Below are 123,417 nucleotides of genomic sequence, written 5' to 3' on the forward strand. Positions count from 1 at the left end.
TACATCTAGGAGGCGCTGTTCTAATAGGGGGATTTCTAGTTCAGCACTGCTACTTGGTAAAATGACCTCCATTGGGGACAGGGTGACAATAACAAAAATGTCATAAATGAGTTCCTATGTCAGTACTTAGCCAGGCCTAGCAGTGAAAGATGGGCTATATAAATCTAATAGCTATTATCTCACTGCTGCCCCCTAGTGCTGCTCCTTGGGCAAACTGGATTTAGCTCCTACTTACAGCGGATTGGCCCTTTTATGCCGATAGATGGCAAGCTCTTAGGGCCCTGTTCCATTAGAGTTATAGTTGCCCTTTAGAGCCGCAGGCAGGGGCAATGTATTCACGCAGCTCCGAGACCCACATCATCTCATATACAGGAAATAATAAAGGACACGGAAGGAGCGACTGGCGGAAACAACAAGCAGATCCTGGACCCGGTGCCAAAGGCGCTGTAATATCCTATCCCAGTGCCCACTCTGCCCATTGCATTCTGGGACAATACACTATGAACATAACAGGGCAAATCTGGATATAGGGGGTGTAACTTTAGGGTAACCCCCAAGGCTTCAGGCAGGGCTGCCATCAGTAATCATGGAGTCCCATAATATTTGTAGCCCTAGTTATAAGCTAATTGGTCAACTGGGTCCCCTGGACAGTCGGCACAGCCAATAGGGTTGCCAGCTTTACAGTAGGCTTTAAACAGTTTAGTTTGGCCAATCGTGACCAGAAGTGGCACAATGATGGCACAGCTGAGCCAGGGATTGGACAGGGTTCGGGCAGGTTGGGAGAGGTGTCTCATCAGGACTGTGTTTCTGGGGTGATTTTGGGCAGGATAGGGGTAAACTGGGGCAACAACAAGGGGAATTCCAGCCCAAATAATACCAGCAGTCCTGCCCTGCTTTATGGCTGAGATTCTAGCTATCTGTATAACAGAGCATTCTGTCACAGTGGCACAGATCCTATCTGATCCCCCCATTGTAAGCAGCAGTCCTGCCCTGCTTTATGGCTGAGATTCTAGCTATCTGTATAACAGAGCATTCTGTCACAGTGGCACAGATCCTATCTGATCCCCCCCATTGTAAGCAGCAGTCCTGCCCTGCTTTATGGCTGAGATTCTAGCTATCTCTATAACAGAGCCTTCTGTCACAGTGACACAGATCCTATCTGATCCCCCCCATTGTAAGCAGCAGTCCTGCCCTGCTTTATGGCTGAGATTCTAGCTATCTGTATAACAGAGCATTCTGTCACAGTGGCACAGATCCTATCTGATCCCCCCCATTGTAAGCAGCAGTCCTGCCCTGCTTTATGGCTGAGATTCTAGCTATCTGTATAACAGAGCATTCTGTCACAGTGGCACAGATCCTATCTGATCCCCCCCATTGTAAGCAGCAGTCCTGCCCTGCTTTATGGCTGAGATTCTAGCTATCTGTATAACAGAGCCTTCTGTCACAGTGGCACAGATCCTATCTGATCCCCCCCATTGTAAGCAGCAGTCCTGCCCTGCTTTATGGCTGAGATTCTAGCTATCTGTATAACAGAGCCTTCTGTCACAGTGGCACAGATCCTATCTGATCCCCCCCATTGTAAGCAGCAGTCCTGCCCTGCTTTATGGCTGAGATTCTAGCTATCTGTATAACAGAGCATTCTGTCACAGTGGCACAGATCCTATCTGATCCCCCCCATTGTAAGCAGCAGTCCTGCCCTGCTTTATGGCTGAGATTCTAGCTATCTGTATAACAGAGCATTCTCTCACAGTGGCACAGATCCTATCTGATCCCCCCCATTGTAAGCAGCAGTCCTGCCCTGCTTTATGGCTGAGATTCTAGCTATCTGTATAACAGAGCATTCTGTCACAGTGGCACAGATCCTATCTGATCCCCCCATTGTAAGCAGCAGTCCTGCCCTGCTTTATGGCTGAGATTCTAGCTATCTGTATAACAGAGCATTCTGTCACAGTGGCACAGATCCTATCTGATCCCCCCCATTGTAAGCAGCAGTCCTGCCCTGCTTTATGGCTGAGATTCTAGCTATCTGTATAACAGAGCATTCTGTCACAGTGGCACAGATCCTATCTGATCCCCCCCATTGTAAGCAGCAGTCCTGCCCTGCTTTATGGCTGAGATTCTAGCTATCTGTATAACAGAGCATTCTGTCACAGTGGCACAGATCCTATCTGATCCCCCCATTGTAAGCAGCAGTCCTGCCCTGCTTTATGGCTGAGATTCTAGCTATCTGTATAACAGAGCATTCTGTCACAGTGGCACAGATCCTATCTGATCCCCCCATTGTAAGCAGCAGTCCTGCCCTGCTTTATGGCTGAGATTCTAGCTATCTGTATAACAGAGCGTTAACCCCAGGAATTAGAGTGGAGGAGTCATATGGGGAATGAATCAGGAGGATCAAAAAGAAGCAGATTCAGCAACTACAAAAGGTTACGGGGAGAAAGGTTTCCGCTGAAACCCCACAGTAAGGAGTTCATTAGAACTGATAATAAAGGCACACGTGGGGCGGGGGGTCAGATAGAAAGGGAAGTAGTGAGCGCTATTATTAGGCTTAGAAATAGCGGGGGAGTAAAAGCCACAGACGCCATCGCTTTCCAAGTGCAAATGTAAATGTACACGTTTGCTTTCCTCCAGCGTAACGAACTGCTGACATCCAACACTTTGAGCATTTGCAATTGGTCTTCATTTTTTATTATTTGTACTTTTTAAAATGATTTTACTTTTTGTTCAGCAGCTCTCTCCAGTTTGGAATTTCAGCAGGTATCTAGTTGCTAGGGTTTAATGACCTTAGCAACCGGGGAGTGGTTTGAATAAGACACTGGCATATGAATAGAATAGAGGGATCTGAATAAAAAAATAATAGAAAGTAACAATAACAATAAAACTGGAGCCTCACAGAGCAATAGGGTTTGGCTGCCGGGGTCAGTGACCCCCAGGGTAAAAAAGAGGGTAAAATCACTGCAGAAAATGGACTATGGGCACACTGACCCTAAACTAACTAAACTAACCCCAGGCATGCCAGTAAGATTATTGTTTAAGATGAACAAACACATTAACCCCAGCCATGCCAGTAAGATTATTGTTTAAAATTAACAAACACATTAACCCCAGGCATGCCAGTAAGATTATTGTTTAAGATGAACAAACACATTAACCCAAGGCATGCCAGTAAGATTATTGTTTAAAATGAACAAACATATTAACCCCAGGCATGCCAGTAAGATTATTGTTTAAAATGAACAAACACATCAACCCCAACCATGCCAGTAAGATTACTTTTTAAAATGAACAAACACATTAACCCCAGGCATGCCAGTAAGATTACTGTTTAAAATGAACAAACACATTAACCCCAGGCATGCCAGTAAGATTATTGTTTAAAATGAACAAACACATTAACCCCAGGCATGCCAGCAAGATTATTGTTTAAAATGAACAAACACATTAACCCCAGGCATGCCAGTAAAATTATTGTTTAAAATGAACAAACACATTAACCCCAGGAATGCCAGTAAGATTATTGTTTAAAATTAACACATTAACCCCAGGCATGCCAGTACGATTATTGTTTAAAATGAACACATTAACCCCAGGCATGCCAGTAAGATTACTGTTTAAAATGAACACATTAACGCCAGACATGCCAGTAAGATTATTGTTTAAAATGAACAAACACATTAACCCCAGACATGCCAGTAAGATTATTATTTAAAATGAACAAACACATTAACCCCAGGTATGCCAGTAAGATTATTGTTTAAAATGAACAAACACGTTAACCCCAGGCATGCCAGTAAGATTACTGTTTAAAATGAACAAACACATTAACCCCAGGCATGCCAGTAAGATTACTGTTTAAAATGAACAAACACATTAACCCCAGGCATGCCAGTAAGATTACTGCTTAAAATGAACAAACACATTAACCCCAAACATGCCAGTAAGATTATTGTTTAAAATGAACAAACACATTAACCCCAGACATGCCCACACTGCACAAGCAGAATGCTACAAACCTTTCCCAGAACCTTTTCCCAAACCTGGGCCCAGCAGGACCAGGCCCCATCCAGATTTTCCCAGTATCCCAGTGGGGCTCTGAGTACTTAAAATGCTAGGGCCTGTTTTGAATCCCAGACAATTAACAGGTATTTTAAGTATTTACTGGAAAGTCCAACAAACATCCCAGGTACCCGGATACGCAATAGCGGGGGGGGGGGGTGTTGTTTTACTACTGAACTCTGCAATATAATAGACAAACCCCTTCCCTGCCGCTGGGAGTTTATTGGGAGACTAAGGGTTATATTTATCATTTATCAACCAATCAGCAATAAGATTTCAACAGTTAGCAAACCAAAGCAAAGCATCTGATTGGCTGCTATGAGCAACATCTACTTTACTTTTTCCACAGCAGGATAAATATACCCCTTAGCCATACCCCCCCATATTGTCTTTCTATCAGTACTTACTGGGGGGGGGGTTAGTAATTACTGGGGGGGTTTAACCCCCACCTTCAGATTCAGGATATTACTCACTGTATTCCCCTACCCACCATGTATTGCCAAAGGCCCATTTGAAGCCTCAATACTAAGCGCTACAATGGCCCGTAGTACGGAGCCCCCACCTTCCCAAGCCCAGCAGGTGCTCCGAGCCAGCCAGGGAATCCCTCCCGCACACGTCACTCCAACCAAGGGAACCCGCTTGCGTCACTGCCCATATATGGCTGCTACTTGCGTCAATGGAGCGAACCAAGCGCTTGGCAGGGGAGCCAACAGCTGGGATAGTCCAATAGTGCGGGGGGGGCAGAGCTGAGCGGGCAGGTCGGGGCAAGTGGAAGAAAGAGGTGAGAGCGCAGGGTAACACCCCCCCCGGCCTGGTACTGCCCCACTCTCCGCAGGAAACAAGGGCGGCCACGCCCCGGGGGAGGAGCCTGAGTCGCATTGGGAGCGCTGGTAGCTCAGTCAGTGATCAGAGTGACTCCGGTCTGACTCACCCAGCGCAGCTCCAGCGGCAGTGTCATCGGCGCTGTACAGTGTGCCCTGTGCCGTACTGACAGATCTGCCCAGTCAGAAGTGCGACTTCCAGCCCAGCCGGGGGGATCAGAGGAGCCGGCAGTGTGCCCTGTGCCGTACAGCTGGGAGTGCAACTAGTGCAGGACACATGGAATAGCAGCACAGCCTGCAGTGTACCTAGCGCTGTACAATCGGAATAACTAAGAGTACCTAGCGCTGTACAATCGGAATAACTAAGAGTACCTAGCGCTGTACAATCGGAATAACTAAGAGTACCTAGCGCTGTACAATCGGAATAACTAAGTGTACCTAGCGCTGTACAATCGGAATAACTAAGTGTACCTAGCGCTGTACAATCGGAATAACTAAGAGTACCTAGCGCTGTACAATCGGAATAACTAAGAGTACCTAGCGCTGTACAATCGGAATAACTAAGAGTACCTAGCGCTGTACAATCGGAATAACTAAGAGTACCTAGCGCTGTACAATCGGAATAACTAAGAGTACCTAGCGCTGTACAATCGGGATAACTAAGAGTACCTAGCGCTGTACAATCGGAATAACTAAGAGTACCTAGCGCTGTACAATCGGAATAACTAAGAGTACCTAGCGCTGTACAATCGGGATAACTAAGAGTACCTAGCGCTGTACAATCGGGATAACTAAGAGTACCTAGCGCTGTACAATCGGAATAACTAAGAGTACCTAGCGCTGTACAATCGGGATAACTAAGAGTACCTAGCGCTGTACAATCGGGATAACTAAGAGTACCTAGCGCTGTACAATCGGGATAACTAAGAGTACCTGGGGCAGGACACTTGGATCGGCAGCACAGCCGGCAGCGCACCCAGCACCCTATGGGAGAGAGATCGCACTGACAGCACCCATTGGATTACAGGGCCGGGCCTGGCACTTTATATCTATTCGCCCCACTGGGCGCCCGCTGAGTTGGATTAACAAGGTGGGGGCATCTCTTGCCAGGGTATCAGCGGGTATATGTCTTATGGATCAGCGGGTATACGGCGTGGGGGGGTGATCCGACAGAAAGCAATTATATGGAGAAGTGTCCCAATGTAGGATATGGAGACATGGCACAGTGGGTATGGGGGCACAGTGGGTATGGGGGCACAGTGGGTATGGGGGCACAGTGGGTATGGGGGCACAGTGAGTATGGGGGCACAGTGAGTATGGGGGCACAGTGAGTATGGAGGCACAGTGGGTATGGGGGCACAGTGAGTATGGAGGCACAGTGGGTATGGGGGCACAGTGGGTATGGGGGCACAGTGAGTATGGAGGCACAGTGGGTATGGGGGCACAGTGAGTATGGGGGCACAGTGGGTATGGGGGCACAGTGAGTATGGGGGCACAGTGAGTATGGAGGCACAGTGGGTATGGGGGCACAGTGAGTATGGAGGCACAGTGGGTATGGGGGCACAGTCGCACACATTGCACTGGGTATATGGGTAAATTGTGGGTATATGAGAGGGTATAGAGGGTATATGACACACAGTATAGTGGGTATATGGGCACACAGTACATTGGGTATATGGGCACACAGTATAGAGGGTATATGGCACACAGTATAGAGGGTATATGGGCACACAGTACAGAGGGTATATGGGCACACAGTATAGAGGGTATATGGGCACACAGTATAGTGGGTATATGGGCACACAGTATAGAGGGTATATGGGCACACAGTATAGAGGGTATATGGGCACACGGTATAGAGGGTATATGGGCACACAGTATAGAGGGTATATGGGCACAGGGTACAGAGGGTATATGGGCACACAGTATAGAGGGTATATGGGCACAGGGTACAGAGGGTATATGGGCACACGGTATAGAGGGTATATGGGCACACAGTATAGAGGGTATATGGGCACAGGGTACAGAGGGTATATGGGCACAGGGTACAGCGGGTATATGGGCACAGGGTACAGAGGGTATATGGGCACAGGGTACAGAGGGTATGTGGGCACACAGTATAGAGGGTATATGGGCACACAGTATAGAGGGTATATGGGCACAGAGTACACAGGGTATATGGGCACAGGGTACAGAGGGTATATGGGCACACAGTACAGAGGGTATATGGGCACAGGGTACAGAGGGTATATGGGCACACAGTACAGAGGGTATATGGGCACACAGTACAGAGGGTATATGGGCACAGGGTACAGAGGGTATATGGGCACACAGTACAGAGGGTATATGGGCACAGGGTACAGAGGGTATATGGGCACACAGTATAGAGGGTATATGGGCACACAGTACAGAGGGTATATGGGCACACAGTACAGAGGGTATATGGGCACAGGGTACAGAGGGTATATGGGCACAGGGTACAGAGGGTATATGGGCACACAGTATAGAGGGTATATGGGCACACAGTACAGAGGGTATATGGGCACAGGGTACAGAGGGTATATGGGCACAGGGTACAGAGGGTATATGGGCACAGGGTACAGTGGGTATATGGGCACACATTGGGTGCCAGTGTCTGATTGCCTTTCCGTATGTGTTTTTTGAAGATTGGACCCCGGCAGCCTCCCACCCTGTGAGTTCAGAGCTCAGATCATGTACCAGGATTATCCAGGGAATTTCGACAGCTCCTCCCGTGGCAGCAGCAGCTCCCCAGCCCAGCCTGAGGGTTACCCCAGCAGCACCTTATCTACCTCCATCCTGCAGGTGAGGGTCACTCTCCCTTCCCATTTGCCCCCCCCCTTCTGTAATCTCTGCCTCTCCCTGTGTATTCCCTCCCCACTCCCAGAACATTCCTGCCTTTGTCCTCTGTATTACATGCCTGTGTCTGCTTTATCTTGTGTTACTGCCCCCTGTACTGCCCACTGTACTGCCCGCTGTACTGCCCACTGTACTGCCCCCTGTACTGCCCACTGTACTGCCCACTGTACTGCCCACTGTACTGCCCACTGTACTGCCCCCTGTACTGCCCACTGTACTGCCCCCTGTACTGCCCCCTGTACTGCCCCCTGTACTGCCCCCTGTACTGCCAACTGTACTGCCCCCTGTACTGCCCGCTGTACTGCCCACTGTACTGCCCACTGTACTGCCCGCTGTACTGCCCGCTGTACTGCCCCCTGTACTGCCCGCTGTACTGCCCGCTGTACTGCCCCCTGTACTGCCCACTGTACTGCCCCCTGTACTGCCCACTGTACTGCCCACTGTACTGCCCCCTGTACTGCCCCCTGTACTGCCCCCTGTACTGCCCACTGTACTGCCCCCTGTACTGCCCACTGTACTGCCCCCTGTACTGCCCACTGTACTGCCCGCTGCCCCCTGTACTGCCCTCTGCCCGCTGTACTGCCCACTGCCCTCTGCCCGCTGTGCTGCCCGCTGCCCTCTGTACTGCCCCCTGTACTGCCCGCTGCCCTCTGTACTGCCCGCTTCCCTCTGTACTGCCCCCTGTACTGCCCGCTGCCCTCTGTACTGCCCGCTTCCCTCTGTACTGCCCCCTGTACTGCCCTCTGCCCACTGTACTGCCCTCTGCCCACTGTACTCCCCGCTGCCCCCTGCCCTCTGTACTGCCCACTGAACTGCCCCCTGTACTGCCCTCTGCCCACTGTACTGCCCCCTGTACTCCCCGCTGCCCCCTGTACTGCCGCCCCCCCACCTACATTGTACAGTATTAGGGTGCAGTTTCTATGTACCCTGCCTGTTTAGCCTACACATACTATGGGGTGCCCTTTAGTAACCCCCCTACATACAACACTGGGGACCCAGGGCCCCTCCCAGCCCCTCTCCCCGAGCTGCTCACACTCTGCATTTTTGAATTTGGTTCTTGGGTTCTGAGCTGTCAGATGCTCTGCCTGTCATTGGCTGCCGCCGTCCCCTGTGACCTCCCTATGATTCATGGGTAGAAGTGTGTCGAGAGCACATGGTGAATTTAACCCCAGGATCCCCAGTGTGCGTGGAGTGTACATTACATGGGGGACCCTGGGAAATGATTCCAGATCCCTTAACCCATTCCCTGCTGATCCATGAAGTGTTGTGTAGCTTTATGAGAGGTTGTATAAGGTTGTCTCAGCACCTAATAGATATCCTAATATACAGGCAGATCTGATTGTATCAGTAAATATTCAGCAAAGCAGGATTTGTTAATTCTCTTTTTTCCTTAATTTTCCGTTTGCTCCTCTGAGTAAAAATGATGTTGCACCTACAGACTTCCTATGAAAGAGCTCCCCCCGGTGGCCGGTTTTATTACTACCGAACATTACATTTCTAGTACAAAGCATCACCCTCAGACTTTTTACCCTTGAGGAGGAGCCCTAATTTGTTACTATGAGGTCTAATTACTAAGTTGCCCCCCGTTAGGGCCCAGAGCATGTTTCCAGCTTGGCACAGACGAGGTTTCCTGCCACTTGGCACACAGCCCCCCCTCTTTATAAATCACATGCCAGCTATGTCAGAACTGGCGGGGTGATGTCGAAATTTCCTGGCAGCCGCCGCTGCAATTGAGAGAAAAGGCAGGAAAATCACAGCAGGTTATGGATCGGGGATGTTGCACAATTCGGTTTTATTGCGACGTGTGAGTGGTCGAACTGAATATCCCGAGCCCCTCCCTCTCTGCACAGAGGATGCTGGGAATCGTAGTTGCATAAAGCAGTTTGGGTTCCAGGGGTAGGATAGGAATGTAGCACTTACCCTGTTGTGGCACTGAGTGGGTTAAACTCCAGCCAAGAGGTCTCCCCCCCCCCCTGTACTTTGTTTGATCGATTAGAAGCAGCTTAATCAAACAGTAAAGTTCACTGTGCCGGCGCCACACCCTGCCCACCTTGTAGTACTCAGTACTGATAGGCACCGCGGCTGGGGGCTGCCCCTTGTCTTTGTGCTGTGCCCTCCCTGTGGGGACTGGCATGTTCCACTGCATCTCATAGCAGGGGGGGTATAGACAAAGGAATCCCCTCCAGAGGGAGACGGTGGAATAGCTTGGTCCTGTGAGCTTGCAATCTACCCAGCCAGACATGTTGTTATGTATGTCTCTTGGAATCTGCCGTAATCTCTTTTCTTATACTCATTAACCGCCCGTGTCTGCCCTGAAGGTGCCCTCCCTGTCGGGGTTACTTGGGCCGGCATGTTCCACTAGGAGTTCAGATAGGTGAAGACTGTTCCATCTGGACAGTGGTGGGTGGAGCTTGTTCCTATGAGCTTACCATCTAATAACTCATCCCCCTCCTTTTAACCTATTAACGCCCCACTGCTCCTGCCCCGCTCACCCTACTTATGCTTATTACCTGCCCCCTGCAATAAACCCCCAGTATTATTATTATTAACATTTATTTATAAAGCGCCAACATATCCCGCAGCGCTGTACAATAAGTGGGTTACATACATTGGGCATACAGAGTAACATATAAAGCAATCAGTAACCAATACAGGAGGGGAAGAGAGCCCTGCCCAAAAGAGCTTACACTCTACAAGGAGTAACATATAAAGCAATCAGTAACCGATACAAGAGGGGAAGGGAGCCCTGCCCAAAAGAGCTTACACTCTACAAGGAGTAACATATAAAGCAATCAGTAACCGATACAGGAGGGGAAGAGAGCCCTGCCCCAAAGAGCTTACACTCTACAAGGAGTAACATATAAAGCAATCAGTAACCGATACAAGAGGGGAAGAGAGCCCTGCCCCAAAGAGCTTACACTCTACAAGGAGTAACATATAAAGCAATCAGTAACCGATACAAGAGGGGAAGAGAGCCCTGCCCCAAAGAGCTTACACTCTACAAGGAGTAACATATAAAGCAATCAGTAACCGATACAAGAGGGGAAGAGAGCCCTGCCCAAAAGAGCTTACACTCTACAAGGAGTAACATATAAAGCAATCAATAACCGATACAGGAGGGGAAGAGAGCCCTGCCCAAAAGAGCTTACACTCTACAAGGAGTAACATATAAAGCAATCATTAACCGATACAGGAGGGGAAGGGAGCCCTGCCCAAAAGAGCTTACACTCTACAAGGAGTAACATATAAAGCAATCAGTAACCGATACAGGAGGGGAAGGGAGCCCTGCCCCAAAGAGCTTACACTCTACAAGGAGTAACATATAAAGCAATCAGTAACCGATACAGGAGGGGAAGAGAGCCCTGCCCAAAAGAGCTTACACTCTACAAGGAGTAACATATAAAGCAATCAATAACCGATACAAGAGGGAAGGGAGCCCTGCCCAAAAGAGCTTACACTCTACAAGGAGTAACATATAAAGCAATCAATAACCGATACAAGAGGGGAAGGGAGCCCTGCCCAAAAGAGCTTACACTCTACAAGGAGTAACATATAAAGCAATCAATAACCGATACAAGAGGGGAAGGGAGCCCTGCCCAAAAGAGCTTACACTCTACAAGGAGTAACATATAAAGCAATCAGTAACCGATACAAGAGGGGAAGGGAGCCCTGCCCAAAAGAGCTTACACTCTACAAGGTGGAAGGGTTGAGACTATTAACCCATTGTGCGCCTAAGGATGATTTCCCCCCCATGGGGCGGCGACACTGGAATAAGATAGAAAAACGTAGGACAAGATGGCGACTGTAATTCGTGTATTGGTATTGCCTACAGTTGTTCTTAGGGTACAACTCCCAGCACCCTCTGGCAGCTAAAGGGTTACAGGCTGGGCATTTCTGATTTATGTAAAGGAATTCATTTTATAGTGTATAGTTCCTCTGTACTGAGCCCCTTTAGTGGCCGGATGGTAACGGCTGGGGGCATTGGGGGCATTTGCAGGTCCCAGTGAGGGAATGGCAGAATGTGGGAAATTCAACAGGATGATGTCAGTGAGGGCTGAGCTGCAGACATTGAGTTCTGCCAACTGATCCACTTATTACTGGAAAGGGCAGCGGCCCAGACTGGTTATGTTCATGCTGCCTGACACGCAGGCCTCGCTAACTGGCAGGACTCCCAGCACGTGTGGGGCAAGGCGCAATACTGACCCCTACTGGGCTGCCCTGGGAACTGGGCTAAAGGGAATGTCTGTTTAACTATTTATGGTGCTGGATTATCATCAAAAGACTGGGAGTTTCATTGTGGTTCTGGGGTGACTGGGAGTTGTAGTCCATTGACTGGGGAAACTTACCCGTGTAAGGGTGAAGACACACTGAGCTACTTAGTAGCAGCTACTAAACACCAGAAAATCCCCTGAGAATTGCCCCTGCTAAACACACGTAGAGACAATTATCAGTAAATGATCAGCACTGTCTGTTTTAGTAGCCGCGACAAGTAGCTGCTACTAAGTAGCTCTGTGTGTCTTCACCCTAAAAAGTGAATAAAGAGTGATGGGACTATTAATAGAGATACCACTGCCATGAAGTGCTTAAGGGTGAAGACACACAGAGCTACTAGTAGCAGCTACTTGACGCGGCTACTAAAACAGACAGTGCTGATCATTTACTGATAATTGTCTCTACGTGTGTTTAGCAGACTCTCAGTATTGTCTATGGCAGGGGATTTTCTGGTGTTTAGTAGCTGCTACTAAGTAGCTCAGTGTGTCTTCACCTTTACTGCACTACTGTTTGCTTGTACTCCCTCTCTAACGCTCTAAGCTGGGGCAATGTTTCTTGTTAGCTGTATGCCCAATACCCCTCTGCCCAATTGCCCCCGGACAGAGCTGCCCAGCCTGGTTGGTGGCTACAGAGTTTGGCAGCTGCTTGACTTCTCCTGGTTGGCAGTCACCGCCAGAGAAAGAGGGACAGTAAGTCAAGTTGCCAGACATGGTAGCCACTAACCTCCCTGCCCAGCTTGGCAAAAGGGGAGGGGCCTGTGTAGGGACTTTAATGTGTGTTTTTTGGTTTCTCCTTCAGTTTGTAAGGGATTTGGCTCCTATAAGGCTGCGCTGTTGTTTTTCCACTTCTAAGAGGGCGGTGAACAGACCAGGACTTAAATCCCAGGATTGTAAAATGAATTAATTGTTACCATGGTACTGATACATGAGAATGGATAGAATGGTACAGGAGAGTGGATAGAATGGTACAGGAGAGTGGATAGAATGGTACAGGAGAGTGGATAGAATGGTACAGGAGAGTGGATAGAATGGTACTAGAGAATGGATAGAATGGTACAGGAGAATGGATAGAATGGTACTGGAGAGTGGATAGAATGGTACTAGAGAATGGATAGAATGGTACAGGAGAATGGATAGAATGGTACTGGAGAGTGGATAGAATGGTACTAGAGAATGGATAGAATGGTACAGGAGAATGGATAGAATGGTACAGGAGAATGGATAGAATGGTACTAGAGAATGGATAGAATGGTACAGGAGAATGGATAGAATGGTACAGGAGAATGGATAGAATGGTACAGGAGAATGGATGGAATGGTACAGGAGAATGGATAGAATGGTACAGAAGAATGGACAGAATGGATAGAATGGTACAGGAATATTGATATAATGGTACTAAAGAATGGATAGAATGTTACAGAATATAGGATATAATGATGCAGGTTAATGGACGGGAGAATGGTTACACTGATACATGAGATTGGATAGAATAATACAGGGGAATAGATAGAATGGTACAAGCTCTTGGTGGGTTATGTTTGTCCCCCTTCGACTGAGCAGCCATTTTTGATCTTTTCTCACTAAAGGGGCGGGGCATGCAGGTGCAAGTCTATAAATACGAACAAGTGGAGGTGGAAGGGAAGTGTAGTAAGGTCACTGGTAGAGTTCGGCCCAAACTTGCCCCTGACCCTTGTAAGATGTTTGGATGCTGCCCTGAACCTACCCCCACCCCCCAGGTTCTGGTCCGGCCCATCACTATTATATATTTATTTATCTCTCAGGGCGCTATGGTACTGGTACTGGTCTCATTGGACCTTGTTAGGCAGTGACAGTGCTATGGGCTGTACTATTAGTTTAAATGAATAACCTGCTGTAACCCTGGTGCTTTCCCTGCAGCCGCCTTGTCTCTGTTCTACAGAGTGGCCCCTGCCCATTACTGGGTCACATGGTACATTTCTCACTTGTTTTGGTCCTGAGGCCGCTCTCACCTCGGCTGACAGTGTTCTCTGTAATTGCCCAATTCTCCCCGCCTGTCACAGGGCAGGGTGCGGCACCCACACACGGGAGAACAGGGTGCACCTCTCTGTGAGGCCAAAGGAATATGGCAGTTCCCACCCATGAGTATAAATAGAAACATATACAGGGAAGGAATGCAGAGAGGTCCCCCACCCCGAGTCATTAGGGACATAATGATCCACTCCGGGCAACACCGACACCTTCTCTCACTTAGTGACGAGGAATTAGGCCCCGAACAATGCGGGACTGGGTCATTATCCTCCTAATTACACCTGTCAGTGTTCTATACCCCTCCCCCCCCCCAACTGTAACCAGTATGGCAGCTCCTACCCATATGTATAAATACAAATATACAGAGAAGGTATGTTCTGGGCACACAATAAGCTGTACCCCCATACTGTACTGTCTAAGGGAAACACTATGGCACCCCCTACCCATATGTATAAATACAAATATACAGACAGGAATGTTCTGGGCACACAATAAGCTGTACCCCCATACTGTACTGTCTAAGGGAAACACTATGGCACCCCCTACCCATATGTATAAATACAAATATACAGAGAAGGAATGTTCTGGGCACACAATAAGCTGTACCCCCATACTGTACTGTCTAAGGGAAACACTATGGCACCTCCTACCCATATGTATAAATACAAATATACAGAGAAGGAATGTTCTGGGCACACAATAAGCTGTACCCCCATACTGTACTGTCTAAGGGAAACACTATGGCACCCCCTACCCATATGTATAAATACAAATATACAGACAGGAATGTTCTGGGCACACAATATAACAATATAGTCATTGCCCCCATATGATATACAGTAGAGAGAAGGAACATGCTATAAATACGGGGCCCCCCTTACAAGAAGAGAGCAGGCGCTGGATGTTCTTGGTACATGCAAAGCCGCACGTTATTTAAAGACTGGTTTCCCTTTCACATCGAGGTTTCACTTTGTATCACTGGGATTAGTCACATTAATTGGCCCCATACAGGGCTCCTATATACTGAGAGAAGCAAGAAACTCAGTCTCTAAAGGGGATATAAACCCAACATTATAATGTTGCCTAATGAAACAGAATATAATTCTCAGCAACTCCCCAAAATCCATTCATCCCTCATTCTCACTGGGTTTATAGTTATGTGTAACTGTCACTGTGTCTGTCCCTTTCCCTTCCCTGCACTGCTGGTTTTGACTCCTGATACAACTCCCCAATACCCATTCATTCCTCATTCTCACTGGGTTTATAGTTATGTGTAACTGTCACTGTGTCTGTCCCTTTCCCTTCCCTGCACTGCTGGTTCTGACTCCTGATACAACTCCCCAATATCCATTCATTCCTCATTCTCACTGGGTTTATAGTTATGTGTAACTGTCACTGTGTCTGTCCCTTTCCCTTCTCTGCACTGTTGGTTCTGACTCCTGATACAACTCCCCAATATCCATTCATTCCTCATTCTCACTGGGTTTATAGTTATGTGTAACTGTCACTGTGTCTGTCCCTTTCCCTTCCCTGCACTGCTGGTTCTGACTCCTGATACAACTCCCCAATATCCATTAATTCCTCATTCTCACTGGGTTTATAGTTATGTGTAACTGTCACTGTGTCTGTCCCTTTCCCTTCCCTGCACTGCTGGTTCTGACTCCTGATACAACTCCCCAATACCCATTCATCCCTCATTCTCACTGGGTTTATAGTTATGTGTAACTGTCACTGTGTCTGTCCCTTTCCCTTCCCTGCACTGCTGGTTCTGACTCCTGATACAACTCCCCAATACCCATTCATCCCTCATTCTCACTGGGTTTATAGTTATGTGTAACTGTCACTGTGTCTGTCCCTTTCCCTTCTCTGCACTGCTGGTTCTGACTCCTGATACAACTCCCCAATATCCATTCATTCCTCATTCTCACTGGGTTTATAGTTATGTGTAACTGTCACTGTGTCTGTCCCTTTCCCTTCCCTGCACTGCTGGTTCTGACTCCTGATACAGAACCAGTAGCACAGAGAATATAAACAGCCGGTCAGACTCAGCTTTTAATAGCAATGATGTTTACACACAACTTTAAAACAAAAGGAACAAAATAATGAATGGTTATTGGGAAGATAATTTTGGGGGGTGTATATCCCCTTTAATCCTTTCTTTATCAGTGTATTGGCAAGCAAGTTATGACGCCCTTCGGCGTCCGAAGTGTTAAAGCAGGCTGGGCTGGGCCAATAGAGCAGGTTGGAGCTTGTTGAAAAGGAATTTTGGAAGTGATGAGACTCACACCCAGTGTCCTTACAGCTGCTGATTAACCCTTTATGGTCACTTGTATATACCCTAACCCTTTATTAACCCTTTATGGTCACTTATATACACCCTAACCCTTATTAACCCCCAGTTTGGTCAGTTTTTCAGGAGCCATTAACCTTGTCAGGGAACGAGCACCCTCTGGCCTTGCAGATGTTGCTGAACTACAGCCCTCAGCACTATGTTGGCAGAAGGTTGTTGGAGTCCAGCAAGTCAGAAATTGCCCCTTGTGTCCCCAAAACTCCCAGCATCCCCTGTAAGCCATTGGAATGCCATATACGCCTCTGGCTGTTATAGGGTTATAACCATCCCTGGTATGACACAATCCAGGGGGCGCGGGGTTAACTCTTCCTCCCACCACCTTCACATATTTCTGCCACATTGCTCAGATTCCATGGAGGCTGCTGTTACAATGTTCCCAGAAAGGAAGCAGTTGCTCAACCCCATTATCCAACCTGGGAATTTCTCTGCTGAACATTTTGGGGGGGGGGGATTGCTATAAAATAAATCTCTCGGGGGGGCCCTTAAACGCTTCCCGGGGAAGTCAATTCATTTTTTGGTCCAGTTTTATTGCGCCGGCCAATGGCTGGGGGGGTTACATTCCAAACATCAAGAGAGATTTCCCAGAAGTAAAGGGCACCCTTCCCAGAAGGCTCTCTGCTGCCCCCTGTGGCCCATGGTGGGGGGAGGGGGGGGGTAGGTTCCTGGGATTGTGTGACTTCCAGTAAGCACTGGGACGAGTGGGAGCCAAGGGATGGGATTTGGGCTTTTTGGAAACGCCTGTTCCCATCCATTGAGATATAATAAATGCCAGGGTGCATTGCTGAGGGCTGAGTCAGCGCCTCGGGGGTTACATCATCTGTACCAGTGACTAAACACTTTGCTCCCCCCCCCCCCCACTCTCACTATTGGTATGTTCTGTGTATGAAGGGACCCCTGTACCAGTGACTAAACACTTTGCTCCCCCCCCCACTCTCACTATTGGTATGTTCTGTGTATGAAGGGACCCCTGTACCAGTGACTAAACACTTTGCTCCCCCCCCACTCTCACTATTGGTATGTTCTGTGTATGAAGGGACCTCTGTACCAGTGACTAAACACTTTGCTCCCCCCCCACTCTCACTATTGGTATGTTCTGTGTATGAAGGGGACCCCTGTACCAGTGACTAAACACTTTGCTCCCCCCCCCACTCTCACTATTGGTATGTTCTGTGTATGAAGGGACCCCTGTACCAGTGACTAAACACTTTGCTCCCCCCCCACTCTCACTATTGGTATGTTCTGTGTATGAAGGGACCTCTGTACCAGTGACTAAACACTTTGCTCCCCCCCCCACTCTCACTATTGGTATGTTCTGTGTATGAAGGGACCCCTGTACCAGTGACTAAACACTTTGCTCCCCCCCCCACTCTCACTATTGGTATGTTCTGTGTATGAAGGGACCCCTGTACCAGTGACTAAACACTTTGCTCCCCCCCCCACTCTCACTATTGGTATGTTCTGTGTATGAAGGGACCCCTGTACCAGTGACTAAACACTTTTGCTCCCCCCCCACTCTCACTATTGGTATGTTCTGTGTATGAAGGGACCCCGTACCAGTGACTAAACACTTTGCTCCCCCCCACTCTCACTATTGGTATGTTCTGTGTATGAAGGGACCTCTGTACCAGTGACTAAACACTTTGCTCCCCCCCCCCACTCTCACTATTGGTATGTTCTGTGTATGAAGGGACCCCTGTACAGTGACTAAACACTTTGCCCCCCCCCCACTCTCACTATTGGTATGTTCTGTGTATGAAGGGACCCCTGTACCAGTGACTAAACACTTTGCTCCCCCCCCCCCACTCTCACTATTGGTATGTTCTGTGTATGAAGGGACCCCTGTACCAGTGACTAAACACTTTGCTCCCCCCCCACTCTCACTATTGGTATGTTCTGTGTATGAAGGGACCCCTGTACCAGTGACTAAACACTTTGCTCCCCCCCCCACTCTCACTATTGGTATGTTCTGTGTATGAAGGGACCCCTGTACCAGTGACTAAACACTTTGCTCCCCCCCACTCTCACTATTGGTATGTTCTGTGTATGAAGGGACCCCTGTACCAGTGACTAAACATTTTGCTCCCCCCCCACTCTCACTATTGGTATGTTCTGTGTATGAAGGGACCCCTGTACCAGTGACTAAACACTTTGCTCCCCCCCCACTCTCACTATTGGTATGTTCTGTGTATGAAGGGACCCCTGTACCAGTGACTAAACACTTTGCTCCCCCCCACTCTCACTATTGGTATGTTCTGTGTATGAAGGGACCCCTGTACCAGTGACTAAACACTTTGCTCCCCCCCCCCACTCTCACTATTGGTATGTTCTGTGTATGAAGGGACCCCTGTACCAGTGACTAAACAATTTGCTCCCCCCACTCTCACTATTGGTATGTTCTGTGTATGAAGGGACCCCTGTACCAGTGACTAAACACTTTGCTCCCCCCCACTCTCACTATTGGTATGTTCTGTGTATGAAGGGACCCCTGTACCAGTGACTAAACACTTTGCTCCCCCCCCCACTCTCACTATTGGTATGTTCTGTGTATGAAGGGACCCCTGTACCAGTGACTAAACACTTTGCTCCCCCCCACTCTCACTATTGGTATGTTCTGTGTATGAAGGGACCCCTGTACCAGTGACTAAACACTTTGCTCCCCCCCCACTCTCACTATTGGTATGTTCTGTGTATGAAGGGACCCCTGTACCAGTGACTAAACACTTTGCTCCCCCCCCTCTCACTATTGGTATGTTCTGTGTATGAAGGGACCCCTGTACCAGTGACTAAACACTTTGCTCCCCCCCACTCTCACTATTGGTATGTTCTGTGTATGAAGGGACCCCTGTACCAGTGACTAAACACTTTGCTCCCCCCCCCACTCTCACTATTGGTATGTTCTGTGTATGAAGGGACCCCCCTATAAAAGGCAGGCTAAAAGGAACCCCAAAAGCTGTTTCTGCCTGTGGCGGAGCCTCTAGTGGGCGTAGGGTCCCATCCATGGGAATGTTGAGCAAAGCAGCCCCAAGGTGGGGGAGGACCTGGGTTCACTGAGCAGGAAAAGCCAGATGAAGCCTGATTGGTCAGTACCATGTTCCTTTAATCCCTGTAATCTGCACCTACACCTCAGGGACCCGAGTCCTTGGGGCTATTGGGAAACTGCTTTGCACACCTGCCCGGATACAGGCAGCTTCATCAGAAGTGGGAATGTGTGGGCAGGGAAGCAGCTTCGCTACACCTGTCCTCCTAGTGTAAGGCTCTAATAAAACTGCCACTGGACATATACAATCCATCCACCCTGCTTTATGGCTGAGATTCTAGCTATCTGTATAACAGAGCATTCTGTCACAGTGGCACAGATCCTATCTGATCCCCCCATTGTAAGCAGCAGTCCTGCCCTGCTTTATGGCTGAGATTCTAGCTATCTGTATAACAGAGCATTCTGTCACAGTGGCACAGATCCTATCTGATCCCCCCCATTGTAAGGAGCAGTCCTGCCCTGCTTTATGGCTGAGATTCTAGCTATCTGTATAACAGAGCATTCTGTCACAGTGGCACAGATCCTATCTGATCCCCCCATTGTAAGCAGCAGTCCTGCCCTGCTTTATGGCTGAGATTCTAGCTATCTGTATAACAGAGCATTCTGTCACAGTGGCACAGATCCTATCTGATCCCCCCATTGTAAGCAGCAGTCCTGCCCTGCTTTATGGCTGAGATTCTAGCTATCTGTATAACAGAGCATTCTGTCACAGTGGCACAGATCCTATCTGATCCCCCCCATTGTAAGCAGCAGTCCTGCCCTGCTTTATGGCTGAGATTCTAGCTATCTGTATAACAGAGCATTCTGTCACAGTGGCACAGATCCTATCTGATCCCCCCATTGTAAGCAGCAGTCCTGCCCTGCTTTATGGCTGAGATTCTAGCTATCTGTATAACAGAGCATTCTGTCACAGTGGCACAGATCCTATCTGATCCCCCCATTGTAAGCAGCAGTCCTGCCCTGCTTTATGGCTGAGATTCTAGCTATCTGTATAACAGAGCATTCTGTCACAGTGGCACAGATCCTATCTGATCCCCCCATTGTAAGCAGCAGTCCTGCCCTGCTTTATGGCTGAGATTCTAGCTATCTGTATAACAGAGCATTCTGTCACAGTGGCACAGATCCTATCTGATCCCCCCCATTGTAAGCAGCAGTCCTGCCCTGCTTTATGGCTGAGATTCTAGCTATCTGTATAACAGAGCATTCTGTCACAGTGGCACAGATCCTATCTGATCCCCCCATTGTAAGCAGCAGTCCTGCCCTGCTTTATGGCTGAGATTCTAGCTATCTGTATAACAGAGCATTCTGTCACAGTGGCACAGATCCTATCTGATCCCCCATTGTAAGCAGCAGTCCTGCCCTGCTTTATGGCTGAGATTCTAGCTATCTGTATAACAGAGCATTCTGTCACAGTGGCACAGATCCTATCTGATCCCCCCATTGTAAGCAGCAGTCCTGCCCTGCTTTATGGCTGAGATTCTAGCTATCTGTATAACAGAGCATTCTGTCACAGTGGCACAGATCCTATCTGATCCCCCATTGTAAGCAGCAGTCCTGCCCTGCTTTATGGCTGAGATTCTAGCTATCTGTATAACAGAGCATTCTGTCACAGTGGCACAGATCCTATCTGATCCCCCCATTGTAAGCAGCAGTCCTGCCCTGCTTTATGGCTGAGATTCTAGCTATCTGTATAACAGAGCATTCTGTCACAGTGGCACCGATCCTATCTGATCCCCCCATTGTAAGCAGCAGTCCTGCCCTGCTTTATGGCTGAGATTCTAGCTATCTGTATAAAAGAGCATTCTGTCACAGTGGCACAGATCCTATCCCCCCCATTGTAAGCAGCAGTCCTGCCCTGCTTTGTGGCTAAGATTCTAGCTATCTGTATAACAGAGCATTCTGTCACAGTGGCACAGATCCTATCTGATCCCCCCCATTGTAAGCAGCAGTCCTGCCCTGCTTTATGGCTGAGATTCTAGCTATCTGTATAACAGAGCATTCTGTCACAGTGGCACAGATCCTATCTGATCCCCCCATTGTAAGCAGCAGTCCTGCCCTGCTTTATGGCTGAGATTCTAGCTATCTGTATAACACAGCCAGAGCCTGTGCCCTTAGCTACCTGCCAGTGCCTATCTGCGCAGCAGTGCATGGGTTAAGCACCACACCTGAGCTTTGATAGTGAGTGCAACAATGGGACAGAGGGAGCGAGAGTGCAGGTAGCAGCTGCTTCTTACATTGGGTGGCACTTACCCAAACTCCGCCCACCTCACCTGGGGCTCAGCTGTCAGACAGGGAGAAGCAGCAGGAGTGGCCGGTGTGCGGAGGCTCAGTGAGTATCGTGGTATTTATGTACCTCTTATAGTTTATCCGGCATCTGGTTGGACCGCTCTACCTTCCTTTACTTACCCCCCACTAACGAACCTACTCCGTGTAATTAACTGCACTTTGCCCAGCAGCTCCACTTGTAGGAGGAGGGGGAGTAAAGGAGCCGCAGTCGCCCTAATTCCTCTCTTTCCTGGAACTGGGTGTAACTGTGGAGTAGTGTGTATAGTAAGGCAAGCGGAAGCTGTATCTGTTGGGCAGGGGGTATAATAAAGCCAGGGGGGCAATAACACTTTGTATTAGGGCTGGTGTTGTACTAAGGTTCAGAGAACCGGATGTCAGAGGCTGCTGGGAGTCAATAACAGCTGGAGGGTTGCAGGTTGGCCCACCAAGCGTTATAGTAATAATGGGCCTGACACTGGGTATTTGGCTGAGAGCTGCGCCCACTAAGGCGACCAGTTTGCTCCCCATTTTTATCCAAATAGTATACAGGATATCTCCCCGGGCCAGAAACTGGCAGTGGAATCATTTAAAGGGGAAATATACCAAACAAGCAGCTTCTAGAGTGATATATATACTACGTAATACAGTCATGATGCCATCGAAAAAGGTCAAGTGGGGCTGTTAAGCAGTCTGGGGGGGGGGGCACAGTTGGCCTGGGGGTCCCCCAGATGGACAACCCTCATGTAGGCAATGATATTGTACAACTGTATTTAGTTACAGGCCAGGCTGGAAGTTTGACTGATATCTGGTTGCTATGGACAGATGGATAGGATAGTTGCCTAGGGCCCCAGTTTGGATGCTGACAGATGAGTTTAAAGCAAATTATTTAAAAACCCCAACTTACCAAGTAAAGGCAAAGTTAACCTTTACATAAGTATATCTGGCTGCTGTGTGTATATAGGACCTTGCTCAGTTTGGGAATATTATGGCTCGTTCCCGGGGCCCAGGGACTAGCAGAACATTCCTGCTCCCAGTGACGTCTTTCCAGTTCAGACGTCGGGCGCTTTGTTTGCGGATCTCAGCCCTGCCTTTGTCTGTCACTGGGTGTAATGTCAGCTCCTGATTTCCAGCCGGCCAGTCCGCTATTGGCTTAGAGTGAGCACAGGCTCCGGCAGAACTACAACTGCCTACACCCACCTTGTGAAAGAGAACTGCTTGGTGTTCCCTGCATGACCCAGTTGGCTTTACCTCTGGTGGGGACTAATAAGAATGTGGTAGGGAACATAGATTGTAAGCTCAACTGGGGCAGGAACTGATGGGAATGTGATAGGGACCTTAGATTGTAAGCTCACTGGGGCTAGGACTGATGGGAATGTGATAGGGACCTTAGATTGTAAGCTCACTGGGGCTAGGACTGATGGGAATGTGATAGGGACCTTAGATTGTAAGCTCACTGGGGCTAGGACTGATGGGAATGTGATAGGGACCTTAGATTGTAAGCTCACTGGGGCAGGGACTGATGGGAATGTGATAGGGACCTTAGATTGTAAGCTCACTGGGGCAGGGACTGATGGGAATGTGATAGGGACCTTAGATTGTAAGCTCACTGGGGCAGGGACTGATGGGAATGTGATAGGGACCTTAGATTGTAAGCTCACTGGGGCAGGGGCTGATGGGAACGTGATAGGGACCTTAGATTGTAAGCTCACTGGGGCAGGGACTGATGGGAATGTGATAGGGACCTTAGATTGTAAGCTCACTGGGGCAGGGGCTGATGGGAATGTGATAGGGACCTTAGATTGTAAGCTCACTGGGGCAGGGACTGATGGGAATGTGATAGGGACCTTAGATTGTAAGCTCACTGGGGCAGGGGCTGATGGGAATGTGATAGGGACCTTAGATTGTAAGCTCACTGGGGCAGGGACTGATGGGAATGGGATAGGGACCTTAGATTGTAAGCTCACTGGGGCAGGGACTGATGGGAATGTGATAGGGACCTTAGATTGTAAGCTCACTGGGGCTAGGACTGATGGGAATGTGATAGGGACCTTAGATTGTAAGCTCACTGGGGCAGGGACTGATGGGAATGGGATAGGGACCTTAGATTGTAAGCTCACTGGGGCTAGGACTGATGGGAATGGGATAGGGACCTTAGATTGTAAGCTCACTGGGGCAGGGACTGATGGGAATGTGATAGGGACCTTAGATTGTAAGCTCACTGGGGCAGGGACTGATGGGAATGTGATAGGGACCTTAGATTGTAAGCTCGCTGGGGCAGGGGCTGATGGGAATGTGATAGGGACCTTAGATTGTAAGATCACTGGGGCAGGGGCTGATGGGAATGTGATAGGGACCTTAGATTGTAAGCTCACTGGGGCAGGGACTGATGGCAATGATGTATAATCTCTGTAATCCTTCAGACAATGTCTACTCTAAATAAATAAAGGATAATAATCAGCAGCTCCAGGTGGAATTCTAGGCTATAGAAAGGGTTAATTCCTGTTCCAGAGCTGATTGGAATCTGGCAGGGGCCAGGTCTGTGGCCCAGACACACATTCCATTTTCTAGGTCTGTTCTACCCCAGGGCAAAACCTTCTGCTGTCACTGTCAGACGGTACCTCCGTGTAGCGCCAGGTGGGGGAGCCGTGATCTAACCCAGGGTGTGCGCCACAATCGGCGTCTAGACACCGCGGAGACACCAGGCCCTCCCTGTGGTTTGCTAGACTGTCTTATAGGGGGTGCAGTCACGGGCGAGAGTGTTTGTGGGACCCTGCCTCTGGGCTAAGGGCAGAGACACTTTATATCAGGTTATTCCATTTAGGAGGAGGGTTGTATTTCAATACTGGAGAACAGCAGGCTGCTTTATTGGACAGAAGATTATATATATTAACCCAAGACATGTCGGTAAAATCACTGCAGCCAATATATTAACCCCAGATATACCAGTAAGATAACTGCATAAAATAGCTTATAACACATTGACCCTAGACATGCCAGTAATATCACTGCAGAAAATAGATTATGAGCATATTAACCCACTGCTAGACTTACAGACTCCCTGCCCCTCCCCTGTAAGATGCCATTAGAGTCCTAGTCCCGCCCACTGCTCGAGTCACAGACTCCCTTCCCTTCTCTGCACACAGAGCTATAAAACAACAAGACAAATCTGTTCCTCGGCCCGTGTTGCTCTGGTTTATCTCTGTGTCCCCTGACTCCATTATTTCTCTGCCCACAGAAATTCAGGACAGATATGCCAGGATCCAGCAGTGCCTTCATCCCCACCGTCAACGCCATCACTACCAGCCAAGACCTTCAGTGGATGGTGCAACCGACTGTCATCACCTCCATGTCCAACCCCTATGGCCGCTCCCATCCTTACAGCCACTCGGTGCCCAACTTGGCTTCAGTCACGGGTCACTCGGCTCTGCAGAGACCGGGCGTCATCAAAACCATCGGCACCACGGCCGGCAGGAGGAGAAGAGACGAGCAGGTAATTCCGTCGGCAGGTTACACTTCCCCTTGATTTCCAGTGTCTTTCCCACAACCGGAACCGACCGGTATCCCTCATACTCAGTGCTGTACCCTCCGACCTTCTATCATAGTGAAATCATTGAACGGAGCCGGGGGAAGGAGAGCAGCGCCGGCTGTAGCACAGATTACAGTTCCAAATGCATGATATTAGCCGAATAAAACTGCTAATATCATGAAAACTAAAAAAAAAATGAATTTAAATTGGAAAAGGTGTTTGGTGGGTAAATTTCCCTTTAAAATCAAATTTTATTTTGTAATTTAAAAGAAACACTGGCTTCAGAAAACAAAAGAAATATTGTTGAAAAGTTGTGCAATGTCCCTGATGTGACCACAGAAGGCGCCGTCACCACTGGTGTCTCTTTACCCCCCCCCCCCCGCTCTTGCCCAACTCTCCCTCCCACCGCAACTTCCTGTGCGTCCAACGATCCTCACTTCTCTTTATGGTCATTTCCAAACCACAAAAGCACAAATTGTTACACTTGTGTTTGTTTGTTTTATGTCTTCCGACAGCTCTCACCTGAGGAAGAGGAGAAACGGAGAGTCCGGAGGGAGCGGAACAAACTGGCGGCAGCGAAATGTCGCAACAGGCGGCGAGAACTGACAGATAAACTGCAGGCCGTACGTATTCACTTCCTGTCCGTGTTTATTGATACGATTCACTCGGAGAAACATTGGGGTAACGGTCACCCTGCTATAGTTCCAGGGGTACCCAGGGCACAAATAAGCACTAACCCCAAATCCCCCCCTAACTGGCCTTCAGGCTGGGCCCCCTTAGCCCATAACAAGGTTACAGATATATAGAAACATTGGGGTAACAGTCACCCCACTATAGTTCCAGGGGTACCCAGGGCACAAATAAGCACTCACCCCAAATCCCCCCCTAACTGGCCTTCAGGCTGGGCCCCCTTAGCCCATAACAAGGTTACAGATATATAGAAACATTGGGGTAACAGTCACCCCGCTATAGTTCCAGGGGTACCCAGGGCACAAATAAGCACTCACCCCAAATCCCCCCCTAACTGGCCTTCAGGCTGGGCCCCCTTAGCCCATAACAAGGTTACAGATATATAGAAACATTGGGGTAACAGTCACCCTGCTATAGTTCCAGGGGCACAAATAAGCACCCCAAATCCCCCCTAACCGAATGACTTCCGTTCCAGGAGACGGAGAAGCTGGAGCAGGAGAAGTCCGGGTTACAGAAAGAGATTGCCGACCTGCAGAAGGAGAAGGATAAGTTGGAGTTCATGCTTGTCGCCCACTCGCCGATGTGCAAGATCAGCACCGATGACCGGACCAACGCCCCCCAGATCGTCCGGCCCGTGAAGGTCGTTATCAAGCAGGAGCCGGTCGAGGAAGTCATTGCAACGACCAAAGTCACCCAACGCTCCGTCATAAAACCAATCAACATCGCCGGAGGTTTCTTCAACGAGGAGCCGCTCAACACTCCCGTCGTTATGTCATCGACGCCCCCCTCCACCCCCAACACCTCCAACCTTGTCTTCACCTACCCAAGTGTCCTGGACCAAGATTCTTCAACCTCCCCTTCGGAATCTTGTTCCAAAGCCCACCGTCGGAGCAGCAGCAGCGGCGACCAATCGTCCGATTCGTTGAACTCGCCCACCCTCCTGGCTTTGTAACCATCACTGTAGAACTTCTTAAGGAACAAAAAGGGAACCGGCTGGTTGGGCGGGATCTTCCCTACCAAGAGTATGATTGTATTTTCAGAACAAGTTCAACGTTTAAACTGGATACCGCGCTCCAACGTGGCCTGGGATCTGCTCGGCCGCAGAGCTGACGATCAAGCTTGCATTCCTTCATACAGATACCAACCTCATGTTTTGAATCCTTTCTCATTCATCGGGGTACCCAAGACATTTCATCCAGTCTTTGTGGTAGAGGATTGATTTTCATTGTTCTGAGGGCACTTTAATGGAATCGCCTCTTCTTATAGAGAGGGGGGGGGTTATTCTTCACTGGATGAAGGTACCGAATTTATTATTGTGTTTTTGTTTTTCAATTGTGAAACTTGCATTTCCCAACATGAACACCATCCCGTCGGCCTTTTGCCAAATCACGTTGGTCGGTTGAGAAGATGGCTTCACAAATGGCGGCTACACTCCAACGGGTACGGAGCTTATACAGTGCCAAAGACCGCTTTTGGGGCAGATTCCCTGAAACTCTCAACTTTTTGGATATGGGCAAAGAAAAAAATATTGTTGGCAATATGTCATCGCCCCTCGTGCCTTTTGGATTCGGAGTTCAGAACCTTTTGCAACGACGCAAATACGCTCGACAAGCCATAGAGGGATAGAACGGATTCTCTCTCCGCCGCGGTCCAGTGAATTCTGTTCCATTAGACGCGCGGAATTCGTGGTGTCGTGACCAGTTCTTCTACTTTTTTTTTGTTTTTGGGTTCCCCGTGCCGGGGCTGGTTACCCCCCCGAGTGCCCCGGAGCTGACGGGATTATGCACATAAGACTTTAGGGTCTTCAGATGCCTTTTTATGTTACTAAGCACAATGCAATAAGTCGTAGAATGTGTTATTCCAACGGGTCGGTGGGGCGGGGGGGCAGAATAATAAGCAAAAAGAAAGAGCTTCAGATCTTATTTAATGAGTGGATACAGGTCTATAAAGGGACGGTGCCGGTAGAATGTAACCATGTAGCGAGATGGGTAGCCGCTATGTACCCCCCACTTCAGGGCGAACCATTAGATATGATCCAAGTGATGGAGTCCCCACCAATGGCTAATTACCGTAACAGGGACCCCAGAAACTAACAAAAAGAGGCTTTTGTCACGTAGGAGCCCCCCCCCCCATCTACATTTATGCACAAATGAGTGCCAGACGCACAGTGGGGATAGTCGCCCATCACTGTAATACACGTTCAGGGTCACTTGACCTTTAAACGAAGCACATAATTGGCACTAATTGGCACTGATTGGCACAAAGGTTCTTGCTAAGCTTCCTTTTATTGGTTCTTCATTCAAAGCTTTTCTTTATTCCTTTTCCTCTTTGTTATCTGAGCAGCCATTGGGTATATCATTCCCGAGTTTGTACCCGTCACTGAGCCCAGATGAGTCCGACGAGTCGCCGTTAATTTCCAATGAGAATAACAATTTGTTGAGTTGCCATTGTCTCCGTAATGTATTTGGGGGATGGGGAAAGGACAAACAATCATTTGTTAAAGACAAACAATTTGAAATATAAAGGGGAGGTTCACCTTCAAATTAACTTTTGGTACGTTATAGAATGGCCTATTCCTAGCAATTTTTCAATTGGTCCTCATTTTTTTAATTGTTTTTGAATTATTTGCCACTCTAGAACCCCAGAAGCCAAAAATCTGTTGCTCTACAAGGGTCCAATTTTGTTATTGTTATAGTTTATTACTTATCTTTCTATTCCGCCCCTTTCCTGTTCATATTCTAATGGCTTACACACATGCCTGCTCGGTTGCTAGGGTAATTCGAACCCTAGCAACAAGATAGCTGTTAAATTTTCAAACTGTAGAGCTGCCAAACAAAAGCTTAATAATTCAAAAACCACCCATCATAAAAAAGGAAGACCAACTGCAAAGTGTCTCTGTACAGCATACTAAATGTTAATTTAAAGGTGAACAACCCAATATATATTTATATTTTTTAATATTTGTTGAGTTCCCATTGTCTCCGTAATGATTTTGGGGGGTAGTGATTATCTGTTGGGGGGTCACCATTTGATATTGGGAGATTTCTGACCCTGCTGAACAATTACAGACAATTTGTGTCTCTGCTTTATACTGAATTTTTGCTATTTGATGCGGACGCAGTAGGAAAAAAAAATAAAAATCTGTTTCTTATATGTGAGAAACCCATAGTATTACATCCCTAGTAAAACTGAAAAAACACTTCAAAAGGTGCTAGGTATCCCCTAAATCTATTGGTGATTTGTTATAATCATATGAATACAGATGCGGGGGCTATGAAATTAACTTTTATTATGATGTAGACAGTGATATTCTGAGACAATTTGCAATTGGTCTTCATTTTTTATCTGCTGTAGTTTTACAGTTATTTAGCATTTAGTTCAGCAGCTATCTGGTTGCTAGGGTCTTGTTTACATTAGCAACCAGGCAGCGGCATGAATGAGAGGCTGGAATATGAATAGAAGAGGGACTAAATAAAAAGATAAGGGATACAAAGTTACAACAAAGACAAATAATTATAAATAAAATTTTATTTGGCAGCTATCTGGTTGCTAGGGTCTTGTTTACCTTAGCAACCAGGCAGTGGCATGAATGAGAGGCTGGAATATGAATAGAAGAGGGACTAAATAAAAAGATAAGGGATACAAAGTTACAACAAAGACAAATAATTATAAATAAATATTATTTGGCAGCTATCTGGTTGCTAGGGTCTTGTTTACCTTAGCAACCAGGCAGTGGCGTGAATGAGAGGCTGGAATATGAATAGAAGAGGGACTAAATAAAAAGGTAAGGGATACAAAGTTACAACAAAGACAAATAATTATAAATAAAATATTATAAATAACAATAATAAATAAAAAATGAAGACCAATTGCAAAGTTGCTAGGGATAGTACATTCTATAACATAATAAATGTTATCATGAAAGATTTTTTTAGAAATGAAAATAACAATCTTTTATATCTTTCAATCGTCAATTTACCCCGTTTAAAAAAACAATATATATATTTATATTTTCCCTAAATCCTGCTGCGAAGTGTAGGGGTGTTTGCTGGGGCCCCTAAGCCATAGATCCGTGGGCAGGGTGGGTTGAGGAGCTAATGCCAAGGTACTTGTGTTAGTTGTTTACAAAAACTGCGTCTGGATGGTTTGTAGCAGACCCTTGGGTTTAAAGGACAAGTCAACCCAAAATATCATCTTTTGCCTGATAAAAGAAAAAAAAATATTTTTGGGGGTTAACTTGTCCTTTAAGAAGCTGGGTTCAAGATTCTTGAAAGCTTTCCTTTTCACATCTGCATTAACTGTATAACGAAAAGAAAAGATCAGTTGACATAGAAGAAACTCAAGTCTTATACGGTGTCTGGTTATGGAAGGGAAGCCAATAAAGGGCAAGTACAACCACAAATTATAGACTCAGATAAATATATTACATTTTAAAAGCCATATCTATCAAGACGAAGCTTTGTTACCTTTGTAGCAGATCACTGAGTATTTTATGATCTGGAATAAAGGGTAACTAGTCCTAATCCCACCCACCAGCAGTGTTGCACCCAGGGAGGAAACCAAAGAGTTAATAGCCAATATTCTCACCACTTACACCAGTTTATTGTCGTATTTTTGAACTGGGACCCCCCCCAGGATCTGCTATGGGAGCAACTATGGCTCCGAATGGTCTTAAAAATCCTTTTTGTTCCCCCCCCCCCCAAGTGTCTCTCTGTCTCCTCCCCCAGCGGTGAAAAACATAAAACTAAAACAACCTATTTATTATAATAATCCACAATTCCAAGAGTTCAGTCGATTTCACTATTTTCAAAAGAGAAAAGAAAAAAAACATCAATGGTTTTTGTGTATTTTGGGAGCTTTTTAATTTTATTCCTTATTTATTATGATATGTTTACATGTTTGGGGGTTTATTCTTGATGTACAGCCGGGCGGGGCTCTAGGGGGCCCCCCGGTGGCTGATGGGGGTATTTTTTTTAGCATTACGATATACATTGTCATTCGTTTCCTTAGGTCTCTGTGTAATGATCCCTCCGCTACAATAGTGATTTATGGTGTATTTCTCAGTATTCTCGCGCACTTAGTACAATGGGAAGCCGTCGGCCGGGGACCAAAATGGAGGCCCAACTTGTCATGTGATGTAATATGGCGGCCACACCCCCCGAGACCCTGAGATTCAGAATGCTGGTAACTTGGGGGTAACTTCAACCCCCCAACCTAGCAGTCCCTGTTATTAATGTATCCGCAGAATGTTCTTCCAGGAATCCGTAGAACCTGGTGCTTTCATAGGGGGCGGGAACCTTCAGCTGCCTTTTTTTGGGGGGGGGCTTAGCATCACTGGGAACCCCGCAAAGTATTACACTACTCCATATTGTCCCTAAACAGCCATAGCTTTTTTATTAATACCGTATCTACCCCCGTGCAGAAATGTCCCCTTAATTGAATATAACTCCCCTTTGTTGTGGTCTTTCAGACAATTTGCAATTGGTCTTTGTTATTTCTATTCTTTTATCCATTTTCTGTTCAGCAGCTCTTAAGTTTAGCATTTGAGCAGCTATCTGGTTGCTAGGTTCCAAATTACCTTAGCAACAGAGGGGGGGGTGGTTTGAATGAGAGGCCGGTAGATGAATAGGAGAGGAGCTGAATAGAAAAAGAAGTTATGAAAAGTAACAATAAAACTAGAGCCTCGCAGAGCAATAGTTTTTTTGGTTGCCGGGGTCAGTGACCCCCTTCCCGTTTGAAAGCTTCCAGTTAGAAGAAGGCAGTTCAAAAGCGATAAATAATTAATAATAAAGACCAATTGAAAAGTTGCTTAGAATTGGATATTCTATAACAGGGGTCCTCAAACTATGGCCTACGGCCTCCCAAGGTCATTTACCTGGGTTGGACTGGGGGGTGAAGGGCCCACCGTGGCTCTCGCCCCAGGGACCCTGCATGTGCCCCCGCCAGCCGCATCCCCTAACCAACCTGCCTCCCACAGGGGCCCCCCTAACCCCCCTCGCAGGGCCCCCCACCCGACGTCCTCCCCCGAGCATGTACATTTAACACATCAGAGGAGGAGCAGTCGGGCAGGGGGAGCGCCAGCAAGGGTCGGGTCTGGGCCACCGGGGCCCACTAGAGCCGGGGCCCACCAGTCCAACCCTGCCCCCCGCCCACACTGCATCCTCACCCCTGGCTACTACCGGTCTGCCTCAGCGTGGCCCTGGAGCCCCAGTACGTCGTGTAACAGTGTCCTAGATAGTTGAAGACTAACTATAGTCCGGCCCCCCAACAGTCTGAGGGACCGTGAACTGGCCCCCCCTGTTTAAAAAGCTTGAGGACCCCTGTTCTATAATATACTTAAAGCTGAACAGACCCATTAAGGGTTGACTGATACCGACGCTAACATTGACTTTGCTGGCAAAGCTTCCTATTAATTCTTACCGTAAGAAAGCAAATACTGCAAATGGCGCCCCCAAATGGCGCTTGTGGCCTCGCTTGAATCCAACGTGTGACATAAAGTCACCGAGGCGGTTCCGCCGGGCCCAGTTGTTGGAAAGGGAATGAGCGAGGGGCGACCAATGACACGAGTGGAAGTGAAACCGTGGGGGGGGGGGGGGTTCCTGCCCTTTGCGCCGGGGGCCGCGGTGCCTTCAGGGAACCAGAATATTTACTGCAGGTCGGTGCGCGGTTCTACCCAAGTGCCAGCTTTATTGTGTGTGTATATATTTTATACTCTCCGGTTGGTAAATGACATTAGTAGCGCCTGTTTCTTAGATTCTTTTTTTTTTTTTTTGATTTATATAAAAGAGGTCTGTGTCCTGTTACCCCCTGGCTTTGCCCTCACCGGGGGGGGGGGGGGGGTCGGGGGGCAACACTTGCATACACTAGAATCAGAAATCTGTAACGATTGGAATTACTTGGCTGATATTGTCGCTTACACCTTAGTTGATGTTTATGTTGTGTTTTTTTTGTCTTTTTTTTTTTCTTTATTTATCTAAAATAAAATGTATTTTAAAAATAAACTTCAGTCGTGATTGTCTTTTTTTACATTAGGATCTGTGCCACTGTGACAGAATGCTCTGTTATACAGATAACTAGAATCTCAGCCATAAAGCAGGGCAGGACTGCTGCTTACAATGGGGGGATCAGATAGGATCTGTGCCACTGTGACAGAATGCTCTGTTATACAGATAGCTAGAATCTCAGCCATAAAGCAGGGCAGGACTGCTGCTTACAATGGGGGGATCAGATAGGATCTGTGCCACTGTGACAGAATGCTCTGTTATACAGATAGCTAGAATCTCAGCCATAAAGCAGGGCAGGACTGCTGCTTACAATGGGGGGGATCAGATAGGATCTGTGCCACTGTGACAGAATGCTCTGTTATACAGATAGCTAGAATCTCAGCCATAAAGCAGGGCAGGACTGCTGCTTACAATGGGGGGATCAGATAGGATCTGTGCCACTGTGACAGAATGCTCTGTTATACAGATAGCTAGAATCTCAGCCATAAAGCAGGGCAGGACTGCTGCTTACAATGGGGATCAGATAGGATCTGTGCCACTGTGACAGAATGCTCTGTTATACAGATAGCTAGAATCTCAGCCATAAAGCAGGGCAGGACTGCTGCTTACAATGGGGGGGGATCAGATAGGATCTGTGCCACTGTGACAGAATGCTCTGTTATACAGATAGCTAGAATCTCAGCCATAAAGCAGGGCAGGACTGCTGCTTACAATGGGGGGGGGGTCAGATAGGATCTGTGCCACTGTGACAGAATGCTCTGTTATACAGATAGCTAGAATCTCAGCCATAAAGCAGGGCAGGACTGCTGCTTACAATGGGGGGGATCAGATAGGATCTGTGCCACTGTGACAGAATGCTCTGTTATACAGATAGCTAGAATCTCAGCCATAAAGCAGGGCAGGACTGCTGCTTACAATGGGGGGGGGATCAGATAGGATCTGTGCCACTGTGACAGAATGCTCTGTTATACAGATAGCTAGAATCTCAGCCATAAAGCAGGGCAGGACTGCTGCTTACAATGGGGGGATCAGATAGGATCTGTGCCACTGTGACAGAATGCTCTGTTATACAGATAGCTAGAATCTCAGCCATAAAGCAGGGCAGGACTGCTGCTTACAATGGGGGGGATCAGAGAGGAACTGTTTATCAGGCATCCTTTGAAAAGCTATTATCAACACAAACGCTGTGTCCTTTTATACGGTTTTGACATTTGGGGGTTATTGTGGATAACAGACGGTGCAACTCTAGGCAGAGTCAAGCTGTCGCTGTTAAAGCCAATTACTGTATTATATAGTGGGGAATGGTTGAGGGATGCAGACAAGGTGTCAGTGTGCTGCACATATCTTGGGCTCATTAGCCACCACACCAATAATAATAATAATAATTACTACATTTCTCTATAGTTGCCCAATAAGGACTCACCTGGAGTATGCAATGCAGTTTAGACTTCCAAAATGTAGAGACGTGCAACTAAACATGGAGCGGGAACCTTCCCAGAACAGTGGAGACTGTTATAGCAGCAAAGGGGGGAGCAACTTCATATAAATCCCCTTGGTTTGGGAATTCTTCATTTCCCAGGGTGCCACAGCCATGTAACCTGTGCTCTGATAAACTTCACTCACACTTTACTGCTGTGCTGCAAGTTGGAGTGATATCCCCCCCTCCCCCCCAGCAGCCGATCAGCAGAACAATGGGAAGGGAGCAAGATAGCAGCTCCCAGTAGGTATCAGAATAGCACTCAATAGTAAGAAATCCAAGTCCGGCTTGGGACTCCTCCAGTTACATGGGAGTAGGAGAAACAATAGGTTAGCTGAAAGCAGTTCTAATGGGTATCTAGTATAAATAAATTTGAAGCAACTGGACTTGTTTAGTAATCATTGAAGACGTTTCACTACTCATCCGAGCAGCTTCTTCAGTTCAACTGACTGGTATGGGAAGTCCTCAGCATATACAGTGGAGGAAATAATTATTTGACCCCTCACTGATTTTGTAAGTTTGTCCAATGACAAAGAAATGAAAAGTCTCAGAACAGTATCATTTCAATGGTAGGTTTAACAGTGGCAGATAGCACATCAAAAGGAAAATGGAAAAAATAACTTTAAATAAAAGATAGCAACTGATTTGCATTTCATTGAGTGAAATAAGTTTTTGAACCCTCTAACAAAAAAAGACTTAATACTTAGTGGAAAAACCCTTGTTTGCAAGCACAGAGGCCAAACGTTTCTTGTAATTGATGAGCAAGTTTGCGCCCATTTTAGGAGGAATGTTGGTCCCACTCCTCTTTGCAGATCATCTCTAAATCCCTAAGGTTTCTGTCTCTGTGCAACTCTGAGCTTGAGCTCCCTCCATAGGTTTTCTATTGGATTAAGGTCCGGAGACTGACTAGGCCACTCCATGACCTTAATGTGCTTCTTCTTGAGCCACTCCTTTGTTGCCTTTGCTGTATGTTTTGGGTCATTGTCGTGCTGGAACACCCATCCACCACCCATTTTCAGTTTCCTGGCAGAGGGAAGGAGGTTGTCGTTCAGGATTTCACGATACATGGCTCCGTCCATTTTCCCGTTAATGCGAATAAGTTGTCCTGTGCCCTTAGCAGAAAAACACCCCCAAAGCAAAATGTTTCCACCCCCATGCTTGATGGTGGGGACGGTGTTTTGGGGGTCATAGGCAGTATCTTTCTTTCTCCAAACACAGCGAGTTGAGTTAATGCCAAAGAGCTCTATTTTGGTCTCATCAGACCACAGCACCTTCTCCCAGTCACTCACAGAATCATTCAGGTGTTCATTGGCAAACTTCAGGCCTGCACATGTGCCTTCTTGAGCAGGGGGACCTTGTGTTTCCAATGGTTTTCTTGGTGACTGTGGTCCCTGCTAATTTGAGGTCAGTAACTAACTCCTCCCGTGTAGTTCTAGGATGCTTTTTCACCTTTCTCAGAATCATTGACACCCCACGAGGTGAGATCTTGCGTGGAGCCCCAGAGCGAGGTCGATTGATGGTCATTTTGTGCTCCTTCCATTTTCGAACAATCGCACCAACAGTTGTCACCTTCTCTCCCAGCTTCTTGCTAATGGTTTTGTAGCCCATTCCAGCCTTGTGCAGGTCTACAATTTTGTCTCTGACATCCTTGGGCAGCTCTTTGGTCTTTCCCATGTTGGAGAGTTTGGAGTCTGCTTGATTGATTGATTCTGTGGACAGGTGTCTTTTATACAGGTGACTAGTTAAGACAGGTGTCCTTAATGAGGTTGACTAATTGAGTAGAAGTGTCTAACCACTCTGTGGGAGCCAGAACTCTTAATGGTTGATAGGGGTTCAAAAACTTATTTCACTCAATGAAATGCAAATCAGTTGCTATCTTTTATTTAAAGTTATTTTTTCCATTTTCCTTTTGATGTGCTATCTGCCACTGTTAAACCTACCATTGAAATGATACTGTTCTGAGACTTTTCATTTCTTTGTCATTGGACAAACTTACAAAATCAGTGAGGGGTCAAATAATTATTTCCTCCACTGTATACTCTTCCACTAATCCAATCACAATGGCACTATGTAACTCTTCAGAAAGGTGACATCTGAAACTCACAGAGGTGTGAATGCTGTGGAGTTACTTTGAAAGGATTACCCAAGTATCATGCAACTCTTCAAACAGGTGTTACTTGTTAGAGTTGCATGAATGGATGTGTGAAGAGTTGTGAAACTGCCGGGGTACAGATGTTAGAACAGCATTGTATGTAGCAGACAGATGGTGTCGAAGTCCCCCGCCTCTGTTAAGGGATGGTTTCTCCACTTTGACATGAATGGCCTCTTTTACACCTCTTTCAAACCAGCGGTCTTCTTTGTCCAAAATTTGGACATTGCTATTTTTAAAGGAGTGTCCCTTGTCTTTTAGGTGTAGAAAGACAGCAGAGTCCTGGCCTGTAGAGCTCGCACTCCTATGCTGAGCCATTCGCTTGGAGAGCAGTTGCTTTGTCTCACCAATGTAAAGGTCGGTGCACTCCTCGCTACACTGGACTGCGTATACAACATTGCTTTGTTTTTCCTTTGGTGTTGGATCCTTTGGGTGTACAAGTTTTTGTCTCAGTGTGTTGCTAGGTTTGAAAAACACAGGGATGTGGTGTTTGTTGAAAATTCTCCTGAGTTTCTCCGACACTCCTGCTACATATGGGGTGACTATATTGCGCCTTCTCTCTGCCTCAGGACGGTTATTCCTTTTGGTGTTCCTGTTGGGCTTAGTTGCTCTTGTTTTGACAAAGGCCCAGTCTGGGTAGCCACAAGCTTTCAGTGCTCCTCTGAGATGTTTACATTCCTTGTCCTTGGACTCTGTATCAGTTGTTACACTTTCCGCCCTGTGGTGTAGAGTTCTAATGACCCCCAGTTTGTGTTCCAGCGGATGGTGGGAATCGAACAACAGATATTGATCCGTGTGAGTGGGTTTCCTGTATACTTCTGTTTTCAAGATACCCCCCTCTTGAATGGATATCAAACAGTCCAAAAAAGCAAGTTTGTTCTCATGGACATCCTCCCTTGTGAACTTGATGTTGTTGTCCACTGAGTTAATGTGTTCTGAAAAGGCTGCCACTTCGTTGGATCTGATTTTAACCCACGTGTCATCTACATACCTGAACCAGTGACTTGGTGTAGTTCCATTGAATGTGAGTAGGGCCTTCCTTTCCACTTCTTCCATATACAAGTTTGCTACAATGGGAGAAACTGGTGAACCCATTGCACAGCCATGTTTTTGCCTGTAAAATTGGTCCTTGTATCTGAAGTATGTGGTGTTAAGGCACAAATCTAACAATAAACATACTTGGTTGGGACTGAGTTTCGTTCTGCTGCTGAGGGTGTTATCTTTCTGCAGTCGATTTCTTACAGTCTCAGTAGCCTCTGTGGTAGGTATACATGTGAACAGTGAAGTGACATCATATGATACCATCGTTTCTTCTGCCTCTAGTTTAACTCCTTGAATATTGGTGACAAACTCTTTGGCATTTTGGATATGATGCACTGTTTTACCTACCAATGGGGCTAAGATGTTGGCCAAGTATTTTGCAATGCTGTAAGTCACTGAATTGATGCTGCTGACAATAGGCCTGAGTGGTGCTCCATCTTTATGTATCTTGGGGAGTCCATATAAGCATGGTGTAGCTTCTCTGGGGTACAGGCGGTGGTATAAAGCTCGATCAATGGCTTCCTGCTTTTCAAGTTGTTGTAGGCAATCTATCACCTTTTTCTTGTAACTGCTGCTTGGGTCTCTCCTTAAAGGTTCATATGTATTGCTATCACTGAGTAGCGAGGTCATTTTGCAGTGATAGTCAGTTGTGTTTAGCACAACTGTGCATCGCCCTTTATCTGCTGGCAGGATGGTGATGCTCGGGTCCTTACTGAGAGATGTGAGAGCTCTCCTCTCTTGTGTAGTAAGGTTAGAGGGGGGTGCTCTGGCACTTGACAATGCAGCTGACACTTTTAGTCTGAGTTGTTCTGCTTCCTCCACCTTTATATGGTTGTTATTGATGGCAGATTCTGTGGCTGTGATGAGCTCAACCACTGGGATGTGTTGTGGTGTCACTGCATAGTTTAGCCCCTTGGCTAGCACATCCTTTTCTGGCTGAGTAAGTACCCTGTCTGATAGGTTCTTAACCCATGTATCTTTGGTGTTCTTGGATGTCTCATCTTTCTGCCTCCAGGTTAGTTCTTCTGTCCTCAAACGGCTGCTACGTGACAGTAAGCTGGTGAATTTGCTTATTTGCCTCTCCTTACTCTTAATGTGTTGGCTATCTGTGCATGTTCAATGGACTGAACCACCCTTTCCAGAGTTACATCAGGTAGCTGTTTTGTCAGACTCTGTTTCAGTTGTTCAATTTTCTGTTTAAGGGCCTCAATGGTGAAGTTGATCTGTCTAACCCGTTCATTTAGTAGATGTTTTTGGGCCTTCTGTAAGATATTGCTGGCTCTGTGACCTTTTACGGTGGAACCCAGGCGTAGGCTACAAGGAGTGAGTCCCTGATGTCTGCATCTGAGATTGAAGCGTAGATGGTCTAACTCTTTCTGAAGAGTTACATAGTGCCATTGTGATTGGATTAGTGGAAGAGTATATATGCTGAGGACTTCCCATACCAGTCAGTTGAACTGAAGAAGCTGCTCGGATGAGTAGTGAAACGTCTTCAATGATTACTAAACAAGTCCAGTTGCTTCAAATTTATTTATACTAGATATACCATGACCTGGATGAATGAAAATCTTCATAGACAGTTCTAATGTGTAGCGCTGGCTGAAAGCTCAGACTCAGGCACAAGGCACTGAGATGGCGCCTACACACCAATATTACAGCTACAAATACATTTGTTGGTACAAGAATAAAAGGTTAAATGGCAGAGGGAATTATTTGCTGTGTAACAGGGTCATTTAGAAATAAATAGTGCCCCATAAATATCATGGCAGGGTCCCTTTACACGAAATAACCCATTTTCACTTCCATTTTTAGTTGTGGTTTCAAGTTTTATTTCCCCTTTACACTCTCCTACCACGGGCTGTGTTTGATCCAACAGACTATTCTGGGGTCCAGCAGATCAGAACCAGCTCAGTGTGACCTTAAATGTCCTCTCCACTCACAAAGGGAAGTGCCAGTCTCTGTAGCAAACAGTGTCGGCCATGGGTGTCTGTGTTTTGTCAAGAGATAAAGGGAAATGGAGCAAAGGTTGTGTAGCAGCAAGAATAGTAACTGATACTGATACTCACCTGTGTATGCTTATAAGTACTATAGGCACCATCTCTCCCTACTATACCTGCTATCCCACAGCCCCAGTCCCTTCCCAGAGGCTATTATCCCCCCACTGCTACTATAGGCACCATCTCTCCCTACTATACCTGCTATCCCACAGCCCCAGTCCCTTCCCAGAGGCTATTATCCCCCCACTGCTACTATAGGCACCATCTCTCCCTACTATACCTGCTATCCCACAGCCCCAGTCCCTTCCCAGAGGCTATTATCCCCCCACTGCTACTATAGGCACCATCTCTCCCTACTATACCTGCTATCCCACAGCCCAGTCCCTTCCCAGAGGCTATTATCCCCCACTGCTACTATAGGCACCATCTCTCCCTACTATACCTGCTATCCCACAGCCCCCAGTCCCTTCCCAGAGGCTATTATCCCCCCACTGTTACTATAGGCACCATCTCTCCCTACTATAACCTGCTATCCCACAGCCCCAGTCCCTTCCCAGAGGCTATTATCCCCCACTGCTACTATAGGCACCATCTCTCCCTACTATACCTGCTATCCCACAGCCCCAGTCCCTTCCCAGAGGCTATTATCCCCCACTGCTACTATAGGCACCATCTCTCCCTACATATACCTGCTATCCCACAGCCCCAGTCCCTTCCCAGAGGCTATTATCCCCCCACTGCTACTATAGGCACCATCTCTCCCTACTATACCTGCTTATCCCACAGCCCCAAGTCCCTTCCCAGAGGCTATTATCCCCACTGCTACTATAGGCACCATCTCTCCCTACTATACCTGCTATCCCCACAGCCCCAGTCCCTTCCCAGAGGCTATTATCCCACTGCTACTATAGGCACCATCTCTCCCTACTATACCTGCTATCCCACAGCCCCAGTCCCTTCCCAGAGGCTATTATCCCACTGCTACTATAGGCACCATCTCTCCCTACTATACCTGCTATCCACAGCCCCAGTCCCTTCCCAGAGGCTATTATCCCACTGTTACTATAGGCACCATCTCTCCCTACTATACCTGCTATCCCACAGCCCCAGTCCCTTCCCAGAGGCTATTATCCCACTGCTACTATAGGCACCATCTCTCCTACTATACCTGCTATCCCACAGCCCCAGTCCCTTCCCAGAGGCTATTATCCCCACTGCTACTATAGGCACCATCTCTCCCTACTATACCTGCTTTCCCACAGTCCCAGTCCCATTCCCAGAGGCTATTATCCCCCCAACTGCTACTATAGGCACCATCTCTCCCTACTATACCTGCTATCCACAGCCCCAGTCGCCTTCCCAGAGGCTATTATCGCCCCCACTGCTACTATAGGCACCATCTCTCCCTACTATACCTGCTATCCCACAGCCCCAGTCCCTTCCCAGAGGCTATTATCCCACTGTTACTATAGGCACCATCTCTCCCTACTATACCTGCTATCCCACAGCCCCAGTCCCTTCCCAGAGGCTATTATCCCCCCACTGCTACTATAGGCACCATCTCTCCCTACTATACCTGCTATCCCACAGCCCCAGTCCCTTCCCAGAGGCTATTATCCCACTGTTACTATAGGCACCATCTCTCCCTACTATACCTGCTATCCCACAGCCCCAGTCCCTTCCCAGAGGCTATTATCCCCCCACTGCTACTATAGGCACCATCTCTCCCTACTATACCTGCTATCCCACAGCCCCAGTCCCTTCCCAGAGGCTATTATCCCCCCACTGTTACTATAGGCACCATCTCTCCCTACTATACCTGCTATCCCACAGCCCCAGTCCCTTCCCAGAGGCTATTATCCCCCCACTGCTACTATAGGCACCATCTCTCCCTACTATACCTGCTATCCCACAGCCCCAGTCCCTTCCCAGAGGCTATTATCCCACTGTTACTATAGGCCCCAGTCTAACAGACCCATTGCTGTATCAGTGAGGGAAATACAATCACAGAGATTCGCTGCAGACCAAACCCTTATACAAAGCCATAACTGCCCCAATCCCAAACTTGCCCCAGAGGACTGATCCCAGACAGACTCGCTGGAGTAGAACCAGTTTGGGCAGTTTGGGGAGAGATCAGATCTTCCTCCCAGCGATGTGGGTATTTGCAGTTCTACTCAGCCGTCTCTAAACTTCATTAGTTGGGGATTAGTCTCTTCAAACTTCTCCTCTGCTTCTATTCATAGTAACTGGGCTCAGTCTCTTGAGAGACACCAGTCCCTTAATTTAGCACAAGATGGCTGCCTTTAAAGGGGAAGTATACCTTCAGCAATCACTATCAATGGCAGCAATGAACCCAATGACATGACCGAATACAGCGGAGCATTCCCTGGAGCCTTCCATTGTGTGTTGCGACCGATCCAGCGGATCCAGGATTCGGCCAAACCCAATCCGATTCTGGTGTCAGAATTTAATGGGTCGAGAATCGAGCACAAACCATTGACACATAAACTCACATCTATATAGTGCCTACATATTGCGCAGCGCTGTACAATAAACGTGATTACTTACAGAAACACTAATAATAACTGATACAAGCCTTGTCCAGAAGAGCTTACAATCTAACTATCAGCTGGGATTCTCATTGAAGGATTTCTTGCATTTTAATGGGGATTTGGGGGAAAGTTTTATTGGGCAATATTGCTTTAAGAATACAACCCTGATGTTGCTGGACTACAGCTCCCAGCATGCCTCACCCTTCATTATATGTTACATTATTCTGGGATTTGTAGTCCGGCAACAGCTGAGTAACGTTTGGTTGAGCCGCGCTGTGCCGCAGGGTTTAGTTCCCCTTTAAATCCCAGTCCAGGCCTGCAGAACATATATGTTTGCCTGTAGGTCCATGGAGGGAGAATAAAGGACTTGGGGTCTATAGGGAGAAGTGAGAAGATACTCAGCTGCACAAACACACAATTTACTGGCACTTCAGTATCTGTGAGTTGCGTTTCTGCCCCCAAAGTAGAGTTATTGCCCCAGTTTGGGTTTCTGGGAAGACAAAGGTCGGGGGCTCTACTGCCTATTTGCATTTCCTATGAACCCACTCACCCGGCCCCGGGATGGCTGCACCCAGTACAATGGCGCGGCGCTGAGTCAGGGCCCCACTGGGTTACAACACAGGATGCTCCTGGGCAGAAGTTCCAGGAATCGGTGCGTTGCGCTCGCTGGAAGGATGCAAATCTGAGGTCTGAACTGACGTCAGTCTCACAGAGAGAGAACAGGTGGGGCCTCAATGGGCTCCGTATGGGGAGGGGAGAGTGGGGTGTATGGCAGCACCGCCCTGCCCGACTCGATTATTTCCTCATTGATAAATTACTATGCTATTCAGGAAACAAACATGGGAAACTGCAGGGATGAGAGTGAGGGTTGTTTACCTTTGAGTTAACTCTTAGTATGATGTAGAGAGTGATATTCTGAGACAATTTGCAATTGGTCTTCATTTTTTTCATTATTTCAGTTTTTGTTCGGCAACTCTCCTGTTTGGAGTTTCAGCAGCTATTTGGTTGCTAGGATCCAAATGACCACAGCAACCAGGGTGTGGTTTAAATGAAAGTCTGATATATGCATAGGAGAGGGGCTGAATAGAAACAAATTAGAAAAAGAAGGCAAATACTTCAAAAACTATAACAAATAAATAATGAAGACCAATTGAAAAGTGGCTTAGAACTGGCTTCAGAAAGAGTGGCTTAGAACTGGCTACAGAAAGAGTGGCTTAGAACTGATGCAGAAAGAGTAGAACGGTTTTGCAGCTGGATTTCAGCCTATAAATATAGGATTTATTCCTACTTACTGAAGGAACAGGTTACAGGGACAGGGGTATAAGGGGTTTCTGGGTTGTGTGGGGCTCTTTAACATATTTTGGTTCAGAAAAAAACGTTGCAATCGCGTCAAAAAAGTCACAGTCATGTCAAAAAAGTTTTGCGGTAGCCGCATTTTTTACGAATTTTTCAGCGAAACGGGACTGAATCTCTACTTATGCACAATGGCCTGCCAACATTATGCACTGAGTGTGTACTGCCATCTAGTGGTGATGAACTGTATTTGCATTGAATTGCAAGTGTTTCTTTACCAGCGCACCCTAAGGGAATAATACAGTGTATATATATACTATATATATGTCAGTTTTACATACTGACAGCATTCAATAAAGTAACTTCCAACCTTACACTTCTGCATACCTCCCAACATTTTGAAAACGGAAGAGAGTCTCAGTTCCCCCAAGAGACCTGTTTAGCTTATTAGTTACAATTGTATGTCAGTGCAGGGGGCTCTTTTTACCTTTCTGGGCTCTCTGCCAAAAGCCCCTTATTTAATTAAAACTGAGAAACACTGTATCCAAGTGCACGTGACACTCGTTAAGATTTCTGGGCTCTCTGCCAAAAGCTACTTTTCATTAAATTTGTATCTTTTTTAGCTTCAGTGCAGGAGATCAAGGGGAAATGAGGGACTTTTCAGTAAGAATCCAGGACTGCCGGTTGAGCTGTCAAAAGAGGGACTGTCCCATGAAAATTGGGACAGTTGGGAGGTATGCTTCTGTATCCCCCCACTGCTGAACTGAGCATAAGTGCATCTACTGATGCAGATGGCCCCAGTCCCCCTGTGGCCCCCAATTATGCTGAAATTATGGGGGGGAATGCACTAAATATCACCCCATAAGCAGTGGGGTAACTATAGAGGGAGCAGACCCTGCGGTTGCAAAGGGGCCCAGGGGATGGGGGGGGTCTGCTTCCTCTATAGAAGTGAAAAAATCACCCCCCCACCCACTGCTTTCCTACCTGCAGCCAGAGAGGGGGATGCGGTGGGTGCAAGACTCCAGCGGGGGGGCGTGAAACTCCAGCAGGGGGCGGGGCTAAGTGGGGAGAGGTATGTGCCGGTGAGACTTGGATAGGTTTAACAAGAACAGGGGAGGATCTAAGGAACGATGGCTGAAACCCAGCAAGCAAAGTCCCAGTAATTAAAGGGGTTGTTCACCTTGAAATTAACTTTATATAGGTAGACATTGATTTTCTGAGACAATTTGCAATTGGTCTTCATTTTTTATTATTTGTAGTTTTTCAGTTATTGAGCTTTATGTTGAGCAGCTTTCAAGCTTGGCGTTTCAGCAGCAACGGTTGCTAGGATCGTGTTTACCTTAGCAACCAGGCAGCGGCGTGAATGAGAGACTGGAGTATGAATCAAAACGCGACTAAATGGAAAGATAAGGAATAAAAAGTAACAATGAAAATAAAATTGTAGAGTTTTTTGGTTGCCGGGGTCAGTGACCCCCATGGAAAAGCTGGAAAGATGTAGATAAAACAGCGAATTATTCAAAAACTGTAAAAAAAATAATAATAATAAATGAAGACCAATTGCAAAGTTGCTAGGAATAGAAAATGTAATACTAAAAGTTATCTGAGAGGTGAAGTTCCCCTTTAGGCAAAAGGCACATTTCTACTGTAACAGAAAGTGAGAATTTTCGAAAATATTTCTTTGGAAATGATGCAATGAGAGCGATTGGCTAAACGTTTCCTGTGATGTCACGGGCCCAGGGGGGGGGGGGCTGGGGGGGGTAAATGTGACCTCACTTTGCCGCTATTTAAGGAAACATTTCCAAGAAAAGAAAGTCTTTTGAGTTTTGTTTCTCTTCGCGTGAAAAGTAAGAACGAAAGAAAGAAATCCCTGTGGGCGTCGCGGCACGAGAAACGCGAATAAGCGAAACCGTAGGAAACTCTCCCCAACTGGCAGGGACTAAAGGGCAACTAAACCTGCCAGTCACTATGGCAGCAGCGCAACCGTAGGAAACTCTCCCCAACTGGCAGGGACTAAAGGGCAACTAAACCTGCCAGTCACTATGGCAGCAGCGCAACCGTAGGAAACTCTCCCCAACTGGCAGGGACTAAAGGGCAACTAAACCTGCCAGTCACTATGGCAGCAGCGCAACCGTAGGAAACTCTCCCCAACTGGCAGGGACTAAAGGGCAACTAAACCTGCCAGTCACTATGGCAGCAGGTCACTAAGGGATCAGAGAGTTTATTATATGGTCCCCTTATATATTTATATATAGTGACCCCCCCTTAACTGCCCCTTCCTTTCCCCATCTGAGCCCATTCCCTTTATCAGCTTAGTCGCTCTTCCCTGTACTTTCTCTATTTCATTACTGCCCCCCCCTTATATATTTATATATAGTGACCCCCCCTTAACTGCCCCCCCCCCCCAGTGTAACCAATCCCAACTGGGCCAGCCTTTCCCCATAACTGAGCCCATTCCCTTTATCAGCTTAGTCGCTCTTCCCTGTACTTTCTCTATTTCATTACTGCCCCCCCTTATATATTTATATATAGTGACCCCCCCCTTAACTGCCCCCCCCCAGTGTAACCAATCCCAACTGGGCCAGCCTTTCCCCATAACTGAGCCCATTCCCTTTATCAGCTTAGTCGCTCTTCCCTGTACTTTCTCTATTTCATTACTGCCCCCCCCTTATATATTTATATATAGTGACCCCCCCCCCTTAACTGCCCCTTCCCCAGTGTAACCAATCCCAACTGGGCCAGCCTTTCCCCATAACTGAGCCCATTCCCTTTATCAGCTTAGTATTAATATTAGGGTACAAGTGGGGGGATATTCTGACATCCCAGGGGCAGGACCTGACATTTATTCACACTAAAGCTCAGCTGCCACTTAGCCGCCCAGACTGCCAGTTTGCCCAGATCCTGCTGCAAGGTGCCACATCCAGGATGGAATTAACTGGTCTGTATACTTACAATGCGTTACTTTTAATGCCCCCAAGTCATTAATAAACAAATTGAATAAAAGTGGACCCAATACAGAACCTTGTAGGACCCGACTAATTGGCACCCCCCCCCGTACCCAATCTTTTAGTTCTCTGTCCCCCTACAAACACCATCTACTGCCCCCCCCTCCCACTTCCTTCTAACCTCCCCATAAAATTAAATTGAATTGGTCTGACATGACCTGTCCTTCCTATAAATCCCTACTGATTCCTACCCATAATGCCATTCTCCGGAACATAATCTCAAATGTGACCCCTTAACAAACCTTCGTATAACCTGCTAACTACAGGTGTCAGACTTATAGGCCCATAATTACCAGGTGGAGATTAAGTCAGAGGGATTCTGGGAACAAATTTCTTATGGCTCTTAGAAAAATCCCATTTATATGGGTTTATCCTATAGGCTAACGCTTACCCACTGGGTTTTCAAAGGAGAACTAAAGTCTTAAAAAAAGACTATGGGTAGAAATGTTTAGCTGTGTGTTTGAGCCCCTGTACCAGCCCAAAGCCACCAAAGCTCTATAGAAATAAAGCCCCATGCCCCTGAAGATGCCCACAGTAGCTCTCCATCTTTTGCCCAACTACTGCACATGCTCAGTCTGCTCTTGGCTGATGTCACTGAGCTTAGGGAGCGACTCACAATATCCTTCTTTCCCCTGCCTGCTTGGTCTGGTCACTGCCTGGTCACTATTAAACATGCATACAGGCCAACCAATCACAGTCCTGTCTGGCTGCTCCCTATAAAACTGAAGTCCTGCTCTGGCACTTTGAGCTTGGGGCGAGACTTTAGCCGAATCCTTAGTGGGGCTTCTCTTTCCCCCGTGTAATGATCCCAAATACTGAGCTGAGTTACAAATATAAGTTACAGAGGTTGGAAACAGAGGCAGAAGCTGTGACAAAAGTTCCAGTCACTTTGCTCAGCTAAAGTCTCGCCCCAAGCTCAAAGTGCCAGAGCAGGACTTCAGTTTTATAGGGAGCAGCCAGACAGGACTGTGATTGGTTGGCCTGTATGCATGATTAATAGTGACCAGGCAGTGACTAGAGCAAGCAGGCAGGGGAAAGAAGGATATTGTGAGTCGCTCCCTAAGCTCAGTGACATCAGCCAAGAGCAGACTGAGCATGTGCAGTAGTTGGGCAAAAGATGGAGAGCTACTGATGAGCCCCAAGAAGGGCAAAACTGGTTTGCAGGTGGGAATTTGATCAGCTATTATCCTGGCTTTTGCTTAAAAACCCCAGTGGGTGAACTTTAGCCTATAGGATAAACCCATGTAAATGTAAAGAGTCGTAAAGAATTTAGTCCCAGAATTCCTTTGACTTATTTGCATATGTATGAGGTGGTCTCCTCAACCCTATTAGCTTGTAGGTGGAGATAGTAATCTCTTTCTTAAAAAAAAATGGTTAAATGGAGAAAATTAGAAATAGGGGTCAGTCAAAAATCAACTTTTAAAGGGGCGGTTCACCTTTAGTATGTTACAAAATGGCCTCTTCCCAGCAACTTTGCAATTGGTTTTCATTATTTATGTTTTATAGTTTTTCCATTATTTCCCTTCCTCTTCAGAGAAGAACTGGGTTTGTCCCATCAGTACCGGCCCATCAGTACCGGCCCATCAGTACCGGCCCAACAGTACCGGCCCATCAGTACCGGCCCATCAGTACCGGCCCAACAGTACCGGCCCAACAGTACCGGCCCATCAGTACCGGCCCATCAGTACCGGCCCAACAGTACCGGCCCATCAGTACCGGCCCAACAGTACCGGCCCATCAGTACCGGACTGTGCTGTTCTGGTTATTAATAAGAACCTCACGTTTATTCATAAAGGTCTATAGTGCTAGTTGCCTGCAGTTCCTACTTCTTACCAGGAGGTGGCAGCCTGTGCCCAGAGTCACTGTATCATTTCACCTATTAATGGATTTTTTCTCTGTGATGCAGGGAATCCAAATGTCCCATTTGCTGAGCTCATTCTTATATTATTATTCCCGGTCTGGGAAAAACTCTGCTTTTATAGTACATTTATTAAGTGTAAAAAAGTCTCACTATTCACAGAAAATAAGCAGTAAAGACTGATGGGAAACTCCTTATGGTGAGAATTGGCTCTAACTGCCCCATAACCCCCTGCAGTGGAAATATATTGCCCAGACTTGAAACTAGTTAGGGGGGGATTTGGGGTGAGTGCTTATTTGTGCCCTGGGTACCCCTGGAACTATAGTGGGGTGACTGTTACCCCAATGTTTCTATATATCTGTAACCTTGTTATGGGCTAAGGGGGCCCAGCCTGAAGGCCAGTTAGGGGGGGATTTGGGGTGAGTGCTTATTTGTGCCCTGGGTACCCCTGGAACTATAGCGGGGTGACTGTTACCCCAATGTTTCTATATATCTGTAACCTTGTTATGGGCTAAGGGGGCCCAGCCTGAAGGCCAGTTAGGGGGAGATTTGGGGTGAGTGCTTATTTGTGCCCTGGGTACCCCTGGAACTATAGCAGGGTGACTGTTACCCCAATGTTTCTATATATCTGTAACCTTGTTATGGGCTAAGGGGGCCCAGCCTGAAGGCCAGTTAGGGGGGGATTTGGGGTGAGTGCTTATTTGTGCCCTGGGTACCCCTGGAACTATAGCGGGGTGACTGTTACCCCAATGTTTCTATATATCTGTAACCTTGTTATGGGCTAAGGGGGCCCAGCCTGAAGGCCAGTTAGGGGGGGATTTGGGGTGAGTGCTTATTTGTGCCCTGGGTACCCCTGGAACTATAGCGGGGTGACTGTTACCCCAATGTTTCTATATATCTGTAACCTTGTTATGGGCTAAGGGGGCCCAGCCTGAAGGCCAGTTAGGGGGGGATTTGGGGTGAGTGCTTATTTGTGCCCTGGATACCCCTGGAACTATAGCGGGGTGACTGTTACCCCAATGTTTCTATATATCTGTAACCTTGTTATGGGCTAAGGGGGCCCAGCCTGAAGGCCAGTTAGGGGGGGATTTGGGGTGAGTGCTTATTTGTGCCCTGGGTACCCCTATAGCCATACTGGGGTGACTGTGAGTTGCCTTATGGGTACAATGGCTCAGCAGGATTATTTTTAGCTCCAATTCTGCACAATATCAGTTTGTTGGTGGGTGAATCGAATCTACAAGGGATCAGCGCTGGATATAACTGGCGGAGGAGCAGAACATGAGAGATAACCGGTATCAGTAATCAGTTTGTACCTATATAGAAGCTTCGGTCCCTGCCAAGGTGACTTTCTTTCATTTATTATCACTTGCTCCGTTTATTACTTTATGGTACATAATTCCTGGATCAGTACCCAAAGGTGAGAATGATAATAGAAACTGATACATTTACTCACGGAAGTAAAATCGTTTGAATTCTCTTATTGTTCCCGTCTATTCGGTCTCAGCTCCGACCCTGCCATTTGTTTTCTATAAAAAGAGTTGCATGACCAATGCTCTTTACATACAGCCCTCCCTTAATGGTGATGAACCCCATTTTTTTGCCCCCCTGAACTGGCTAGACTGGTCATTTTCAGACTTTCTTTTTGGCTTAAGCCCCTTTGAAGTCCATTATTTGGTCAGGGTCCTCCTATTAGTTGATAATGGTTAAAGGGGAGGGCATTGCTTGGTAGAAGTGATGAGCGAATCTGTCCCGAAAAATTTGCAAAACGGCGAAAATGTCGCATGTCAAAAAAAATTGTCGCCCACGGTTATTCTTTTGTCGCACAGCTATTCATTTGTCGCCCACGGCTATTCTTTTGTCGCCCGCGGCTATTCTTTTGTCGCCCGCGGCTATTCTTTTGTCGCCCGCGGCTATTCTTTTGTCGCCCGCGGCTATTCTTTTGTCGCACGGCTATTCTTTTGTCGCCCACGGCTATTCTTTTGTCGCCCACGGCTATTCTTTTGTCACCCACGGCTATTCTTTTGTCGCCCAAGGCTATTCTTTTGTCGCCCACGGCTATTCTTTTGTTGCCCGCGGCTATTCTTTTGTTGCCCGCGGCTATTCTTTTGTCGCCCGCAACTATTCATTTGTCGCCCGCGGCTATTCTTGTGTTGCCCGAATTTTTTCATCTGTTTCGCAAAACAATCCGCCAATGGCGAAACGCAGAAATTTGCTGCAAATCCATGCCTGGCAAACATTTTGCCCATCACTACTTGGTAGCTTAATGCACAGAATGGGTTAATGCCCTACAGAGGTGCAGAGGGGCTCTTGTTGTTTACCTTATTACTCCCCCACCTAATGGTTAAAACTGTAGAGATGAGCACAACTTTCCCTTGTTTGCTTTACCTTATTCTATCCTGCCTGAACTAATGTAACCTTCCATTTTCTGATAATCATCTGTCCTTCATATAATCTTCCCTACAATCTTCCTCCCTCCAGTCTCTTGGAAAATAAATAACAATTTCATAAAATTACATCCAGCAACTTGTAATATACAGTATTTGTACCTTCCCCTCACCTACTGTCTGGCAGGGAGACTCAGATTTCTTTGGTGGCCAAATGGCCACGTTCCCACTCCTCCGCTCCACGGGTCCATATCAGCCCCCTTCATAGCCTTCTCCCACCTAAAACTAATGCCCCCACTTCCAATCAGTGTCCCACCGCAGCTTATAGAGTATACATTAGCAAAATGGAAACCAGATCTTCCTCTACTAATACAGAGATATTCGGGTTATTATTGTACCTAATAAAACTATAGGCTCTAAAAATTTGGAACAGGGAACCAAAATGTCTTCTTGATCCTTATTGTCATTAATATACATTGCAGGTATGTGCTCCTGGGATAATTAGACATTCAATCAAATGTGAAATGCGCTTCTGCATATAAACAACTGTTCCACGGATCAGACTCATCAGGGATCGAACTCACGGTACAGCCATTAATGGTGAGATGGGAAGCCCTAAGTGTCAGGCCATAGGCAGATGGTTTTGGTTGGTGGGGCCATGTTTTAAAGATCACGCCTACTTATATGGTCACGCCCTTCAAACCCCACCCTTCTAAAGGTGTGAATTAATAGAATAACACAGCAGTATAAGTAAAACGGGACACCCCAGGGCATATTTGCACAGTATGAAAAAGTGGGTACTGTCACCCCCAAAATACAGGGTGCGGGGGTTCCCCTAAGTGTGTTGGGAGAGGGAGATCTGCAGCCCGGGGAGCTCCAGCGGGAATTGGGTCTGGGCCAGTCGGACCCATCGGATTTTTTCCCAGTGCCCAACGAGCCCAGTCCGACCCTGCCAAAGTACATTATAGGCAGTGAGAGACACCCCCCGTACATGATATGCAATGAGAGGCAGGGGGTATTGGCACCCCAAGCACATTACGTAATGGCACCCCAAGCACATTACGTAATGGCACCCCAAGCACTGCCATACCTCCTTCCCCTACAAAGATGGCAGGTATCTGGGACGGGAAACCATCAACAGAAAGCCCTTCATGGCTGGAAATTCAATTATCTGTCTTTGCAGAGATCTCTCTTGCTGGTTGGGCAGTAATATTGGATGATAATGGTACAGTTGCACCATGGGGTGTATTTACATCTGGTGCTGCCCCAGGCACCGGACCTAAATGAGCCCCTACATTGTGTGCGGAATAGGGATGCACCAAATCCATTTTTTTGGATTCTGCCGAACCCCCAACCCCTTCATAAAGGATTCAGCTGAATACCTAACCGAATCCTAATTAGAACATGCTAATTAGGTTTTGGAAGGGTTAAATGTCACCGCGCACGCAACGCACGGCAAAACACTTTCAACTCCTGTGTTTACATTACAAAAAGTCAATTGATTTTTAGGATTTGGTTTCGGTTCTGCCAGGAGCTTGGATTCAGAATGTTGGCCGAATCCTGGATTCCGTGCATCCCTAGTGCGCAACATGAAGCGCTCAGTACCATGTCACTTCCGCAGAGCCTGCCGCCCCCTATCCCCCCATACCCCCAGCTATATATATATATACACCTAAGGATCACAACCCCCACCCCAGAAACTGCCGCCCTAGGCACATGCATAGGCCACATTTACCAATTCTGGCACGTGTGTTTAGTGCCGGGACTAGCCAGCCAGGTGCCCTGGGCAACCCGGCCAGCCACCTCAGCCGCTGTACGACCCACTGCCCCCTCCTATCACATTCCCACCCTGGGGGGGGGTCTTGATGTGCCAACGCACAAGAGCTAGCAATAAGCCAGCAATGGGGGGACCAGCAGGCCCGGATTTGTGGCGAGGCCACAAAGACCCAGGCCTAGGGCAGAGCAAATTTAGGATGAGGTGGGTGGGCGCTGAAAGGGGGCACCCTAATTTCAAATCTGGCCCTGGGGACCAGGACATGGATTAGGGGAGTAGAAGAGGTACATGCCTGGGCCCCCCACATTGCCCCCTAGCCACACACCTCTTCTGCCTTCCCCTAGTTCCGTCCCTGCATATGTCGTCAGGCAGAGATTTCTCCTGTTTGATCAAACTGCCAGTTCAGATGTAACTTTACTTTCTGACCAACCTTTTTAGTGCAGTGACTGTCTATCATTTCTTTCTGCAAGTCACGCATCTTGGTTATGCTCCTTATACATGGGAGGTGGGGGTAACAGATATGCTAAATGTGCATTTGCTATTTATATATTTAGTTATCTTGCAGCTTGTCTCTCGTGCAGAGGATGCTGGGAAGGAGATTGGAGGACAGTCCTGGGTTGCACTGGGAAATAATGTAATGATTTACAGAGTTTACTTAGTATTTACTTTGTAATTTTCTAAGAAAAAGAGGGAGACATGTGACCACATATCGGCCAATAGAATGAATCTGAATTGAATTGGAAATGTTCAGTAAAATGTACAATTTTTCAAACTTAAATATAAATAAATGTAAAACAAAACAGACTTTCCCATTCTGTCCCGCTGAGCCCGGGACTCGCTACACAAACTCACCGCTATGGTTTTGTTTGGATGCTGAACTCATAGTACATTGACCTTTAGAGTGTTCCGCCAAGGGGCTTATCTAGGAGATAATTGTATATATATTTAGTAAAGTATGCCGCTCAGGTCCAATGAAAAACAACCGGGTTGGACTGGGGTGTGCGAGGCAGTGTGTTCCTTGAGGATGGAAAATAAGGGCTGTGATTGGCTATTGGGTAGCCCCAAGGGGACTGCTGGCCGGCAGGAGGTTCTGCTTGTCTCTGGGCTTCCAAGACTTGTCTCCAAGTCAGAAATGTAAAAAAAACATCAAAGGGGGCGGTGAGTAATATGTTGCCCCCGAGTTACTGGTTGGGGATCCCTGCAGGAGAATGAAAGTCCAATGTCATTGACGTTCAAAGTTGAAGTAGAAATAAAAATGGCGGCTGCAGAGAACACCACTTGGGGTGGATTTTGAATACTCAAATGGGTCATAAACCTGATTTAAACCCTCCACCCAGTCACCCAAAGTAACAGGTCCATCTGAAACAGTGAAGCAGAGAGGGGGGCAGGATCCAGGTTGGCACAGATTGGGGGTGGGAATGCCAATATGGCAGCTTGAGTTGGGTAGTCAGATACTACACGTACATGGTGATTGCGTCAACAATAACAAGAGGGTTTTGTTCTTATTTCAAATTTCTACTTATTACATTTTTGAGATTGCTCCCCGTTGAGTTGATCAGCAATGGTTTCGTGAGGAGCAACTGGATCGGCTCTTCTTTCCATCAAATCAACGGGGGCTGATTCTTGAACGTTTTATCGGCCACCCTTACAGCTTTTAATTGCCCCAGTAATAACACACTCTAAACCACCCTATGTGCCATTGCCCTTAGAATCAGGGCAATATATTTGTTTACCAGACAAGGGAATGCAGCCTATGCCTTTACTCCACTCCCAGATATCATTTTCTTGCTGAAGATAAAGGGAGTCAGGCGGGAGGAGACAAAGTCACTTATCTTCTCTCGGCCAAGATAAAGGCAACTTTTCACCCCACTGAAGGTTTTTATCTCAGGGACACCTGCTAAAACAAAGCATACTATAGCGCTGAAACAAGGCTGCTCATACCAACAACTCAAAGCTGTAGGTTTAGATGTCACCTCTGCTTGAGTTTTCTGAGCACAAAGTAAAGAGACTCCCGGCTACTAATTCATAAAGTGCCCTACTGTCTCCATCTTTCCCTACTGTCTCCATCTTGCCCTACTGTCTCCATCTTGTCCTACTGTCTCCATCTTGTCCTACTGTCTCCATCTTGCCCTACTGTCTCCATCTTGTCCTACTGTCTCCATCTTGCCCTACTGTCCCCATCTTGCCCTACTGTCTCCATCTTGCCCTATTGTCCCCATCTTGTCCTACTGTCCCCATCTTGCCCTACTGTCTCTATCTTGCCCTACTGTCTCCATCTTGTCCTACTGTCTCTATCTTGCCCTACTGTCTCCATCTTGTCCTACTGTCTCCATCTTGCCCTACTGTCTCCATCTTGTCCTACTGTCCCCATCTTGTCCTACTGTCTCTATCTTGCCCTACTTTCACACTGTCATACCTGTCTCCATCTATCGCTAATGATGTCATCTTGCCCTACTTTCTCCATCTTGTCCTACTATCCCCATATTGCCCAACTGTTTCCATCTTGCCCTACTGTCTCTATCTTGCCCTACTGTCTCTATCTTGTCCTACTGTCTCCATCTTGCCCTACTGTCTCCATCTTGTCCTACTGTCTCCATTTTGTCCTACTGTCTCCATCTTGCCCTACCATATCCATCTTGTCCTACTGACACTATTTTTGCCCTACTGTCGCCATCTTGTCCTACTGTCTCCATCTTGCCCTACTGTCTCCCTCTTGCCCTACTGTCTCCATCTTGTCCTACTCTCTCCATCTTGTCCTACTGTCTCCATCTTGCCCTACCATATCCATCGTGTCCTACTGACACTATTTTTGCCCTACTGTCTCCATCTTGTCCTACTGTCTCCATCTTGCCCTACTGTCTCCATCTTGCCCTACTGTCTCCATCTTGCCCTACTGTCTCCATCTTGCCCTACTGTTTCCATCTTGTCCTACTGTCTCCATCTTGCCCTACTGTCTCCATCTTGCCCTACTGTCTCCATCTTGTCCTACTGTCTCCATCTTGCCCTACTGTCTCCATCTTTCCCTACTGTCTCCATCTTGCCCTACTGTCTCCATCTTGCCCTACTGTCTCCATCTTGTCCTACTGTCTCCATCTTGTCCTACTGTCTCCATCTTGCCCTACCATATCCATCATGTCCTACTGACACTATGTTTGCCCTACTGTCTCTATCTTACTCTACTGTCTCCCCTTGCACAGTAGCCTCTATTCTTACTGCTGTTCATCTCATCCTATTGCCACAAGTTCATTATACAGAGAGGATGATGTAGAATCTAATAAGTAACATAACCCTTTCCTGCCTCGCTGGGACTCTGGAGAATTCAGTGCAGAATTATTTCATTTGGTTTAATAAAAATAAAATTATATAAAAATAAAGGTTTCTGTAAAGGAACCAGCAGAACTCACTGGGAGCAGAAGTCATTTTCTATGAACATCGCTTTATGTCGAAAAAAGGTTTTTTATTGTACATTAATAAGAGAAACTTATATACAGATATCTGTCAGCGACAGTAAATATAATAAAAAAGAAAAGAGACTGATATTCTTCTCTGATAATTTTCAGTAGTTTACTTTTAAAGTAATACAGATATTGTACATGAACTGAGGGAAGTAGGACAAGAGGCTACAGACCTGGGCGATATGAGTCGGGTAGCATAGAAATGGTTTATTTCTGCCCAATATATTCATAGGTAGGTTCCCTATCTTGGTTGCTATAGAGGGGGTACAAGGTATTGGTTAATGTTGAAGGCAATCGATAATAATGACGTCCGTCTGTCTGTCCCCAGGTGAAAGACCTCTTGGGAAAATTCTAGAGCAGATTTTTGGAAAATTTGACCTTGGGCAAAACCTGGCAAAAAAACCTCACTTTTTCCAAACCAGCAATTTCAGGTTAGAGGTTCTACCTAAACAAATGAAGTTATTAAAAAACATATACAGGTATGAGATCCATTATATGGAAACCTGCTCTCCAGAAAGCTTTGAATTATGGGAAGGCTGTCTCTAGGGTTGCCACCTGTCCAGTTTTGACCTGGTTTTCAGTAGATATAATTACCCCTTATCGGGGGCAGAACAGCCCTATTGGGTTTATTTAATGGTTAAATGATTCCCTTTTCTCTGTAATAATAAAACAGTACCTGTACTTGATCCCAACTAAGATATAATTACCCCTTATTGGGGGCAGAACAGCCCTATTGGGTTTATTTAATGGTTAAATGATCCCCTTTTCTCTGTAATAATAAAACAGTACCTGTACTTGATCCCAACTAAGATATAATTACCCCTTATTGGGGCAGAACAGCCCTATTGGGTTTATTTCATGGTTAAATGATTCCCTTTTCTCTGTAATAATAAAACAGTACCTGTACTTGATCCCAACTAAGATATAATTACCCCTTATTGGGGCAGAACAGCCCTATTGGGTTTATTTCATGGTTAAATGATTCCCTTTTCTCTGTAATAATAAAACAGTACCTGTACTTGATCCCAACTAAGATATAATTACCCCTTATTGGGGGCAGAACAGCCCTATTGGGTTTATTTCATGGTTAAATGATTCCCTTTTCTCTGTAATAATAAAACAGTACCTGTACTTGATCCCAACTAAGATATAATTACCCCTTATTGGGGCAGAACAGCCCTATTGGGTTTATTTCATGGTTAAATGATTCCCTTTTCTCTGTAATAATAAAACAGTACCTGTACTTGATCCCAACTAAGATATAATTACCCCTTATTGGGGGCAAAACAGCCCAAAATCTTATGCATTTGCCATATAGGTGATATCTAAGAAGGGCAGACATAGAGGCGGGGCATGTTTAATTTTATTATACAGCCTTTATGTCTGGGTGACAGGTCCCCTTTAAACCACCCCGTGACCTGTCTGTCTGTGTATTTTATGGAACATGCAGATTGGTGGCGGATAGGACACGTCCGTTACTTTTTGTTTAACATTTTTTTTAACATTTTTTGCCTCATCCAATCCCCTTCAGAGATACATTGCGGCAGGCCGGAGGGGCCCATCTGGTCAGATTAGACTTTACAAGAGTGGCATTGAGATGTTTGTGCCGGTTACACAGTTTTATTGGGCAGCAGGGCTTGAGCACTCAAAGGTGAAAATGATAACAACCATTTATGGCGGCTGAGTTATCAGTGGAGGGAAAATTATAAAAGCGGCATTAGCAGGGAGGGAGGTTGTCTTCTTCTCTGGGACTCTGCACACAGTGAGGTTCCATAGCAACCGGCTGCACCGAGGAGACCAAATGGGGCATCATTTGCCTGGGACCCTCTGCCTCCTCTTTGCCCTTTGTCTGTGCTCTGTAACAGGTAAGAGGTGGGAATGTTCCCCTTTAATTCTGCTCCCCCCCAGCCTGAAATTTTAAATGCTGCCACATAATTTCCCCCCCTAAAACATAGTAACTGATTCATCCTTCAGGTCCAAGGTTTTCTTTCTTACTTAAGTACGATGTAGAGAGTGATATTCTGAGACAATTTGCAGTTGGTCTTCATTTTTCATTATTTGTAGTTTTTTAGTTATTTCATTTTTAGTTCAGGAGTTTGGTTGCTAAGGTCCAAGTTACCTGAGCAACCAGGGAGTGTATGAGAGACAGGTATATAAATAGGAGAGGGGCTGAATAGAAAGTTAAGGAATAAAAAGTAACAATAACAATAAAACTGGAGCCTCACAGAGCAATAGGGTTTGGCTGCCGGGGTCAGTGACCCCCATTTGAAAGCTGCAAAGAGTTTAACGAAGAAGGCAAATAATTCTGAAACGATAACAGATAAATAATGACGACCAATTGAAAGGTTGCTTAGAACTGGCTAATGTAAAGGTGAACCTACCCTTCAAGTAACTGACGGCCTGGTAAGTTACCGGGGGGGGGCGAAAAGGCGCTCCTGGTAACTTATAGAGCCGAAATTCTGAATTTCTGGAATTTCGTTTTTTCTGAACCAAAAATGCGTTCTCTGCACTATCAATGGGCCCCCACTTGCCCGCCTCTGATGCTAAAATGCTACGCGCGGGGGGGAACAAGGGGCATCAACGTGGCACCTTGCTGAACCAATACCTAGCTTCCAGCTGATCTACAGATCCACGAAAATCTTAGTCTTATATTTGCCTCAGAAGGGGAAGATTTATTATAGTTTTTTATAATGATAATTAACAACAAAAAATAAAAATCATTAAAAAATTTCAAAAAAGAAATTCCAATTCTCCACACTCAGCTGCCCTGATGCAGAATTAAGTATGAAAAATGTATATTTTTGTTGCTATGTGGACACATTACTTTTGTTTCCTATTAGCAATAAGTGAAATGTTTCTCCAGGTTTCGCCGCAAAAAAATGCCCATAGACTCTAATGGCCCCCCAAAATTTATGCGATATGGGAAAAGTCACTGTGAAAAACTGCCCATTGACTTCAGTGCATTTTATGAATTTTTCCAATTTTTTGGAAATATTGGGACAGATTCGCTCATCACTATTTCCTGTTTATCATCATTTTCTAATAAAAATGATTGGAATAAAACAATAGAATTCAAAACCTCCCTGTTCATCTTATAAAGAGTTAAATACATTTTGGCAATGTATTTTTATTACCATGGATTTATAGAGCGTCAACGAAATTAATGAACTATTTTACATGTCAATTTGATTCGTTTGCTGAATGTCCCCAATTTTAATGCAGATTTCCTATCAGATATCCCATATGATATGTTCCTTTGAAGTACAAACTGAAATCTCTCAGTTATAGACCGATAAGTAATGGTTAAATCCAGTGAAATCACTCAGCGGTAAATGAACAGGAGAGTTAAGTGGATGAGGGATATCTCGTTAATGTGCAATACTATCATTCTGCTAATTGTATGGGTGCTGTTATTCCATTAGCCGCCATTTGCCTTGGCACCGGCACAACAACGGGTTCCAATCTCCTTAATCAATTTACTTACATCTCTATAAAAGTAGAAAGAAATGTTTGGAATTAGGGAATTATATACAGTAAATATGGATTTGGAGATGTTATTAATGCAGGAAGAAGTAATAATGGCAGAAGAGAAAGGGGCAGAGAAAAGAAGAAATAAGGATAAAGGGAGAGAAAGTGATGGTGGATTATGGGTAGGAGACGAGGGGACTGGTGGGAAGGAGCAGAATTAATAAAGAAATGAGACCAATGTGAATATGGGCAGAGGGATGGGGATTTGTGGATAAAGAGTAGAAGTGGAAGAACGTGCTAGTGGATTGGGAATATGGCACAATAACTGGAGAGAAGAATTAATGTGGAGAAGAAAAAGTGGCTTAGGGATACTGGTAGATCACTAAATGCTATGGGTTGCTATGGGTTACTAGACAAGTAGCCAACCTAAAACTTTTTATTACATTTCCCCCAAATATGTTGTTTTCATTTACTGTTGTTACTGGGAGAAATAGTTGGGTTGGGCAGTAAGTATCTCTATAGTTGTCTCTGTACAATATCTACAAATATAAAGAACTTTGGTGACAACATCTAGTAACGCCGGAATGTCACTGCCCAGAACAAAGGCAGAGAACTCAAACACACACGGGGCTGCTGCTCACCATTATAGCACCTTTATAACACAGTTTCCCATAAGGTTATATGTTGCTTTCTTTTGTAGAGTGTAAGCTCTTTTGGGCAGGGCCCTCTTCACCCCTTGTATCGGTTATTGGTTGCTTTATATGTTACTCTGTATGTCCAATGTATGTAACCCACTTATTGTACAGCGCTGCGGGGTATGTTGGCGCTTTATAAATAAATGTTAATGTAATGTAATGACATACATAGCAAACAATGGGGATGCCGTTACATTCTAGACTGTTATCATTGGGCGCCAATCCATCCCATGTCTTCAGGTTTCCTTATTCAAAAGGGCCCAGTACTGTGTGCCGGGAATAGGTGAGTGGCTTTAACATTTCATGCCCCTTTTCTAAGCCATATAACATTAGGGACAGAAATCTGTCTAATGAGAGGACTTTGCTGGGTATCCTGTATAGTTTCTATACATATGTACTAAGAAAATGAAGCCTGGAAGATATTAGTCCCACTACTGATTGTAGTAGTAGTTGTTGTTCTTCTTGTAGCGCAACCTCATAAAGCTCTATATTCCCTCATACATATTACTGTCTTCTATTAAATTCATGGAATTCTCCTTTGCTTTTAGGAAACCCTGCACTGAAAGCCAATACTGGAGACGAAGGGCAGAACGATGCGGTAAATACATCTAATTATATCAGTTTCTAATTAGTGGAACTCTCCTGGGATTGGCTGTGTAGGATGTGTCTTTACTCTTGTCTGTAGCTTTGTGGACTGAACCAGGCAGAAACCATTAAATCTCATCATTCCCAACGGCCATTAGCGGGATGGGCCTTTCCTAGATTCAAAGATGTCCATCTTGTCCATAAAGGGTCTCGCAAACACATTCTCATATATAAACCTGAATATTAAGGGTAATCTCAATGAACAGGCCCTGATTTATTACTGATCCCTAAAAATAATACCAACTGGATCAGATTTAACAATTCCACTGTGGGAAAAATGTCAGAAAAGGTAAAGTGATAAATGGGGAAATGATCACACTGCCCAAAATCCTTCCGGACGCCCCCAGTCCAATATTTGGTAAATTTGTCCCTGAATCTTGCCCAAAGCTGCGTTGTTAATCTGATGGAGAGAAGTAGACAAATAAATGCTAAGAAGAAAAACACAAACACAGCAAATTTTCAATGGGGTGCAGAGGCAATCTTTTGGGGTGTTAAATGACCGGGAAAGCGATAGGAGTTTCTACTCTCTTTTTGGAGTGACTGCTCAGCGCTCTCGTCTTAGGGAGATTGAAGCACCTATCACTATGGGGGGTATTTATTAATATTTGGATTTTTGTGGTTTTATAGTTTTTAAACCAATAGTAAACTCATTTCCATGAATATCAGTGCCGGGGGATCACGCTCTGTGCCAGGGGGCCACTCTCTGTGCCAGGGGCCACTCTCTGTGCCAGGGGACCACTCTCTGTACCAGGGGATCACGCTCTGTGCCAGGGGGCCACTCTCTGTACCAGGGGATCGCTCTGTGCCAGGGGATCACTCTCTGTACCAGGGGATCGCTCTGTGCCAGGGGGCCACTCTCTGTGCCAGGGGATCACTCTCTGTACCAGGGGATTGCTCTGTGCCAGGGGGCCACTCTCTGTGCCAGGGGATCACTCTCTGTGCCAGGGGGCCACTCTCTGTGCCAGGGGATCACTCTCTGTGCCAGGGGATCACTCTCTGTGACAGGGGATCACTCTTTGTGCCAGGGGGCCACTCTCTGTGCCAGGGGATCACTCTCTGTGCCAGGGGATCACTCTCTGTGCCAGGGGATCACTCTCTGTACCAGGGGATTGCTCTGTGCCAGGGGGCCACTCTCTGTGCCAGGGGATCACTCTCTGTGCCAGGGGATCACTCTCTGTACCAGGGGATTGCTCTGTGCCAGGGGGCCACTCTCTGTGCCAGGGGATCACTCTCTGTGACAGGGGATCACTCTTTGTGCCAGGGGGCCACTCTCTGTGCCAGGGGATCACTCTCTGTGCCAGGGGATCACTCTCTGTGCCAGGGAACCACTCTCTGTGCCAGGGGATCGCTCTCTGTGCCAGGGGACCGCTCTCTGTGCCAGGGGATCACTCTCTGTGCCAGGGGATCACTCTCTGTGCCAGGGGACCACTCTCTGTGCCAGGGGATCGCTCTCTGTGCCAGGGGACCACTCTCTGTGCCAGGGGATCACTCTCTGTGCCAGGGGATCACTCTCTGTGCCAGGGGACCACTCTCTGTGCCAGGGGACCACTCTCTGTGCCAGGGGACCGCTCTCTGTGCCAGGGGATCGCTCTCTGTGCCAGGGGATCGCTCTCTGTGCCAGGGGGCCACTCTCTCTGCCAGGGGATCACTCTCTGTGCCAGGGGACCACTCTCTGTGCCAGGGGACCACTCTCTGTGCCAGGGGACCACTCTCTGTGCCAGGGGACCACTCTCTGTGCCAGGGGCTCATACAGCCGATACCTGATAAAGCAGAGTCACGGCAGCCAAGCACATTTTTGCCAAAGGGTTATTGACCACTCTCTGTGCCAGGGGATCACTCTCTGTGACAGGGGATCACTCTTTGTGCCAGGGGGCCACTCTCTGTGCCAGGGGATCACTCTCTGTGCCAGGGGATCACTCTCTGTGCCAGGGGACCACTCTCTGTGCCAGGGGACCACTCTCTGTGCCAGGGGACCACTCTCTGTGCCAGGGGCTCATACAGCCGATACCTGATAAAGCAGAGTCACGGCAGCCAAGCACATTTTTGCCAAAGGGTTATTGACTTGCTGTAAATTGCTAATTACAGAGGAACTCGACTATCAGTTTAGGCACAGACTAATTACTGAGGCTTCTTTAATCACCAGGGAAAGTTGGAGATGAATTGCTGTCTTATGAGTGAATAATACACTTTAGTATTATCAGTATTACTTTACCCAAAGCATCTGGCACAAACAGATGCACCTTTCCCCTCCATAAATGACTGTGTGCCCAGAGTGCCCCAGATGCACCAACAAAGTTTTCCACATTTTCACACAATCAGCACCTTCAGTTCATTAGAATTACTAACCCCAACTCCCAGAATCCTCTAGCACGAGACTAAGTTTGTTGGGCATGGCACATGTTGTCATTTTTAATGCAATCTCTGTTTTTTTGTGCAGAAATATCTGTTCCCTTGTGACATAAACACCAACAGGCGATCCGATCAGAGTGCGGCATCAGGTAGGTTACCAAGCCGGTTGTCAAGTATTTTGGCAGTTGTAGTTGCATGTTTAGAGGTGTTATAGCATTTTAATTGGTAGCCGTGTCCCATGAGAGCTGGCTTTATGGGAGGAAGGAAGTAGTGGGAGCTAACCCAGGTCCAGAACATACTGGGGCCCCACAAAGCTCATGTATAGTAAGGAAGAATGGGGAGGTTGAAGGTATAGCTGAGCAAAAAGATGACACTGCAGGAGACAATAACACAAGGTGGGGACAGTAGGACAAGATGGAGACAGTAGGACAAGATGGAGACAGTAGGACAAGATGGAGACAGTAAGGCAAGATGGAGACCGTAGGGCAAGATGGAGACAGTAGGGCAAGATGGGGACAGTAGGGCAAGATGGAGACAGTAGGACAAGATGGAGACAGTAAGGCAAGATGGAGACCGTAGGGCAAGATGGAGACAGTAGGGCAAGATGGGGACAGTAGGGCAAGATGGAGACAGTAGGGCAAGATGGAGACAGTAGGGCAAGATGGAGACAGTAGGACAAGATGGAGACAGTAAGGCAAGATGGAGACCGTAGGGCAAGATGGAGACCGTAGGGCAAGATGGAGACCGTAGGACAAGATGGAGACAGTAGGACAAGATGGAGACAGTAGGACAATTTGGAAACAGTATTGCAAGATGGAGACAGTAGGACAAGATGGAGACAGTAGGACAAGATGGAGACAGTAGGGCAAGATGGGGACAGTAGGGCAAGATGGAGACAGTAGGACAATTTGGAAACAGTATTGCAAGGTGGGGACAGTAGGGCAAGATGGAGACAATAGGGCAAGATGGAGACAGTAGGACAGTATGGAGACAGTAGGGCAAGATGGGGACAGTAGGGCAAGATGGAGACAGTAGGGCAAGATGGAGACAGTAGGGCAAGATGGAGACAGTAGGGCAAGCTTCATTTGCCAGATATGTAATATAAAGTATTTCCTATTAGTCTCATCATAATACCTACCCACTTCCATATACATATTTATTTCATATATATATATATACTTTTTTATATCGACAGTTCATTCTCTCAGCCCCTTGGACATCAAAGTTTTATCCACTTTGAGAAGCTTGAAACTGGTAAGTACCAACAACATGGCTGCTTCACCCTGAATCCATGTTTTGATTATAGGAAACACAAGGTCCAAATGTTACAATCCATGGCCTGCTTGGCAGTCAGTTGGCTTCTGCTACATTGTTTCAATATGACCCTGTATTTCGACAGACCTAGTAAGAACCAATGGCGACTCCCAGTATTTTACCCTCTGTCTCTGCCACAAAGGACTTTCTTCCCATAGGGATATCATTACTCAGGAGACGAAAGATCATTCCAGATATTTTAACCTGTTAGCAGTTAGTTACCATTGTGAGACACTTTAGGGAAAACACCGGCTGAATATACAGAACACATATGACTAAAGAAGCTTGGTGTTTTTTTTGCAGAATCCTGATGGTGCAAATAACAGACTTCAGAGGTGGGTATTTAGCACAATATCTGATTCCCTATAGTTTATGTTAGCGGCACCCTGATATGGGAGGGTTTAAAATGTATTTTAATAACTGTCATTGCCGGAAGTGTCACTGCTTACCTAGTGTTGCCTTTCTTTAGCTTGGAGCAGGGATTGCAGAGGGCCAGCCGGGATGTGGAATCCTGTAAGTATCAATGTAAAGTATTTGCCCCATGATATCCTGATTTAGCTGCCGATTTTCCCCTCACTAGATGGTAAGTCCCTTAAGTTTTGATTCCAACATGGCGTTTCTGTGATCTTCTTTTTACAGACATGGGCCAAAAACTGCCTTCAGCCTCCCGTATTTCTCCTTCACCACAAGAGTAAGTTCTTCAGGCTCTCAGCAAGGCCTTGGGTCCAAACCTTATCACTTGCCCAGCCCTCTTCTTCTTTCTATCCTTTGGCAGCATCTTCTGGAGAAGCGCGATAAGTCAACAAATATATATCTTTACTCCACAATTAAAAATAAAAACAGAATATAACTGAATTCTGTTTTTTTTCTAATGATTTTTCAAGTAACAGCAGTTTCTCTGAGGGTTGGTGAGGCCCAACTGGACCTTCTATGTAGACCTTAACCTTGGTTATTATAGATGAACCCTTGTATGTTTTTTTATGGCCAGGAACCTGTTAGATGAAGCTAAGAAACTGGTGGAAAGCATGAAGCAAAGACAGGTAAATTCTCCTCTTATTGGGTCAAAATCTGTAATATTTTGCCAAATTCCTCATGCCCCCACACTGACAACCTAGAATGGAAACAATTTAGTTGTTAATTGTGCTTACAAGAATGGTTCGTAGGTATCCCCAAGCAGTCTGGTAATTACGCTGCTTTTCTTTTTAGATGTCCTTTGCCAATGACTGGAAGATGATCGCCATCTTTGTTACTGCTGAGGACCCTTGTGAGTTCTGTAATAAGGTAATTACATTTCTTTTGAAGCTTTGGGTTTTATCTTCAAGAATTCTGGATATTTTTGTTGCGCTTCTATGATAACCTATGATGCGCTTCTATGAAATTTGTTGCCTGTAGAGCAGGGAGATGACATGACTTACCTAAGGTCACCAAAACATGAGGAGTTATTAAACTACCTTTTGGGGTCATGTAGACACTGATTAGGGCTATTAGGGTCATTAGAGAGCTTTAGAACAACGTTGGGCAATGGGATCTTGCATATGTGTTGCCATATTGACCACAGACCTGCCTGTAAGTACCAGTGTTCCTCTGATGACTTCCCACTGGTACTACTCAGATATTTGAGTGACAATGATATCCACCTTCTCCTTGTTTTGTTTTATCATAGATGGATCACACAGAAGCCACCATCGAAAAGTTGGAGAGGGTTCTTGATTATCTACACCAAGAAGTAAGCAATTTTCCCAGCCCCTCCCCTGCAGAACCTTTGCTAACAGTGGCCCAGTTATGTGCCTTATTGTGCGTTGGTAGTTTTCATTTATTAGATTTTATTTCCTTTCCCTTTTCTGTAGCTTCCAAGAACATTTGTGAATTTGGTGGATTTAACAGAGCTAAATGGCTTGTACCTGTCTCATTCCAGCCAAGCTGAGCTCAGGTAGGACTTGGGCAATATATCTAATGTGGGTTAAACTGGAAATGGCGGTTGGGCTAGTTACTCTTCATCAGTGGCACTAAAGGTCCCCCAGCTTTGTTCTTGTATGTTTGTTTATTTTCCCTCAATCTGTCAGTGACATGATCTAAAGTGTAAGTTAACAATGGCAGCTCCTTGGCAAAGAAATGCTGGGAGTTGCTGGGAGTACTTTCTTTGCTGCAGGCCCGACACCTGTGTTTATATCTCCTGAGAAGCTTCTGGCCTCTTTGCGCAAGACTTGAAAGCCAAGCAGAGATATTGATTTCTGGGAAGTGTTCCCATCTATCTGCTCTCCCTACTGCAATAAAGATAACATATCAGTGCATTTGTATATGTATTTGTGTGACCATATCATCGGGCTTATTGCTTGGGTTGAAGCAATGCTTTGGCTTAATCACACCAGTTAAATAACTTGCTGTTTCTATGTAAGCAACACTGTCTAATGATTTACACTCACAAAGCTTCACTTAATAATAATGGACATAATTCTGTTGCAAAAGCTTTATATAGATACGGGTAATGGCACATTGGGTCCATGTTTTCAGGCATTAGTAGCCTGGGCACCATGAACTGGCCAACACGCTTCTTTGAAAGATGAAATGTTAGTACATGGCTATTGGTCGTGATCATTGGACCACCATGAATGTATTGTACCAATAATAAATTATTGATATAAGGACCAGCTTTTTATTCTTGGACATCACGGTTTTGCCTAATAATCAGCTCAATGTGTCTCTAGGTCTATATCCTTACTATACAGCCAGGGGTCCCCAACTTTCTTACTTGTGAGCCACAGTCAAATATAAAAAGACTTGGGGAGCAACACAAGCACCATAAAAGTTCATGGAGGAGCCAAATAAGGGCTGTGATTGGCTATTAGGGGCCTCTGTGCACACTATCAGCTTACAGGGGGCTTTATTTGGTAGGAAATCTTGTTTTTATTCAACCAAAACTTGCCCCCAAGTCAGGAATTCAAAAATAACTCCCTGGTTTGGGGGCACTGAGAGCAACATCCAAGGGGTTGGGGAGCAACATGTTGCCCCCGAGCCACTGGTTGGGGATCACTGGTCTACAGCAAGCCCAAGGCATATGGACTTACCAGAGTGAATACCCAGTATGCTTTGCCAGCCAGTTTGTAACAGAATAATTGTGCCTCCACTTTGGGGAAAACACTAATCAGACTTACTGAGTGATCAGCACAATGCTCCTATATAGGGTGTCTTATTGGATTTTATTTTATTTTAGGAAATCATGTGACTGTTTCAGGAAACCATCAAATTACGCCAAAACCACGTTCCGCTTTTCATTCCAGGTAAGAATCCCCCATTGTCATGATAAAGTCATAGCCTGGAGCTTTGCAGGGGTAACACAGGGGGGAGAATTTGCTTACGATCAATCCATGGGCTTTTTTTTTCAAGCCAAACAATGCATAATAAATGGCAAAAAAAATGTGTTTTTGGCACAGAAAAATGCGAATTGCCGAGAAAAAAATACAAATGTTAGTAAATGTGCCCTTTATTTTAGAACTAGTTACTGTATGCACCTTGTGCTTTTACTATTTTCTGTTTTAAGTAGAAATTTCTTATTAAAGAGGTGATAGCGGCTCACTAAAGACCTGGGTTAATGCCTATAAGTTAAAAATCCCTGATTTAAATGTAAAGGTTATTGCCACCAGAGGGGAACTGTTGGGTTTGTTGGGGGATCTCAGCAAAATCCCTAGCCCCAAGGGTAGATAACTACTACTACACCTGCTTCCATCAGTGATGGAATTGCCTTTGTAGAAAGCTTCAACATGTTTCTATGTAGGGAGTGAAAAGGATTTGGGTCCATCAAAGTAAGTTGCAACAACCCACCTCCTCAATGTTCTGAAAGGCTTGAAGTAGTAACCAAAACATATGTTAGTAGACATTAGAGCATTGAACTTGAGATGGAAACCGTAGTGTGGAGACCCTTTTGGATGTGGGGACCCATTACATCAAATAAGTTTCTATGGCCTACAGCTGTCTCGGAGCTGTATAAAGTATCTGTATAGATGATGTTTCTCCAGGTTCAAGGCACTAATCAAATGTTATTGTTTTATTGGTCAAAAAGGATATGAGAAGGTGATGGGGAGACAAATAGGTCAAGGTTGTAATGAAGATATGTTAGAATAAAACATTTCAATCAAAGCTGAAGCCATAAATTAGGCAAAGTTTGACAGATTGGTGATATCTCCCTAAACTGGCCCTTGAGTTTTACATACCTTCACTGATAATAGCAGGAGAAAATACACAGTGTTGAAACTATTATATTATACCTAATTCTTTTTGGAAAGGTCAACAATGGGGGCAGACCAAAGCCCAAAAGGAGACCAGAATGATTTGCTGGAATTATTAGTCATGTGATAATTTGCCCACTTTTTATAAGTGTCCACAGAGCCACTGAGCCTCATTCAGAACCAGCTCCAGCTTTGTAGGGAATAACTTTATTGCCCAAGGGTATGAGAGCCAGGATAATATCTCTCTGTGCCTGCACTATCATATCTGATCTCCTGGCAAGGGCCCACACTCTGACCCCATCTGATAAAGCACGAGACTAAAACCTATCGTCCATCCCATCTGTAGGAGATAAAGGCACTGCCTTACATTCAGAGATACTGTAGCCTTGGCCCAGATATATGTGTGCGTCAACGTGAGTTGGCGATAATAAGAATATGGCATTTATTTCAATGAATGTAAACATCAAAGTTCAATGTCATTTTATATTGTGTTTTCTATCTGTGTATTTCTGTCTAAATCAGACTCAGGGAATGTTCCCTTTGTTCCCTCGGAAAATTCACTTCAGCCAGTTTTTTTATATATATGTTACACAGGGAGGAGCACACCCTATACAAGTCCAAATGCCCTTGGTGCAGGTCAAAAACAAAAATATAATAGAAAGAGTGCTGCACACACAGGGACTTGATACAAAAGAAAAAGTGTATCAAATTAAAAAATATCCAACGTTTCGAGCACAACCAGTGCTCTTCCTCAGGGACAAACCAACAGACCATATATATTTTTGAATGTATATTATATATATATATATATATATATGCTTAACTGTTTATATAATACTGTATAACTATTGTACATATATATACAGTATATATATATATTGTATAATTTTATTAATAGAATTATTATGATTTGGTATCTTCAGTACACATTGCTTTTGTCGGGAGTAATTATTTAGAATATATTTTATTTTGTGTTATATTTTATGTGCCTTTGCTTTAAAGAACTGGAGGGAGCCATTTAAGCCATATAATATATATCTCTCTACTATGTATGATATATATATATATATTATAACCATTGTTTCAGTTATTTATTTCTCTGATTTTACCAAAAATAACAAAAATACTACTTCTTATACTGAATAGTAGATATCGCCAGGTCCGAAGTGCAAAATTTTGATACTTTTTTTGGTGATTATAATGAAGTTCCATTCTAACATTTCCAAATTTAAGGGGCAGATTTATAAAAACGAGAGTTTAGAACTTAATACATAAAAACTCACCCACGTTCTATTCATCCCTATGGGATTTGTAAGAAGAGTATTTATCAGTTGGTGAGTTCTAAGCTCCCAAGCTCACTGAGGGACATTATATTGGCAGAACCATAAGGGTTAATCATTTCTTAGCCGCTCGTGTGAACCGATCAACCCAATTACTGAGCCGCTGGATTTCAAGGTGAACTTGCTCTAATGATGTAGGTTAAGTGATTTTGCTTTATTGCCACAGTGATGGGAGAAATGGGCTTTCCAGGGATTCTGACTGAGTGCTGTTGGCTGTTTCTCTCCCTTTAGGTTGCCCTTGAAAGACTGGTACTTTCTAGACAATATGACACCAGGGAAGACTTCACCGTGGTGCTGCATCCCGTCATCAAAATGGTATTAAATCATTCCTCCAATCCAGGCATTATTCATTGAAAGTTACATAAAGATCTTATAGTACAGGTATGGGACCTGGTATCCAGAGTGCCCGGGACCTGGGGTTTTCTGGATAAGGGGTCTTTCTGTTATTTGGATCTCCATACCTTAAGTCTGATACAAAATCATTCAAACATTGTTTTGCCCCCAATAAAGGGTAATTATATCTTAGTTGGGATCAAGTACAGGTACTGTTTTATTATTACAGAGAAAAGGGAATCATTTAACCATGAAATAAACCCAATAGGATTGTTCTGCCCCCAATAAGGGGTAATTATATCTTAGTTGGGATCAAGTACAGGTACTGTTTTATTATTACAGAGAAAAGGGAATCATTTAACCATGACATAAACCCAATAGGGCTGTTCTGCCCCCAATAAGGGGTAATTATATCTTAGTTGGGATCAAGTACAGGTACTGTTTTATTATTACAGAGAAAAGGGAATCATTTAACCATTAAATAAACCCAATAGGGCTGTTCTGCCCCCAATAAGGGGTAATTATATCTTAGTTGGGATCAAGTACAGGTACTGTTTTATTATTACAGAGAAAAGGGAATCATTTAACCATTAAATAAACCCAATAGGGCTGTTCTGCCCCAATAAGGGGTAATTATATCTTAGTTGGGATCAAGTACAGGTACTGTTTTATTATTACAGAGAAAAGGGAATCATTTAACCATGAAATAAACCCAATAGGGCTGTTCTGCCCCCAATAAGGGGTAATTATATCTTAGTTGGGATCAAGTACAGGTACTGTTTTATTATTACAGAGAAAAGGGAATCATTTAACCATGAAATAAACCCAATAGGGCTGTTCTGCCCCAATAAGGGGTAATTATATCTTAGTTGGGATCAAGTACAGGTACTGTTTTATTATTACAGAGAAAAGGGAATCATTTAACCATGACATAAACCCAATAGGGCTGTTCTGCCCCCAATAAGGGGTAATTATATCTTAGTTGGGATCAAGTACAGGTACTGTTTTATTATTACAGAGAAAAAGGGAATCATTTAAACATTAAATAAACCCAAACCCAACAGGGGTTGGTAACAGTCATATTCATGCACAGATGGGGGAACATGAAACGAATTTCCTGTAGAACAATTTGTAACTGATTTTATCTGTTATTGCAACATTTAACTTGTCTATTTTGATCTCTGGTTTTATTAGTTACATCTATTATCTTAGGTCACAGCCCGGCCTTTATTACATGTATCAGCAGATTGTGGGCAGATAATAAATGAGATAGTAATTATCAGATCAATAGATCACCCAGACGATGCCCTGAGATGATAAAGCAGTCTGGGGTTGGCACAACTAGTATATTACGATAAGATATATAAGATATTTACTTATCAGCTCTATTTACCTGTTTGGCGTTTCTCTGGAAAATGGTGGCGGTGGCGGATTCTCAGTTTACTCTATAACTGTATCAAAAAACTAGTTATAAGCTAATAGAGGACCTTACTAATTATTTAAAGGAAAAAGTGGTTTTGATATGTCCAAGGAGATGACCAGGTACCTATCTGGCCAGTGAGGAACCAATCGGAATATGATACAATGATTGGCTCAGGGGCCAAAAGACCAATTTGATACTGGGCAGGTACAAAGATCCTTGTAGGGTTAAACTTTTTTTGCTCTTACAGATGGACTATGGAAATCTCCAGACCCTTGATACATCTTTGGAGTCTTACGAATTCCAGTGCTCTGTCCAGGTCAGTGTTGAAAAGAACATCTAGTCAACCTTATTATCCAGCTGAGCCCCCAATCCCTGTAACCTGTGGCAGTTAAATACTCTAGAACAGTGGTTCTAATACCTTGGGGGTCTTGGAGAAGTGGTAGGTGGGGGTCAGTCTAAGTTAGGGTGAAAATTAAGGAGAATGTCCAATGCTCTGCTAGATACACCTTAAAGCCCAGCTGGAAACTCAGTTAGAGTGTATATTTGGGGTGAATATGTATTAACTGAGCTAGATATTGTTGGAGATGTGACTGAATGATTGATACACATGTATTTTCCTATATCTCTGCCCATTTTATGAGTTAAGGGCTAAATATTAACTAATTGACTATTGTTCTCAAGACTTTATTCCCCAGGAACCTTTCATATTAGCCATAGTCTCCACCTAGGCCTCGCTAGTTACAATTACCCTGGCCAATTTGCAATGAGGTGATTTATTAACACTGGAGACAATCATCAATGGTAATGTTGCCCAACCAATCAGAATTTGCTTTTGTCTTCTAAAGGTGGCCATACACGGGCCGATTGTAACTGCCGATATCGGATCCTTAGACCGATTCTGCAGCTTATCGGCCCATGTAGGGGCACAAAGGACAGGCATGCCCGACCAACATCTGGCCTGAAATCGTTTAGATATCGAACCGACTGCGCCTATTCCGGCATTCTAATACAAATTAGCCTAGATTTACCCAATATCGCCCACCCATAGGTGGGGATATCAGGAGAAATTATCTTAACGTGTATGGCCACCTTAACTTGTAGGTAGCTGTTAAAATCTAATTGCTGATTGGTTGCTAAGGGCAACTTCCCTAGCAATTTCAATGGTAATAAATATGCCTCTATGTGTCTGCATTCAGTTTATTACTGTTGAACTAAAACAGGGGGTGAACACAGATAGTTTCTCTCATAACTTGGTTTTGTGTGGTTCTTACAGGCCGGTCCTTACCTCAGCACTCACAGGAACAGCCCTTACGAGTCGCTCAGTAACATGCTACTGTATGAAGAGAAAAACGCCCAGGTACGGACAGCTCAGACAAACCGACACCACTTTCTTCCTCCTGCTTGATCCGTAGCCCCCTGGGGCAAATTCAACAATATGAAGATGAGTGATGGGTCAAGGCAATTTCACCTAACTAGACCCAAGCTGATGGGAGTCATGGGAAAGTTTCATAAATTTTGGGAAAAAGGGATCCACTGTTAGAATTCACTGCTGTGATTGTGCAATAAATGAACCCCTGGGGCTCCGGCAGGGGGGTCTCTGGGAAAACCAGGTTTGGCATCTAGAATTGTAGTTTTACGTAATCTAACCTGAAAGCTACACGGTTCCCTTGGCTTCCCAGTACTCCCAGTGTAAGCCAGTAACTGCGCTATTACCAGGGCAGATTTATGGTGCGGTCAGTAATCTCTTTGTTGTTCCTACTTCCCTAGACAAAGGTCTTTGGCTCTAATTTCACCTGCACAGATTTATCTCCTTCCGACACCATCCCGACCTCTGGTGAGTTGTGCAAAGAACACGTCTGCATGTCGATCAATACAAAACCGTAGTAATTATATGGAAGCCCTTGTTTTCATTATCTGGATCAGAAATGTCTTCAGGGTGGGTCCATATTCAGGGCCCAGTGGTACCAGCAGAAGGTACCGTTATATAAACGGGGCAAGTAAAACTATACTCCTATACAATGTAGGTCTCTATAAAAATATGTCACATACATACAAACAGCTCATATGTAAAACTCTGCCTAATTCTTTTGCTCCCACACTACTTCCTGTTACAGTTAGAGCTGCATTATTTCTGGTCATGTGATCTCTGAGGGAACACACAGCCCATCACAAAATGGCGGCTCAAGGGAAAGGATGTAAAAGGGCAATATTTACTGATATATATATATATTCCAGTTTAATGAGATTCTTTAATGGGCCATTTAATAAGGTATATAGTATCTGTTTACAAAGGAACAGTAATGCCCTTTGTTTTTTATACTATACATATACACTATACATCATCATCAGTTATTTAGTATAGGAAGTAACACAGCCCCCTTTCTGCTAGTTTATATTATTATATTGAATCATAACTGAAAAGTAAAAGCATGGGGAGTAATTGGGAATTTGTTTTTTTTTTTATATATATATTATTGTAATTGAACATCAGTGCCCTGATAAACATGGAATAGCATTTCCTTGTTCCATAAGACTTTAATTTCTCCTCTATTTACCTGGTTCTCAGTTGTTTCTGTATTTTGCCCCATTTGGATAACACATTGAGATATTAACCGGACTTGGCGTTTTTAGTTCACAGATTGAGGCCGGCAGATTTTAAGGTCATCGCTGCTTTGGGAGACTCCATTACTGTAAGCAATCATTTATCTCGGCACAATATCTGTATTTAATTACCCCAAAGGGAAAGGCTGGAGGGTAGAAATGACCCAATCTGTGATATTTTATTTCCTTTATGAAGCTGAAGTGAGACTAGATGAATAGGCCCCTCAGATCCTGTTAATGTCGCTGCCTCAACTGCTTCATTTGCTGTCACTTTCGTGAGTTCCTATCAAACAGATCACGCTTTGTGCAAAATAGAATAGAATTATTTTTTAATTTAATTTGAAAAAAGTTTTTGTAATTATAATTGTATTTTCTTTTACAAAAAGAAGGTATAAGGAGCTTATTAATAAAAAAAAAATCATATTTCAAAAAAGCATTTTTATTTTGATCAGCATTTAATCTCTAGAGATAGCAAAACCCATTGAAAAGCATTATATTTTACAGTAGGGCAAGATGGAGACAGTAGGGCAAGATGGAGACAGTAGGGCAAGATGGAGACAGTAGGACAAGATGGAGACAGTAGGGCAAGATGGAGACAGTAGGGCAAGATGGAGACAGTAGGGCAAGATGGAGACAGTAGGACAAGATGGAGACAGTAGGACAAGATGGAGACAGTAGGAGAAGATGGGGAGAGTATGGCAGAATGATAAGAAGAGGAAAAGGAAATGGAAAAATGGTGACAGTAGAAGTACAGTAATTAACCCCCAGTATGGGAGATTATTAACCACAGTTCACCAGAGGGACATTTTACTGCTCTGTATTAACTTGTATGGGATTTTTAGGGTATGTGTATCGAAAGTCGAAAGTGCTAAATGTGCCCCTCAAAATGTTGTAGAAGTGAGCAGGGAGTAGTGACAGTTCTCTCTGGTAAACAGCTGATCAATAGGGTGGATCACTAACCTGCTTAGGGCTATAATTTGTCACAATACATGTGTTTGTGGGTAGAGTGGGAGGAAAAATAGGGCAAGAAGAAAACGGACACAAGAGGGTAACAATTGAAATAGGTGGTGACAGCAGGGTAAGACAGCAACAATTAGGCAGTAGGGCAAGAAGGCATAGAATAAGACAAAGACAGTAGGACAAGATGGGAAGAGTAGAATATGGGTAAAGTAGGGCAAGATGGAGACAGTAGGAAAAGATGAAGACAGTAGGAAAAGACAGAGACAGTAGGGCAAGATGGAGACAGTAGGGCAAGATGGAGACAGTAGGGCAAGATGGAGACAGTAGGAAAAGATGGAGACAGTAGGACAATATGGAGACAGTAGAACAGGATGGAAACAGTAGGATAAGATGGAGACAGTAGGGCAAGATGGAGACAGTAGGGCAAGATGGAGACAGTAGGGCAAGATGGAGACAGTAGGGCAAGATGGAGACAGTAGGGCAAGATGGAGACAGTAGGGCAAGATGGAGACAGTAGGACAAGATGGAGACAGTAGGACAGGATGGAAACAGTAGGATAAGATGGAGACAGTAGGGCAAGATGGAGACAGTAGGGCAAGATGGAGACAGTAGGGCAAGATGGAGACAGTAGGACAAGATGGAGACAGTAGGGCAAGATGGAGACAGTAGGGCAAGATGGAGACAGTAGGGCAAGATGGAGACAGTAGGGCAAGATGGAGACAGTAGGGCAAGATGGAGACAGTAGGGCAAGATGGAGACAGTAGGGCAAGATGGAGACAGTAGGGCAAGATGGAGACAGTAGGGCAAGATGGAGACAGTAGGACAAGATGGAGACAGTAGGACAGGATGGAAACAGTAGGATAAGCTGGAGACAGTAGGGCAAGATGGAGACAGTAGGGCAAGATGGAGACAGTAGGGCAAGATGGAGACAGTAGGGCAAGATGGAGACAGTAGGACAAGATGGAGACAGTAGGGCAAGATGGAGACAGTAGGACAAGATGGAGACAGTAGGACAAGATGGAGACAGTAGGGCAAGATGAAGATGGCAGGACAAGATGGAGACAGTAGGAGAAGATGGGGAGAGTATGGCAGAATGATAAGAAGAGGAAAAGGAAATGGAAAAATGGTGACAGTAGACAAAGATGGAGACTAAAGGGTAAGATGGCAACAGTAGAAGATGCCTGAGACAGTGGGGCAAGATCTCAACATTAGAAAAAGGTAGGAAAAAATGGTGACAATAGAAAAAGATGTAGACAGTAGTGGAAGATTTTTCTTGTTTCTATCTAACAGGCTGGAAATGGAGCGGGTGCCGCGATCACTGATCCATTGGACGTGGTTACTGAGTACCGTGGTCTCTCCTGGAGGTCAGTTGGATTTATGATTGGTTTATGATTAGATATAAATGTGCCCATTAGTCACAGCCTTCAGTTACTTTCCTTTCCTGGTCTGTCGGCACTGTTTCTGTATATAGATTAAAGCTTGACCTTTCCAAAACAAAGAGAAGCCCAGATCCAGATTCCAATTCTGCCTCTCGGAAGGGAAAATACTTGACTAAAACTTTGACCCCAAAAATTATAGCGATTTATCCCCAACCAAGTTTATAACCCAGCCAATGACTCACTCATTACCACCTCTCTTGATAGGAAATTATGTAATCTGACTGCCCTTTTGAAATTAAATCCTTACAATGCTTACAGTTAAATCTTCTTTCCTCCAGACTCATTTGATGTCACATCCCCTCAAAGACACCCGTTTTGAAAAGAGGATATCCCCCCAGTTTGTTAATTTTTCCATATATGAGATGAGTGGTAACTCTAAAATAGTGGTTTAGGAAGTGAGACAGAGAGTCAGGTCCCTAACTGGCGGATTATCAGCCCATTCTAACATATTGTGAGCCACTTATTTATGTGCCATTTAGCAGAGATTCACATTAGAGAGCAAATTAAAATAACCCTTTTTGTTCTTCTCTGTGACAGCATTGGGGGAGATCAGAGCCTCGGCAACGTGACCACACTGGCAAGTAAGTGCTCTGTATTCTATATACCCTAATCCCTATCATTTCTAACAAAATCAACCTTGGACTCTGGCTAATAACCCTTCTTTGTGTTGCAGACATTCTCCGGCAGTACAACCCTAATTTAATAGGCTTCTCCACCGGAAGAGGATCCCACCACCTTGCCAATGCCAATCTGAACCGAGCCGTCCCCGGAGCCAAAGCTGAGTATGTACAGGCATGTTGCTAAGGGGCTGATAAATGGGAACCCCTGCAGACTAATTCATGTCGGGTGGATTATCCTAGTATGGGTACAAGTTGGATGTAGGAACTTAGTTTTATATTTAGTCTCAACCAGCCATATTGGTGTTTTCTGAGCTGTTCAAAAGGCTAATGTTAGCAATTAAAGTATGAAAATATTATTATGATTGGCTCTAGCCAGCGGTTGTGAAGGTTTTCCTTACAATTCCCACATGAAGGTCCAACCTCTGACCAGGGCCCCCTTAACTCATGAAGTAAGTACAGATATAGGAAAAAATTGTTATATCATTTCTTCAGCCACAGTTCAAAGACTATTTAGGGCAGCAAATACATATTTACCCCAAGATCTCACCCTAACTGACCTTCAAGCTGGGCTTTCAGGTGTATCTAGGAGAGAAAATGTCCATTCTCCCTAATTTTTACCAGACTGGCCTTCAGGCTAGCCTAACCTGCTGCTGCGCCTCCATGTTCCCCCGCAGGAACAACTGCCTTAGTCTAAGAACTTTCTAATGCTCTGATTGGCTCCTTGCTTTATCCTGTGAACATTTTAATAGTCCAACCAGCTGTGCAAGTTATGGCCACACAGACTAAAAGTAGGCCAGTTAGTTGGATATCCCGCTGACTGGCCTGTGGGTTGTCTCCTTCACTGTTGAGGTTGGCGCAGATATCTCAGAGACTGTTCATTCCCATTCGTAGCTCTGTCTCTCTTGCTTTGCAGTGACATGTTGGATCAGTCTAAGTTACTTGTGCAAAGGATGAAGTTGAATTCGGTGAGTTGGACTAATAATGATGTAAATATAGACACCAGGGGGTGCTGGGAGATTTGGGAAACCCACCTCCACCATCAATGAAAAGGATCAGCTGCCCCTCTCTCATACAGTGAAATATCTGGTTCCATTTTCTTCCATGTGCAGTACTGTATACAGTATCATTACCCTGAGTTCATTTTCTTTCTTTCTTTGTATTCTAGAAAATAAATATGGCCGAGGACTGGAAACTTCTGACTATATTTATTGGAGGAAATGATCTTTGTGGCATCTGTAAGGACCCAGTAAGTGATGGGAGAGAGAATCTCGAAAACATGATAATTCTTCTGTATTTGTGTCATGAATTTGTTATGTGGAGCTATATCTACCTCTGCTAACATAGATATTTCCATACAGGAACTGCCCCCCTAAGTTTGCCCATAGCCTGTACAGAGAGATACCATAAAACTATGGCACATAGAGATTCCCCTGTACTAAGGACAATTCAGCAGGAACAGCCCCCTAAGTTTGCCCATAGCCTGTACAGAGAGATACCATAAAACTATGGCACATAGGGATTCCCTTGTACTAAGCACAATTCAGCAGGAAAAGCCCCCTAAGTTTGCCCATAGCCTGTACAGAGAGATACCATAAAACTATGGCACATAGGGATTCCCCTGTACTAAGCACAATTCAGCAGGAACAGTCCCCTAAGTTTGCTCATAGCCTGTACAGAGAGATACCATAAAACTATGGCACATAGGGATTCCCCTGTACTAAGGACAATTCAGCAGGAACAGCCCCCTAAGTTTGCCCATAGCCTGTACAGAGAGATACCATAAAACTATGGCACATAGGGATTCCCTTGTACTAAGCACAATTCAGCAGGAAAAGCCCCCTAAGTTTGCCCATAGCCTGTACAGAGAGATACCATAAAACTATGGCACATAGGGATTCCCCTGTACTAAGCACAATTCAGCAGGAACAGTCCCCTAAGTTTGCTCATAGCCTGTACAGAGAGATACCATAAAACTATGGCACATAGGGATTCCCCTGTACTAAGCACAATTCAGCAGGAACAGTCCCCTAAGTTTGCTCATAGCCTGTACAGAGAGATACCATAAAACTATGGCACATAGGGATTCCCCTGTACTAAGCACAATTCAGCAGGAACAGTCCCCTAAGTTTGCACATAGCCTGTACAGAGAGATACCATAAAACTATGGCACATAGGGATTCCCCTGTACTAAGCACAATTCAGCAGGAACAGCCCCCTAAGTTTGCTCATAACCTGTACAGAGAGATACCATAAAACTATGGCACATAGGGATTCCCCTGTACTAAGCACAATTCAGCAGGAACAGCCCCCTAAGTTTGCTCATAGCCTGTACAGAGAGATACCATAAAACTATGGCACATAGGGATTCCCCTGTACTAAGCACAATTCAGCAGGAACAGCCCCCTAAGTTTGCTCATAGCCTGTACAGAGAGATACCATAAAACTATGGCACATAGGGATTCCCCTGTACTAAGCACAATTCAGCAGGAACAGCCCCCTAAGTTTGCTCATAGCCTGTACAGAGAGATACCATAAAACTATGGCAGTGGGAGATGTAGTTTCCCCATTCCTTACAGAGCACAAGATGACTCATTAGGAGAAGAACTCTGGAATGTTTATAGAAACCTCTTGTTATGTATATATATTTTATTGGATCCCCAGGCCCATCTTTCTCGTATGACCCTAGAACCCATCTGATAAGTGCAAGTCCCTGCTAATTACAGCCATTACCATTCCGGCCTGTGATAAGAGCCATTTAATGAGCGGCTCAGATAGTGAAACCTCTGCTTTCTGAGAGATAACAAATCCCTGCAAACCAATTAGTTGGCAAAGTACATTTAGGGGCAGATTTATTATGCAGTGTAAAAAATGGTGACAAAATTCGCCACTCTTCGGCAACAGTATAAAATTGCCGTATTTTTTATGGATTTTTTCTTCCTGTGGAAGAAACTGCTCCATTTATTTTATACAGGCTTTTTACACCATTTTTTGGGCAAATTTAATTTTACACAACACCATAAATAGGCCCTGGTTCATTTGTTGGTTCATATGAGGGGGTGTCGGACGGATAAAGCTGCCGATACAGGGTAACTCAGTGTAAAGGATCTGATTGGTCTGATTGCCACCCCCCCCTTCCAAATGGTATGATCCAAACATGTGGCTCCTGGGCCAATAGGGAACACACAGGCAGTGCAGGCCATACACACATCTCTGGCCAATCAGTGAACACAAGACACACCTAGACATGAATATCTCATATAAACTACTTGTTACAGTCCCTGCCTCGCAGAGCTTGCAATCTAAATCTGATGCAGAGGGTATAAGGGGACACAGTGACTTTCCAAGGACACCTAATGACATTTACATTCCCTGTCCCCCCCCCCCAACAGATTTATCATTCTCCAGAAAAATATATTTATCGCATACAAGAAGCACTGGACTACCTACAGGCTGAGGTAAGTGTCCATGTATTGTTTTGTTGATGTTTGGTGGTTGAATTGTCCCTACTCTAGCACTACTGCTAGAGGCAATGGGATGGGACTGGCCTGCCTCTATTAGTAGATTTTATATGCAATGGTGCATAATGGGGGCCATGGATATCAGGTTCTGGGCAGGCCCGGATTTGTGGAGAGGCCACAAAGGCCCAGGCCTAGGGCGGCAAAAGTTTAGGGGCGGCATGCCACCCCACCGCAAGGAAAATTTTTACATTTAACTCCCATATGGAGCAGTCGGGACCTCTCCCCACTGCTCCGTATGGAAGTTTAAAGGAGCATGCGCCTCCCCCATGCGCAATTGGGGAGATGTCGCGTTGCGCAGGCGCACGGGGGGACACCCACAGGGGCGGCCTCAGGGCCTGCAGAAACACCCACTCATTTTGCGAGGTTGTCAAACGAGTGGATCGTTGCTATAAGGGCTTTTTTTCTATAATACTGGGCTTTGGGTTGGGGATGGGGCGGGACATCATTTGGGGGTGGGGCTATTCTGTAAGGGGCGTGGGAATGGGTAGACCAGGCAGGGAAAGGGTGAATGTGACTAGAATATGGGCTGGGAAATGGGCAGAGTGGGTGGGGAAATGGGCAAAGTGGGCGGGAAATGGGCAGAGTGGGTGGGGAAATGGGCAAAGTGGGCGGGAAATGGGCAGGGTGGGTGGGGAAATGGGCAGGGTAGAGGTGGGTATATGAGTATAAAGTCTGATCTGGGTGGAGAAGATGATAAAAGTGGGGGGTGGGGATTTATAGGGTATTAAAACTTAAATTTGTAAAACTGGTGCTGGCCCTAGGCTGGTTAAATACCATCCAGGTAGCAACTCTAGCCACAGCGCTACAGATTATGTGGGTGTATTATACAGGTTATTAATAATGATAGTAATAATAATATGTTTGATGTGTGGCAGGTCCCACGGTTGTTCGTGAATCTGGTGATTATTCTGGATATAATGCCACTGAAAGAACTTTATGATGATAAACGGACTCACTGCCCCCAAACTATCATGAGGTTTGACTCTTTATTTCAATACATTGTATAGTTACCCTTTTATTTGCAAAGCATATGGGCCTTGGCCAATGGCATAACTAAAGGGGAGCAGATCCTACGGCACCAGGGGGAGACCGTGCCCAGAAGGGTCCATTAATTCTCCTGCACCCCCCTGGCCACTGGCATGCATAGGGTCATTATCATCTTTGCTTAGGGGCCCTGGGCTGTTTTTAAAGGAGAACTAAAGTGTAACAATGAATCTGGTTGGAAATGCTATATTTTATGTACTGTACTTACTGTACCAGCCCAGAGGTTCCCTACAGAAATAGGGGTTGGTAGCACTAGGTAGGTACCTAATATATAGGGGCAGAGACAGGGGAAAGTGTTGGAAGGGTTACTGCCTGCCCTGCTCTCATTTCCCTACAGAAATAGGGGTTGGTAGCACTAGGTAGGTACCTAATATATAGGGGCAGAGACAGGGGAAAGTGTTGGAAGGGTTACTGCCTGCTCTGCTCTCATTTCCCTACAGAAATAGGGGTTGGTAGCACTAGGTAGGTACCTAATATATAGGGGCAGAGACAGGGGAAAGTGTTGGAAGGGTTACTGCCTGCCCTGCTCTCATTTCCCTACAGAAATAGGGGTTGGTAGCACTAGGTAGGTACCTAATATATAAGGGCAGAGACAGGGGAAAGTGTTGGAAGGGTTACTGCCTGCCCTGCTCTCATTTCCCTACAGAAATAGGGGTTGGTAGCACCAGGTAGGTACCTAATATATAAGGGCAGAGACAGGGGAAAGTGTTGGAAGGGTTACTGCCTGCACTGCTCTCATTTCCCTACAGAAATAGGGGTTGGTAGCACTAGGTAGGTACCTAATATATAGGGGCAGAGACAGGGGAAAGTGTTGGAAGGGTTACTGCCTGCTCTGCTCTCATTTCCCTACAGAAATAGGGGTTGGTAGCACTAGGTAGGTACCTAATATATAAGGGCAGAGACAGGGGAAAGTGTTGGAAGGGTTACTGCCTGCTCTGCTCTCATTTCCCTACAGAAATAGGGGTTGGTAGCACTAGGTAGGTACCTAATATATAAGGGCAGAGACAGGGGAAAGTGTTGGAAGGGTTACTGCCTGCTCTGCTCTCATTTCCCTACAGAAATAGGGGTTGGTAGCACTAGGTAGGTACCTAATATATAGGGGCAGAGACAGGGGAAAGTGTTGGAAGGGTTACTGCCTGCCCTGCTCTCATTTCCCTACAGAAATAGGGGTCGGTAGCACTAGGTAGGTACCTAATATATAGGGGCAGAGACAGGGGAAAGTGTTGGAAGGGTTACTGCCTGCTCTGCTCTCATTTCCCTACAGAAATAGGGGTTGGTAGCACTAGGTAGGTACCTAATATATAGGGGTAGAGACAGGGGAAAGTGTTGGAAGGGTTACTGCCTGCTCTGCTCTCATTTCCCTACAGAAATAGGGGTTGGTAGCACTAGGTAGGTACCTAATATATAGGGGCAGAGACAGGGGAAAGTGTTGGAAGGGTTACTGCCTGCCCTGCTCTCATTTCCCTACAGAAATAGGGGTTGGTAGCACTAGGTAGGTACCTAATATATAGGGGCAGAGACAGGGGAAAGTGTTGGAAGGGTTACTGCCTGCCCTGCTCTCATTTCCCTACAGAAATAGGGGTCGGTAGCACTAGGTAGGTACCTAATATATAGGGGCAGAGACAGGGGAAAGTGTTGGAAGGGTTACTGCCTGCCCTGCTCTCATTTCCCTACAGAAATAGGGGTTGGTAGCACTAGGTAGGTACCTAATATATAGGGGCAGAGACAGGGGAAAGTGTTGGAAGGGTTACTGCCTGCCCTGCTCTCATTTCCCTACAGAAATAGGGGTTGGTAGCACTAGGTAGGTACCTAATATATAGGGGTAGAGACAGGGGAAAGTGTTGGAAGGGTTACTGCCTGCTCTGCTCTCATTTCCCTACAGAAATAGGGGTTGGTAGCACTAGGTAGGTACCTAATATATAGGGGCAGAGACAGGGGAAAGTGTTGGAAGGGTTACTGCCTGCCCTGCTCTCATTTCCCTACAGAAATAGGGGTTGGTAGCACTAGGTAGGTACCTAATATATAGGGGTAGAGACAGGGGAAAGTGTTGGAAGGGTTACTGCCTGCCCTGCTCTCATTTCCCTACAGAAATAGGGGTTGGTAGCACTAGGTAGGTACCTAATATATAGGGGTAGAGACAGGGGAAAGTGTTGGAAGGGTTACTGCCTGCTCTGCTCTCATTTCCCTACAGAAATAGGGGTTGGTAGCACTAGGTAGGTACCTAATATATAGTATATAGGATAGTGAGTATTTCTGTATATCTCCTATAGACCTATACTATATGACTGTATGCAAAACACAGAGGGGAGTAGCCTACTCATGTGAGTGAGGGTTACATGTTACTCAGTCAGTACTAACTACTTTGCTTTCTCTCCCTACAGGGGATTGTGCAGCTGTATTGTAGAAAATGACCACAACTCTCCGCCACTTGAGACCGTTAAACTCTTTAACAAGAAATATCAGGTAGGGGGTCTGGGCTGCACAGTAGATACAGTAAATGGAAGACGCTGCACAATAACAGACCAATCACCTGTTTCTCTTATTCTGTATCAGGAAATGACATTTAAGTTAATTGAAACTGGGAAGTATGATACCAAAGAGGACTTTGCCGTCGTTGTCCAGCCATTTTTCGAATACCTTGAAATGCCTAAAACTCCGGTAAATGATATATCTTTGTTTTATATTTATTTTTTAGAAGTTTGTCCAGGATTACCGATTGGGGCAAAACAGACCTTTAATGCTCTATTACTTATATTAAGTAGGATTGTTTGCCTTATGTGCCTTGAGCTGGTGTGGAACTCCCAGGGAACTAGATTATTGACTGACTGCCATAGCATTAACCATGCACAGATAAGGGGCAGTCTAGACAGAGCAAATGATCATGGGGTGGTCACTCAAACCTACTACAGGTTAGCTGTACCCATGGGCGTCCACAGAAGGGGGCAAGAGGGGGCACTTGCCCCCCCCTGGAAAAGTAGCAAAAAAACCAAAAACCTTACTCCGTTTCTGCACTTTCCCCTCAAGCCCGTTTTTGCTGTGCTCCGATTGGATCTTTCTTCTTGTGGATTCACCAATCAGAGCACAGCTTCCTTGACAGACAGTAAAATTGACCAATCAGAGCACAGATGCACACAGGGATCGGGAGATTTTGCAAACTGGAAACAGAAATAAAGACTGAAAAGATGAATCTGCAGCTGTAACTTTACCTGAGAACCAACTCTCAACTTTTGCTGCAGTTTTCATCCCACAGGTACTATACCCAGGTACTATACACAGGTACTATACCCAGGCACTATACCCAGGCACTATACACAGGTACTATACCCAGGCACTATACACAGGTACTATACACAGGCACTATACACAGGCACTATACACAGGCACTATACCCAGGTACTATACTCAGGCACTATACCCAGGTACTATACACAGGTACTATACACAGGTACTATACCCAGGTACTATACTCAGGCACTATACCCAGGTACTATACACAGGTACTATACACAGGCACTATACACAGGCACTATACCCAGGTACTATACTCAGGCACTATACCCAGGTACTATACACAGGTACTATACACAGGTACTATACCCAGGCACTATACACAGGTACTATACACAGGTACTATACCCAGGTACTATACCCAGGTACTATACCCAGGTACTATACCCAGGTACTATACACAGGCACTATACCCAGGCACTATACCCAGGTACTATACACAGGCACTATACCCAGGCACTATACCCAGGTACTATACACAGGCACTATACCCAGGCACTATACACAGGTACTATACCCAGGCACTATACACAGGTACTATACACAGGCACTATACACAGGCACTATACCCAGGTACTATACCCAGGCACTATACCCAGGTACTATACACAGGCACTATACCCAGGCACTATACCCAGGTACTATACACAGGCACTATACCCAGGCACTATACACAGGTACTATACCCAGGCACTATACACAGGTACTATACACAGGCACTATACACAGGCACTATACACAGGCACTATACCCAGGTACTATACCCAGGCACTATACCCAGGTACTATACACAGGTACTATACACAGGTACTATACCCAGGCACTATACACAGGTACTATACACAGGTACTATACCCAGGTACTATACCCAGGTACTATACCCAGGTACTATACCCAGGTACTATACACAGGTACTATACACAGGCACTATACCCAGGCACTATACAGTTCTAAAGAATCACTAGCTGACATTAAATTGTTTAATTTATAATCTATCCCCTACCCTAACACATGGAGGGTAAGTTAACTCTTTCCCTCTGAAAAAGCTCATTGTGTGTTTATATATGTGTTGTTGTTTTTTGCACTTACTATTTTTTTTTTTTTTTTGTCATTGTTTTGTTCATTTATAGTAAGTTACAGTGGGGCCAATGTTGTGTATCAGTGCCAGTGTTATAGTGCCAGGGCCTGAATATCTGCCATCTGTACCCACTGCTCCTCATGGCATATAATGTGCTGGGTTTGTAAATACGGACTGCGTCTCACTGTATATAATGTGCTGGGTTTGTAAATACGGACTGCGTCACTGTATAATGGGGTTGTAAATACGGACTGCATCTCACTGTATATAATGTGCTGGGTTTGTAAATACGGACTGCGTCTCACTGTATATAATGTGCTGGGTTTGTAAATACGGACTGCGTCTCACTGTATATAATGTGCTGGGTTTGTAAATACGGACTGCGTCTCACTGTATATAATGTGCTGGGTTTGTAAATACGGACTGCGTCTCACTGTATATAATGTGCTGGGTTTGTAAATACGGACTGCATCTCACTGTATATAATGTGCTGGGTTTGTAAATACGGACTGCATCTCACTGTATATAATGGGGAGTCAGTACCCACTGCCTTTCTTGCTATAAAACTAACATAAACACATCTAAAGGGGTGGTTCACTTTTAAGTTAACCTTTAGTATGTTATAAAATGGCCTATTCCTAGCAACTTTGCAATTGGTCTTCCTAATTAATTTTTTTGAATAATTTGCCTTTCTCTTCTGCCTCTATACAGATTTCAAATGGGGGCCAAAAAATATTGCTCTGCGAGGCTACAATTTTATTATTATTATAATTTTGTATTACTTATTTTTCCAAGTAGGCCCCTTAACTATTCATATTCCCATCTCTTGTTTAAATCACTACCTGGTTGCTAGGGTAAATAAGACCCTAGCAACCAGATAGCTGCTGAAATACCAAATGGAGAGCTGCTGAACAAAAAGCTAAATAACTGAAAAACCATTAAAAATAAAAGTGAATTCGAATGCGAACTACCCCTTTAAGCTAACTGATCCCAAACACAAATGTTTGCAGATCCCCTAACAGAAGTGCGCGTATGAATACTTTTACTACTAATACTAAACATTTTAGGGTAAAAAAAAAAAGCACCCCCACCCGCACTTTTGTACAGTATCCCTGGGAGTCAGTGGGAACGGCAAGAGGTAGTTGGGAGGTTAACTTTTTACGTCAGCAGTGAATCCACTAAGTGTCACATTAGCTGTAGGTCAGTCTGTGTATGGGCCATATTTAGCCTCCCCTAGTATCATCCTGCAAAAAAAAAAATATATATATATATTTATCTGTTGCAGGATGATGCTAGCTTACTTGCCCCCCCTTGGAAAATTTTCTGCGGACGCCCATGGCTGTACCCCCATGGCCAATCATAATGATTTCTCAGATCCACGCATAAATGGTCACCTCTGAGTTGAGTTGAGTTAGTCTCTAGTAACTAGCGATACCTAGATAACGAGCTCTGTATAAACAACACCCCCTCTTCACACCCTTGTTACGTAAAATCTGATCAGAATTTTATTGATTCATTTGTTAATTTGTACTAACAGGAAGGAGCTCCCGACAGATCTTACATGTCTCCAGACTGCTTCCATTTTGGGGAGAAAGGCCATTCCCAGGCTGCCCGCGCTCTGTGGCAAAACATGGTGAGTTTGGAAGCTGCAACAGAGAATTTGTAAATCCCATTTTTTGTTCCTTCTTAGCAAGTTCTGAAATGTTCTTAGCTAAATGCCACTATATATATATATATATATACATATGTTCACTCTATAAAAGATTTGTACATTTCAAGAAAATAAATTTTTTCTTAATTTCCCGAAGTTTGAACCACTTGGTCAGAAGACACAAGATCAGTCTCTAGCTGAAGATATCGGTATCCACTGCCCAACGCAGGTACGGACAAAGCTTCATGTATTGAGTGAGGGAACTTGGGACAAACAATTTAAAAAATAGCTAAGGGTTACTACCTGGGGTCAGACAAGTTGGCTCTGCTATGGGCTGATAACTTGGATTTATGAACTTGGCGCTACTATGGGTTGTTATCTGGGAAAAGCAAGTGGCTTCTAATATGGGCAGTTGGCTAGCAAGTTGGCACTACCATTGAGAGATTGACAACTTTGGCTCCAATATGGAGGTATGGCAAGTTGGCTCAGATATAATATGATATGATATGATATAATATGATATTAGCTGAAATACATCCAGTGGGCACTAATATGAATTGGTACAGAGCAAGCTGGTGCCCCTGTGGGCTGCTAAATGGCTTACAGCAAGGTGGCACGCAAGGGGCTTCTAACATACAAGGTGGGGTCTCCGTTAATTAACAACAGGAATAACACAAAATGACAATACAATGGATAAATAATTGGGATGTGGTTGTAAAATACAAACCCTACAGGGAACCGCCATGCCTGATACAAATGCACTAATTATTAAACTCTCATTTACCATTATAGAGTGACCCCTTTGTGAAGACAGCGCGGAACAGTAACTTTGCCTACCCGACCGTTGCCCCCGATCCAGTGAGTTTTTAAAATCATTACTTATTTTACTTCTTCCTAAAAGAAAGAAAAGTGAACATAGACTTTCCTTATTTATTATTATTTTTTTTTTTCCCTCTGCCTTTTCTGCATTCTCCAGAGAGTCAGGGGTCGGACTTGTGCACTGACTGGGGGCTGAGCTCAGGTCTGACCAGCAGGAAGAGTTGCCATTGGTGTAAGCAGTGCTTCCTATGTCAAAGATGAGCTCCGCCCCCAGGCATTGTACAACAGACACCCAGGAGAACGCAGAAAAGGCAGGGCTGCAGTCAATAAAATCTGTGTTGTGTTTATCAAGTGTTGTGTTTTTATTTGTTTCTTAGGTTAATGTCAAATGTTGTGGGGTTTTTTTTTTGATGTTTTGGGTTCTGGTGAAATCTGTATTTTACTAATATATCTATTGCTATATATTCTAGACCCATGGAAGCAAACTCACATGTGCAGACAAAAGCCCCTCCGTTCCAAAACCCACATCAGGTAATGTCTCATTGGCTTAGCATGTACTCTTGTTGTGCATACATGTAGTAAAGCTAGGCACACATGTTATGTCTAGGGAGTCACATGTATTTATACCTAGGGCAGGAGAGAATCAGGAAGCATTGTTTGGTTAAAATGGGTGGGGCCTGGGTGTAACTGGGGGTGGTCTGGTTGCGTCAGGGGCATGGCCAAAAGTCACCCAGTTTAAGATCCAGGGAAGTTGACATGTCTGAGAATGTATAAGGGACATCAGCCAAATCCTATATTTTTGGGAATGTCCATGACTGATTAACCATCCATTCTGGCCACTAAAAGAAAAAGCGCTATTCTTAATTGTTAAAATATTTTTGGAATTCTCAGCTGTGCATAAATGAGCTGGAATTCATGAAACAGGTTTGTGATATTTGCTTTATTTCTTTTTAGTTCACGCGCTGAAACCCGCGGACGTGACGGTTGTGGCAGCCATCGGAGACTCCCTGACAGTAAGGAGATCCATTTATCTCTTTGAAATTACTTTTTCTTGGTGACCATTGTCCCAGGATTTACCATCTATGATGCTCTTGTTTGCTGAATTGTGCACTTCCACCTGTTTCCTTTATCACTTTTATTCCTGACCACATATAGAATATTACACCGTGTACATAAAGACACTAAGATCTATGACCCTGGGGGACTCAAGGGATTTTCTAAAAACTAATGGCATCATTTGTTTATTTATTGTAGGCTGGAAATGGCATTGGCTCCAAACCAAATGATGTATTGGATGTGCTTAATATGTACAGAGGGTTATCATGGAGGTAAGAACGTAATGTGGTTGTGTAATAAAGGCAACAAAGTTTGCACCAGGTCTAGGTTTTAATAGCAACAAATGAGCAAGTAGCAGTTACTGGTCATCTGTTTGAAGGCAAATGTATGATTGGTTCCTATGGGTTATTAAACCTGGTGCAAACTTGCAACATTTATCGCATAACCCCTGTCATTCTTATAATTGCTCAGCTTGAAGGTAGTAAATGAACAAAATTTTTTGGAATGTTTGAGTGCCCCCCCAAAAGAAAAATGGTGCTAGTTGACAACAGTAGGGCCAGATGGAGACTGTAGGACGAGATGGAGACAGTAGGGCAAGCTCATAACATTAAGGCCAGATGGAGACAGTAGGGCAAGATAGAGAGAGTAGAGTAAGATGAAGACAGTAGGGCAAGATGGAGACAGTAGAGCAAGATGGAGACAGAAGGGCAAGATGAAGACAGTAGAGCAGGATGGAGACAATAGGGCAAGATGGAGACAATAGGGCAAGATGGAGACAGTAGAGCAAGATGGAGACAGATGAGCAAGATGGAGACAGTAGGGCAAGCTGACAACTGTAGGGCCAGATGGAGATAGTTAGAAATGATGGACACAGTAGGACAACATGGAGAGAGCAGAGCTGATAAAAACAGTAGGGCCAGATGGAGATAGTAGGGAATGATAGACAGTTGGGCAAGATGGATATAGTAGGACAAGATGAAGACACTAGGGCAAGATGCAGACAGGTGGACAAGAGTGAGACAAGAGGACAAGATGGAGACAGGAGGACATGATGGAGACTAGATTGAGACTTTAAGTCTAGATGGAGACAGTTTGACAAGATGGAGAAAAGAGGACAAGATGGAGACAAGAGGACATGATGGAGACTAGATTGAGACTTTAATAGATGGAGACAGTTTGACAAGATTTAGACATTAAGATTAAGACTATAAGGCCCGGTGGAGTCAGAAAGACAAGATGGTAGAAGTAGCACAAGATATCATCTTTATCAAATAATACTACTGTTCCATAACTTGCTCTTCAGTTCTTGTTGGAGGTCCTGGAGCCGGAAGTTCAACAGCTGAAGGGCCTTAGTTTGTACAGTCCTACTCTATATGAATAATGGAGTCGCCACAAATTCTGTTTTGCCACAACTAAAAATGTTCATGGTTGTACAAGTACAAATTCCTCCATTTATCTGTTGCAGCATTGGTGGTGATTCTACCTTAGACCGTGTTACCACCTTACCAAGTGAGTATCTTCATTGCTACCCTTATACCCTCATTTATGGGCTCTCAGTAGATGTCCCTTCCCTTTGTCATACTTGCTATGCAGAACAAAATTAAACTGCATAAAGACATCCAATGCCAACTGGAGTGGTGCAGATTGGCCATTTACATGTGCAGCCATATTGTACCTACCCAACCGACCAACCTACGATCCAATAGTTCATATACCCTGAAAATTGGCCACTGCATGTTTAGATAACCGCACAGCAGATCTTTCCATACTCAGATAAACTGATCTGTTTGGCATTTTCTATTCCCTGTAGATATACTGCTTGAGTTCAACCCACTGCTCACTGGATTTTCGACCGGGACAGGGAACAAAACTCTTCATAATTCCTATTTGAATGAAGCTGTTCCTGGAGCCAAGGCCTTGTAAGTTTGTTTCCTTTAGCATCTAATGTTTAGGTTTAATGCTGTAGCACAGTGCTGTCCAACTGGCGGCCCGCGGGCCGCATGCGGCCCGTGACCCCCCTCTGTGTGGCCCCCCACCTGTCTGGCTGCTTTAATGGCTTACTCTTGTGTAAGATTTAAATGGTATCAGTACTGAGATTAACTGCCCCCCTGCATGGTTCTCACCTCAGATTCAGGCTGTAAACCCCTGTATTGTTTAAATATGTAATCCCCTGTACTGTTCACACCTTTTAATCTCTGCATTGTTCACCCCCTGCAGTGTTCACACCTCAGGCTCAGGCTGTAATCACCCCCATTGTTCCCCTGTTCACACCTCAGGAGCAGTAGAAACCCACAAATAATCCCTGCATACTACAAAAAGAACATATACTGAGGTGGTACTGCAATTAAAAAGTTTTTAAATATATAGTTATTGTGCAGACTGTAGGAGCAGTGCCAGCATTGTGTCACTGTAGGCTGCCTGTGTGTGCCATACACACAGGCAGCATAGGGCAAGCAGAGTATGGCACACACAGGCAGGGTAGGGAAGGCAGAGTATGGCACACACAGGTAGAGTAGGGCAGGCAGAGTATGGCACACACAGGCAGGGTAGGGCAGGCAGAATATGGCACACACAGGCCAAGTTTGGCACAAACCAGCCAAGAATGGCACACACAGTGAAAGTATGGCACACACAGGCAGGGTAGGGAAGGCAGAGTATGGCACACAGGCAGGGTAGGGCAGGCAGAGTATGGCACACACAGGCCAAGTATGGCACAAACCAGCCAAGAATGGCACACACAGTGAAAGTATGGCACACACAGGCAGGGTAGGGCAGGCAGAGTATGGCACACACAGGCAGGGTAGGGAAGGCAGAGTATGGCACACACAAAGGCAGGGTAGGGAAGGCAGAGTATGGCACACACAGGCAGGGTAGGGCAGGCAGAATATGGCACACAGGCAGGGTAGGGCAGGCAGAGTATGACAGGTTTTTGCTGTACTACAACCATTAATATGGGTATGGTCATGTGATAACATGGGTGTGGTTTCAAGTGGGTGCGGTTTCAAAAAGGGGAGTGGTCAAAACTGGCTTCTATTATCGGCCCTCCACCACGTAGGTCGGAAAAATTCCGGCCCTCGGTACAACAGAAGTTGGACAGCACTGCTGTAGCAGAACTAGGGGCCCATAGCTGAGCTGTCTGTAGGGGGTCCCAATAGGATGGCCTGGGCCCTGCAGCGCAACAGATATAGATGGGAGGTGTAGCCATATGGGGTAGTAATGTAAGATGGTTTAGTAAGGCAACATGGAGCAGGATTTTTGGTGGATACCCAATCACAGAGCCACAGTTGAGCATAGCCGAGCAACATTAATGTTGGTGCCAGTGATGTGGATCAAACAATGCTAAGACATGGTTATCGGGGAGTCTACGGGTACAACACAGTATTAGTGAGGGTGTCATTTTAAATATTGAAAGCTACAAATTATTCTTATATTTGTTTCAGTAATTTACCAGAACAAGTAAAGGACCTGATTGCTCAAATGAAAGAAGACAGGGTAAGAAAATATTCATTCAGAGCAAGTTAACATACTGTGTATATAGTACAATTTTGATGTGCAATCTCCTGCTTTTTCACTGAATGTGCTTATGTGCCCCGGGTACCCCCAGAACTATAGCCTGAAGGCCAGTTAGGGGGGGATTTGGGGTGAGTGCTTATTTGTGCCCTGGGTACCCCTGGAACTATAGCGGGGTGACTGTTACCCCAATGTTTCTATATATCTGTAACCTTGTTATGGGCTAAGGGGGCCCAGCCTGAAGGCCAGTTAGGGGGGGATTTGGGGTGAGTGCTTATTTGTGCCCTGGGTACCCCTGGAACTATAGCGGGGTGACTGTTACCCCAATGTTTCTATATATCTGTAACCTTGTTATGGGCTAAGGGGGCCCAGTCTGAAGGCCAGTTAGGGGGGGATTTGGGGTGAGTGCTTATTTGTGCCCTGGGTACCCCTGGAACTATAGCAGGGTGACTGTTACCCCAATGTTTCTATATATCTGTAACCTTGTTATGGGCTAAGGGGGCCCAGTCTGAAGGCCAGTTAGGGGGGGATTTGGGGTGAGTGCTTATTTGTGCCCTGGGTACCCCTGGAACTATAGCGGGGTGACTGTTACCCCAATGTTTCTATATATCTGTAACCTTGTTATGGGCTAAGGGGGCCCAGCCTGAAGGCCAGTTAGGGGGGGATTTGGGGTGAGTGCTTATTTGTGCCCTAGGTACCCCTGGAACTATAGCGGGGTGACTGTTACCCCAATGTTTCTATATATCTGTAACCTTGTTATGGGCTAAGGGGGCCCAGCCTGAAGGCCAGTTAGGGGGGGATTTGGGGTGAGTGCTTATTTGTGCCCTGGGTACCCCTGGAACTATAGCGGGGTGACTGTTACCCCAATGTTTCTATATATCTGTAACCTTGTTATGGGCTAAGGGGGCCCAGTCTGAAGGCCAGTTAGGGGGGATTTGGGGTGAGTGCTTATTTGTGCCCTGGGTACCCCTGGAACTATAGCAGGGTGACTGTTACCCCAATGTTTCTATATATCTGTAACCTTGTTATGGGCTAAGGGGGCCCAGTCTGAAGGCCAGTTAGGGGGGGATTTGGGGTGAGTGCTTATTTGTGCCCTGGGTACCCCTGGAACTATAGCGGGGTGACTGTTACCCCAATGTTTCTATATATCTGTAACCTTGTTATGGGCTAAGGGGGCCCAGCCTGAAGGCCAGTTAGGGGGGGATTTGGGGTGAGTGCTTATTTGTGCCCTGGGTACCCCTGGAACTATAGCGGGGTGACTGTTACCCCAATGTTTCTATACTGTATATCTGTAACCTTGTTATGGGCTAAGGGGGCCCAGCCTGAAGGCCAGTTAGGGGGGGATTTGGGGTGAGTGCTTATTTGTGCCCTGGGTACCCCTGGAACTATAGCAGGGTGACTGTTACCCCAATGTTTCTATATATCTGTAACCTTGTTATGGGCTAAGGGGGCCCAGCCTGAAGGCCAGTTAGGGGGGATTTGGGGTGAGTGCTTATTTGTGCCCTGGGTACCCCTGGAACTATAGCGGGGTGACTGTTACCCCAATGTTTCTATATATCTGTAACCTTGTTATGGGCTAAGGGGGCCCAGCCTGAAGGCCAGTTAGGGGGGATTTGGGGTGAGTGCTTATCTGTGCCCTGGGTACCCCTGGAACTATAGCGGGGTGACTGTTACCCCAATGTTTCTATATATCTGTAACCTTGTTATGGGCTAAGGGGGCCCAGCCTGAAGGCCAGTTAGGGGGGGGATTTGGGGTGAGTGCTTATTTGTGCCCTGGGTACCCCTGGAACTATAGCGGTGTGACTTTTACCCCAATGTTTCTGTAACCTTTTATATGCCGTGGAATAGGGGGATTCTGGCCAAATGTTGGACTGCAAAAATGAACTTGAAACCATGAAAATCCTAAATATGTTTGGGTTGCAATTAGTTTTACTACATGCTAATATTATGTCCATAACTATGATATTTTTTACAGAGAATCAATTACAATAATGACTGGAAAGTGATCACTATATTAATTGGACCTAATGACTTGTGTTCTTCGTGCTCAGATGCTGTAAGTGTTATTATTTTTCCTTTTTTTATGCCAAGCTAATGATAGAAACGTGACCTCCAGCCATACTTGCTGTACTTGCTGATACTCAGCAGAGCAATGTGGGTGGAGCTTGGGAAGCTGCAACTTATTTTTATTGTTATATTTTCTTCTTTTTCTACCAAAAGAACTTTTATTCCACCAAAAACTTTATCGATTACATTCAAGAGGCGCTGGACCTGTTGCACAAGGAGGTAGGAATGCGGATATAGGAGGCAGAAATACCAGGGTATATATATGTATCAGACATGGGAGTTAAATAAATATTTATTCCCTTTCCGCAGGTCCCTAGAGCGTTTGTTAACCTGGTGGAAGTGATGGATATCTACCCCCTGAGAGAAGCTGTTTTGGACCCACGAGTGAAGTGCCCGGTGCTTATTACTAAGTAAGTCACAGCAGAGCTGTCTCTCTGGTCGGGCCGGGCAGGTACTGCTGGGATTTATTTATTCAGCTCTAGCTAAGGATACTCATGCTGCTTGACTCTGTCAGTCAACCTGAATAAATAAGGAATAATATCCCCTGGGTCACCATGGAGTTCCATATAGAGAGGGCAGTTACACATCCACTCACATATCCACAGTCTCCTACAGAGTGTGACTGTCTCACATCCAGAGAGAGAGATTTAATTGGATCCCTGTCTCTCTGTCTGTAGGATGCTCTGCCCCTGCCTGCTAAACATTGCCGACAACTCACAGGAACTGAAGATCGTACGGGATTTTAACAGCGGCTATCAGGTACGGCTTGTATTGGTAGTATATTTTATTTTACTATATTACACTGCTCACATCGCAAATAATTAATTCTACCATGTAAAATGAGATACTTTATAACTATTATACATTTATACACTTATATTGTAGTGTCACCCACTGTGACCTACAGCACTTATATTTGCCCATTTGTGTCTGTTAGTTACCCCTTCCATATAGATTGTAAGCTCTACGGGCAGGGACCTTCTTCATCTTGTGTTTCTGACTCTTATTGCTACTGTACCTTGTATTTATTTGTATTTATTGTTGTACTTTGTATTTATCCATTATCTTTAACCCCCTGTTTGTATTAATGAATTCTACAGTACAGTGCTGCGTACATAAGTAGCACTTTATAAATAAAGATATACATACATATTCCCACCCCCTGTGCAGCATACAATCCCTATCACATTCACACACTGGGGTAATTGAGCAAATAAACCCACCTGTATGTTTCTGATTGTGGGAGAGAGCATACAAACCCCTAGCAGATAGTGCCATGGTGGGAATCAAACTCGGGTCTCCAGTGCGTGCCGATCCTGAGTTTGGTTCTAGCCATGGCACTAGTGCTACTCATCCTGCAAGCCAGACTGCATCACCACTGGGCTTTGATAGTGAATGTCTTATGGGGGTCTCTGTTCCTTTGTTACAGCGCAACACCCAGCAGTTAATTGACACGGGAAGGTACGACACAAAAGATGACTTTACTGTGGTTCTGCAGCCATTCTTCCGCAACCCCAAAATTCCCAGTCTCCCGGTGAGTAACTATTCCCACTCCCACCCATAACTGTAACTGTACAGGGAACTGTTCAATGAACACAGTAGGGGGTACATTATCCCTTATAATACATGAGTGATACTCAGCATTCCCTGTATAACTCAGCCTGCAGCCTTGTGCCTTTATATGGGCACAGAACCCCTCAGTGACTGCTAATATCCTTATCATTTACAGTAGGGGGTACATTATCCCTTATAATACATGAGTGATACTCAGAGTTCCCTGTATAACTCAGCCTGCAGCCTTGTGCCTTTATATGGGCACAGAACCCCTCAGTGACTGCTAATATCCTTATCATTTACAGTAGGGGGTACATTATCCCTTATAATACATGAGTGATACCCAGCATTCCCTGTATAACTCAGCCTGCAGCCTTGTGCCTTTATATGGGCACAGAACCCCTCAGTGACTGCTAATATCCTTATCATTTACAGTAGGGGGTACATTATCCCTTATAATACATGAGTGATACTCAGCATTCCCTGTATAACTCAGCCTGTAGCCTTGTGCCTTTATATGGGCACAGAACCCCTCAGTGACTGCTAATATCCTTATCATATACAGTAGGGGGTACATTATCCCTTATAATACATGAGTGATACTCAGAGTTCCCTGTATAACTCAGCCTGCAGCCTTGTGCCTTTATATGGGCACAGAACCACTCACTGACTGCTAATATCCTTATCATTTACAGTAGGGGGTACATTATCCCTTATAATACATGAGTGATACTCAGAGTTCCCTGTATAACTCAGCCTGCAGCCTTGTGCCTTTATATGGGGGGCACAGAACCCCTCAGTGACTGCTAATATCCTTATCATTTACAGTAGGGGGTACATTATCCCTTATAATACATGAGTGATACTCAGAGTTCCCTGTATAACTCAGCCTGCAGCCTTGTGCCTTTATATGGGGGGCACAGAACCCCTCAGTGACTGCTAATATCCTTATCATTTACAGTAGGGGGTACATTATCCCTTATAATACATGAGTGATACTCAGAGTTCCCTGTATAACTCAGCCTGCAGCCTTGTGCCTTTATATGGGGGGCACAGAACCCCTCAGTGACTGCTAATATCCTTATCATTTACAGTAGGGGGTACATTATCCCTTAAAATACATGAGTGATACTCAGAGTTCCCTGTATAACTCAGCCTGCAGCCTTGTGCCTTTATATGGGCACAGAACCCCTCAGTGACTGCTAATATCCTTATCATTTACAGTAGGGGGTACATTATCCCTTATAATACATGAGTGATACTCAGAGTTCCCTGTATAACTCAGCCTGCAGCCTTGTGCCTTTATATGGGGGGCACAGAACCCCTCAGTGACTGCTAATATCCTTATCATTTACAGTAGGGGGTACAGTATCCCTTATAATACATGAGTGATACTCAGAGTTCCCTGTATAACTCAGCCTGCAGCCTTGTGCCTTTATATGGGGGGCACAGAACCCCTCAGTGACTGCTAATATCCTTATCATTTACAGTAGGGGGTACATTATCCCTTATAAATATCCTTATCATTTATCATCTCACCTCAGTTTCCATTTCCCACTCCCACTCTCATTTTCAGAATGGGACCCCGGATTCATCGTTCATGGCCCCCGACTGTTTTCACCTCAGTCAGAAGTCTCATTCACAGATGGCCAGGATGCTTTGGAAAAATATGGTAAAGAGAACTTACCAGCAGGGGGCGTAGTATGGGCGCTTAATGATGAATGGTTGGCAGTTTGGCCTTGTGACTTGTTTTCTTTATTTTCATTGGTGTGCCCCGTGGGAGTAGGGGGTATAAATAATACAATGCAGTAGTTAATAGCTTATCTCTACCTCCCCCATTGCTGCTACAAGAAAGTATTTAGCACTGACTTTATATTCTCTCTTTCCTTAGCTTGAACCAGTTGGAATGAAAACAGATATATTAGACTTTGCAGCTGCTGAGACGCTGACCTGCCCCACCCCGGTATGTAATAACGCAATCCCTGATTGGTCAGTGGCCAGTGAGTATGTCTGATATTATGGACTGATATTAGCTGCCAGCCAGAATTCAGACTGAGTTTATTGGCCACATGTAAATGGCCAAACCAACAGCCTGGCCAATAGATTCAGCTGAAGAACAAGGAAATGAATTGAAGTGGATCTTATTGTCACAGAGCAGAGCAAATACTGACCTCATTATGTTCCCTCTTTCCCTCAGGATCAGCCGTTCCTAAGGACATACAAAAACAGCAATTACAATTATACCCCTGCACAGCCCACCCAGCCCCCTATAAAGGTAAGTCCACTCCCTTATATGGGTTATTGTATATCTGCAATAGAATGTTAGGACTGCCTTAAGGTGGCCATACGCCAAGCGAGCGGATCTTCTCCCTATATGCCCACCTACAGGTGGGTGATATTGGGCTAATTCGGGCTTATTCAAATTAGAACGATGGGTATAGGCGTCCGACTAAATTTTTAAACCTGCCCGATCGAGATCTGGATGATTTCAGGCCAGATCAGTTAGGCCCATCGTTAGTGCCTGTACACAGGCCGATAAGCTGCCTAATCGGTCAAATGGACTGATATCGGCAGCCTGAATTGGCCCGTATATGGCCACCTTTAGTACTGACCAGATTAGCATTCTATTTCCAACAATGCCGGGAAAGCTACTCTACAGATCAGTTCATGAGTTGGCTACTGCTACATTGTTGCAATGATCAGAACCAGCAGTGCATAGAGCAGTAAGGGATAAACATTGTGGGTAGGTTTCCCCTTTAATATCATGACATGTTTGTTGCTTGATGGTTGCCCACTAGTGTTGGCGGCTTTGGATGAAATGTCTGAGAACCTGCCTACGTTTCGATGAGCTGAATTACATTTTACACCTTTCTTTCTGTTGTGTAGAACTGGGGCAGTGACCTGACATGTCAGGCAACCGGACCTTCCTCCCAAGTCCCAACATCAGGTAAGGGCAGAGCCAAACCCCACAGTATCACTAGGAAATGAAATCTGGGAGCAAAGTCTTGGGGGCCCCAGAGATGCTGTACCACACTGTCAAGATCAGCCAATCGGAATCAACCAATCAACGGTTGATTCTAATTGTTCTAAGCAGTTCAGAGTAATGAAAGCAAGTATCTGGTTGGTTGTTATGGGTTACAGGGCTTCTCTGGTTATTTATAGGCAGTTTACAAAGTGTTTGTTGGCTCCTTACCATAAGGTTCCTATTAGAAAGGTGTTGCACTTGTCCATTCGCTAATAACCCAAGCCCTGTGCTATGTACAGAGAGTAATGGATCCATATTCTATTTATCTACCTCAACAGTGCACAAGTTACGCCCAGCTGACATCAAGGTGGTAGCGGCCCTTGGGGACTCCCTGACCGTAAGTACAGAGTTCCATCATTGATCAGTAAAGGACGATGAGTTGGGTCAAGTTGTGCCCAATGATAAGTCACTTTTTATGCATATTTGCACAACATCTTTCTTTCACCAAATTCCTATTGTATCTATTGTACAGTATATTTCTATTTTTATTGTATATTTCTATTTCTCTTTTTATTTCTATTTTTACTTCTATTTGTATCCTAGTTGAATTTAATTTTTATCTCTTTATTCATATTTATTCTTATACAAGCTGTAACTCTCTTTTTAAGGTCAATGGCGGTCATATAAGCATTTCACTACATATCGTACTGTGTATGACTGTGTATGTGACAAATAAAATTTGAATTTAAATGTCACAGAAGCCGTTCTCATTCGTTGGTATCATAGAAACTAGCGATAGCATTAAAGGGGACATTGTGTGAAGAGCAATATTGTGCCAATGAATTGGACTCATCTAAATATAGAAGGAATGGGCTCTAAAAAGTAATGTTTTGGGCTGATTTATTAAAAATTTCTTCAAAACCCCACTAGCCCCGCCCATCTGTTCCACTTTCTGCTGCCTCCTTTCCCAGGCTGTGCAGGGGGCCGGCGGCACTGTAGGATAGGAACCAATCAGCAGCTAGGCTGACCTGATAGGGAACTGAAGCCTGTCTGTGCTTGTGTGACTGCAGGGCTGTGATTGGCTCTCCCCCTCCTACTGTGCTTCTGGCAGGGACCGTTAGGACACGCCCACACCTCATTAGAAACACAGACAGGGACCTGAGAGGATCTATAGGGAGCCCCAATAAAGGGGCCATTGTTACAGATAGGGTTAATGTTTAGCCGAAAGGGAAACCAGCACCGGATATTATTCATAATTGCCTACAGGGTTTTTTTTTATTTATCAAATATTTCTCCTTTACACCTATTGGCCAACTACAAGTAGGTACCAGATACTAATGATGTCATAGAACAGTGGGCAGATGAGCCAACAGGCCCAGTTGTACCCCCAGAGTATCATTACTAAGTGACATCAGACCTACGGGTCAGAGCCTTTGAGTAATTGCCCCAATCGGCACCATCGGAGCAATGTTTTCATTCTCTGATTGGCTGCAGGTGAGTGTAGCTCTGCAAAAGATCCAATGCTTTGATTGGTTGCAACTTTGTTTTAGCCCCGCCCCTCTAAAATTTGTAAGTACACTGAAACCAAAGTTTACAGTAGTTGCCCCCCTGCCCAGTGCAAGGTGCCATATAATGACACATAGTGGGAATGTTGCACTTTAGCATCACGTTGTTTCTCTGTTGGTTACAGGCAGCGTTTGGCGCTAAGTCATCTTCAATCGCTGAATTGGGGACTGAGTATCGGGGGGTTTCTTGGAGGTAAGTCTGCACGTCTGCAATCGGGGCCCCGTGAAATCCATTCTTTCAGTCGCAAAAGTTACACAAATTGCTCAAGTTACACATAAAATTACGCCATTTACGCAACGTGCACCAAAACTGCTTAGAAAACGACTTAACTTTCCTACTTTCCCATACACTTACGAAATTTACGTAACTTGTGCAAAAACATTACTTTCAAAGAAACTTACGTAACTTGCGTATAAATTCCACTTAACCCACAATTAAAATACTGACTTATTAGTACTGTACATTCATTATTTTTACTTTTTACTATTTACTACTGACCAGTTATTGGGCCCCACAGCAGAATCATTGGGCCCCTAATCTTACACAGTTTCCGTAACTTCCATATCAAGCAATGACAGCGCAGAGCAGGGGCAGGTAGGTGGGAAGGGGCTCAATTTAGGGCAAACCCCACTGACTGAATAGGTTATTAGCACATAAAACAACAGAACTCTTTATATGAACAGCAGTGCTAATGTGCTAATAAGATATTCAGGGGGTCAGTAGAGTCACATCAGCCGTTTATATTGCGCACAAGGGGCGTGGCCAATATGTCAGTACTGCACACTTGTGTTCATGGGGGGCGCCGCAGTTTCTGAGGGGGGCCCTGCACGTCTGGTTCATGAATGCACTCGGTTGCTCTCCTCTTACCCTAAATCTGACATTAACTGTAAGAAATCATTTTATTTCAGCATTGGCGGCGATGGGACCCTGGAGGAATGCACCACTCTGCCCAGTGAGTAGGGGACACGCGCCGTAACACAAATCAATATGTTGTATAGGGTTTCCCATTGTGTCAGAACAAACAGGTCGTAGGTTTTTGTATGATGATTTATAAAAATAGATATTTTTCCACCAGCTTAAAAAAAAACAACTTCAAAAATATTTTGAATCATTTTTGGTCAAAACAGACTTTCTGCTCTTAAGGGCGGGTTTAGTAAAAGTAATATTTTTTACCCCCTGCTCAGTTTTGAATTCAAATGGTCTTTTTTTTCCTGCAGCTCAAACCTTATGTACATTCATAAATGTATTTTTTGCTGCTTGTTTTTTTAAGTTTTTTGAGACAAATATCTAGAACTTCGACTAATTTTTTTCCATTTTAATTACTGGGGTTTTCCAGAAATGTTTTGCCAGGTCTGTGCCAGTGAGTACAGTTGTAGCCTCTGGGAAATCGGGCAAGGCAGGGAATCGGGCAAATAACACCAAAATATAAATTCTCAGAATGGAAATCCACTGATTCGCTCGGCGAAAAAGCACATTTCTTAGATTTTTCAGTATTTCTGTGCCCAAACAGTAACCCATTTATAACATTTTGGGGCTAAATCGAACCCTTCTCTGTTTCTTTCAAGATATTTTGAAGAAATTTAATCCAAACATAAAGGGATTTTCCACTGGAGTCGGCAGAGAGAACGAAATGTTTAATGTAGCCATTAGTGGGGCCAAAGCAGAGTAAGTAACAAACTTGTCCTCCATTTTGTATTATTTCCTTCCCCTTCTGCCTCTTCCCATCTTTTAAATGCAGATCATTTGTACTTAATACCAAACGAATCTCTGCAGGGTCAGACTGGCCTCTGTAGGGCCCACTGGGGCTACCACCACAGGGAACCCCACCTTGGCCCCCAAACCCCCCCAGGTGCCCCCGCTGCCTGCCCAATAACCTCCCCCAAATGTGCGTACCTTCTTCCTTATCTTCAGCGCATTGGGGGAGAGAGATGAGACAGTGGGGGAGCGCCAAGGGGAACGGGTCTGGATTGGCGGGTCCCACAAGGACCTGGGCCCAACAGTATTTTCTCGGTGCCCCCCTGACCCAGCTTGACTCCGGAACTCTGTGTCACTTTCTTATTGGCTACTTTTCTCCCACCAGAAATATGGCTTCTCAAGCAACCAACCTAGTGAATAAGATGAAAGAAAGCACCGTAAGTGGGGTCTGAGCCTTAAAAACCGTATTGCTTTAAAGGAAAACTATCCCCCCAAACAATGTAGGTCTGTATAAGAATATATTGCATAAACAGCTCATATGTAAAACCCTGCTTCATCTAAATAAACCATTTTCATATAAATATACTTATTTAGCAGTATGTGCCATTGGGTAATCCTAAATAGGAAACTGCCATTTTAAGTACTAAGCCACGCCCCCTGGGATCATAGGAGTCACAGTGCACACAAACAAGCCAAGGCACACATACATGCTAGGCCCCATCAGCCAATGAATGGGCAGAGTTCTGCCTTTTGCACCCACACTACTTCCTGTTACAGTTAGAGCTGCATCACTTCCTGTCAGCTGATCTCTGAGGGAGCACACAGCCCATCACTAAATGGCGGCTCAAGGGAAAGGATGTAAAAGGGCAATATTTACTGATATATATATTCCAGTTTGGGGAGATTCTTTAATAGGTCACTTAACATAATATAAACTGTTGGTTAAGTATTCATTCCAAGGGTATAGTTTTCCTTTAAAGGGGGGGTGGGTTAGGGGTGAATATACACTACAAGTTACTGTGCTACCCCAAATACACACATTCTAGCCTTTCAGTAATTGTTATCCCCTGTATTTCTTCTTCAGGTGATCAATTTTAATGAAGACTGGAAGGTTATCACCATTTTTATTGGCGGCAACGACCTCTGCCAGTTTTGCCACAACAGGGTAAGGGAAACCGTAATGTTCAGTATTTCCTATACTGGTTATTGATACTGTATTGTTTATGTATTGGTAACCGATATACGAGATGTTGGCATCAATATGCCGGGCAATGGGTGGGGCTTACCAACTTTGCAATTGGTCTTCATTAATTATCTGTTATAGTTTCTTAATTATTTGCCATCTACATCTTTCCAGCTTTCTCAGGGGGGTCACTGACCCCGGCTGCCAAAAAAACTATTGCTCTGTGAGGCTACAATTTTATTGTTATTGTTACTTTTTATTCCTTATATTTCTATTTAGTTCCTCTTCTATTAATTTTCCCGTCTCTCTTCCGCACCAGTACCTGGTTGCTAAGGTAAACAAGATCCTAGCAACCAGATAGCTCCAAACTGGAGAGCTTCTACACAAAAAGCTAAATAACTGAAAATCGACAAAAAATATAAAATGAAGACCAATTGCAAATTGTCTCAGAATATCAATGTCTACATCATTTCAAGGTGAACAACCCTTTAAAGCTTTCCATCGCATAATTTATAATGGTTTTCTTTCCCCTTACAGGACAGATATTCCGTGCACAAACACGTCAGCCATATTAAAAACACTTTGGACATCTTATACAAAGAGGTACTGTACGTTATCCGTGCAAAACACTGATACTCACTAGTGAGGGAAGGGGCAAAGCTTATGCTGCTGGTATAGGAAGTAGCTTGGCTGAGCCAGCAGTGTGATTGGTGCATATCACTGATAAAAGGTTGAAACATTTAACTCAAACAGCCCTGGTCCGAGGGACGGCACTAACCACTCACAACTTCCTAATTCATATCATTGAAAATTTAAGTAATGTTCTGGCCTTGGTATAAGGGATAGAGAAAAGTGCAGTACAGTTGAATAGATTTGTTACTGAATTCAGAATGTTTTTTGCAGATTCCTCGCGTTTTTGTGAATTTGGTGGAAATTCTGGAGGTAGAAGGGCTGCGCAGAGTAAATGCAAACACTTTTGGCTGCACCCTGCTAAGGCCGTAAGTATTAACCTGCCCGGCTTCCCTGTGCCAGGACTGGGGTTTGGTGAAGGGCAAGTAGCAAGTCATTCGGATTAGGCAATTTTTTATGGCCAGTTTTTATTGAGGTGCCTAATTCCCTTGAACCCAAGTTTGCAGGTAGTTGGTTATATACCAAAAGTAGGACAGGGTGAAGATAGTAGGATAATACTTAGACAGTAGGACAAGATGGAGACAGTAGGGCAAGATGGAGACAGTAGGGCAAGATGGAGACAGTAGGGCAAGATGGAGACAGTAGGGCAAGATGGAGACAGTAGGGCAAGATGGAGACAGTAGGGCAAGATGGAAACAGTAGGGCAAGGTGGAGACAGTAGGGCTAGATGGAGACAGTAGGGCAAGATGGAGACAGTAGGGCTAGATGGAGACAGTAGGGCAAGATGGAAACAGTAGGGCAAGGTGGAGACAGTAGGGCAAGATGGAGACAGTAGGGCAAGATGGAGACAGTAGGGCTAGATGGAGACAGTAGGGCAAGATGGGGACAGTAGGGCGAGATGGAAACAGTAGGGCGAGATGGAGACAGTAGGGCGAGATGGAGACTGTAGGGCAAGATGGAGACAGTAGGGCTAGATGGAGACAGTAGGGCAAGATGGAGACAGTAGGACAAGATGGAGACAGCATTCCAAGATGGGAACAGTTGGATGGGGACAGTAGGACAGACTGTGGGACAAAATGGAGGCAGTAGATTCATATAAATACAATGGAGCAAGATGGCAACAGCAGGACAAGATAGAGACAGCCTACCACAATTGTGACAATATAAGGAGATGGAGACAGTAGAAAGATATGGAGACAGTACATTAAGATGGCAGAAGATGGAGACTGTAGGAAACGATGATGAGAGGAGGGCAAGAGGGAGACAACAGACAAGATGGATAAATCAGGACAAGAATAAAACCAACTGGGGAACTGTAACAACAGCTTTAGTGAGTGGTAGTGGTTGGACAGTCCGACTCTCTGGCTCCACCACTAAAGTGGGCCCTGTATCCACAATGAACACAATAAAAATGTAATTCAGCTGCTGCAAAAATAGAAATTCAGTTCTGAAACACAATTTATAAACAAAATAAAATTAAAAAAATAATGTTCTTCTTTAGGAACCTTTGTCCGTGTTTCATTAACCCACGGGAAGGCTCCCCGGAGCTGTATGAAATGAAAAGGTTTAACAAGGACCTACAGGTGAGAAAGTGTTGGAACTGGGACAAAGCTCCCTGCCGTGCCGAGTACAGAGAATTCTGTTCCTGGGTTAATACTGGGGAGGAGATGGATTTACTTACTCAAGATGGGGGTGGGGGTCCTGCGGAACCATGGGAAAGAGAACAGCCCAAAATGAGCTATAAGTCTCTGGTTCTGCAAAATGTACTCTCCTACCCCAGGACCAGACTGTGCCTGTTCTTCACCCTGTAGCTCATTTTTTTATGGCATCAACTATTAGCCCCCCCCAGGCCTGAGCAGTAGAGAGGCTGTTGCATTTACTACCAACTTACACATCAAATCCCAATCACAGCGTGAGACTCTGACTATTAATTTTCTTTCTATCAGAGCCAAGTCACGGCATTGGCTGACAAATACCAGGACCGGGAAGACTTCGCTGTCGTGGTGCAACCATTTTTCAAAAACAGCGTTTTGCCTGTTGATAAGGTAAGTCGGCCTTCAGTGATCCTCTTTAGCTAAATACCAGGCACTAAATAAAGGATTATATCAATACAAATATATGTCCCTCTCTCCCCTCAGAACGGCGATGTCGATATAAGCTTCTTTTCCGTGGATTGCTTCCATTTCACCGAGAGAGGCCAGTCAGAGATGGCCAAGGCCCTGTGGAACAGCATGGTAAGTGGGAGCTGTCTCTGTCTGTAATGGGGATAATGTTTAAAATCAAACCAGAATGGAGGAATGGGTCAGTGTGGGTGTAGCTCGCCCAGTAGGGTTGGGATGAAGCCAAATCTGTTGGATAAGGATGAACAGAATCTGCCCGTCACTTATTTTCTGAAAATATCTGCTTAATTCTCAGCTGGAACCCGTTGGACAAAAACAGGAATACAATAATTTCACCAACGATCGATCAAATCTGAAATGCCCTACGCAGGTGAGTAGCACAGACCTTATAGTAGATCAACAATACGCAATTGTAACTGCACGTTACAGGTCCCGCCCACTTACTCACAATACCAGGGACTGGTCCGATTGCCATCTTGGAGTCAGGAAGGAATTTTTTCCCCTCTGCGGCAAATTAGAGAGGCTTCAGATGGGGTTTTTGCCTTCCTCTGGATCAACTGGCAGTTATATATAGGCATTATGGTTGAACGTGATGGACGTATGTCTTTTTTCAACCCAGCTTACTATGTTACTATATGTATGTGTCACATGGTATAACTGAATCAGTGAAAGCAAAATACTTCTAGATATGAGGAACACTCAATGGTGGGTAGTGATGTGCGGGTCGACGTAAACTCAACCTATACCCAACCCTAATCTACCCGCTCCCAGCCCGAACCCAACCCAACCCAGTTAGTCCCCTTTATTTATAGACCCACCCATCGATGATGTCACAAAAGGGGAGGGGTGCATATGCGCCTATAGAGGCCGGCAGTGTAAAGTCACGGGAAGGGAGAGTAGGCAGAAGAGTTCAACCCGAACACACAGAATATTTAAGTGGAGATTAAATCCTAGTCTGGTGGTTCTGATACCAGCAACGCTACACTAGATTTCCTTTAAACTGTATTTCCTGATATTTTCCAGGACAAGCCTTATCTCTTCACCCTGAAAAACAGTGGGCTCCCTGAACCCCCTGAAACTGTTGTTCCCGTGCCAGAGGAAGAAGAAGGCCAGGTGCCCTACTGGTCAGTGATAGTGGGCACCATTGGCGGATGTGCTGTAGGGTGTGCGATTGTCGGCATCGCAATGTCCATGACGTATAAAAAGAAGATGCGCAAGATGCGATCACTAACACAAAGCAATTCTTCCTTCTGAGCCCCACCTGCAGCCGCCGTAGCGCATCCCCTGGGGCTGGAAATTCCTATTGATCCCACCATCTATCCTGGGCCTGGGGCCTCCCTCTGAGACAAACTCTCCTTGGTTAAAGGCCCAGTAACACCAAAACATCAACATTATTCATTTGTATTGACCCTCCAGTTATTTCCATCCTGTACTTATAAAAATATTTCCTTTTATTAGGGGACCCAAATAAAATGTCGGAGACAGGAATTGCTTTAGAATGATGCGCCTTCTGTTAATTTCCCATTCGCCTATTTGGGGAGGATATTTTAGAGACTCACTGGGAACAGTATGGGGACCCAACACCAAACATTTATGAATCACTGGTGTAAATACTGCGAAATGCATTTGAGAAAAAAGTATTTTTAAAAAGTGTTTATCGTACGCGAGTGTAAATCTGTGTAAATTACTGGCACAATAAAGGCTGAATACACAACAATGAGATGTGAGTAACTGTATCATGTGAGTGTATCGTGCCCCCGGGCAGCGCTGTGTAACCTACAGGGTTAATTTAATCTCTGTTCAGCACCGGATTTCACTATAGGGCCCATAGAGAATCAAACCAGTTTCATTCAGGTGAATCAAATGAACCAATAGAAAAACACAAAAGTGCAACCAACTGTCCTTCTTTAGACCCAAATCAGTTTATCTCCCACTAAGAATTTTACTGCTTCATTATGCACTTAACAAAAGGGACTAGTTTCACTTGCAACTTGAATTTTTGTTTTCAATTCGGATATTTTATTAAACGACTAGACGCAAGATGGAGACAGTAGGGCAAGATGGGGTCTGGAGAGATGGTCCCATATGGTCGAGCATAACATGGTATAGCGAAAAAAGGCCATGCCCACTGTTTAAAGATCCCACCCACTTTTATGGTCACACCCATGAACCCTCACCTTTCTAAAGGTGTGTCTTTACCTGAATAAAAAAAAAAGGAGTATCTTGCCAGCTTATATTCCAAGCAACAAAAGACACCCCAACACAAATTGCACAGTATGAAAAAGTGCATAGTATCACCCCAAAGTATATCATATGCAGTGAGAGACACTGGCCCTTGACACCCCAAGTACATGATATGCAGTGGGTACCGGCACCCCAAGCACTGCCATACCTCCTTCCCCTACAAAGATGGCAGGAATCTGGGATGGGAAACCATCACCAGAAAGCCCTTCATGGCTGGAAATTCAAATATTTGTCCATGCAGAGATCTCTCTTGCTGGTTGGGCAGTAATATTGGATGATAATGGTACAGTTGCACCCAGGGGTGTATTTACATCTGGTGCTGCCCCAGGCACCGGACCTAAATGAGCCCCTACATTGTGTGCGGAACATCAAGCGCACCTTGCTTCCTTGCCCTAGGCGCAGGCCCTTGGGTGCCTATATATAAATACGGCCCCGGTTACACCTGCTCTCCAATGCTGCACCACTATTGCTGAATAATCTCACTGCCCCAGTGGCTTTCTGAGCTACTGAAGGAAACTGGATTATAGGCCACAATTACCAATTATTTCCAATAAATGCCAGGACTAGTTGCCCTGGGAAACCTGGGCCGGTCACCTGGCCCGCCGCACAAATCCCCACCTTGTGTATGTAAATACCCCAAATTGTAAGTGGGGGATAATATACAAGGCAGGGTTTGAAGAGTAAAGGGTTAAAGTGCACAGGAAGTGGAAGCTGATAAGGAAACACTGCTCATCCCTATAGCAGTAGATCTTTGCAATCTCATACCCTATGGAGCAGGGGGTAGAACTGCCCCACATCCCAGTAGAACGTAACAGTACAATCACATACCCTATAGAGCAGGGAGCAGGGGGTAGAACTGCCCCACATCCCAGTAGAAAGTAACAGTACAATCACATACCCTATAGAGCAGGGAGCAGGGGGTAGAACTGCCCCACATCCCAGTAGAAAGTAACAGTACAATCACATACCCTATAGAGCAGGGGGTAGAACTGCCCCACATCCCAGTAGAAAGTAACAGTACAATCACATACCCTATAGAGCAGGGAGCAGGGGGTAGAACTGCCCCACATCCCAGTAGAAAGTAACAGTACAATCACATACCCTATAGAGCAGGGGTAGAACTGCCCCACATCCCAGTAGAAAGTAACAGTACAATCACATACCCTATAGAGCAGGGAGCAGGGGGTAGAACTGCCCCACATCCCAGTAGAAAGTAACAGTACAATCACATACCCTATAGAGCAGGGAGCAGGGGGTAGAACTGCCCCACATCCCAGTAGAAAGTAACGGTACAATCACATACCCTATAGAGCAGGGGGTAGAACTGCCCCACATCCCAGTAGAAAGTAACAGTACAATCACATACCCTATAGAGCAGGGAGCAGGGGGTAGAACTGCCCCACATCCCAGTAGAAAGTAACAGTACAATCACATACCCTATAGAGCAGGGGGTAGAACTGCCCCACATCCCAGTAGAAAGTAACAGTACAATCACATACCCTATAGAGCAGGGGGTAGAACTGCCCCACATCCCAGTAGAAAGTAACAGTACAATCACATACCCTATAGAGCAGGGAGCAGGGGGTAGAACTGCCCCACATCCCAGTAGAAAGTAACAGTACAATCACATACCCTATAGAGCAGGGAGCAGGGGGTAGAACTGCCCCACATCCCAGTAGAAAGTAACAGTACAATCACATACCCTATAGAGCAGGGGTAGAACTGCCCCACATCCCAGTAGAAAGTAACAGTACAATCACATACCCTATAGAGCAGGGGGTAGAACTGCCCCACATCCCAGTAGAAAGTAACGGTACAATCACATACCCTATAGAGCAGGGGGTAGAACTGCCCCACATCCCAGTAGAAAGTAACGGTACAATCACATACCCTATAGAGCAGGGGGTAGAACTGCCCCACATCCCAGTAGAAAGTAACAGTACAATCACATACCCTATAGAGCAGGGGGTAGAACTGCCCCACATCCCAGTAGAAAGTAACGGTACAATCACATACCCTATAGAGCAGGGGGTAGAACTGCCCCACATCCCAGTAGAAAGTAACAGTACAATCACATACCCTATAGAGCAGGGGGTAGAACTGCCCCACATCCCAGTAGAAAGTAACAATACAATCACATACCCTATAGAGCAGGGGGTAGAACTGCCCCACATCCCAGTAGAAAGTAACAGTACAATCACATACCCTATAGAGCAGGGAGCAGGGGGTAGAACTGCCCCACATCCCAGTAGAAAGTAACAGTACAATCACATACCCTATAGAGCAGGGGGCAGGGGGTAGAACAGACAGGTTGAGCCTGAATAGAATAGAAATGGGAGCCTCTGTCTATACTGTCCAGTTGTATGCTGGGTATTTTAGTTTTATATTAATCCTATTTGTAGGCTACTTGTTAGATACAAACTACATTACCCAGCATGCAGTGGGACAGGCATTCTAGGGGGGAGAAAACTTTGGCTGGTTTCCAAAGTACAAAGCCACCAAGGCTCCAAATAGCCCAAAACTGTACTTTGGAAACCCGCCTGCTGGGCTTTCAATTAGTAGCCCAATTTGGCCGAAAAACCGCCAACCTGGCAACCCTGCACTGACCACACAGAAACCTAGAAAATACCTTTTCTCTCCAGACCAGCTGCTGCAGAAGTCCAGCCCCCTTTTCCCTAGCCATGTGAGCAAGCCCAGCCAATGGGAGTCTTACAAACACAGAGAAGCATCCTGTGGTATTCTTGTAAGACTTGTAAGTATCTGAACAAATTATTCTCTTTCCCTGAACTCCGATGGCACTGCCACACAGCGAGGATTCTCAGTCTGTGGATAAACGCAGGCCAAGGATCCGGCCCTAGGCTGTACTGATATAAGGGCTGTGATTGGCTATTTGGCAGCCCAATGGGGACTGCCGGCCTGCAGGAGGTTCTGATTGGAGTAAAACTGTGTCTCCCAAAACTCACCCCTAAAGGTCCCCATACACGGGCCGATTATAGCTGCCGATATGGGTCCCTTGGACTGATTCAGCAGCTTATCGGCCCGTGTAGGGGCAGAACCGAGGGGCCTGGCCGACCGATATCCGGCTTGAAATTGGGCAGATATCGATCGGCCACGTTAGAAAATCCAGTCGGATCGGGGACCGCATCGGCTCGTTGACTGCCCCATTGCCGCGTGCAGAATTCGATCGTTTGGCCCCAGGGCCAAACAATCGAATTCGCCTACATGCCTCCCCGATATCACCACCCGTAGGTGGGGGGTTTTGTTCTCATTTCAATCTCGTTTCAATGAAAAATCTTGGCATTGTTCCCCGTTGAGTTGATCAGCAACTGTCGCCTTTTGTGCGTTTCATTCTTGCCATCAAATCAACGGGGACTTGAACATTTTATCGGCCACCCTTACAGCTTTTAATTGCCCCAGTAATAACACACTCTAAACCACCCTATGTGCCATTGCCCTTAGAATCAGGGCAATATATTTGTTTACCAGACAAGGGAATGCAGCCTATGCCTTTACTCCACTCCCAGATATCATTTTCTTGCTGAAGATAAAGGGAGTCAGGCGGGAGGAGACAGAGTCACTTATCTTCTCTCGGCCAAGATAAAGGCAACTTTTCACCCCATTGAAGGTTTTTATCTCAAGGCTGCACACCCCAACAACTCAAATTCCCCCACCCCCCTTACCTTTGAAGGGGAGAAAATACATTTTTGGACATGTATACCACATTCTAAGTCAGATACTGGTTCTAAGCAGTCTAAGTCATGCTGGTTGTGGTATTTATGGAGGTAGCACACAATAGCACACAAATATGGAGGTTCCCAGTAGTAAAGCTACAGGTACAGATGTCACCTCTGCTTGAGTTTCTGAGCACAAAGGGCCACCACATCAGGAAAGAGATTACTGGCTTCTAAATCATAAAGTGCTACAACTTTCCCTCTTGTCTAGTTATACACAGGTGAAGAGAACCTGAGGGCTTGTTAACCATGGGAGTGTAAAGTGATGGAAAGCAGCCTAATTATCTATGCAACATGGATGCCCAACATAGTTTTAGCAGCCTTAGATACCAAGAGTGCAAAATGTTTGGGTTTGTTAGTAAACTGTGCACAAATGCACCTGTGAGGGAAAAGGGAGAATTCTTACCATACTTACCGTAATTCTCCTTTCCTGGTCACTCTCCATATCAGCATTACAACCGGAAGCCCCTCCCACCCCCGCCTACAGACCAGACTGTCCCTCCCTCTCAAAACTATAAGTACACCCATAGGTACCCACCTACCTTGTCTAATACCAAGTACCAGACTACAGAAGGGTGGGAAATGCTGATATGGAGAGTGACCAGGAAAGGAGAATTACGTAAGTATGGTAAGAATTCTCCCTTTTCCTGGTCACTCCATACCAGCATTACAACTGGAACTACCAAGCCATGCTGGACCCAAACGGGTGGGAAAATAACCAGACAAAATAAATGCAAAATGATTAATTTAATGAATCAAAGGCAAGATGAGATCCTGAAGCAAAAACATGGCTACTGGAGTCAGACAAGTCTAGCTGGTAATGCCTGATGAAGGTCCTGGCTGACGACCATGAAGCAACCTCACAAATCTGCGCAGGAGGAACTTCTGCCCATGCCGCCCAAGAAGTCGACATAGCCCTGGTTGAGTGTGCCTTCAAACCCTCCGGAGCTAGCTTGCCTTGGGCTTGGTAAGCCTTCTCAATGCATATCGAAATCCATCTACTGATGGTGGAATTAGCAGCCTCCATACCCTTGCGACATCCTGCTGGGATGACAAACAACCTGTTAGACTTCCTGAAAGGACTTGAGACTTCCAGATAGCGCCTTAGAGAACGAACTGGATCAATCTTCAGTAAATCCTCCCGGTTCTGCATATCCGAGGAAAAAATAGGCAGAGAAATCTCTCTTTTAAGGTGGAAGGTGGAGACTACCTTAGGCAGAAATGATTTGACTGGTTTGAGAATAACTCTGTCATGAAGAAAAACGATATGTCCCGGACTGCATGAAAGAGCTTGCAACTCTCCCACTCTACATGCCGAGGCTATGGCCACTAAGAACAAAGTCTTTAGAGTGAGGAGCCAACAGGAAATGGATTCCAGAGGCTCAAAGGGCGGTATAGACAGAGCCCTTAAAACCAGTGGGAGACTCCAGAGAGGAGGAGACTTGACCTCTGGAGGACGAACCTTGAGAGCTGCCAAGAAGAACCTTTTCACCATAGGATCTTCGGCCCAGGATCTTCCAGATAAGGCTGAAAGCGCTGAGACATGAACCTTGAGGGTTCTGTACTGCAATCCCTTATCCAAACCTTCTTGCAAAAACCCCAAAATTTGGGAAAGGTACACCTCCTCCATTGGCAAAACATTCTGAATTTTCCATGCCAGAAATCTCTCCCAAATTCTGTAGTAAGCCGCAGAGGTGGTAGTCTTTCTAGCTTTCAATAAGGTGTCAACCACCGACTGAGAGAAACCTAGCCCCAAAAGTCTTTTGCGCTCAACCTCCATGCCTGAAGGGAAAGAGCAGACGGGTTCGGATGTAACAAGGGGCCTTGACTCAGCAGATCTCTCCTCACGGGAAGAGGCCAAGGAGGAGCTATCATCAGTTTTAGAAGCAAAGGATACCACGGCCTGCGAGGCCAATTTGGGGCCACCAGGACTAGTTCCGCTCTCTCTTGAATGACCTTCAAGAGGATTCTGGAGATCAGGGGAAAAGGAGGAAAGGCATAAGCCAGGCTGAACAACCACTCTTGGAGAAGGGCATCTGTACCCAATGTTCCCGGGCAAAAATTCCTGGAGAAAAACTTCGGAAGCTGAAAGTTGAGATGAGTCGCCATAAGGTCGACTTCCAGAGGACCCCACCTCCTGGCCAGATCCTGAAAGACCTGCCGATTCAGGTGCCACTCGTGACTCGATACTGAATTGCGACTCAGAAAATCTGCTTCCTGATTGTTCACTCCAGGCAAATATTCGGCTGTCAGAAGGAAGAGATTCTTTTCCGCCCAGGACAATATAGGACGGACTTCCTGAAGCAGTGAACTGCTCCTTGTCCCCCCCTGTCTCCTGATGTATGAGACTGCAGAAGTGTTGTCTATCAGTATCCTGACCGAAGAACCCCGAAGGTCTTGGGCAAAAGATTGAAGAGCTAGCTTCGCTGCTCTGATTTCCAGCACATTGGATGGGACCCCTGACTGTCTGATGGACCACTTTCCCTGAACCCACTCCGGACCTAAGTGAGCACCCCAGCCCAGAGTGGAGGCATCCGTGACTAGCACTCTCCACTGGGGCTGAAAGAGAGGTAGCCCCCTCTCCAGGTTCTCCTTGGAGAGCCACCACTGGATTGAGTCCTTGAAGGCCTGATTCAAATGAATCGATTGATCCCAATCCCTCCTGAATCTGTTCCACTGTTCCAGAAAAAGGCATTGAGCTGGCCTCATGTGCCACCGGGCCCACCTGGTGACTGGGATGGTAGAGGCCATGGAGCCCAAAAGAGACATCATCTCCCTGGCTGGGACCTGCTCCTTCTGCAGGAAAGAACTTGCTAGACTGATGATGGTTGAGACCTTCTGCGGAGGTAGAGAGACCGACCCCTCCCTGGTGTTGAACCAGGCTCCCAAATAGACCAGCGATTGAGTTGGGACCAGCTGACTTTTCTCCCAGTTCAAAAGCCAACCGTGGGCCTCCAGGAAGCAGATGACTTTGTCGCGATGTGATAGTAAGGCCTCCTTGCTTCTTGCTGACAGAAGGATGTCGTCCAGGTAATGCCAGATGGAAATTCCCTCGAGTCTTAGAGCCGCAACCAAGGTGACTAACACCTTGGAAAAAACCCTTGGTGCGGTGGACAGACCAAAGGGAAGGCAGCAAAACTGGTAGTGCTTTCCGGCAATGGCGAAGCGAAGGAAGTGCTGATGAGCTGATGAAACTGGGATATGGAGATAGGCATCCCTCAAATCGATGGAGAGTAGCCAATCCCCTGGAAGAATGGCTGCGATGATGGAAAAAATGGACTCCATCTTGAACTTTTGGATATTCAGATGTTTGTTGATGAATTTTAGATCCAATATGGGTCTCCATCCTCCTGATATCTTTTTTACCAAAAACAGGACTGAATAAATTCCCTTCCTTTGCTCTTGTGCTGGGACTGGAACCACCGCCTTTTCCTCGATCAACCAATGAATGTAGTGGGTCAGCACTGCCCTCTTTTCTCTTGAATTGGGAAAGGAGGAGACTACAAAATGGTCGACTGATGGAAGGGAAGTAAACTCCAACCGGTAGCCTCTTCTTAACACATCTAGCACCCAGCGATCTGAGATGGAGGAATGCCAAACCTGAAGGAAGCCTCCCAGCCTTGCCCCAACCTTGCTGCTTGCAGACGGATAGTCAGGAAGACTTCTTGAATGACTGGGAAGCTCTTGACTTGTCCCATTTGGGAAATATGGCATGACCCCTTTTCCAGGAAAAAGGTTTGAAACTCTCACTTGTCGAACTGGAAGATTGATGCGATGGCCTACCTCTTCCTGAACCACGAAAGTTGGAGCCCCTGAAAGGAAAGGTTTTTTGTTTCTTCCTCTCCTGCGGTAAGAAAAGACTTTTACCTCCTGAAGCTTTAGAGATGACATCATCCAGCTTGGGGCCAAACAAGCGAATGCCTTCAAAAGGAAGCATGCAAAGGCTCATCTTAGAAGAAACGTCAGCCGACCAGGATCTCAACCAAAGAGCTCGACGTGCAGAAACAGAAATGGCCATGGATCGTGCTGCGAGCCTAGTTAAATCTACTGCTCCTTCTGATACAAAACCAGCAGCCAACTTAAGTTCTGCCAGGCTAGAAGAGATGTCTTTCACCTCAGCACCCTCCGTCAAGGCTTTATCAATACCGTCAATCCAGAGAGACATGGCTTTGGCCACTGAAACTAAGGCTACTGCAGGTTTGCATGCTGCCCCTGCCACCAAAAAACTCTTCCTCAGATCAGACTCCACTCGTCTGTCCATAGGGTCTTTGAGGGCAGAACAGTCATCAATGGGAAGAGTAGTCTTTTTGGCTAGATGTATGACCGCCGGATCAACAGAGGGAACTGTAAGCCAAGCTTGTATATCAGACTCCTTGAAAGGATAGAGTTTAGGAAATCTTGTCCCTTGAGAGACAAATGACACCTTCTTCGCAGCTCTTTGCCACTCCGTGTTGATAAGATCAGAAACCTCCTGGAAGAGAGGAAATGTTTGACGAGTTCTAGTAGGAGTAGGCAGGATCTTGAGCGGTTTGGAACTATCTGACTCCTGTTCCACTCCTAATGTCAACTTGACTGCTTTGATTAAGGGAGAAACCAGTGAGATATCAAAGGAATCCTGAGCTCCATCCGATTCTTCCTCCGAATCCAAAGGATCTTCGGAAGGCATAGAGACAGGAAAACACTCTTCATCAGAATCATCAGAATCCCAGGAAAGCCCCTGAGCATGACTCCCAGCATCCAAGGATGACTCATACTCCACAGGAGGACAAGTAGAAGCTTTGCAAAAGTCTCTCCAACAAGAACTACAAAATTTCTTTCCCAGAAGCGGAGCGTTATAACAACCCACACATTCAGGGGTTGGCCTTGACTTTGCGTTTCTTGGAGAGACCCTCTTCTGGCAAGCTAAAGAGAGAGAGAGAGAGACAGCAAATAGTATACAAAAGAAAGATAGAAAACAGAAAGAAAGGAAAAAAGGAAGGAGGGACCTACCTAGCTTGGAAGGCAGAGGCATTTGAGGCTGAGGAATCCATAATGCAGTACAGAAGCACCCCCCTGAACAATAAAAACAAGTAAAATAAGCACCTGAAGCACAGAATCAAAAAACCCCTGGGGCAGACAAAAAACCTACCAGGAGTAGAATAAGGGACCTCTTGAAGGGAAAAAGAAGTCCTCCCCGTCAGGAAAACTGAAGCAAGATCCTCAGGAGCAGCATGAACGCTGAACGCGCCAAAGATTTAAAGCCCCCAGGCCGGAAGAATGAATCGCGACCTCACTTCCGCCCAATGGAACGCAAGACTGAGCTCACTTCCGCCCAATGGAACGCAAACCGCGCTGCAGAACCGAAGCGTGTCAGCCTGAAGCAAACACGAAGAAGGATTCCCTGGCAACACGAGCGACCTCTGCAATCACCCACATGTCACCACCTCTGTCTCCTGCCGTACCTTGCCGCCTCAGAGTATTACAATGGGCTAGCACAGGAACGGACCCCGCTGCCTCCCAAACTTCACAAGAATGGGGGGAAAAACGGAAGCTCTCTGCCTGATTCGCTGAAGGAACATCTGTGCCCCTTAAGGAATAACCAAACCGGTAGTGACCCCCAGAGGTGTCACGCCAGATGAAGAATGGGTTGAAGAATTCGTAGGGGAAGGACCTCTCCTACACCTCCCACTGAGGTGACAGTCGCTGAAGGTGTAACAGGACTGGGCCTAGTGGAGGAGTGGCAGGAGTGCCGAACCGGAACGTCAGAACCAAAATCGATAAGCAGAGGCGTAGTCGGACAGGCGAAAGGTCTATGCAGGCAGCGAGGGTCAAATCCAAGTTCAGGCAGGGTCAAAATCGAAGTCTTAGGAGTAGTAACAAGCTCAGTGTCTAACCAGAGGAAAAGATCACTTTGCAAGGATCACAGGCCTCGGGCGTCCTTAAAAACCCACTGCGCATGCGCAAAAACGTCAAGCGCGCGCACCCGCGCTAAGGCGCGCACGCACGCATGCGTCGGCGTAAAAACGTGCGCGCGCGCGCATGCGCCGGCGTCACAACAGCCGCGCGCATGCGCGAAGTGGAGGGACGTGCGCTGTGCGCACCCATACTGACCGGCGGCGCTGCTCTGGATCCCCGCAGCCGGCCCCGGACAGTCCCAGGTACCCTACATTGCCCCCCCCCAAGGAGCGGCCTCTGGACGTGTACAGGTGCAGGTTTACCTGGAAACTTCTTATGAAAGACTCGAATTAATCGAGGAGCGTGGATATTAGCTAAAGACTCCCAGGAATTCTCTTCAGGAGGAAAACCCTTCCACTGAACTAGATACTGTAGGTGTCCTCTCCGGAATCTAGAGTCAAGGATAGCTTGAACCTCAAATTCCTCCGAACCTTGTACCACCACAGGTTTAGGAGGAGGTTCAGTGCGACCAGAAAATGGGTTTTCGAAAGAGCTCTTTAAAAGGGAAACATGAAATACGGGGTGCACCCGGAGATTAATTGGCAATTTTAGCTTATAGGCAACAGGATTTATTTGTTTAATTATCGGAAAAGGTCCCATAAACTTTTGTCCCAATTTTCTAGAGGGACAGGCGAGTTTAAGGTTACGTGTAGATAGCCAAACGAGATCACCCACCTTGAATTCTGGACCCTTTCTTCGCCTCTTGTCAGCGTGTCTCTTATAAGCCATTTGTGCCTCCTGGATTGTTTGTTGAAGAATTTTAAAGTTACTATTCAAAAAGGAAAGCCGATCTTGTGCCGCAGGAACAGAAACTTCCGAAAGTCCAGGTAGAGCAGTGAGATGAAATCCATAGTTGGAAAAGAAAGGAGACTGTTTCGAAGAGGCATGAACCGCATTATTATAAGAAAATTCTGCCAAGGGTAAGAGTGTCACCCAATCTTCTTGGGAAAATGAAGAGAAACATCTGAGGTATTGTTCCAGTGTCTGATTGGTGCGTTCCGTTTGTCCATTAGTTTGAGGATGAAAAGCTGTAGACAAAGCAAGTTGTATATGCAGTCCCTGGCACAAGGATCTCCAAAAACGGGAAGTAAACTGAGAGCCACGATCGGACACTATCTGCTTAGGCAACCCGTGGAGTCGAAAGATCTCTCTGATAAAGATTTCAGCGGTGATGGCGGCCGATGGTAACCCGACCATGGGAATGAAATGAGCCATCTTGGTAAGGCCATCAACCACAACAAAGATAGTATTACAGCCAGCGGACTCAGGAAGATCCACGATAAAATCCATGGAGATTCTTTCCCACGGTTTCTCAGGGACCGGAAGAGGCTGAAGCAAACCCATAGGACGAGAACGAGGCCCCTTAAATCGAGCACAAGTCAGACAAGACATAACGTATTTAAGGCAGTCTCTGGTTATGCCCGGCCAAACAAAATGTCTCCTGGCAAGTTCTTGGGTCTTATGGACTCCCAAATGACCGGATACTGGATGATCGTGGACAAATTTGAGAACTTCAAGGCGTAGACTTTCAGGGACAAAAATCTTTCCATCCTTCATGAAATAGTTATCTTGAAAGGTAGAACCTTCAGGCTTTATGTTTGTACTTCTGGAGGCAGCTTGAATCTTTTCCAGCAGCTCTGCCTGGAGGAGAAGAAAATTAGAAGTTTTAAGTATGTTACCGGTGGCTGGTCTATCTTCAGGTGCAGGGAACATACGAGATAAGGCGTCCGCTTTCCCATTCTTAGAACCAGGTCTGAACGTAACGTGAAAGTTGAATCGGGAAAAAAAAAGTGCCCACCGAGCTTGACGAGGCCGAAGTCTTTTGGCAGAACGTAAGTATTCCAAATTTTTATGGTCGGAAAAAACTAAAATGGGATGATTTGCTCCTTCTAAGAGATGACGCCATTCTTGGAAGGCGGACTTAATAGCAAGCAGTTCTCTATCTCCCACATCATAGTTCTGCTCGGACTGTGATAACTTCCTTGAGAAGAATGCCACAGGATGTAATTGGCAGTTAAAATCAGTTCTTTGTGAGAGTACCGCACCAATGGCGTATTCAGATGCATCAACTTCAAGAGTAAATGGGTAAGCCGGGTCTGAGTGCCGCAAAATAGGAGCCGTCGTGAAACGCTTCTTGAGGTCTACAAAAGCTTGTTGAGCTTCAGGAGACCAATGGAATTTCTTAATCGAGCTAGTGAGAGAAGTGATCGGGGCTATAATCTTGGAAAAGTCTTTGATGAATTTCCGATAAAAATTAGCAAATCCCACGAATCTTTGAACTGCTTTACGGTCACCAGGAGTTGGCCAGTCAAGCACGGCCGAAACTTTTCGGGAATCCATGGACATTCCATCAGGAGAGATGACGAGACCAAGGAATTCTATGGAAGACCTCTCAAACTCACATTTTTCGAGCTTGGCGAAAAGTTTATGGGCTCTTAACCTGGCAAATACTTTTTTGACATGAACCCGATGTTCTTCCAAGGAAGGGGAAAAAACCAGGATATCGTCGAGATAAACGATGACAAAATGATCTAAAAAGTCTCTAAAAATGTCATTGACAAAGTGCTGGAAAGTAGCTGGCGCGTTGCAGAGGCCAAAAGGCATCACCAGATACTCAAAGTGGCCATACCGGGTTCGGAAGGCCGTCTTCCATTCGTCACCTTTGCGGATACGGATTAAGTTATAGGCCCCCCGTAGATCAAGCTTGGAAAATACTTTGGCAGACCGTAATCTTTGAAAAAGCTCTGGTATAAGCGGTAAGGGATATCGGTTCTTTACAGTGATTTTGTTCAAATCACGATAGTCGATGCACGGACGTAAGGAATGGTCCTTCTTCTCTACGAAGAAGATGCCTGCTCCAGCAGGTGACGTGGATGGCCGAATGAAGCCCTTCCTCAGGTTTTCTTCAATATAATTTTTAAGGATAACGAGTTCTGGTTCAGAAAGGGGATAGATCCGTCCAAAAGGAATGGCTGCTCCAGACAGGAGGTCAATGGGGCAGTCATAAATGCGATGAGGGGGAAGTTCATCGGCCCCTTTTTCATCGAAGACATCCAAAAACTCGTGATAAGGCTCGGGGACAAGTTTGAGACGAGGATCAGAGGCTAATAATTGCCAGTTTCCTGGAGGCAGGGTATGACGGAGGCACGAATCGGACGGAAATGAAATTAGCTTAGAGTCCCAGTGAATAAGGGGGTTGTGCGCCTTAAGCCAAGGAAACCCCAGGATGAGTGGGTATAAGGGAGAAGATACCACATCAAATGACAAGGACTCACAATGCTGTTGAATCTTTATTGACAAAGGAAATGTCTCAAAAAGTACGGGGCCAGATGAGATGTTGGATCCGTCTGCCAATTTAATCGCCATTGGACAGGATCTCGGCCTCAACGGAATATTATGACGACGAGCAAAGTCTCGGTCAATGAAGCATCCACAGGCTCCAGAATCAATCAACGCTGGTATCTGGAGAGTCCTTCTTGACCACTGTAAAACAGCATCAATAGACATGAGAGACAGACCATCAACAGCCTCAGCACTAAGGAAGACAGGAGTGGATCTCTTACGTGCAGGTCGAATAGGGCAGGTACGAAGGAGATGCCCAGAACCCCCGCAGTACAGGCATAGATTCGAACGACGTCTGCGAAGTCTTTCCTCAGCTGTCAATGGAGAGCGGATGAGCCCAATTTGCATAGGTTCAGGAACTTCCGAGGGGGATGATGAAATAGGCGACGATGTGGATGGCCTGGGGAACAGAGGAGCCTTGGGAACTACCCAGCTGGGTTGACCCATTGTAGACTTTTCCAATCTTCCTTCCCTCAGACGCCGATCAATCTGGATTGCAGAGTCAATTAATGTTTCCAAATCCTCGGGTACCCCGATGCGGGCTAATTCATCTTTTAAACTTTCCGACAATCCGATCCTGAATTGATGCTTTAGCGCTGCTTGGTTCCACTGTGTGTCAGCGGAAATATTACGAAAGTCTGTCACATATTCCTCAACTGCCCGTCTCCCTTGGCACAGTGACCTGAGAGCCGCTTCAGCTGACGCTTCCCTTTGTGGATCATCATAAAGTTGCGCCATGGCCTGGAAAAAGGCAGTTGAGTCCCCAAAAAGTGGGCTTTCTTGCTCCAAAAGCCGATGAGCCCAGGTCTGTGGTTCGCCAGATAAAAGGGAAATTGCGAACCCCACCTTGGCCTGTTCAGTAGTATAAACGTGAGGGTTCAGGGTGAACTCCAACTTGCAACTGTTCATAAAAGCCCGGAACTTCTTCCGATTCCCAGAGAACCGTTCAGGAAGCAAAAGTTTAAGCTTGGTTGCAGGAGCCGGAATTATAACGGGGATAGGGGCTGCAGGAGCGGCCTCAGGGTCCTCGGGCAAGGCCTGTAGTTGAGCCTGCACTTGCTGGAAACCCATCTGGAGGTCCTGTACTGCCTGGGTGAGTGCTGCCAGCTGCTGGCTGAGGTGGCGC

General features: G+C 45.6%; 2 protein-coding genes across 3 annotated transcripts; both read left to right on the top strand.

Annotated features, from left to right (window-relative positions):
* Nucleotides 1-5,775: 5,775 nt before the first annotated feature.
* Nucleotides 5,776-32,677, top strand: fosl2 (FOS-like antigen 2). Of its 2 annotated transcripts, XM_002938419.5 has the most exons (5): nucleotides 5,776-5,967; nucleotides 7,544-7,700; nucleotides 24,920-25,174; nucleotides 25,726-25,833; nucleotides 26,376-32,325. In XM_002938419.5, the coding sequence occupies exons 2-5, from the start codon at nucleotides 7,590-7,592 to the stop codon at nucleotides 26,850-26,852; spliced, it is 951 nt and encodes a 316-aa protein (XP_002938465.1). In that variant the 5' UTR covers nucleotides 5,776-5,967; nucleotides 7,544-7,589; the 3' UTR covers nucleotides 26,853-32,325. The 2 variants fall into 2 exon arrangements, with proteins under 2 accessions (XP_002938465.1, XP_031757901.1); XM_031902041.1 differs by lacking the exons at nucleotides 5,776-5,967; nucleotides 7,544-7,700 and adding an exon at nucleotides 21,488-21,748 and having other exon boundaries at nucleotides 26,376-32,677.
* A 24,963-nt stretch (nucleotides 32,678-57,640) lies between these two features.
* Nucleotides 57,641-108,760, top strand: LOC101732808 (phospholipase B1, membrane-associated). Its single transcript, XM_031902842.1, has 57 exons — nucleotides 57,641-57,751; nucleotides 60,598-60,647; nucleotides 63,132-63,192; nucleotides 64,239-64,297; nucleotides 64,661-64,692; nucleotides 64,827-64,870; nucleotides 64,997-65,048; nucleotides 65,346-65,397; nucleotides 65,564-65,638; nucleotides 66,021-66,083; nucleotides 66,205-66,287; nucleotides 67,569-67,635; nucleotides 70,152-70,235; nucleotides 71,924-71,992; nucleotides 72,950-73,033; nucleotides 73,444-73,510; nucleotides 74,308-74,366; nucleotides 76,528-76,601; nucleotides 77,214-77,257; nucleotides 77,350-77,458; nucleotides 78,210-78,261; nucleotides 78,462-78,542; nucleotides 80,686-80,751; nucleotides 81,690-81,790; nucleotides 84,240-84,321; nucleotides 84,412-84,516; nucleotides 87,762-87,857; nucleotides 88,033-88,104; nucleotides 88,668-88,733; nucleotides 89,165-89,225; nucleotides 89,649-89,707; nucleotides 89,949-90,022; nucleotides 91,216-91,259; nucleotides 91,561-91,669; nucleotides 93,191-93,242; nucleotides 95,236-95,316; nucleotides 95,481-95,546; nucleotides 95,637-95,737; nucleotides 96,005-96,086; nucleotides 96,757-96,861; nucleotides 98,458-98,553; nucleotides 98,773-98,844; nucleotides 99,079-99,156; nucleotides 99,768-99,828; nucleotides 100,185-100,243; nucleotides 101,537-101,604; nucleotides 102,321-102,364; nucleotides 102,978-103,077; nucleotides 103,493-103,544; nucleotides 104,192-104,272; nucleotides 104,828-104,893; nucleotides 105,194-105,288; nucleotides 106,422-106,503; nucleotides 106,867-106,965; nucleotides 107,059-107,154; nucleotides 107,336-107,410; nucleotides 108,064-108,760. The coding sequence occupies exons 1-57, from the start codon at nucleotides 57,688-57,690 to the stop codon at nucleotides 108,292-108,294; spliced, it is 4,302 nt and encodes a 1,433-aa protein (XP_031758702.1). The 5' UTR covers nucleotides 57,641-57,687; the 3' UTR covers nucleotides 108,295-108,760.
* The last annotated feature ends 14,657 nt before the right edge of the window (nucleotides 108,761-123,417 follow it).

Source organism: Xenopus tropicalis, chromosome 5 (genome assembly GCF_000004195.4).
Source record: "Xenopus tropicalis strain Nigerian chromosome 5, UCB_Xtro_10.0, whole genome shotgun sequence".
Classification (NCBI taxonomy): domain Eukaryota; kingdom Metazoa; phylum Chordata; class Amphibia; order Anura; family Pipidae; genus Xenopus; species Xenopus tropicalis.

Excerpts from the sequence above, each read along its gene's own strand:
- LOC101732808 (XM_031902842.1), top strand. The coding sequence starts at position 57,688 with ATGGGGCATCATTTGCCTGGGACCCTCTGCCTCCTCTTTGCCCTTTGT. Across the intron at positions 66,288-67,568 it reads TCCAGCCAAGCTGAGCTCAG|GAAATCATGTGACTGTTTCA; the intron begins GTAGGACTTGGG and ends ATTTTATTTTAG. Across the intron at positions 95,317-95,480 it reads GTTCTTCGTGCTCAGATGCT|AACTTTTATTCCACCAAAAA; the intron begins GTAAGTGTTATT and ends TTCTACCAAAAG.
- fosl2 (XM_002938419.5), top strand. The coding sequence starts at position 7,590 with ATGTACCAGGATTATCCAGGGAATTTCGACAGCTCCTCCCGTGGCAGC. Across the intron at positions 25,175-25,725 it reads GGAGGAGAAGAGACGAGCAG|CTCTCACCTGAGGAAGAGGA; the intron begins GTAATTCCGTCG and ends GTCTTCCGACAG. Across the intron at positions 25,834-26,375 it reads TGACAGATAAACTGCAGGCC|GAGACGGAGAAGCTGGAGCA; the intron begins GTACGTATTCAC and ends CTTCCGTTCCAG.